Source organism: Sciurus vulgaris (assembly GCF_902686455.1).
Source record: "Sciurus vulgaris genome assembly, chromosome: 5".
NCBI classification, from domain to species: Eukaryota; Metazoa; Chordata; class Mammalia; order Rodentia; family Sciuridae; genus Sciurus; species Sciurus vulgaris.
Window position 1 is genome coordinate 151,233,122 of NC_136465.1, and position 144,179 is coordinate 151,377,300.

At 35.3% G+C, this 144,179-nt stretch overlaps 1 long non-coding RNA gene across 1 annotated transcript; it reads left to right on the forward strand.

Moving 5' to 3' along the window:
- Positions 1-14,470: 14,470 nt before the first annotated feature.
- On the forward strand, positions 14,471-102,220 carry LOC306662087. Its single transcript, XR_013764056.1, has 3 exons — positions 14,471-14,577; positions 15,107-15,243; positions 101,967-102,220. It is a non-coding gene; the product is annotated as an uncharacterized lncRNA (long non-coding RNA).
- Positions 102,221-144,179: the final 41,959 nt, after the last annotated feature.

Consider the following 144,179-nt stretch of genomic DNA (forward strand, 5'->3'; position numbering starts at 1 on the left):
TGACTGGTAGAATATTTATAAAAAATAAATTCTGAGTTTGGTTCAATTAGCTAGAGTCAATTATATTTTAAAATATTAAAACATAGTGTGATAGTCATTAAATGATAAAAATCTCCTTTAAAATTTTTTTTACACTTTTCCCATATGGTGGTCAATTACAGATATCACAAATAAACAAGATTAATGGAACACATTCAAAGGCAAAGTACAAAGCTAAATAATTTAAACCCTGACAATAATAATTAATAAGAAACAAGGCTTGAATAATTTTCATAAAATATTTTTGAATTTCATTGAGACTAATAAGCTCTGAAAATAATTAATTTGTAAAGAGGATCACCATATTTTCCTTCCTCAAATCTCAAGTTCTAATAGAAAATTAATAAAATGGGATTAACTTTAAGATTATAATTATCTGATTTTCTTCTGTTATTACACCAATGTATTTAGAGACTAGTCATTATAATTTCAAAAATTTTTTTTATCAGTCAAGAGATTGCCTTACTATCAATTACTTTATTATATGGAGTTCCATGACCTGCACAGCTGTTCATTCCGAAAAACTGGTGAAGGGTGATCGGGGATTAAGGAAATCACCCACAGAGGTACACATAGAAAGCTGGGAAAAGGTGGAACACTGCACTCTGATGGAGAAATAGTGACACAGAGTTGACCCAGCAAGTTTCTTAAATAGGGTCTCATAATCAGGAAGTTAAAGACTATGGAGGTATTATTCTTTGTGCATTAGAATGTTAGAGGGCTACAAACATTTTCATAGCTATTTCACTGTTGCAATGCTAGGAGCTTCATATAACACCCAGGAAGCCCATTGTCCAAAGTTTCTATTAAACAGGAAGGCTTGAAGATTACAGCACTGGTGAAACATTGTAGTTATTTTGCCATGTTCAGAATCCTCTATCCCTGGAGCTGGCATCTGAGGTAGATCAAGAACTGAATGACTTTGTGGCTAACACAGAACACCCTATTGAACAGGGTGTCACCATAGCAACTGGGCTATCTCAATCAGCGCACTTGCAATCAAGAGTTTTCCCAGAAGGGCATTGCCTCTATCACAGGACAGTTCGAAACCCATGATTCAGTCACTGCTCCCTACTGTAGAGTGGAATTATTCATGTTTTATTAATTTTTACATAGAAACTTGTTTAGTTTGATAATAACTATTTGAGTCAAATTGAATAAATGAAAAGAAATTCATTAATTTATACCAAGCAAATAAGCCTTTAAGACAAATAAATCTGGCTACTGAACACTTAGACATATCAAGGCACCTATTGTGTAGAATCTGCTCAATTGAGAGTGCAGAAATAGTAAAAAAAAAATCAGGCAAATGCATTAAAAAGTACCTCTACAATTATAATGTAGACTTTTAAGATTGAAATTTCAAATTTAATTGGACTGGAAAGTTTATTCCCTTCATTTCTCAATTTGTTTGGGAAAAAGAATCAAACATTTGTCTGTCAGTAGTGGATTGGTTAAATCACTTAACAAAAATCCATTATAGAATGCAATACAGACAGTGATTGTATAGAAATCACCTACATCAGTGCTATTGATGAAAATAGCAAAACAACATTTATAATGCAACTTTTGTTTATAATTATCTATCTTTCCACCAATCCACTACCATATTTATGATCCATCTATATGTAATGTGGGCCAGAGAGAACAATACCCACACGACTAGGAGGGAGATGTACGCACACCTAGGTGTTAATCGTTGTCATCTAGGGTGTAGTTGAGCAGTTTGTGCAGAGAAAGATTCTTAAGGGGACCTCATTTTGTATTTTGCATAATTAAATGCTATTTGAATCCATTTTTAGATTTGTTGAGATATAATTGATATACAGAGATGTGCACATCTTTAATGTATGTCCTCTGATGAGCTTGGAAGTATGTACACACTCATGATGCCATCGCAGTGGTCAAGATGCTAAACCTCTCCATCATCTTTCAGAGTTTCTTTTGTTTTGACTTTGTTTTGTGGTAAAAAGACATAACATAGAGTCACACCTTTTAATACAGGGTGCACAATTCTTTATTGCTAGCTACAGGATACTTTGTTGTGTAGCAGATCACTAGAAATTTTCATCTTTCACCACTGAAACTGTTTTTTTTTTTTTTTTTTTTTAATACTACTAGGAACTGAACCCAGGGGTCCTCTAACCAGTCCTTCATATTTTTGTATTTTTATTTTTAGACAGGGTTGGCTAAACCGCTCAGGCTGGACTTGAATTTGTGATCCTCCTCCCTCTACCACCCAGGTTTCTGGCTCACAGGTGTGTACCACCATGCTGGACACATAATAAAAACTTTATAATCACTGAACAATTACCCATTTCTCAGTCCCTGAAAAATCACCATTGTATTCTCTGCTTTAAAATTTTGATAGTTTAAATGTCTCCTGTAAATGAAATCATACAGTTTTTGTTTTCCTGTGACTACCTTATTCCACTGAAGTTCCTCTGTATTCATTCATGTTGTCACAATAGTTGGATTTCTTTCTTCTGTAACGTTGAATAATATTGCAGAGTTGATATTTGCCACACTTTCTTTATCCATTCATTTGCTATGGTTTTGGGGGTTGTTTTCATATCTCAAATATTTCAAATAATGTTAAAGGACCAGAGAGTTGCAGATATCTCTTTGATAGCCCAACTCAAATTTTTTGAGTATATCCAGAAGTGGGATTGCTAGGTCATGTGGTGATTCCATTGTTTTTTTTTTTAGGAAGATCCTTACTATATTACTTGGTGACTGCACCATTGTGCATTCTCAATAATAATATACAAGGATTCTAATTTCTCCACATCCTTTCCAAAACTTTTTTTTTTAACAAATGGCATCCTAACATTATTCATTGTAACTAACTCGTTGTAGTTTTGATTTGCATTTCCCTGATAATTAATGATGTTGAACGTATTTTCATATTTATATTGGCTATTTATATGTCTTTGGAGAAATGCCTATTTGAATATTTTTAAATTAGCAGTCATTACTTTCATTATCATAAGTTTTCTTTGAAAAAAAATCGAATAGAGGTTATGTGTTATAGCTTCTGAGCCTTATCTTCCTTTCTAGTAGAAGTCTATAACACTTGCTTCTGAATCATCTTTCTTCCTAAATGTTACTAACATCTGGAAACCATCAGGATGCTCTTTTTTATTGCTATAAATAATATTAAACTGTAAGTTACACTGAATGCAGTAAGAGGTAGTCAGAGGAATCAGAGGCACATGGAATTGATATTTACTGCCTGTTTTCAAAGATGTGTCAGGGGAGCCCTGAGACAGTGGAGGCAGGGAACTTTTCAGGAAGAGGGTAATTGCTCACAACAGATTAGAATCAAGTGTGGTTTTCTTTGAGGGAATCATGGAAAAGAGATAAGATTAAATAAGCTTTGGGATTTACTCTGCTCAAAGGCAGTTTGCCTGGCCTTCTTCATTTAATTGGCACACTATCCAGCACAATGATAATTTTTCGTAAATGTGTACTGGGTTTGGATAGAGGAATCCCAATCAGTGTAGTCGGTTGCTACTTTTTTTTAGTTTTAGCAGTTCTGCCTCACACAATTTTACTTATATTCCATAAGACTTTTCTAATCTCTGGGTTTCGTAGAAAATTATAGAAATATAATGTGAAAGATGATTTTGTTCATCTTGTGTCCTGGATACCAGTGTGTTCCAAGAATTAGCTGAAACTACATATTGATATTGCTTTTATGTTTAAGAGCAATGATCTTTCATGCTTCACTTTTGCGTTACTATAGCTAAAACAGGAATTTTCACTATAGATAAAAAAGAATTTCTTCCCCAAAGACTTGACCCTGCATTTCTATCAGCTTTGGCTAGACTCATTTTAAACTTCCATCCACTTTCCTCTTCTCCTGACAATATTGACAGAGTCTCCCTCCAAGCCTCCTGTGTCATTCTTAGACTTAGCAATAACTGCACAATGCTGAGCAACACTGTTTCTTTACATGAACCAGTTTGACATAGTCCTGTTAATCACTCTTGTTTAATATCCATCCTTGGTGCTCATTTGTGCACCTATTTTGTACCTAAAATCACTTCACTTTGTAACTCTTACCATATACCCACACCACTTCTCCAAATATTTATTCTTATGGAGGAGCAAGAGTGAAAGACTAAGAAAGAGACAACTTTAGATATATATTCATATGCTTATCCCCTATCACATATTTAAGCTAAAGGAAGATATATTAAGCTCCAGGCATTTCCGATTCCATGATGGTTATTGAGTTATGAGTCTTGTGAAGGTTATTGAGTTCTTGAAGTCAAACCCACAAAAAATAATCCGTGAATATAAAATGCTCAAAAATCAAGTTTTTATTTACTGTTGCTTCTTAAAGTCACATTATCTTGTAGAGAACCAGAAGCAAACCTTTTGGAGATAACTGGAGGTGAACCTTGAGAAGAATTTCTTGGTTTTTAAGATCTTTGTTTACCTGTTCTGTTTATTCAACTTTCTACACTGAAAGTTAAATACCATACATTTTATTTTTTAATTTCATGCTTATATTCTTCTCTGCCTAGCTCACAGGAGTAATATAGTTTCAAACCATGTTAAAGAAAACCTAAGATTCATTTCTTTGTCTTATTCTATAAATTTATCCCCTTCTTTTTTTCTTTAATTGGATCAGGCTTCCTAGAAGATGCTCATTTCTCTTTAAAGTCAGTTTTTGGCAGATAGATATTCAATGCATAAGTAGTAGCTTTTCATGATGCATGAGTCAGTCACTTCTCAAATGTGAACTTTTATAATCTTTTCAGAGTTCTGGAAATTTCTATTGCCTTTATTTTCTTTGCCTGTAGTGTGGCAGAAATTTCAGTGAAGCCAGTAATGTCTCATTATGGAGCTGAACCTTCATCTAATTTTTTAGAAGACATTTTAATTGGTAGTTAAATTACAATTTTGAATTAATTCCAGAGTGCAAATAATTCTATGGAATTGATAGGTGACACATAACCCAAGTTCATGCACTGGCAATGATCTTAATTAATAATTTACCCCTAAAATTTGTGCTTCCTAAATTTCTTTTGAAATCAATTGTAAAATGTGTCTTAATTTTAAAACTGTTCAACAATTTAAAAAATGTTTAAGCACAAAACACATCCATTGTAGTTCACAGGCTAAGTGGGAATTTTTTACTTTCTCACAGGATACTTGTTATAAGTAGCAGATTTGGAAACAGCTGAGGCACTGTTTTTTCCTTTCCTCGCTCTCTTTCTCTCTCTTTCCTCGCTCCCTCCCTCCCTTTCTTTCTTTTTTTTTTTTTTTTTTCCTTTCTTTCTTTCTTTTGGTTCCATCTTCCACAATTGTGCAAAAGGTATTTAGCTTTTCTTGAGCTTTAATTGATTCATTTTGAAAATGGAAGAGAAGCAATATGTTCCAAGAATTAACTGAAACTATATATTGATATTGCTTTTATGTTTAAAAGCATTCATCCCCTAGCAATTTATGAACTAAAAATAGAACCATTTTTATTACACACTAAAAATAAATTTTCATAAAAGCTTTTAAAATTCAATTGGATGATGTTGGAAACATTTCCTTTTGGAAACTTAGAATTTGAATTGGGGAAAAAAAAAAAATCAAATAATGGACTAATTTTTATTCCCAAAGATAAATTCATAGCTCTCTGAAATCATGATCTGTAGTCCCTTTAACTTCTATGTCCCAAACATACTCTACTGGAATTAGGAAATTGTTTTCAGGCACTGTCAACAATAGATCATTGCCACGTCTAAAAGAATAAATATTTGATTATGCTGAAAAATTTCTGAAGAAAAAAAACAACACTAAAGTTTAACACTATTAAAAAGAAGATGAGGAAAAGTAACTACTGAAATAGTGCTAAAATTTGAATGCTTAAAATATTGCTTCATTTTCTATGCTAGATTTTCTAGGTTTATTTTTAGGTCTCTGTAAAGAATTTATCAAAGAACAAATTAAAAAGGGAGCATTGTGCTTGTTGAGTATGGCTGTGCTACTACCCACCAAATGGATAGATAAGCCTCTGATTGATTGATGTGTGCCAACAAGACTTCAGATACACTTAAGATACAGAGAGGAACTTAGAGTTTGTCTGAAACTCAACAAATATAATTTGAAGCTCTATTATGGGAGGCTGTAATTGAAGATTTCAGTCCACTCTAATTTATATTTGTTTTTAGCATGTCAAAGGAGCTAGGAGAATCAAAGTGACTTGAATTGAATTGCTTGATGGAGACTAAATGACAACAATAACTTCAATATGTGAGATGTTCATCTAATACTATTAAGTATGTGGCTCTTTAATCTGGCAGGTTCATTAGATCTAAAATAGAACCAGGGTACATCTACATTTATTTAGATATCAATACAGTTTTTAAAAATAAGACACCCCACTTTATTGGAAGAACTGTGCTCATCTGCCTCTGTATTTAACATTAGGAATTGACAAGGGAAATAAATTTTTCTGAAACTGAGGTTACTGTAGAAAGGCAGTATGCAAGGTGTTTAAAATAAAGGAGCCTGGAGCTGCATGCCTGATTTTATATTCCAGCTCCATCTCTTCCAAGTTGTATGCTTCTGAGTTTGTTATTCATCATTATGTACCTGAGTTTCTTAACTTGTAAGATGGGGATAATAGTACCAGCTCAATGAGTTGTTGGGAACACTAAATAAATATAAAGTATTTAGATTAGTGCTTGAACATGGTAAACACTCTTTGAATGTAAGCAGCTATTATAGTTTGCCCAGCTGGGTTGCTTCCTCTCTCAAATACACATCCAGCTAAAGAGTGCTGTTCAGTAATTCACTTCTTTGGAACTATCCACTGGTCAGTAACAACCTTGGTGACACTGTTGGCTTCTCTTTCTTTCTCACCTGTATGTACAGAACATCACCTAGTACTGTCAGGAGTAATTTTTAAAAATAGCAAACTCTTAAATATATCCTCTTCTCTTTACCTCCATTAAGGCTATTCTTGACCCATCTCTATAGTATCCCACCTGGATATCTAAGAATAACCTGTCACAAATTCTCTGAGAATCCACACTGTAACTTGTCTTATTTATGCCCTACATCACATCCAGGTTACCTTTACAAAAGTCTCATCATATCATACCTCCTCCACAGGCTACCTTTATTATTTCACACTTGCTTTCTATTATCTTAATAATAAATAACCAAGTCTTTTTAATTTGAGTTGACAATTCAAAATTGTACATATTTGTAGTATACGTAATATCATATATGTATTATAATGGATTGGTTAAATCAAGTTATTTAACTTATGTGTTATCTCATATACTTAATAATTTTCTGTGGTATGAGAACATTAAAAATCTATACTTTTAGCAACTTTTAAGTATACAATAAATTGTATATGCAGTAGAAGTCTTGAACGCATTCCTGCTAACTGAAATTTTATGTTCTTGGACCAACATGTTCCCAAAGGCTTTCAGTCCCAACCTTTAATAATCACTGTTCTATTTCCTGATTCTCTGAGTTCAAATTTTAGATTCCACATGTAAGTGAAAATATGCCATATTTTTCTTTCTGTGCATGGCTTATTTGACTTATTGTGAAGTCCTCCAAGGTTACCCAGGTTTCATAAATAATAGGATTTCCTTCTTTTTTTTTTTTTAAGACTGGATACTGTTTTATTGTGTATATATACACCACATTTTCTTTATCCATTCATCCATTTATAGCACTTAGATAGATTCCAAATCTCGGCAATTGTGAATTATTGATACTTTGAGCATGGGAACAAATGTTTTTTATGAGATAGTGATTTTATTTCCTTTGGAGATTTTAGATATCTAGTGGCAAACTTGCTGAAGTGTATAATGGTAGTTCTAGCTTATTTATATAGTAGCTTAAAGATTTCTGTTTCATAATGGTTATAATAATTTACTTTCTTACCAACCATGTACAGAAGTTCTTTTTTCTTTGCATACTCCCAACTCTTGTTATCATTTACCTTTTTGATGATAACCATTTTAATAATTGTAAGGTGTATTTCATGAGATTTCAATTTGCATTTCCTTAATAATTAGTGCTGTTGAACATTTTTCCCCTAATCACTTGGTCACTTGGACCTTTTTTTTTTTTTTCCCCCAGAAACGTCTAGGTAGATCCTTGTCCCTTTTTAAAATCGGTTTATTTTTCTTATTATTGCTTTCCTATATATTTTGAATATTAACCCCTTAGCAGAAGTACTATTTGCAGAGATAGTCTCCTATTCCATAGGTTGTTTCTTGAAAGAGCAGTATTGCTTTAGTTCGATGTGATCTCATTTCTCTCTTGAATCTTATTGTCTATGTTTTTGGGGTCACATCCAAAAAAGCCTTGTTCCAGACTGTTTTCATGGTACTTCTCTAATAATGGTTTCACAGTTTTAGGTCTTTAATTTAAATCTTTAATCCAGTTTGAGTTGATTTTTTTATATGGTATGAGATGAAGATCTATTTTCATCTGCAGGTAGAGTTCCACTTTCCTATTACTTTGTATGAAAGAGTCTTACCTTTCCTTAGTATGTGTTCTTGGCATCTTTGTCAAAAATTAATTGGTCATGAATGCCTGGATTTATTTCTGTGCTCCCTATTCTGTTCCATTGGACTCTGAATCTGTTTTTATGCCAGAACCATGCTATTCTGATTATTCTGTGTTTGTATATACTTTGAAACCAAGTAGTATGTTGCCTCCTCTTACCTTTTTTCTTTTGCTCCAGATTGCTTTGACTATTCAGCTTTGATTATTGCTTTGACTATTCTTTGTGGCTCATATGAATTTTAGGTTGGTTTTTTCAATATCTTAAAAAAACACATTAGAATTTTAATAAGGAGTGCAGTGAATTTGTAGATTTGAGATATCTATCTACATAGATAGATATTCTAACTATACATATATATGTGTATATATATATATATTCTTACAATATCAATTCTTTCAATTCATGAACATGGTGCATTTTTCCATTTGTGAGTGGGGCCTTTGTCAAATTCTTTAATGTTTTCTAGTTTTCACTATAAATGTCTTTCAATTACTTAATTAAATTTATTTCTATTTATTTTATTACTTTTGTATAATGGAATTGTTTTATTCATTTCTTATTTTGGTAACTCATTGTTAGTGAAGTAGTGGAAACACTGCTGATTTTTGTTTTTTGATTTTCTCTTCTGTAATTTTACTGAATTTGTTTATTAGTTTTAACTATTACTTTGGTAATTTTTAAGATTTTCCATATATAAGATTATGTCATCTGCAAACACAAAGAATTTAATATTGTCCTTTCTATTTGGATGTTTTATATTTATTTTCTTCCCTAATTACTCTGCCTAGGACTTCTAGTTCTACTTTGAATAGAAATGGTAGTAGTGTTCATCCTTGTCTTGTTCCTGATCTTGAAGAAAAGCTTTCAATTCTTCACCATCGAGTAGGACAATAGCCATGGGCTTGTCATATATGAACTTTTTTGAGTAAAGGTATGTTTTTTCTAGACCTAATATTTTGAATTTTCATCATGAAAAATTAAATTTATTGAATGTTATTGCTCCAAATCTCCAAATATGGAGATGACTGTATATATATAAATATTTATATATCAATGACCATATATATATGTGTATATATATATATAGCTATATATATATATATATATATTGCTTTTCATTTAATGGGGTGTATCACATTTATAGCGTCATATATGTAGAATCATCCTAACATTCAAGGTTAAGTTCATGTGATTAAAATGGATGATTTTTACATGTGCTGTTGAATTTAGTTTATCAGGTGATTTTTTAATGGAATTTTTGCATTTATGTTTATCAGGATGTTAGCCTGAATTTTCTCTTCTTGCACTGTCTTTGTACTATTAATGCTAAACTTGAAAAGTTCATTTGGAAATATTCCTTTCTTTTCAATGTTTTTGAAAAAGTTTGAGAAAGATTGGTATTAGTTCTTGGAATGTTTGGTAGAATCCAGCAGTGAAGCCATCAGGTCCCATGTTTAGTGGAAGGTGATTTATTATTGGTTCAATCCCTTACTCACAATTGCTCTGCGCATGTGGTCTATTTCTTTATGAGACTGTAGTCTTGTAGGTTTACTGTTTCTATAATTTATCCACTTCTAGGTTATTCCATTTGTTTTGCCATGTAATTACTTATAGTATTCTTTTATGAGGAGTTTGTATTTCTATGGTATCAGCTACAATGTCTCCTCTTTTATTTCTGATTTTATTTGAGTTTTCCCTCTTTTTTTTTTTCATAGTCCAACTAAAGGTTTGTTAATTTTGTTTACCTTTACAAAAAAAAACTCTCTTATTTGTATTGATGTTTTCCATTGCTTTTTAAGTATCCTTTATTTTTGCTCTGATTGTTTTTACTTTTACTAACTTTGACTTAGTTTGTTTTTCTTTTTATAGTTCCTTGAGGTATGGGTGTAGATCATTTATTGGAGAATCTTCTTTTTTATGCAGGATTTATTGCTATAAATTTCCCTCTTTCAACTCCTTTTGCTATATCCCACACATTTTGGTGTAGTGTGTTTCCATTTTCATTTTTCTTATGACATTTTAAAATTTGTCTTTTAATTTCTTCTTTGACCTAGTGGTTGTTTGGGAGAATGTTATTTAATTTTCACATACTCGTGAAATTTCTAAAATACCTCTAAGCATTTATTTCTAATTACATACAACAGTGCCCAGAAATAGTACTTGAGATGATGCCAATTTTCTTAAATTTTTTAAGATTTGTTTTGTGGCCTATCATTTGATCTATCCTGAAAAAACGTTCCAAATGTTTTTAAGAATGTTTCTGTTATCACTTAGTGGAATGTACTGTATATGTATGTTAGGTCCATTTCTTCTAAAGTGTAGATCAAATGTAATGTTTCCTTATTGGTTTTGTACCTGAAGGATCTGTTGTCCATTGTTGAAAGTGGTATTCTTAAGTTTGTTTTTAGTATTACATTGTAGTCTCCTTGTCTCTTTAGATCTGTGAACATTTTCTTTGTGTACTTAGGTGATCTGATGTTGGCACATATATGATTATAATAGGTTGTGTCTTCTTGATGAATTCAGTTCTTTATCATTATATAATGACTTTTTGGCTAATTTCCTAGTTTTTTTATTTAAAGTCTATTTTTTTCTGATGTAAGTACAACTTCTTATGCCTCTTTTGGTTTCCACTGGCATGGAATATTTTTTTTCTTTTTAGTGGAGATTGAACCCAGGGCACTGTACCACTGAGCTACACCTCCAGTCCTTTTTATTTATTTATAAATATTTTATTTTGAGACAGCATCTTGTTAAGTTTTCCAGGTTGGTCTTCAGCTTATGATCCTCCTTCCTCAGTCACCCCAGTTTCTGGGATCACTGGCATGTGCCACCACACCCAGTTAAGATATCTTTTTCTCTTTTCAATCTATGAATGTCCTTAAATTTGAAGTGAGTGTTCTATAGATGATACATACTTGGGTCCTGGCCTTGTTTGTTTGTTTTTTCAGTATATTCAACCACTTATGTATTTTTATTAGTGAATTTAATCTACTTATAGTAATAGTAATTATTAATAGTAAGGACTCCTTAATCCCATTTCCTTAATTGTTTTGGGGTTGTTTTATGAATTCTTTTATGCTTTCTTCTTTACTTGACATTTTTCTTTTTTATAATTTTATTTTTTGTAATTTTCTTTGGTGGCATGCTTTGATTCTTTAACATTTAACTTTCAAGGATCTCGTTTTCTAGCTTTATGATTATGGCTTTCATAAAAATTCTTATAATAGGCTATTTTAAGCTGATAAATATGATTACATGAAAAACAACTCAGCACTGTTATTCTACTTCACACAGAAGTTTTATATTTTTATGTCACTGTTTACATTTTTATATAGTATATCCTTTAACAAATTACTTTGGCCAGTTTTTTTAAATGATTTTGTCTTTTAAACTTCAGGCTAAATATGTGATTGATTTGCACCTCACCACTAAAGCATTAGAATATTATGACTTTTACAATTTACTGACTTGAACCAATGAGTATTATACTTTCACATACTTTCATTTACTAGCTAACTTTCTTTCAGCTTAAAAGACTTTCTTTAGCATTTCTTGTAAGTTGGGTCTAGTGTTGATGAATAATTCAGATTTTTGTTTGCGTAGGGAAATCTTTCTATCTTCTTCATTTTGGAAGGACAGGATTTGCTGGATGCAGTATTTTTAGTTGGCAGAGTTTCCCTTAGTATTTTGAAAGATTTGGGAGGGTCTTCCATATCATGTCCCTCTCCCTAGCCTATAATTTCTGCTGACAAATTTGCTACTCTCCTTGTTAGAAGTCCTTTATATGTTATTTTCTCTTGTTATTGACAGGATAATCCTTTGTCTTTATTTTTGAAAGTTGTCTTAGCGCAATATTTTTGGATTGTGTCTTATAGGAAAGCTTTAACCTTTATGTAATTAGATATTTACACCTTTCCCCTGATTTCCAAGGTTTTCCCCTATCAGTTATTTCAGTAAGCATCTTCACCTTTGTTTCTCTTTTTCTTAATACAATCTCGTGTTTGAATATTTGATTTTTGGATGCTCTTTCATAAGTTCCATAAATTTTCCTTACTCCTTTGAATTCTTTTTTCTTTTAAAATTTTCTTATTTTTCAAATAACATTTCTTAGAGGTCACAGATTCTTTTGATTGATTAATTCTGCTATTGATGCTCTCCACCGCATTTTTCATTTCATTCATTGTAATTTTTATACCCTGTATTTCTCTTATTACTTTGGACAATTATTTCAATTTCTCTGTTAAATTTATTATGTCATTCATTGTTTTTCTAATTACATTAAAATTTTTCTCTGTAGTTTTATAAAACTTTCTGAGTGTTATGATTTGCATCTGGAATGACCCCAAATGCTTAAATTTGGAAGCATGTTCCAAAACATGCAGAGTTCAGAGATGAGGCATTGAGTCAATGATTAAATGTTGGGGACTCTGCCCATATTGGAGGATTAATCCAGGTGATGGGGCTTGATGTGGAAGGGTTTATCTTCTTATCCCCCGTTCCCTTCCCCTTTCTCTGCTTCCTGCCTGCCGTGAACTTAGTAACTTTCCTTTGCCCTTCCACTGTGATGTTTCCACTTTGGAGTCAGCCAACCATGTACTGAATCCTCTGAAATGAACCAGAATGTATCTTCCTCCCTATAAGATGTATAGGGTTTTGATCAGGGTTTTGATCAGGGTTTGTCAGGTGTTTTGATCTTAGCAATGAAAACCCGACTAACACATTGAGCTTCTTTAAAAGAGTTGTTTTGAATTCTTTGTCAGGTCATTTATATATCTCATTTATATATCTCATTTATATATCCTTTCTTTTCTTCCTTTTCTCTTCTTTTTTTCTTTCTCTTTTTTTTTTTTTTTTGAGTCAACTACTAGAAAATTATTGAGTTTCGCATGTTTTTGGTAAGTGTTATGTCTCCTGGGATTTTAAGTTTCTTGTACACTTATGTTGATTTCTGCACATAATAGGAATACTTATTAAAGGCTTTATGGACTAATTTCATTGTGGAAAGACCTTCCACTACAAGGGTGAGGTTGGGGAGAACAAACAGAATTGCTGTGTGAGGCGTGGTGATTGTGGAACCAAGAACGTCTTAGTTTTGTGGTTTCAGAATAGTTGTGTCTGATGAGGTCAGCGTGAGTGCATATTGTAGAGATTCTCAGTGGTCAATACTATAGTGGCAGTTATAGTTGTCAGGAACCTTCTGTGGAGATGGCTACTAAGTTCCCCCTAATCCCTTTCTCTATCTGGGCAAGTTGGCCTGAAAGGACTCCTCTTGGCAAAGAGTCTTGCTTATGGTGACCGTGGTAGTAGTTATTGATAAATGGTCCCTGTAGAGAGACCATGAAAATGAGACCTGAAGCTTGAGAATGTGTGGACTTTGACTCTGGGATCCAGGGTGATAATCATACTTGTGCCAGGGTTCAGGTGTCCTTGCTGCTGCACGGGTAACAGTATGCGAAGTATAGATGCTTGTGAAGTAAGTAGGGAGCCATGATGTTGTGAATTGGTCAGGGAGCCAAGAGTAGAAACATAGACATTCGTAGAGTTACAATGTCTACAGAATCAAGGCATGTTCCTGGAATCCTGGTGTATGCAGGAGAGCTTAACTCCAGTAGTCAGAAACAGATTAACTCACTATGGCAATGACTTCAGTGTTTGAAATGTGGGAAGTCTACTTCAGCTACAGAGCCTGGGTCTAGAGTATAAATACTCCTGAAGTAGCCGCAACTCCAGGATCAGGGCACTTGGGAGAGGTCATTGCTTCTTTTCTGAAGTAGCCCAGTAGTGACTGCTCTTTAGATGGGGAAGTAGTATGTAACTCCCCATCTTAGGTTACTCAGCAAGTGTAACTTTGGTTACCTGTTATGCTAACCAAAATAAAAATCTGTCTCCTGCAAAACAGGCCACTGGGAACAAGGTGATTCCTGCTATATGGTAGATACTAATTGCCTCTAACTTTCTTCATTGCTGTTACCTGTCTGCTGGCATTTCAGGTATGATGACCTCAACAGTGATCCTTTCTGTATTAACATCGTCTTGGATATTCTCTAGTTTTTTACTTTTTATTTTTATTTTTTGCTCCACTGTGTTGCTGCAGATTCTTTAATTGTTCTTAAAGCCCTCTTTGGGATATTTTGGTTTGTGAACAGCATTCTCTGTCATATCATATCTACTTATCTATCTATCTGTCTACCTATCTATCATCTGTCCATCTATCTGTTTTTGTTGTGGTGATGGTGATACTTATTGTAGGAGTCTTAGGACAGATATCTGGTGGTTAGGTAACCATTTTGGTTATATTAATATTCAAGATCTCAATATCTGATACCACTTCAGAGGTTCTTAATGAGTGACCCTGTTTCTTCAAATCCATCTGAGTCCTCTCTTCCTCTAGTTCACATTTCTTCCACTACCCTGGAATTCCCCACAGATCCAAACATCTATGTTCTCTTCCTTCCCATGTCATTTGCATCTGTCGTTTTTCCTCTAAAATAAATTTATTCTGTTTACTGTCTATCTCAGGTTCATTTAGATGATCTGCTGCAGAGATCTCATGACAAGCCGTCCTCCACAGCCTCTCTACCTCAGGCCAAGTCAAGATCCTTTTAATATATTTCCTTTGGAAATCCTGCTCCTTTCCTTCCTAACACTCAGATCAAGTAAGTTGGCATCTGTTGATAAAATTATTAGTGTCTTCATCTTTGATATAGACTGTATGAAAATAAAGTTCGGGAATTTCAAAGGCATGTCATCTGCAATAACTCAGTTCTGTTAGGGGTAGGAGATGGTGACATATGATGGTGGGAAAGAATATAGGAGCGAATTGCCCACACTTTAAGTCACGAAACAGAGAAAGGACAGCAAGGAAAGGAGTCCCCTTTGAGGGCATGCCCCCAGTGATATTTCAAAAGTCCCATACCCCCAAAGACCTCGCACTAGGCCTTGTCTCCTGAAGTCAATAAAACTTCCTAATACCATGACCCTTGGGGTCAGATATTTTCCACATGAACCTCTGAGAGATACTATATTCAAACCAGAGAATTCAATAAATGTTGAATTACAACCTGTTGTTTTGGATCACACATTATACTTAGAGTCATGAGACCTGTGTTTTCATTTGATATCTTTTGTTATTCAATGCACAATCCATATTCGAGAGACTTGGGCTCCAGGTATTCATTTATTTTGCTTCCTTTCACAAGTTTCTTTATTTTTTAAGGGCAGTTTTTTTTCATTTGCAAGAAAGGACTAGCACTGACAGCGGAGTTTTCACTTATCATGGATAGACAATAAAACAATGCATATGAAAATAGAATATAAAGACATTGTGGTTTTATAGAGTATAAGTTATTAACACAATTAAGGTCTGGCTATGTCCTAGATTTGTCCAACATGAGATATTGAGATAGCTCAATATTCATTAAAATTTGATGACAATCTTTTCCCTAAGAGTTTTTAAAATCTTTGTTACACTTTTCTAAAATAGATTTTTGAAAATAGGTCTAGGCCTCTGGTAGTTGTAACCTAGAGTAATAGCATTTATATACTACAGAATTTGAGAGTTCAGGTGACCTTACAGATAGAGACATAAAATAATATAGTATTTTCACGAATACATGCCAACTAGATGTTGTCCTTAGTATTAGTGCTAAGGTTAAAAGTTCACAGGGTAAATATCTGATTCAGGGAAATGATCAGTATAGAACAATAGCTTGATAAGTCTATAAAAATAAAATTTATTGGCATTGTCAATAATAATATGTGGCAATTGGAAAGTAAATAAGTTCTTTTAACACCACCATTTTTACTTTGAACCTAATTATTTATTTAGTTGATGCCTAAGTTTTTTTCTCATTAGAATTCAATCCTCAGTTCTAATTATTTTAGTAAACATGTTGCAAAGACATCTAAAGAAAATGATTATGCACTAAAAGACAACCACTGGATAATAGGAAAGTATCAATGTGAGCACAGTGTATAATTTCATTAATCATTTTTGGAGTTCACTTAATTAAAATTTTCATTACTCAAGATTTCTTAATTGGGATGGGATTTGAAATTTATGTATTAAAATTTGTAGAAATCATCTTGGTCTAAATAGATGGTTTTCCTGGCATATTTTTCACCTAGTGATTGCCAAATTCTGAATCACACAGAATAAAAGTCAGGCCAGAATTGGAAATCTAAAGGAGGGAAAAAAATTTAAAAACTGAGTAGCACTATCCAAGAGATAAACCACAGATTGATGACATCAAGGATGCTCACCAAAGGCATGAGAGAAAGATTAAGAGGAACTTCAGGCATTTTCCTGTAATATCTTTAGAATGACACAATCATTAGAGTCTCAAAAATGGAATTTATCTGCCACCTGGCAAAAGCCCTCTCTCAGAGAAAGATCAAGAAAGAAAAGACCCATTAAACTAGAAGATAAAATGAAACAATTTCCATTGGGTTTACTAATTTACTGCAGAATAATCATAGTCAGTTATTTGGAGAAAGCAAGAAACAATATCTCCAGCAGTAATCAACCTGAAATAAGGGGTTTTAAAGAAAAACAATCATTATTTTGAACAGATACCCACTGTAGAAGTTATATTAGACCTTGGAGAACATGTTTTTATGATAGACCCACATCTTTTTCTAATTTCTTATGGTGACTGTCACGTTTATCATGTACTAAAGTTGTTATTGTTCTTGATGATAAGCTTTTGGATGATGAGGAAAAGTATGACGCGACCATCCTCTGGTCGATTATTGCAAAGATGATTTAATCTGAGCAAATTTTGAGAAAAAAATAGATTCAAGCGTTAGGTCAGTCACAGAGATGGGATGTATATGTGAACTGTTATGTAAATAAGTGGCATGCGGTAGTCCCTACTCCCCCACCATACACATTGATTTTAATTTATTTATATTATTGCTTATTATTTTTATGATGACTTTCCTGCATATCTTCAATAGCACCATTACATGATCACAATAAATTTAGCGCATACTTCAGTTCTTTTATCTGATTTTAGCATCTACCTCTCCCATCACAAGGCTATTCAAGTTCCTTAGTTAGTGCACAACTTAACTGATCTAAAATAGAGGATCTTCTTCCTATTTCATCAGGAAATAATTTTATCCCTTTCAATCTTGCATCTTCCTTTATATAGAGTAACTTAACATCATTCCTAAGTATTTATTTTGTTGTCTAAGCTCATTGAACCATTTCTGTTTAAAATTCTGTTCACAATCTTATACTATGTCTTGATAATCTAATGCACATATTCTAAAATCTAACTTCATCCTTTATGCTGTTTGTCTTGAATATCTAATGCCTTCTATTCTGCACATTATTTCCCTTCAATTATGTTTGTCTTCTTCCTAAACAATTGGGATTTTTTAAATCCATAAGTCCTGTATCATCCTTTAGCTATCTTTTATATTTTAATTTTTATTTTATTTTATTTTTTATCTTTACAGACTTCATTTTGATTCATTGTACACAAATGGAGTACAAGTTTTCATTTCTGTCGTTGTGCACAATGTAGATTTACACCATGTTTGTAATCATACATGAACATAGGGTATCCATGTCTGTCTCAATCCACTATCTTTCCTTTCCCTTCCCCCAACCCTCCTGCTTCATTTCCTTCTACACAGTTCAAAGTTTGTAGCTATCTTAAAATGTCTTCCTTACTTTTTCTCATGTAAGCTTTATTACTCAGTAAGTAACTAATTTACTATGCATTGTGAAAGTTCCCAATTCGCAAGCTCCCAATTGCTTCTTCTTTTTTTTTTTAATTTCTAACAAAGTTTTAATTGCACATTTGAGAACATTCCTGCAAGTGACTTTGGTTGTATATGGAGACCCACAGTCCAGAGGGGTATTATAAGAGAAATGTTTACCTCAGTGTTTAGGAGGAAAAAGGATGTAGCTGAATACCGAGCAGAAAATTGTCCCAGTGGTTTATTAGGACTGGGGAAGCAGAGTGGCAGTTTCTTTTTTTTTTATTATTATTGTAAACGAATGGGATACATGTTGTTTTTCTGTTTGTACGTGGCGTAAAGGCATACCATTTGTGTAATCATAAATTTACATAGGATAATGTCGTTTGATTCATTCTGTTATTTTTCCCTTCCCCCCCACTCCTCCCACCCCTCTTTTCCCTCTATACAGTCCTTCCTTCCTCCATTCTTGCCCCCTTCCCTAACCCTAATCCTAACCCTAACACTGACACTAACCCCTCCCACCCCCCATGATGTGTCATCATCTGCTTATCAGCGAGATGATTCGTCCTTTGGTTTTTTGAGATTGGCTTATCTCACTTAGCATGATATTCTCCAATTTCATCCATTTGCCTGAAAATGCCATAATTTTATCATTCTTTATGGCTGAGTAATATCCATTGTATATAAATATATATATATACCACAGTTTCTTTATCCATTCATCAATTGAAGGACATCTAGGTTGGTTCCACAATCTGGCTATTGTGAATTGAGCAGCTATGAACATTGATGTGGCTGTATCTCTGTAGTATGCTGATTTTAAGTCCTTTGGGTATAGGCCAAGGAGTGGGATAGCGGGGTCAAATGGTGGATCCATTCCAAGCTTTCTGAGGAATCTCCACACTGCTTTCTAGAGTGGCTGCACTAATTTGCAACCCCATCAGCAATGTATGAGTGTACCTTTTCCCCCACATCCTCGCCAACACCTATTGTTGCTTTTGTTCTTGATAATAGCCATTCTAATTGGGGTGAGATGGAATCTTAGGGTGGTTTTGATTTGCATTTTTATTATTACTACAGATGTTCAACATTTTTTCATATATCTGTTGATTGCTTGTATATCTTCTTCTGTGAAGTGTCTGTTCATTTCGTTAGCCCATTTGTTGATTGGATTATTTGTATTCTTGGTGTAGAGTTTTTTGAGTTCTTTATATATTCTGAAAATTAGTGCTGTATCTGAAGTATGAGTGGCAAAGATTTTCTGTAGGCTCTCTCTTCACATTACTGATAGTTTCCTTTGCTGAGAGAAAGCTTTTTAGTTTGAATCTACCCCAGTTGTTGATTCTTGCTTTTGTTTATGGGAGTCCCAATTGCTTCTTGAACCACTATTTGTGTGTGTGTGTGTGTGTGTGTGTGTGTGTGTTTTGCCATATTACAGAATTTGTACTCAGTGATGGTCTCCTAACTGTTAAATTCAATGAATATATATTGTACTGCTTTTGGCAGCATTGATCACCCACTTTCTGCTTAAAGTCTTCTTCTGTGTTGACCCTCAAGACCTTTTATTCTTCTGATTTTTCTCTGTCATTCCCAGGTGAATTAATTTTCTGTGCCTTTCATAGGTTCTGTCTTCTTTCTTTCTATATATTTAGGTATTTTTTGTTAGGGTTCCAGCTGTAGCAAATCACTTCATTTTTCATGGTTTTTCTTGGTATTGTATCAACTATTGTGGTTTTAATTATAAAATCATATAGGCAACTGAATGCAGATGATTCTCAAATTTCTGTTGTTTGTCTTGATATTTTCCATGAGTTCAGACTTGGTTATCTAGAGTCTAGTGACTAAGAAATTGGGCCCTGGATTAAAGAAAATATTTAAGTTTAAATTCTTGCTTTTCTGCATTAGTCAATTGGCATGTGTTGTGTAAATATCATCCTCTCCTTTTACATCAAGAGAATTTACTTACTTTACTGAGTAATAAAGCTTACAGGAGAAAATACATCTAAAGTGGCTGGGACATAGTAAGCAATCAACATATTGATATTATTGTTGTCATTATTTTTATTTCTCATCACATTCAACTTACAAAAATAATCCATAATCCATTTTTTTCTGGACCTCCTCCTGTATTTTCAGTCTTGTTTGATAGCACACCATCTACTCTATTAGCCACACCAGAGTTAGAATCACCACTGACCTCTTCCTTTTACAGGTCAAATGTAAAAATCTCTCTCATTGCATTTTTTTATCTATCTTTTCATTATTGAGGATTGAATCCAGGATCTTGCACATGCTAGTGCTCTATCCGTGAGTCACATCACCAACCCATTTAATTTTTTGAGACAGTCTCCCTAAGTTGCTGATACAGGCCTTGAATTTGCAATCCTCTTGCCATGTCCTCCCAAGTCACTAGGATCGTGGGTGTGCACTATCAAGCCTGGCTCTCATTTCATCTTGATTATACTTTTAACTTCAGTTTTCCTCTTTGTCTTCTGTTTTAGTTCAGATCTTCATTTTTTTAATTATTTGGACTGTCTTGTTAAATTCTTCTCCTCTCCCTCCTCTTAGACTTGTTCCCCTTGAGTATATAAACATTCATATACATATATGTATATATATTCATATATATTATATATATGTATATATGCCACAATTGGTAGAATAACCTAAATAAATTATACATGCAAACACAATACTTTCATCTTCAAAACTTTTAATAGTTTTTCATTGATAAGATATTTGAATCCAAAATTTCACTCTCAGTTAAAATTTTAAAGCTAAATTTGTTTATCTCACCCATGATTGCTCTGAAAGCTTTGTTCATACTGATTCCTCTCCCTATAATGTTTTCTCTAAATTTGTGAATGATTTCTACGTTCTGTGGACAGGTTGTTCAGGTAAAAACTCTTCTGAAAAGTCTTCCTCGACACTCTTTTTCTGGGCACCGTGAACTCTTTCCACTGAGGATTTTATACTGTCAAGTGCATACTTGTTCTGATTTACTAAAGTTGCTTCATATCTAAGATATCCACAATTAGATTTCAAGACTTCTCAATGCCTCCTCTTCTTAAGGCTTCATTCATTTCGGTTAAAGTTTTCTCCACTTCCTTGTTGTTGTTCTTGCCCCTTAAAGTTTATTCTCACAATGACCAGAGTAATTCTTTTAAAACACAAGTCAGATCATGACGTAATTTTGCTTGAAATATTCCAATGTTTTCACATATTGTTCCAAGTAAATCTTAAAGTCCTTTCAGCAACTTCTAAAGCCTTGTGCACTTGTCATTCTACTCCCCCACGATGTGAGTCAACTGTCCATCAGTAGATCAAATGCCTGAGACAATAAATGCAGAAAAAGGCTTATTTTGGCTCTAGTTTTGGAGGTTTCAGTCCGTGATTGATGTCTTTGGGTCTGTGATGAGGCAGCACATCATGGTAGGAGTGTGTGGCAGAACAAAACCACCCACCTCATCAACCAGGAAGCAAAGAGAGGGGAAGTGTCCTGAGTTCAATAATTCCCTTCAAGTGTACCACAACGCCTCACTCCTGAGACCCTATCACCTTCCAACGACACCATGCTTGTACCAAAACTTTAACCTATTTGTGGAATCGTGGATATTCCACAAATTTGTGGAATAGTTAATATTGAAACTATAGCAACCTCCAACCTATTTACTCTCTCTTGCCCTCTCTGCTCTAGCCATCATGCCTTCCTTGCTGATCCTTCAACATAAACATCTGGAGCTGTTAACTCACTGTTCTCTTGACTTTAAATCCTCTTTCGACAAATATCTGTCCTGGTCCAATTGTATAATACTTCAGATTTCTGTTTAAATTTCACCTTATCCATGAAGTGACCCTAACTGTACTAGATGAAATAGCTATTTTTCCTAAAATAATACTTTTTGTACTTCCTGTTCCTCTTAATTAGCTCTATTGTTCTCTCCATAGCAGTTATCACAATTTCACACAATGCATACTCTCTTACAAGTTTTTTTTTTTTTTTTCTAATCAGTCTGCTCCCCATTGGAAGACTTTTAACAGATAATAAACTTTTGTCATTGTGTGTCCCTAACAACTAGAACTGTATTTTAAAGAATGGCCTAAACTTAAAAAAAAAAAAAAAAAAAAAAAAAAAACACTGTCGAATGAAGCAAATTCAATGCAAATGTGTGCTTTTATATTTATTTCTCTTACCCTGTTCTGAACTTCTTGAAGATAATAATTTCCCATCATATTTTCCCTAGCATTTAGCATGGTGGGTAATAAATATCTATTAAGAGAATTAAACAGAAAATGTTTCTCAAGTTTTTATGTGCTCCCGTGTCTGCCAAAAAGAACCATGATCCAAAAGAAGTAAAACTTTCCAGAAATCTGACATTGATTGCCCTTTATGACATATTCTTACAATGACCAGAGAGATTTTTACTCAATTTGTAGAACAGGGTACATTCTATTCTATATGGGAAACAGAAGCTCTCGAAAACAACAGAACTTTCAAAGTGTAATATGTATGTCCATTGAACAAATATTTATTGCCCATTTCCACTTTTCTGGAAATTTGGAATTCACCAGGAAGCAAAATAGATAACAATTTCTGACCTTTCACAGATCTATTCTATTGGGAAAAGGCATAACATGAAGAATTGATGTAATCAACATAGGTATTTTATGTTTTTATTTTTTTAGTATAGTGTTTCTTCGTTTTTTAAAAATTTCTTGACTCTTTTTAGTTATATGGGAGAGTAGAATCCATTTTGATACAATTGTACAAGCATGGTATATATCTTATTCAAGTTAGTATAAATAATATTGAAAATAAATAAGACAAGTAGGGACTTTGCTGCTATTACTACTTTTATTGCTATTGCCACCGTTACTCCTTATATTACTATTACTGCTTCAACGACTGCCATTTCTACCTCATTATTGCTTTCGCTGCCTTTATTATTACCTTTGTAACCATTACTATTCTGCTACCACTGCTGCGGCAACTTGTCCTAGTTCTCTCATTGCCGTTCCTTCTATTACTGGTGCTCAGTGAGTGCCCGTCAGTGAGTTCTTACTATACTACTGACTGCACAGCGCTACATTTTGCATGAAATGCGTTATTAAACACAGCAATCATATGATGCACCTATTCTGATTCCCATTTTTACATACCAGAAAATTAAAGCTCAGAGAGAGTAACAACACATCATGCACACAGAAGACAATAGGTTAGAGGGTATGGGCTTGAAGTCCACAAGATTCTACTCCAGAGTGGTGGTCAGTATGCCCTGTTTCTATGATGCTCTCCATGGAAGGGAAGTTTCAGAGAACTTCACTTTAATGATCGCTGGCCAATTTGTATAGGCAAGCTTCAATAATAGACGATCCATAAAATATAATTGATGCAAATAGCCATTTCAGAGGAACAATGAAGTTTGCATCACAATAAAGTGTTTTGTTATGATTCACATATTTAAAAAATTTTTGATTAAAGAGTATATACATGAGATCTTCTCTCTTAAATTTTTAAGTGCACTACAGTGTCATTAACAATAAACACAAGGAGGTATAGCAGAACTCTAAAACTCTATCTTGCATGTTATAGCTGCTGAACAGAACTTTTTACCTCCCTGCTTCCAAGAGGTTGACTACTTTAGATGCCTCATATATGCAGTATCATGTATTTTTTATTTTCTTGACTCTTTTTAGTTATATGGGACAGTAGAATCCATTTTGATACAATTGTACAAGTATGGTATGTACCTTATTCAAGTTAGGATAAATAAATAAGACAAGTAGGGACGCAGTCCCTATTTGTCCTTCTGTGACTGGCTTTTGTACCTAGCATAATGTCTTCAAGGTTATCCACGTGTGACATACAATAGGGTTTCCTTTCTGTGGCTTAGTAATATTCCACTATATGTGGGTATACACGTGTGGACATATGCATATGGTATATATTTCTCACGTGGCCTTGAATCATTGGTTGATGAGTTTCTAGGAAATTTTGACATCTTGGAGATTGTAAATATGTGATAGTGAACATGGAAGTTCAAGTATCTCCTCAAGATCCTGATTTTAGTCCTTTGGATAAATAGCCAGAAGTAGCATTGCTGGATCTCTTGGTACTGCATTTTTATTTATTTTTTAGGTCCATTTATTATTCCCATTTTATTTTATCTGGCACTATAGTTTGGTTATGCTATCCCCTTCCCCAGAAAAAGAAAACACTGAAATAAATATTAAATACCAAGAAGTAGACATGCCAGAGCTTGGATATATCACTCAACGTTTTCCATTCTACATACTTAAATCTGTTTGTATGTACCAGGCTACTATAAAATTAAATCAGAGCATGCATTTAAATTTAAAATAAATACCAGAAAAGAACAAAGTCTCTAACGCATAGTTTGCTCTAGAGATTTTCATTTTTAGGGGAACCATCCCTTCAATATCCTCTCAAATCACATTAATGTATACACTATTTATGAACATTCAAATTTAAGGAGACTTTTACATTATTTTTTCCCTATGGACACGTGTGATGATACGAATGGTATGAATCGACATCGCGTACAACCATAGAAGCAAAACGATGTACCCCATTTGTGCACCATGAATCAAAATGCAGTCTGTAAAAAATTTTAAAGTAAATAAATAATTAATTTTTAAAAAATAATGCATTTTTGATTTTTAGTGATTTCCATACCGTTTTCCATTGTGATTGTGCCATTTTACACCCACAGTACTGCCCAGGGGTTCCAGTTTCTCCACCTCTTCATCACCATTTTCCTTTTCTTTCTTTTCTGTTGTTTATTGGATAATGGCCATCTTAACAGGTGTAATGTGATACCTCAATAGAGTTTGATTTACAGTTCCCTGATGATTAGTAATGCTGAGCAGCTTTTCACATTTCTGTTTGCCACGTTGTACGGAAAACCGCGGCTCCCAACCCAGGTTGCTTCAAGTGGCTCGCGCCCTTTCTTGCTCTTTCGGCCAGACGAGCGGGACAAAAGACACGTACTCTTCAGCAGTTCATGAAGCAGCTTCCCATTTATTCAGAGAACACATCCTCAATATGTAAGCAGTCTCGTGCATAAGCAATTGTAACCAGATATGTCCATCCAATCCTGTTAAAGGTCAAGCGATCACTCGCTCAAGCATACACGTAAAGTATATCTGTCCACGCGCTAGGCAGCTGAACTGATTATCATACAGCCAACTGTAAACGCTTCTGCCTTTCTCCAGGCATAATCAGGACGCCGTTTGCTCTCTGCCAGTCGCCATCTTTAGATGCACGTGGCGTAACCCTGGGCCCCGGGTCTCGCCCGCCACAACTTTTCTGTCTTCCTTTGTTAATCATATATTAATTAGTAGATATAGTCCTTGAAAATGTTGTACTAAATGAATAGTCAGTGTGTATTTATGTGTGCCCTTATATCACACTTATGCTATGATATCAGTGAATTTGTGGATAGAATACCATATTTCCTCCATTTTAGAATTTACTAAAATATATTTTTTAGTGCTTGAAAATATTAATGTATATTAAAAGAGTGCTTGACTTTTATACATTATTTGTATATTTGTGTAAGTATGTAAAGTATACTATGCAATCATACAAGTCTTAGAATTTTGGAAAGAGTTGATTGAAATTGATAAGATCTGTATTCGGGCTTTGAGACAACAATCAAATGTTCTCTATGTTAACAAACAATATTTGTTAAAGGTAATTTTTTTTAGATTTAGAAATTGATCTTTGCCTCATCTCACCAATTATATAAAAGTAAGAAAATTTAAGCAGAAAATTGATATTTTAATAAAACATTTGTTTACAAACAGGTCTGAATGGAAAAAATAAATCTAACAAACAGATAAAACAAAGTTCTTGGTAGAAAAATCAGAATTTCTGTTGGGAACTTGGAAAGCATTACAAAAAAGGAATTAAAGATTCTATTGATGTGTCAGCTCAAGACCCTTAGCATGCAGAAAATCAAGGGTGAAAGAATCCAGAATGGCATGAAAATTATTAGTTCAAAATGCCAAGTGATAAGTTAAAACTCAGGCAGACCTACTCCAACCACTTTCTAGGTTGTTTTGGCAGTTAGACAGTGTATGACATTAATACACATGTACAAGTGACTCAGTTATGCCCAAGGCATATACTAGTGGCACTTTCATATTCTTTCTCATCTTTAGCATGTTTTATTCATCTAGACATCTGTTGGCCAGGGATATAAGTACCAAAAAATTAATTTAATACTGTACTGTTGCTTTTGTACATATATTTGTTTCCACATTTCCTATTTGGGCACTTTTGTTTGGGAAGACTCATACCTATACACACTTACGCATAAAAAATATCACCCAGGAAGTTATGTTTAGTGGAATGACAGACCTCAGCTTTAGTATCAGTGATGACATAAGCTTTGATGAGTTAGTTTCCCTCTGAGTCTACCTTCCTTTCAGATTTGTTATCAATAGTAAATGAGATGGCATTAAAAATTCTGCATTTTCCATGTACATTTTAGGGATTAATAGTCCTGATTATAAATATAAAACCATAACATTATTATTAACTAAATTGGTTGAATATATTAAGAAACAGTGTTTATAGTCTAAATATATTTTGTATTTTACTATGTGAGTTATGCTAATGAAGAAGGGCAAATTTTTATCAGTATACATTCTATTTACTTAACATTTAAGATCTTACAAAATGTACATCAGAAAAAATGTGAAATTATACTCCATTTATGTATGATTTATCAAAATTTATAAATGCACTCTACTGTCATGTATAACTAATTAGAACAAATTAAGAAATTTTTAAAAATCAATAAATAAAAAGTTTAAAAATATCTAAAAGCAATGTCATGATACATGATCATGATAAAAATACAAAGATGTATGAAATGAGCATAAATTTCTCTTCCTCCCCCTCCTTTCATAACTGAAGTTAACTTACATTTGCTTTTTGGAATTTTCCAAATATTGACTTCAATTGAAAAATCATAATTGTTTACATTAATGGAATTAAGTGATATGTTGATACATAAATGCAAAATTGAATGATTAAATTATTCTACTGAACATATCCATCACCTTGATTACCTATTATTTTTTAGGCTGAGACATTTGAAATTTATTCTCCAAGCTATTTTAAGTTATCAATACGTTATCAATGAATATAATAACAATAGAGCTCAAAACATATTCCTCTTGTCTGCCTGAAACTCTGTACCCTTTAACCAACAACTCCTCTTTACAAACCTCTTTAGTGTCTGTTAACCATCATTTTATTTTCTGTTTCTATGATTCAAAAGTTTTTAATTCCACATACAAGAGAAAGCATGCAGTGTTTGTCCTCCTGTTCCTGATTCACTTAGTCCAGTTCCCTCCTGATTGATCCATGATGTTGCAAAAGACAGGATTATTCTTTTTAATGACTGAGTAGTATTTCATTGTGTATTCATTATAAATTTTCTCTAGACATTTATGCATCGATGAATACTTTTATGGTGCTTCCAGATCTTGGTTATTGTGAATAATGCTGCAATGAAATTGGGAGGACAGATTTTCCCTTGACATATTGATTTCAGCTTTTTGGTATAGACATCCAAAAGTGGAATCACTAAATTCCATAATAGTTCTAGTTTTATTCTGTGGGGGAGGAACTTCCATGCTGTTTTCTGTAATAGCACTAAGTTACATTCTCCCCAGCAATGTACAAGCCTTCTTTTTTTCCACCTTTTTACTGATACTTAATGTCTTTCATTGTTTTGTTTTTTTAAATATTCTAAGAGGTATAAGGTGATGTCTCATTGTTGTTTTATTTATTCTATAATCTATTTTCATTGTAGGTCAAGATAAAGATTTAAATCTTTCTTTTTATATGCTACATAATATTCCATGCCATGAACATTTCATTATTTAGTTAATCATTTGTTCATTCATGGACATTCCAGTTAAATATTTAATTTAAAGAAACATATCATATTTCAACAAAAGCATGAAAAGGACACATGAGAGTCAAATAAGAATTTAGTTATAGACATGAACCAAAAAAAATCAAAACTTGTTTACTTATTGTACACTCATACCTTGAAGGTCATATTAAATAGAGTGTTCAATACAACTTTATGACATGAGCAAAATTAACAGTTCTAATAGACTGTGTACTATGGCTGCCAATACAAAATATCTGAAAACAGTTTGAAGAAATAAACAGTTGGCAAGATGTTGTTGACATAGTAAAAACTGTAATTTACCAAATGTTATCAATAACAAACTTAGGACAGGCTGATTGACAGTCTTGATTAGACATTTAGACGGAAATCTTGCATTTACCCTCACTAACCGCATCATGAGTTTGAATTGATGTGTCAATTAACGAACCAACCTGGTTAGAGAGTGATCCTGGAGTGCTGTGATTGTGGGTGACATAACTAACTAACTCAGCAGGTTTTTGTGTGGTCAAATACTACTGAAATTACTCCCCCCACATATGTGCCTTTCCTTTGGAAAAGCAAGGAAGCATTTCTCCTTCACATGGGAGGAGGAGAAGGATTTGTACAACAACCCAGCCATGAACTAATTCACCAAGGGAGGTAAAGGGCATTTTGTATTGGAGGTGTATTTCATTGATAGAGCATGCCCTTAGCTTGTGCTAAGCTATGGGCTCTATCCCCAGCACCAAGCAATGGGATAAAAGGAACTTGTTGCAGTGAGTAGGAAAACCAATGAGGTATTTTGGGTATCCCTCTTTCCTTTCTTCTCTTAACATCTTTTTAGTCTTGTCCAGCCTTGTCCACTCTTTTCCCACGTTGCAGCTCCTCCCACCCCTTTGTGTTCTGCCCATGAAATTTGGCCTCAGGAGCTCTCAGGCCTTATCTGTCTCTTCCTACTTCTGCTTTCTGTTCTGCAGTGTCAGAGAATGACTGACTCCACTGGTGAGGGAAGTGAAATGTGCAAGGGAACCTTCTGTGCCTGCAGATGTTTCTGCAGGAGTCCTCCAGGCGTTGGACAGGTGTACCTCTGTGGTGGTGCTCTTTACTCAGTCTGAAAGCAGACAAGTTCAGACTCACATTTCCCTTGTAAAACTGCACATTCCCCCATTCAGGACACTTATCTGCCCATTAAAGCTCTTTTCCTCTTGAGATGCACAAAAGTTCAAAAACTGTTTTGTCATGAGTCTGTTATTGCTGTTAAAGTGCCATTGGATATGATGGAGAAAGCGTTTCAAATCAAATCATGGAATAGCTCACATAAAATAGCTGTTTTTGAGTCACTTCACAATACTATGTAAATAAAACTCTTCTAGCAGCTGGAAAGACAAAACAGACTTTGATAATATTCTAATTATTTATTATGATTGCTTTGATGTAGCATTTATATGAACACAAGTTATATTTTTAAAAGTCAGAAGGAAATTAAAAGTAAACAAAAGAATCACCCTGACCAACTCTTTGCCTTGAGGTTATTATAATTGGGCAGCTGCTAGATATTTTTTTCATATTCTTCTAGTTTTTTTGATTCTAGTTTCTCTATTAGATGTGCATGAAATAATAGGATGTTTGAAATAAAAAGACATAGAGAAAATGTCATTGTTTATCTCTTGATAGAAATAAAATCAAACAGGTAAAACAAAAAAAAATGTTAAAGCATATGAATTATGAAATTACCCTCCAATTATCATAAAGTTTTATGAATTCATAAAGGATTTTTCCCCTAAGCACTGTCCTTCTTCAGTGTCTTTAAGGAAAATATTCTTTTTTGTCTGGGTAAATAAATGGGAAAATGGAAAAAAAATTCTTTCCACTAAAGGAAGAAGGTGCGAAACCATATAGTTTCCATTGGATGAAATTCTTATAAGTAGAAGCTCAAATTATGAAAATGAGGTCTCAAAATTTTTGCCATTCTCATAGGGAAAACACATATAATGGAAGCAATGCTTGATAGAAGAAGAAATGTGTAGTTACTAATGGCTTGGGAGGATGTGTGGGAGGATACTGTTTCATGTTAGTATATATGGCTAAAGATGAAACCTTTTTTAAGATTGGATAATCACTCCCATTAGTTGTAGATGATTTATTGAAATGGGCTTAATAGAAGGTTTTGGCCATCTCAGAGAAAGGTACAGATACTTTCCCTGGTCTAGTGAAACCAGGATTTAATGGTAAGAAACTCTTATCTACACTAAGCAAAGCATCAGGGTGGGAGAATGGAGCTGTTGCTAAGAACTCTGGAACTGAAGCATTTATACAAGCAAAAGAGAGAAACTGTGATTTCCTCAAAGTTGAAGAGAGCTGGAAGTGGGTGAATTCTAGGATCAGAGTCACATGCCTGGATGCCCCAGTAAATTATCACCAGAGGAATGGGTGGAAGAAATACAGACTGAGAGCTTCAAAGACAGGAAGAAGAGACCCAAGGTGATCTCACTGTTCCCTGCGCCCTTCCCCCAGGTTTTCAGACCTTTACTTTGCTTGTCATATCAGCTCCCTTCCCTGTTTTTCTCATATTCTCGCTTGTGTCTAAAATATGTGTCTCCCCTTCTTGAAATGTTATGCTTCCACCTCCTTCTCAGCGCGGATGTCATTTGGCCCTAATGGTTAATTCTTCGCGGTGGTGGTGGGGCTATGCTGTGCACTGCCAAACATTTAGGAGTATCCTTGGCCTCTCACCGCAAGACACCAGAATTAAACCCCCTACCACACATCATGACAATCTAGCAAGTCCCCAAACATTTTGAATGTCCCTTGAGGGCTGGGAGGGGCATCAAGGATATTTGAGAAGATGATCAGATCTCTTTGCATGTACATACCTTTAGCTTCTTAAAGGAAACTTATGAAGACAACACATATTTATCAAGCATTTTCTCTGTATCTAGCTCAGTTGTAAATGACTTTACACATACTAATTCATTTAATTCTTATATGAACCTATGGGGTCAAACCATGAATATCTTATATTTGCTCTTTATTCTTTCAGCAGCTAGTGCAGAGTTGTTTGCTACCCAGTAAATATTTACTGATTGATTGATGGGGAAAGAAAGGATTTATACCTGGAAATTCACTGTTCTTTGTCTTCGCGCACGCATGCATGTGTGTGTGTGTGTGTGTGTGTGTGTGTGTGTGTAGTTTTTTAAAAAAAAAAAATCTCTTTACCCCTTCCCATTTCAATAGGAATGGTAGCATTTAGTACCACCCTTACAAATGTGTGATGAGCTATTTGTAAATGATTTTAACGTTTTTGGAAAGAAAAGCGCTTACCAAGAATACCTCATACTTGTGCTTTTTGTCCAAATTGAGAAAGTTCTTTATTGTCAATAAAAAAAGTTCCTGCAAACTTGAGTAGTTATAATATCCTCTTCAATGACTTTCATCTGTCACATCAAATAAGATTTACTGCTTCTTAAATTATTTGTATTTTCCAAAATAGGCATCTCATAACTTTGAAATGAAGAACGAGGCACACATTACAGATGTGCAGACAATGTAGCCAAGATGTTAGAACTGAAAGAGATGCAGAGACTGAGGGTAAAGTGAAAGCAAAAGGCAAAGACCCAGCTCTGCCTAGTGACCCAGAGACCCACCCAGAGCTGGGGTACCTTGAAGACCCACCCTGTGTGCAGCCTGCTTAGAGGTCTCACAGAGATAACTGACCCCGCAGCTAAGCCAGGAGAGGGGTGACTCCTGAACCATCTCAGAACTTTAAGTCCTCACTCTGTGTTTTGAGACAGGACACGAAGCTGTGCAGTCTTTAAATGGACCTAATTGTAATTGTTTTGATATTTGCCAAGTAGATACCTTCTTGGGATGTGGGAAGATATTTCCTGCCTGAGCAAGACTGACCAAAATGTTCTTTCCAAAATTAAGGTATCATTGTGCTAATTCTACCAAATGTTTTGAATTATGCTAGGTCAGTATTCAGGAGAGAGGGAGCAAATATATTTAATTATTACTTACTCATTGCACGAAAAAATACACTTCTGTGCCCATAAAAATACAAGTATCTGCACATGTCTATCTGGGTTCCAACTCGAACCTACAGATTCAGAATTTCTAAGGGAGAGGGAAGCTTAGTACAATTTTAGCAAAAAAAAAATCTCATTTATTTAGTTAGTTAATATAATAAATATTATAACAATTTTAAAATATATTAATGAAAGTAAAACTATGTAATACACTTAATGAATAACCTTAAAACAATTTTGGTTCAACTCTAAACTACTTAGTACCTCAAATGTAAGCCTTGAATTCCATCCCACTGAAGTTATACATGGATTATACTGTTGCTGGGAGTGGTGGTGCATACTTGTTATCCCAGCAACCTGGGAGGTTGAGGCAGGAGATTTGCAAGTTTGGAGGCCACCTCAGTAACTTACTGAGACCCTTTCTCAAAATAAAAAAAAACATAAAGTGCTAGAGATGCAGCTCATGGATATAGCAACTCTGGGGTGAATCCCTAGTACTGCAAAAATACACATATACATTGTATTCTCATAGGTCATATATAAATGCAATGCATTATTATATACATATACATATTATAAACTTTTATATAATTATATATTAGACAAAGATTAATCAAAGTGGTAACATTCAGCTTTAATATAAAATAAATATTTTGTTGTCAGAAGCAATTTGAAATTGAAAAAGCTTTTGAGTTTAGGCCCTGAAATCAAGAAGTTCTGGTTTCAGATTCTGTCCATTCACTTAGCACTAGCCATTAGGTTATTATTTTGTCTTGGTCTGAAGATACAGAAGCAAAAAACAACAAGTGCTTTGGAAATGACCACACATGTCTAATTTTCTGGTGGCTGGAATATGTGACTAACCCCCACACCCTGCAGCCCTTCCTAACAAATGGAAAAGGAAGGAGGGAGACAAAAGGGAGAGTAAAAAGGGGAAAACTGATGATGAGAGATGGACGGACCTCTGTAGTATGCTTTGAGGTGATACAGAAGAGAAGAATGAAAATCGTAGAAATCCATGGGAAAATTTCCATGGGATATGACTAGGGACTTCAGAGGGCACCGATGGACAGTGAATCTATGAAGAGGTGTTCAGCCTTATTAAGAATGAGCCAAAAGCAATCAAGGCAACCATGACATGACATTTCAAAGTCAACTGCCTAGAAAAATGAAAAGACTGACTTCTCGTGGGATTGCATATGGATCTAACAGATCTGGAGAGCAATTTGGCAGTATCTAATACAGTTAAAGAAGTATGGATCTTTTTCAGCAAATCTGTCCTCTTAGTTATCTTAAGACAGGATGGAGCCCCTCCCCCTGCTGGAGCAGTGAACTCGGACAACTGGGAGTATCGGAGAGGAGGCCGCTCAGCACAGTGCTGGGACTCGGAGCCACCACTGGGGCTCCGGAGGCTGCCTAGGGGAGGAGCGGCGAGGAGAGCTGTGTGGACTCAGGACACAGGGGCCTGCCCTGAGGAGGAGGAGGAGGAGTGTGGCCGCTTGGATTCGGAGTGACTGCACCAGAGCTACAGGCAGTTGCCAGAGGAGAAGCTGCGTGGCGAGCTGTTTGGACTTAGAGCGACCGCTTCTGAACACCGGGGCCTGCCCTGAGGATGAGGAGGAGAAGGAGCGGGGCCGCTTGGATTCGGGGTGACTGCACCAGAGCTACAGGCGGTTGCCAGAGGAGGGGCTGCGTGGCGAGCTGTTTGGACTCAGACCACTTCTGAACACAGGGCCTGCCCGGAGGACTAGGAGGAGGAGGAGGAGGAGCGCGGCTGGTCGTTTGGACTCGCAGTGACTGCATTGGAGCTCCAGGCGGCTGCTCAGAGGAGAAGGCGAGTGGTGAGTTGTTTGGACTTAAAGCGACCGCTCCTGAACACAGGGGGGCTGCCTGGAGGAAAAGCGCGGTGGGTCGCTTGGTCTCCAGTGGCCGCACAAGAGCTCTGGGCGGCTGCCGAGAGGACGCGTGCAGCGGGTCACGTGGATTCAGAGCCACTCAGAGTGACCGCTCCTGAACACCCGGAGGGTTACCTGGAGGAGGAGGAGGAACAGGGAGGGTCATTTTGACTCAGAGTGATCGATTGCCCCGGGCTACGGGTGGTCGGTGGGAGGAGGAGGCACGCAGTGAGTTGCTTGGACTCCTAGTGACTGCACCGGAATACTGGATGGCTGTCTGGAGGAAGAGGCGTGTGGCGGGTCTCTGGGACTCAGAGAGATTGTACAGGGCCCCAGGTGGCTGCTCAGAGGAGGGGCTGCATAGCCAGGCGATTAGGTGCAGAGCAGGGTCCCAGGATCTAGGAAGCTTCTTGGTGGAAGAGCCGCACAGAGACAGGCTTAGGGGTGGAGCGAAGGTTCCAGGCCTGGGGGCAGATTCTCTGAGGAGGGGCAGCCTAAGGAGATTCATCTGCGAAGGGTGAGGCTCCCAGTCTCAGGAGGTAGGGCTGGGTCCCTGGGAATTTTGCAGAGGAAGGCAGCCCAGCCCAGGCGGTAGCTGTAAATTGAGGGGAACCTCTAGGAGGGAACTGACCAGCGAGACCTCCCCACTGGGTGAGTCTTCCCTGCCGGGTGAGGTTTCCCCACAAGGATGGTAAAACCAGATACACAGGCCCAAACAGGCCTTGCCTAAGCCCCCAGCCTAGTTCCCCATTGGATGACCATTGGTCAACAAGTGGAGACACCTCTGCCCACTAGCAGGGAATATACCCCACCTGAAGGCCACCACTCCTAGAGAGGCAGATTCCTTGTGGAGCACCACATTATCAACTTCCTCCAAGACTTCAGCCTACTGAAGGCTAAGAGGGGATATATATAGAAATCTTCAGGGACATTGTAAGTCAATGAAGGAAATCTGCAATATCTCAGCGGTCCACTGATACCTGAACAATATGAGAAAACAAGGAAAGAAAATGCTGCAAACAAATCTAGATGTTACATCAATAAAATCCAATGACACCATGGCAGAAGAAATGACAGAAAAGGAGTTCAGATTGTACATAATTAAAATGATCAGAGAAGCAAACAATGAGATGAAAGAGCAAATGCAGGCAATGAATGATCACACCAATCGACAGTTAAAAGAGCAAATACAGGAAGCAAAAGATCATTTCAATAAAGAGTTAGAGATATTGAAAAAAAAAAACAAACAGAAATCCTTGACATGAAGGAAACAATAAACCAAATTAAGAACTCCATAGAAAGCATATCCAGTAGGATAGAACACCTGGAAGACAGAACCTCAGACATTGAAGACAAAATATTTAACCTTGAAAACAAAGTTGAACAAACAGAGAAGATGGTAAGAAATCATGAACAGAATCTCCAAGAACTATGGGATATCATGAAAAGGCCAAATTTAAGAATTATTGGGATTGAGGAAGGCTTAGAGAAACAAACCAAAGGAATGAACAATCTATTCAATGAAATAATATCACAAAATTTCCCCAATCTGAAGAATGAAATGGAAAATCAAGTTCAAGAGGCTTATAGGACTCCAAATACACAAAATTACAACAGACCCACACCAAGGCACATTATAATGAAAATGCCTAACATACAAAATAAAGACAGAATTTTTAAAGGCTGTGAGAGAAAAGAACCAAATTACATTCAGGGGGAAACCAGTACGGATATCAGCAGACTTTTCAATCCAGACCCTAAAAGCTAGAAGGGCCTGGAACATATTTCAAGCCCTGAAAGAAAATGGATGCCAACCAAGAATCTTATACCCAGCAAAACTTACCTTCAAATTTGACGATGAAATAAAATCCTTCCATGATAAACAAAAGCTAAAAGAATTTACAAAAAGGAAGCCAGCATTACAGAACATTCTCAGCAAAATATTCCATGAGGAAGAGATGAATAACAAAGAAGCAAATCAGCAAAGGGAGGAATTATTCTAAAGGAATTGTCAAATAAAGGAGGAGCCAAGTTGTGTCAAACAAATAAATAAATAAAATTTAAAAAATGAACCAAATGACCGGGAAACCAAATCATATCTCTATAATAACCCTGAATGTTAATGGCCTGAATTCATCAATCAAAAGACATAGACTGGCAGATTGGATTAAAAAGAAAGATCCAACAAAATGTTGCCTACAAGAGACTCACCTCATAGAAAAAGATACCCATAGACTAAAGGTGAAAGGATGGGGAAAAACATACCAAGCACATGGACTCAGCAAAAAAGCTGGAGTATCCATCCTCATTTCAGATAATGTGGACTTCAAGCGAAAGTTAGTCAGAAGGGATAAAGAAGGTCATTTCATACTGCTTAAGGGAAGCATAAATCAGCAAGATATAACAATCATAAACATCTATGCCCCAAACAGTGGCTCATCCATGTATGTCAAACAAATCCTTCTCAATTTCAGAAACCAAATAGACCATAACACAATAATACTAGGTGATTTTAACACGCCTCTCTCACCACTGGACAGATCTTTCAGACAAAAAATTGAACAAAGAAACCATAGATCTCAATAACACAATCAATAATTTAGACTTAACGGACATTTACAGAATATACCATCCAACCAAGAGTGAATACACTTTCTTCTCAGCAGCACATGGATCCTTCTCTAAAATAGACCATATATTAGGCCACAAAGCTAATGTTAGCAAATACAAGAAGATAGAGACACTAGCATGTATTCTATCAGATCATAATGGATTGAAGTTAGAAATAAATGAAAGAGTAAAACACAGAAACTATTCCAACATCTGGAGATTAAACAATATGCTATTATATGATGAATGGATAACAGAAGATATTAGGAAGGAAATTAAAAAACTCTTAGAGGTAAATGAGAACAAAGAAACATCATATCAAAATCTCTGGGATACTATGAAAGGAGTACTTAGAGGGAAATTTATTTCATGGAGCGCATTTAATAAAAGAAGTAAAACTCAACAAATAAACAAGCTAACACTACAGCTCAAAGCCCTAGAAAAAGAAGAACAGAACAGCACCAAAAGTAGTAGAAGACAGGAAATAGTTAAACTCAGAGCTGAAATCAATGAAATTGAAACAAAAGAAACAATACAAAAAATTGACAAAATAAATAGCTGGTTCTTTGAAAAAATAAACAAAATTGATTAGCCTTTAGCCACACTAACAAAGAGAAGACGAGAGAAAACCCAAATCACTAAAATTCGGAATGAACAAGGAAATATCACAACAGACAGGATTGAAATACAAAACATAATTAGAAGGTATTTTGAAAATCTATACTCCAACAAAACAGAAAACCTCAAAGACATCAACAGGTTTCTAGAGATATATGAATTGCCTAAACTGAACGAGGAGGACATACACAATTTAAATAGACCAATTTCAAGTACTGAAATAGAAGAAGTCATCAAAAGCCTACCAACAAAGGAACGTCCGGGACCAGATGGTTTCTCAGCCGAGTTCTACAAAACCTTTAAAGAAGAGTTCATTCCAATACTTCTCAACGTATTCCATAAAATAGAAGAGGAGGAAACCCTCCCAAACTCATTCTATGAAGCCAATATCACACTGATACCCAATCCAGACAGACACTCATCAAGGAAAGAAAATTTCAGACCAATATCCTTAATGAACATCTACGCAAAAATTTTCAACAAAATTTTAGCAAATCGCATACAAAAACATATTAAAAAGATAGTGCACCATGATCAAGTGGGTTTCATCCCAGGGATGCAAGATTGGTTCAACATCAGGAAATCAATAAATGTCATTCACCATATCAATAGACTTAAAGTCAAGAATCACATGATTATTTCAATAGATGCAGAAAAAGCATTTGATAAAATACAGCATCCCTTCAAGCTCAAAACACTAGAAAAAATAGGGATAGTGGGAACATTCCTTAACATTGTAAAGGCCATTTATGCTAAGCCCATGGCTAATATCATTCTAAATGGTGAAAAACTGAAAGCATTCCCCCTAAAAACTGTAACAAGGCAGGGATGCCCTCTTTCACCACTTCTATTCAACATCGTTCTTGAGACTCTAGCCAGAGCAATTAGACAAACCAAAGAAATTAAAGGGATACGAATTGGAAAAGAAGAACTCAAACTTCCTGTTCGCTGATGACATGATTATATATTTAGAGGAACCTGGAAATTCCACCAGAAAACTCTTAGAACTCATAAGTGATTTCAGTAAAGTAGCAGGTTACAAGATCAATGCTCATAAATCCAATGCATGTTTATACATAAGTGATGAATCTTCAGAAAGAGAAATTAGGAAAACTACCCCATTCACAATAGCCTCGAAAAAAATAAAATACTTGGGAATCAATCTCACAAAAGAGGTGAAAGACCTCTACAATGAGAACTATACAACACTAAAGAAAGAATTAAAGAACACCTTAGAAGATGGACAGATCTTCCATGTTCTTGGATAGGAAGAATTAAAATTGTCAAAATGGCCATACTACCTAAAGTGCTATACAAATTCAATGCAATTCCAATTAAAATCCCAATGACGTACCTTACCAAAATAGAGCAAGCAATTATGAAATTCATATGGAAGAATAAGAAACCCAGAATAACAAAACAATCCTTAGCAGGAAGAGTGAAACAGGGGGTATTGCAATACCAGATCTTCAACTCTACTACAAAGCAATAGTAACAAAAACGGCATGGTATTGGTACCAAAATAGAAAGGTAGATCAATGGTACAGAATAGAGGACACGGACACAAACCCAAATAAATACAATTTTCTCATACTAGACAAAGATTCCAAAAATATGCAATGGAGAAAAGATAGCCTCTTCAACAAATGGTGCTGGGAGAATTGGAAATCCATATGCAACAGAATGAAACTAAACCCATATCTCTCACCATGCACGAAACTCAACTCAAAATGGATTAAGGACCTCGGAATCAGACCAGAGACCCTGCAGATTATAGAAGAAAAAGTAGGTCCAAATCTTCACCTTGTTGGTCTAGGACCAGACTTCCTTAACAGGACTCCCATAGCACAAGAAATAAAAGCTAGAATCAACCACTGGGATAGATTCAAACTAAAAAGCTTTCTCTCAGCAAAGGAAACTATCAGCAATGCGAAGAAAGAGCCTACAGAGTGGGAGACTATCTTTGCCAATCATACTTCAGATAGAGCACTTATCTCCAGAATCTATAAAGAACTCAAAAAACTCTACTCCAAGAATTCAAATAATCCAGTCGACAAATGGGCTAAGGAAATGAATAGACACTTCACAGAAGAAGATCTACAAGCAATCAACAAACATATGGAAAAATGCTCAACATCTCTAGTAATAAGAGAAATGCAAATCAAAACCACCCTAAGATTCCATCTCACCCCAATTAGAATGGCGATTATCAAGAATACGAGCAACAAAAGGTGTTGTCGAGGATGTGGCTAGAAAGGTACACTCATACATTGCTGGTGGGGCTGCAAATTAGTGCAGCCACTCTGGAAAGCAGTGTGGAGATACCTTAGAAAACTTGGAATGGACCCTCCATTTGACCCAGCTATCCCACTCCTTGGCCTATACCCAAAGGACTTAAAATCAGCATACTACAGAGATACAGCCACATCAATGTTCATAGCTGCTCAATTCACAATAGCCAGACTGTGGAACCAACCTAGATGCCCTTCAATTGATGAGTGGATAAAGAAGCTGTGGTATATATATACAATGGAATATTACTCAGCCATAAAGAATGATAAAATTATGGCATTTGCAGGCAAATGGATGAAATTGGAGAATATCATGCTAAGTGAGATAAGCCAATCTCAAAAAGCCAAAGGAAGAATGATATCGCTAATAAGTGGATGATGACACATAATGGGGGGAGGGAAGGGTTAGTGTTAGGGTTAGAGTTAGGGTTAGGGAGGGGGCAAGTATGAAGGAAGGAAGCTCTGTATAGAAGGAAAAGAGGGGTGGGAGGGGTGGGGGGAAGGGAAAGAATAACAGAATGAATCAAACAACATTACTCTATGTAAATTTATGATTACACAAATGGTATGCCTTTATGCCATGTCCAAACAGAGAAACAACATGTATCCCATTTATTTACAATAAAATAAAAAAATAAAAAAATAAAAAGAAAAGACAGGATGGATATGTGATTGTATTTTGAGTCATCTGAGGGTCTTGTTCTAATACAGGTTCTGTTTCTGACTTGCTTTGCTGCATATCCTACATGTTCCCAGGGATGCCAATGCTGCTAGTTGCTGTCACTCTTACTATGTGCAGCAGGGAAAAAAAAGTTCACTGCAATACTAATTATAAAAGGGAAATTGGAATTACACGTGAACATATTTGATGAGGGGTTGGGAACTTGTATGGCTATAATATCCCATGACTTTAGGATAGTGGTCATCTCAGGAGAGTGAGAAAAAGGAATCAGATGAAGAATCCATATGCAGTGAGTTAAAGTTGTGTGTGAATATATGTGTTTACATGTGTTTGTGTGCTTGTAATACATGTATAGTTATGTGTGTATTATAAGCTGGGTGGTAAATACGTGGATTTCTTAAATGGCTTTCTTTTTACCATTTTATATGCCTCAACTTTATTTTATATACGTGTATGTACATACACACATGTATCTTTTAAAGAGTCAGCAAACATAACCCATCTAAACAATGCAATGGTATTACACTAATAATTAATTCTTTAAATTTATAGTACATTTCCAAGTCTGCAGAGCTCTTTAACACCTAATTCATATAATCCCCATTTAATAAATGGCATGTAGCAGTCCTTTTATGAATGAAGAGTCTGAAGACATTGTCCAAATTCACAGAGTGAGTAGAGCTTGGATTTTAATTCAAGTTTACATCTCCATATAGCTTATACTTTTTCTTCCCTAGAAATATTTGTCTTCCAAATGAGAATAAACATTTCTAAATCAATTGATTCTTTAATGCATTCATTAGACAGACACCTTTTCAAAGAGAAAAACATAGCACTCTTTAAACCAACTTGTCCTTCCTCCCTACTCTGTATTCCACAATGGGCAGGGTCGCAGGAGTCTGTTTATGTAAAAACAAATGCACAGACCTACTTAGTATGCATGTTGATAAGTGGTTTATCAAAAATAAATAAATGAAGTGCCAGATCTGTGAAGGTTGCAACTCACCTTCATGGTACAATGGCCAGTACTCTTGGTCCTTGAGAATCTGCAAATGTGTTTGTATAGCAGCATTTGGTTCTTTCATCTGTGAGGTGGTGCAATTTTAAAGAGGGCTGCAGAATGTGACATTTGGATCTTTGCTCTGAAGTCCACCTTGCAGGTAGTTGTGTGGACTTCAGTAAACCATCCAGTTTTCCAGAGCATCTGTTTCTTCATTCATAATTTAAAAATTGCAATGTCTACTACCTTTAGTAGCATGTAAATAACATTTGTGAAAGATAAAACATTTTTTACAGAGGTAGAGAAATTGAGAAATATACAAAAGGCTTCTCTTATTCTACCCTAATATGGTTGGTTAGAAGGGAACCAAACACCAGGTGGGGTTGTCAAACCAAACCTAACTCAAGGTATTTGTACAAATTATGTATTAAGTCGAGCCATTTTAAAGAATGCAGTGACTTTCACTCACATTTAAATAGCCACACACAAACCAGGTCAACCTGTGCTAGGCAACGGATTCTAGGGAAAGTCCATTAGAATAAGTGGATTTTCCAGGCCAAGTTGGATTAATCCAGGAGAAGGAAATTAGAGTTTTATCCATTCTCTGTTAATAAATGTAAGTGTTTGCAAAGGTTGGAGGGAGGAAAAGATGTTTGTGTTGGAGACAAACATCTGCTGACTAAGTCCACTCAAAATCTATTTAAGATTCATTCTCTAAGTGAGAACACAAAGGGGTCAAGGGAAATGGAAAGTCTTTCTCTCTCTCTTTATTATTTCAGTCAGTAAAATCAACAATGAACACAAAATCAAATAAAACAGAGTAATAATGGGGATAGAAGCAGAGGAATGATTTAGGTTTTGGGAAACTAAAAATATTTTAGAATTTTTGTTGAATAGTGAGTCTCCCATGAAGAAAATCCCCTTCTTTTTTCCTTTCTTTTGCACAGAACATACTTATGGTAAGTCATCAGAAGCACATTCTGAGAGTGTAACTGTTCCATTCAATGCGGCACATGTGTGCAATCCCTCTCACTATTCTCTGATAATCACGTTTTACTCCTGGCTTATGTTCTTTCTAGAACGTGTTGTCAGGATCATGGGTCTGTTTTCTATTTTTACTTCGCTTTTTTACCTTACTTCACCATGTAGAGCTTCATGCCCGGTGTACTCAATGGGCCAGTTCCTTTGGAACTTGCCACAGGAGCTGGGCAGTTGTTTTGCCAGAGCTCCAATCCATCTTCCCCTTGCCATATTGCCCCTGCCAGAATTACCATATTATCAGATTAGAGTCTATCAGTAAATGCAAATTTGTTATTGAAAACATAAATTTAATTTCAGAATGTGCATGACTTACAGGACAAAAGTATCAAAGTTGGAGCTAATTTAGCTTTTCTTGTCACCTAAAGGTTGAAAATTGTAAGAGGGAGGAGAGGGATTCCACAAAAATCTTCCCTTTCTATTAGCTAGTCTCTTACCATTGGCTCAGCACAGCAAGCACCCGCTTCTTCAAGTATCTCTCTCTGAATATTCCAGCCTACCACCGCAGAGACTTTACTCTATTCCCAAGTAGACAGATATATTGACTCCTGGAACCTTCTTGTAGCTCTCTCAGTAAAATAGTCTGTCTGACTCAAGTACCATCAGGTTTCAGCTAAGTGAAAACGACAGGGAAAGATAAATACTGATTCCCTTTTTAGTTTTCCCATTTGTGAGAACTATAACTTTGTAAGTCTCTTTAACTTAAGCATCCTTAAATGTTACCTTTGATCAGAATGATCAGGAGTGCTCGTTAAAACCACAGGTAGCTAAGGTCAGAGTTTGGAATTCAGTAGGTCTAGGCTTTGGCTCAATAACTTGCATCTTAAACAAACTTCCAGATAATGCTGATGCTAGACCACATTTTGAACCTTGCTACTTTCATCTAAATGCATCAACTTATTAGCTAAGTGACACTGGTCAAGTTAGTTACCTTCCAATATTTCAGTTCCTTATTGATAAATAGAAGAGTCTTTTACAGAGAATCGTTATAAGGATTAAATGAGATAATAAAGGTCAAAGCTCTTATCATACAGTGAGGCTGACACCTTATCAGGAGAATCAATACTGAAGCAGGATTCCATTCTCAAATAGCAGGACACTTGTTCTGCTGTTTGAGATCAGTGTGTTCCCATCTTCATGGATTTTTACCTATCCTACAATGAGGACTTCTCCCTTCATAAATGATAATATTGATCTTATTTGGGGGAAATTTCAAGCTTAAAGAGTATTGCAGAGACTGATATGAAAAAGATTCATGAAAGCATATACTATGCAGCTTTGTCAAATCTTAGCATTTGGCCTCATTTGCCCAAAGGGAACTGTTCTTCAGTATGCATAATTTATTAACATACATGTGCATAGATATAAGCATGATGTGTTGTTTGCCTGTGTTTGTAATTATATTTAAATGGCAGTATATCTAAACATTTGTGTATTTTCAACTTTGTTCTTCACAGTACGCTATGTTTTTGACATTTATGCCATGGAAAAGAATTATATGTTATAAATAACCAGTGAAATATAGATTATACATAATTTTTTAATGTTCACACTTCATAAAGTTATACGGTTCCTTTATTTCATGGAATTTTGTTTTTCTAAATTATTATTAAAAAACTTCAGAATGAACCTTCTTTATGCCTCTTTCTCACTCTGTCCATACATGTGTAATATATGTGTACATGCATATATATGATCATACATATATATGTGAAAGATCTATGCTTATATATCCTGTATATCTCATAATGCACTTGTATATATAATACATACAAGAGAATATGGAAATGTTATGTTAGATTATGTCCAATACTTGTGTATAAGTTTACAAGTAATATATTAGAGTTCTTCTATTTCTTTACATCATTAGCAACATTTAGTATTTACACACTTTACTATTACTACCATTAACAATCAAATGCACATAAAAGGTAATTTCAGTATTATTATTACTGCTATAGTTAATGTAAACTTTCTAGGTGAAGTAGTAGGAGGATTTCATTTTATGTAATTCTCTTGCTCCTGGAAATAGGATCTATATTAATTACATTAAGTCTACTTTCTAACTGAAGTCAAAGGCATTCATCTTGATTAATGCATTGATTTAAAGAATCCTAACAAGAGGGGTGTGAGGAGTGCATGATATTTTTTTCTGATTGCTCATACTACTTATGCTTTATATACATCACAGAGTTGATGGCTCAGAGCATTTCATAAATTAAAGGCAATTGCTATTATATATAGCAAGCAAACTTAGAGGCTGAGGGTCTTGCCAAAAGGTATTTGTTTATATTCATTTTAATGGTTTTCAATTTGCAAAATCTTTTAATGTAATAATCTGGAATATTTTATTTTCTTCCCAAGGCCAAGTTACACTAATAAAAGGTACAAAGGGAAGCTCTACTCACAGATGTGATATCTTTTCATATAGAATTGTTGGTAAAGAGAGTAAGTAGAAGTTAGAATAAAAAATGTCTGACTGTTTTTAAGTAAAATGAGACCCTACATAAGAACCCATTATCCATTACCCAAAACTCTGGAGCACTCACAGAGCATATATACTCAGAAAGGAATTAAATTAAGACTGGATGGAACCTTGCACAATGACTTCCACCTAAGATCTCAGGCAAATCAGTTGACTTCCAGAGGATGCCCAAATTAATTAAACACAAGAGAAAAGGAAAACTTCTAAAACAGAAAAACTTCTAAATAATTCTGGAGTATTGCTAACTGGTGTGACTCACTTAGGTTAACATATTTATTGGTTGTTTTTTTTTTTTTTTTGCTTCCTAAGCAATAGAATACATTTCTCTTGTCTCACCACGTAGTTCAGAATCTTCCAGTTTGACTTAGGAATGATTAATTCTAACATGGTTCCCCATATCTTCCTGTCTTGCCGTTATTTGCCTTAGCAGTCTTGCAGAATCTTAGGTTCTGTTTCATATCCCTTGATGTACTGTAACTCTTGAGTAAAAGTCCACATACAGCAAAGGAAAGTGATTAAAAATGGATGACACTGTTTTCTTTCTTGTCATTGATTTGCCAATTAAAGAAAAAGGCAATCTATCATTTCTGCTGAAGCAGCATCACAGATCCACCTTTCCATCAACTTAATGGACTCAAGTATTCACCTGGGTAATGATCAGCCCCTGTTACTACCACGATATTTTTATGTACTGCTGGAAATTTTTCTCCTTAATTTCACAGTCCAGTACCACTCTTTGGATTTAGTACTTTGAAATTTTCTCTCTAGTTAATTTTCTGAAATATTTTTTACTTTCCACCCACAGTATCTTCATAAAACTGCCAACACCTTTAAAATCTTTTTTTTTCCTTAAATGCATCTCTTTTCCTCTGTCATTGTCTCATGATGTACTTAGTTCTTAAATTGCTTTGCTCTGCTTAATAGTTTCATGCACATGTTTCAGCAAGTGTCTGTGGAGGGCCTAGGCAGTGTGTTATGCATTGGATTAACATTCAATTTTCCATCTGTACTTTGCAGTTCTGGTAAACAAAGTGACAAACATCCTGAAAATTTCAGAAAAATACTTATTGTAAAATGTGATACATTCTCAGAAAATCATTTAAATCCTTTGCTTAGGACAGTAACACTGAGCAAGAGGCCAGGAATTCAGAATTCTTGTCCTTAATCCAGACTCCCCCAGATTACTCTGTTACTTAGTTTTAGGAACAAAGTCTATTAACGTGTGAGTTTCATCAGTCAAATAACCATGCTCAAATTTCTTCTTAAAGTCTCTGTGGGATGTCAGGTAAATCTGATATGTTTTTAAAGTTCATTATAAGAGCCATTATTATGACCAGAAATAGTACGTCAGATTAAAAAAATGTAACACACATTTTCTGCGATGCGATGTGCAAAAAAAATAAAGCCTCTTTGTTTTAGTAATTGATCTAAGCTTCCTCGAGAGCCTCTGGCTTGTTGGAAAGTAATTGGAAAGTGGAGGTGGCTGCAGAGAGGAAGAGAGAAGAGATGAATTCTAAACAAGGCAAGATGGCATTTCTCTCTCTTAAGTTTTAAATGATCTCTTTGGCGTGTCTCATTTCATTTCTGAAAATACCTATCATTTTGCTCTTTGTTTGAAGATGGTATCCAGATATGTAGGTTGATTTATAGAGGGAGAGAGAGAGGAAAACAACAACAAAAAGTGCATTGGTTTTGTGCTGAGCAAAATAATGGGCTCCCAAACACATCCATGTCCTGGGCTCCAGACTGTGAGCACGTTGGGTTAGCGGGTTCACTCTGCAGATTTCTTCAGCTTGCTAATGGGGAGTTATCCACCATCATTGGGGTTGCCCAGTGTAATCACAAGGGTCCTTATACACTAAAAAGGAAAACAAGGGAGTCAGTGCCAGTGGTGTGGGTTATGGGGGTTTTCACCCACCCTTGTTGATTTTGAAGATGGAAGGAGTCCTCAGTGGATGAAATAGGCAAGAAAATGAATGGATTCTCATCTGAAGCCTTCACAGGAATGTAGTACTCCTGATAACTTGTGATTTTTCTCAACAAAACCCACTTTGGACATCTGACCTCCAGAACCATGAGGTAATACATGTATCTTGTTTCAAGCCATCAAATTTTATGGCAATTTTTTAGAGCAGGAAGGTGACGCTAATACAAGGTCCATGTCATTCCTTCTTGACCTTTACTTCTCCTTGTAGTGAAACAATCTGGTGGGACAATGACGAGTGTGTATAAATGGTTTGCTCTGATTTCTCCATACATCATACTAAATCTTGTCACTGGTGCCTGTGGTCTCTGCTGTGTGTCTCTAGCAAAGTCCCTCATGCCTTGATCCACTGGTTCTTTCAAGAACTGCACTTGGCCTTGCTGAAGCACAACATACCAGGCTACATGCAGATCATGAGGTCTGGCAGTTTTGTTTTGGACTTCTCTATCTAATTGTCTCTCTTGGCTGTTGCCAGGTCACCTACCTCCAGGTTTGGGCTGTTCCTCTGTACTTCCTCCTATTTCTTCCTTCTTCAGTGTAAAGCTAAGCCAACTATCTCTTTGCTCTGGGTTTCCCATCAATCTATCTAATGCCAGCACAGGAAGATCAGGGCACAGAATTCTGTCTGCTTCCCATGTCCCTGTTTTATTTATCATTCTCACAATGCTCTGAGCTTCAAGAAATGTGCTTTATTCACCAAGTTTTTTTTTTTTTTTTTTTTTTTTTTCCATCAAATGTTAGATTCCCTTCTCTAATTCATGGCTAGTACAATCTATGATATGGTGGGCAAACTTGAACATTGATACGTTAAAGATGGTTAGTCCATAATATTCCTTCTCAACACAGCCTGATTTTTTAGTTATTGGCTAAAGAATTTTCACTCCAGATGCCAAAGTGAGAGTATGACTCCCTACCATTACTATACCTTTATGTTGCACTGTTCTGATCATTAGGGAAAAAAATGGACACTTCTGTGTTATTCATGGAAATGGCCAAATACAAGAAAATAAAAAAAGAAACTCTACCATTTTTCACCTAACTTAAAAAAATGTACATATTTTTGATGCATAGATAGGGCAATTATTCTAAAAGAAAGTAAAAATCTTGTAATTTGAGAGATAGTAAGGAGAGCTATCATTTCAAATGCTTCTATGTCCACATGTATCAGTAATTATCCTTCTCTTTGCTTTGTTTTATTTCTGTAGACAGAGCCTTGCTGTGTTGCCCAGGCCATCCTCAAACTCCTGGCCTTAAATGATCCTCCTGCCTTAGCCTCCTAAGTAGTTGTGAGTATAGGTGTGTGCCACTGCACCCAGTTTATCTAAAAAATTCAATTAAATGAAACATCAGGCTTCAGTTTTAAGTTAGAAAACTCAAGAAAGTATATTAGAATAAGGTTCTTAACATGTATCTGTTACACCAAAGCAGTAATAGATATTATTTTTAAGTTCCTTGATTAAGGAATGGGGCTCTAGAGCAAACCATAAAGAATCCCCCAATACAGTCCACAAAATAACAGCAGTACCATTTACAGAGCTGCTCATAAGAATTTCCCCTAGTCTTTTAGACACCACTGTCTTAGCCTTAGGGTTATGAGGACACTCCTAAGCAAATGCAAGCTTGCTGTCATCTATCATCTCTCTGTATTGTTCCTGTAACAGCTTTTAGTAATTGAAGGTCATTTTATATCTCCTTCTCCCATTATTTTCTTTCTCTGAAGAAGAAATTTATTTTTTTAATTTTTTTCCTCAAAGATATAAATCAAATATATCTAATGGTTCAGAAAGATGTGGGACGACCATTATAATCATTCAAACTCAATAATATTAAGTGCTACTTTCATTGACAGTCATTCATTACTTAGGTAACCAACAGGTAAGATAAAGAAAAATTATTCCCGATTCTCAGAATAGCTCTAATTTCCTTTTCTACATAGTCTCTATGAGTGACACTACACAAATTTGTAACTTTCATTATTCATTTCCATGTTTTTACTTCTATCTTTTTTTCTCCCTTAATTTTCTGATGCCTATTTAACTGGATTCAAGACACCTCTACTTACCTTGCTTCTATTTTTTTTTTTAATTTAAAAAATTTGTCTTAATTAGTTTTAATGATAATAGAATGCACTTTGATACATTCTATATAATGGAATATAATTTCTCATTATTCTGGTTGTACGCAATGTAGAATTCCACCAGTACATATAGGGCGATAATGTCTGATTCATTCTACTCTCCTTCCTACCCCATGCTCTCTCCTTTCCCTTCACATTTCTCTACTTAATCTAAAGAAACTCTGTTCTTCCCTAGCTGACCACCCTCATTGTGAATTAGCATCTGCATATCAGAGAAAACATTTGGCTTTTGGTTTTGGGGGATTGGCTTATTTCATTTAGCCTGATATTCTCCAGCTCCATTCATTTACCTGCAAATGCCATAATTTCATTTTTCTTTAAGGCTGAGTAATATTCCATCATATATACTGTGAGATATATATATATCACATTTTTTTAATTCACTCATCTATTAAAGGGCATCTAGGTTGGTTCCATAGTTTAGCTATTGTGAAGTGAGCTGCTGTAAACATTCATGTGGTTGCATCACTGCAATATGCTGATTTTAAGTCCTTTGTGCATAGGTCAAGGTGTGGGATCAAATTCAAATGGTGGCTCCATTCCAAGTTTTCTGAGGAGTCTTCTTAGAATTTTACATAATGGCTGCAACAATTTGAAATCTCACCAGCAATGTATGAGTGTACCTTTCCCCACAAATCCTCAGTAGCATCGATTATTTTTTGTATTCTCCATAATTGCCATTCTCACTGGGATGAGATGAAATCTTAGAGTATTTTTGATTTGCATTTCTCTAATTGCAAGAGATGATGAATATTTTTTCATGTTGGTTGATCGATTGTATTTCTTCTGAGAAGTGTCTGTTCAGTTCCTTAGCCCATTTATTGATTTATTTGTTTTTTTGCTGTTAAGTTTTTTGAATTCTTTATATATTCTGGAGATTAATGTGCTTTCTGAAGTGCATATGGTAAAGATTTTCTCCCAATCTGTAGACTCTCTGTTCACGTTATTGATTGTTCCCTTTGCTGACAAGAAGCTTTTTAGTTTGAATCTACCACATTTATTGATTCTTGATTTTACTTTTTGCGCTTTTGGAGTTTTGTTAAGGAATCAGATCCTAAGCTGATGTGTTGAAGATTTGGGTCTACTTTTTCTTCTATTAGGTGCAGGGTCTCTGTTCTAGTGCCTACGTCCTTGATCTACTTTGAGTTTATTTTTGTGCAGGGTGAGAGACAGGGGTTTTATTTCATTTTGCTAAATGTGAATTTCCATTTTTCCCAGCACCATTTATTGAATAGGCGATCATTTCTCCAGCCAATGTTTTTGCCACCTTTGTCTAGTTTGAGATAACTGTATTTATGTGGGTTTGTCTCTGTGTCTTCCATTTTTTTTACCAGTGGTCTATGTGTCTGTTTCAGTGCCAATGCCATGCTGCTTTTGTTACTATGACTCTGTAGTATAGATTAGGGTCTGGTATTGTGATGTCTCCTGCTTCACTTTTCTTGCTAAGGATTGTTTTGGTAATTATGGGTCTCTAATTTTTCCAAATGAATTTCATGACTGCTTTTTCTAGTTCTATTAACAATATTGTTGGGATTTTAATTGGAATTGCATTAAATGTGTATAACTCTCTTGGTAGAATGGCTATTTTGACAATATTAATTCTGTCTATCCTGGAGCATGGGAGGTCTTTCCATTTTCTAAGGTCTTCTTCAATTTCTTTCTTTAGTGTTCTGTCATTTTCATTGTAGAGGTCTTTTACCTCTTTCCTTAGATTGATTTCAAATTATTTTATTTTTATTGAAGCCATTGTGAATGGGGTAGTTTTTCTATTTGCTTTTTCAGTAGATTTGTCACTGATATATAGAAATGTGCTTGATTTATGGGTGTTGATTTTATAAACTGCTACTTTGCTGAATTCATTTATGAGTGTTAGAAGTTTTCTGGTGGAATTTTTTGGCTTTTCTAAATATAGACTCACGTCATTGGTAAATGGTGACACTGAGTTCTTTTCCTATTCATATCGCTTTAATTTCTTTCTCCTATCTAATTGCTCTGGCTAGAGTCTGAAGGACAATGTTGAGCAGAAGTGGTGAAAGAGGGCACTTGTCTCATTCTAGTTTTTAGAGGGAATGCTTTCAGTTTTTATTCACTTAGAATGATGTTGGCCTTGGATTTAGCATATATGGCATTTACAATGTTGAGGTATGTTTCTACTATCCCTAGGTTTTCTAGTGTTTTGAACATGCAGGTATGTTGTATTTTATCAAATGATTTTTCTTCATCTATTGAGATGATCATATGATTCTTGTTTTTAAGTCTATAGATGTGATGAATTGCTTTTATTGATTTCTGTATGCTGAACCAACCTTACATTCCTGGGAATAAACCCCACTTGATCATGGTGCACTATTTTTTTGATATTATTTTGTATTCAATTTCCCAGAATTTTATTGAGAATTTTTGCATCTATGTTCACCCAGGATAATGGTCTGAAATTTTCATTCTTTGATGTGTCTTTGGTTTTGGTATTGGGGTGATATTAACCTCATAGGATGAATTTAGAAGGGTTCCCTCCTTTTCTCTTTCCTGAAATACTTTGAGGAGTATGGGTGTTAAATCTTTTTTGAAGGTCTTATAGAACTTGGCTAAGAATCCATCTGGGCCTAGGTTTTTATTAATTGGAAGGCTTTTGATGGCATTTTCTATTTCATTACCTGAAATTGTTTGGTTTAAATCATGTATGACCTCCTGATTCAGTTTAGGTAGGTAGTATGTCTCTAGAAATTTGTCCATGTCTTCAATGTTTTCTATTTTATTGGAGTATAAATGTTCAAAATAGTTTCTAATATCTTCTGGATTTCAGTTTTGTCTGTTGTGATATTTCTTTTTTCATCGTGTATTTTATTAATTTGGATTTTTTTTCTTTTTCTCTTCATTAGTATGGCTAGGGGTTTATCAATTTTATTGATTTTTTTCAAAGAAATAACTTTTCTTTTTGTAAATTTTTCCAGTTGTTTCTTTTGTTTCAATTTCATTGATTTCAGCTCTGATTTTAATTGTTTCCTATCTTCTACTGGTTTTGTTGTTGATTTGTTCTTTTTTTACAGGGCTTTGAGTTGTAACATTGGGTCATTTATTTGTTGACTTTTTATTCCTTTAATAAATGAGCTCCATGCAATGAACTTTCTTCTTAGCACTGCATTCATGGTGTCCCAGGGATTTTGATATTTTGTATCACTGTTCTCATTTATCTGTAAGTAACTTTTTCATCTCTGATTTCTTCTGCTATCCATTCATCATTTGATAGCATATTATTTAGTCTCCAGTTGTTACTGTAGCTTCTATTTTTTATTGTATTGTTCATTTCTAATTTTGTTCCATTTTGATCTCATAGGATGCATGGTATTTTCTCTATTTTTTTGTATTTCCTAAGAGATGCTACATTGCATAAGATATGATCTATTTTACAGAAGTATTCATGTGCTTCTGAGAAGAAAGTATATTTCTCATTGATGAGTGAATGAGAATGGGTGAATTATTCTATATATGTCTCTTGAGTCTAAATTATTGATTGTATTATTTACTTCTGTAGTTTCTTTGTTTAGTTTTTGTTTGGAGGATCTATCCAGTAGTGAGAGAGTTGTGTTAAAATCACCTAGCATTATTGTGTTGTGGTCTGATTATTGAAATTTAGAAGGGTTTGTTGATGTATGCAGATGGCTCTATTATTTGGGGCATAAATACTTATGATTGTTATGTCTTATTGATGTACAATTCCCTTAAGCTGTATGAAATATCCTTCTTTGTCCCTTCTGATTAACTTTGGCTTTTAGTCCACTTTATCTGACAGGATGGAAACCCCTGCTTGATTACATGATCCTTGTGAGTGATATGTTTTTTCCCATCCTTTCAGTCTGTGAATGTCTTTGCCTCTGAGGTGAGTCTCATGGACAGCATAGTGTTGGGTCTTGTTTTTTAGTCCAATCTGCCAGTCTACATCTTTTGATTCCTGAGTTTAAGCTTTTAGCATTCAAGGTTATTATTGAGATTTGATTTGTGTTCCTGGTCATTTTGGTTTATTTCTGGTTTTTAATTTGACTTAATTTCTCCTTTTATTGACTATTCCTTTAGCATTGTTCCTTTCTTTGCTTGTTTTCACTTTTTTTTTTTTTTCCTCACCTCATCCTCATGGAATATTTGTTTGAAAATGTTCTGTAGTGCAAGCTTTCTAATTGTGAATTCTTTTAACTTTTGTCTTTCATGTAAGGTTTTATTTCATCTTCAAATCTGAAACTTAATTTTGCTGGATATAAAATTCTTTCTTGGCATCCATTATTTTTTTCAAAACATGGAATATATTATTCTAGTTCCTCCTAGCTTTGAGGGTCTGAGTTGAGAAATTAGTTGAGATCCAATTTGGTTTCCCCTACACATAAGTTGATTTTTTTCTTTGATGACCTTTAAGATTTTATCTTTATTCTTTGTGTTAGTAATTCTCATTATAATGTGTCTTGGTATGGGTCTTCTCTAATTTTGTATATTTGGAGTTCTGTAAGTTTCTTACATTTGATTTTTCATTTTATTCTTCGGATTTGGGAAATTTATTGATATTAAATCATTGAAAAGATTGTGCATTCTCTTGGTTTATATCTCTGCTCCTTCATCTATTCTAATAACTCTTAAATTTGGTCTTTTCATGTTATCCCATAATTTTTGGTTGTTCTGTTCATGGTTTCTTACCATCTTCTTTGCATGGTCAACTCTATTTTCAAGATTATATATTTTGTCTTTGTTGCCTGAGGTTTTGTCTTCCAAGTGGTCTAATCTGTCGGTGATGCTTTCTGTTGAATTTATAATTTGGTTCATTGGTTCCTTCATTTCAAAGATTTCTGCTTTTTTTTTCACAATCTCTAATTCTTTATTGAATTGAAATTTCACTTTCTGTGTTTTTTCTTTGATTTCACTCCTTATATCATCCTGTACTTCACAGATCAGTTTATCTATGTACATTCTAAACTCCTTCTCTGACATTTCTTCCACTGTATTGCCAGTAGATTTGGTCATTGGAGCATTTTGGTTTGTTTGGGCCACTATATTCCCTTATTTTTTCATGTATTTTTGTGTGTTTTTCCATTCAGTTACGTGGATCTAAGACAGCACAAATTCTACCTTGCGGACCTATAGTGTCCCTGAAGGTTTCTAGTGCTTCACCTTCAAAGAGTGAGAACAACATCAACAGCATTCAGTGTAAACAACACACAGCCCCAAGTCCACTAGATCCTGTGAAGAGCTCCATGGTTTTCTCTCAACAAACAGAAACAATGAGTTCAATTACTGTCCACAGTATACACAGCAAATTTGCTAAAAGAGTTCACAATTCCAAATGTGGGACATAGAACAGAAGTGGTGTAAGACTTAATGTTCATGAGGGAGCAGGGGAGAAGCCAGAAGCGAAACTCTGTAGTAAAACTGGAAGAGGAATTGACAGAGACTGACTGTTAGTGGGAGAAAAGAGAGAGAATCCAGGAAAACAAACAAGTGAGAGTAAAAATAAATATAACAAAAAATTAAGAAATAAGAATACACAATGAAACTGCAAAATACCATCCATATGCCACAGTCCTCAACAAATTGATGCATGAAAAATACCCAGTCCCAATAATAGTAGAGATGCTAAAAGAGAGGTAAAATATTTAAAAACAAAAAGAAAACAAACCAAAAACCAAAAAACACAAACAACAACAATAACAAAAACCTCAATGGAAAACGGAACAACTGCTTCAGAATTCAAAGTTTTTCAGTCCTGTCTCTGATTCTTCTTGGGATTGCCAGGCCCAGACTAGCCCACGCAGACCCAGGCACTATCCCATGGGTATGGGTTTCAGATCCTCCAGGCCTGGCCCTGTTGCAGTCCCAAGACCTCAATGCTATTTCAGCTTGCAGAGAGAATACCAGGAACGTGCTCACATAGAGGAAGCACCCTGAAAAGAAGCTGCGAGATGGGGTTACTAGCCCTCCCAATAGGAAAACTCCAGGTGCAGCCAACCCTGCAGGCACTCCGACACTAGACCTCCAGGTACCCGGGGTACCCAGAGGCGGCTGTACCTCGACAGGGCTATGGCGGCAAACTGGCTGGCCCCCTGATGCCCCAGGCCGGCATCCCAAGATAGAGTGGGCTGCATGTAATCAAGCCGGCAGGAGCTCTGGAAGCGGACCTGGGGGTGGCAGCAGTAGCGGTTCAGCAGCAGCAGGCAGTGGGTCGTCGGTAGCGACACCCAGAAAACCAGCTGGAAGCAGCAGCTGCAGTGCCCACAGAGAAGACCTCTGGTGGATGGTAGGAGCCTCCTCCATGGCGGTGGTGTAGGCAGCAGCGAAGAACTGGAGAGCAGAACTCCAGGCGACAGTAGCGGTGGCATGGAGGGCAGCAGCCTAGGCGGAACCCTGGGCACCAGAGGCAGCTACGCGGAGAAAAAAATCTAAACCAGGGTCAGCAGCGTCCGGGGCAGCGGTGTAAAGGGCAGCCTCGCCTGGAGAAAAGCCCTCCCAGCGATGGTGGTCGCCTCTGTGGCAGCGGTGTCTGGGAAATTTTTTCCTAAAGGGACATTAGAATAATCAAAAGCAGCATGTACACGCCCAAGACAGGATGACCTGAGTAGAGCCAAAGCTTTCACCGCTCACTGATCTCTAGGCTCAGAAAAAAGCAGCCTAGCATAGTCTGGAAGGTGTACCCCAGCACAAAGCCCCCTTGGTTCTATTTCGATATGCCCCAATCAACAATAATTTTTTCACTCATATTCTTTCAAATTTGCTCCTTCATCTTATTTCTAATATCCAAGCTAATAGTTACTATTAGCCATTCAAAGCAGCAACTTCAGCTTGCTGGGAAATATGGGAATTTACAAGCAAAGCCAGCTGAGACCAGCCATATCCCCAGGATCATGTAGAACTGAGAGTTAAATAGGCACTTGTGTTGGAAACCACTAAGATTTGACTGTCTGCAATGCTACGGGAGATTAGAGATACAAGCATTTAACCTTCCTCTCTTCTCTAATCTCTCTATATAATAGATCACCACATCTGCTGGTTATTCAAACCTGTATTTTTTGCTGTATTCTTATCATTACTACTTTAATTTAGAGTATCACAAACATACATATAATTCCTCCTAAGCTAAGAGAGTAATTACTGATACATTTGCTCATGGTATTTTTGACTCCACTAAATCCTCTACATTAATCATATAGGCAGTATAAGAATGCAGTGATTAAATGTTTAATTGTGGGTTTTATCTGAGCTCTGCTACTTAGTAGATCTACGATTTACGGCAAGCCACATAACCCCCCTTGCCTGGAGTTTTTTCCATGTGTAAATTTGATATCTATCTTAGAGAGCATTTAGAAGTGTTTTCTCAATTAGAGAAATTCTGGCATATAGTAAGCACTCAGTTTGTGCATCAATATTATTAAACATACATTGATCATGTTGTAGACAGAAACTGTGTTTCATGGAATGTGTTTTGAATAAAATGCTCCCCCAAAGGATTCCATAACCAAGTTTATAAAGCACCATTAAAATAGTAATTGTTAAGGTAAATGGGTAATAATGATTAACTATCAACTTCTGACTGGTATTGGAAATGCACCAAATTGGGGCTAATGGAAATAATTGATTCTATTGAGGTAAAGAATCAACTATGACAGGAAGAGAAAAAAGAATGAAGAGAACAAGGAAGGGATGTGCCTCTTCTTTCCTTCCTGCACACCTTAATGGGGAGTCAGCTCTGGGAGGGGGAAGGTAGGCATTTGGCAAATTCCAGATGTTTTCATCACAAAGCAGAATATACAACTGGTTTATAATACTTGAATAATTGTATATAATAAAAGTAACACACCTGATATATGATAGTCTCTAATAATAAGTATGAATTTGACAAGAAGAGATATAAAATATTAGATAAAAATTCTAAAATTGCCAAGAGATAATTACTAAGAGATTGAAAAACAAGTCACAAAGAATTTTGAAACATTGGTATGGTTTTGTATGGTTTCCAATATCCGTTACACACTGATGAGTACTGAATATATTCAGCATTGCTATCTCAAATAGAGCATTCCTGTTGAAGCACTTAAGACTGTTTTCAGTAAATCAGTAATCAGAGTTTCAGAAACTGATTATGCAGCAAAATAAGTTTCAGGAAATTGATTTTTGTCAACTGACCTATTTGGTGTTTAATAAACGTTTGCCACCATTTTATTACTAATTATTATCAGCTATAGAAGATAATAACAGGTGCATTGGTATAAAATTTATACATACAATGTTAATTTCTCCAATCTTCAATAAACTTTTTCTATTAATACCTTTTGTCATGTTTTTGGCTGTACTTCAAGTGACTGCCTAACCTTCTTAGAAAACAGTTAGTCAACATTTCCTCTGACGATGTCCCCCAAGCCCTTTGAAGAGTTAGTCTCTTTCTCTTCTACATTTCCATTCTGTACATATTCTTATGATTGCACTTACAAAATGATACTGGAACTTTGTGGTTTTACTTTTTTTTTTTCCTTTTACAGTGTTAGATACTTAGAAGCCACGATGCCTTCTTTTTCTTTTTCTTTCCAGTAAAATGGATTGTAATTTGAAAAGAGTAGAAACTCAATAAATATCTGTTTAAAATAAAAAGGGTTGTTTAGCCTTAACCAGTCTTCAAAAGTCAAGGACATAGCTGTCATCATGTGAGTTATCAAGACCCCTACATGGGCCAAATCCAGCCCTGTTTTTGTAAGTAAATTTTTATTGAAATAAGGCTTTACCTCATTCACTTATGTATTGTTCATAGCAAATTTCAAACTAAAATGATCAAGTTTTAGAATGGCCACAGAGATTGTATGGCTCACAAAGCCTTGGATATTTAGTATCTACTTAACATTGGAAAAGTTTTCCTCCCTGGGTCTATGATTATAAAGTTCTTCTTAATATCTGATTCCCCCAAGAAAATTTGAACTTACTGGAAAATAGTAATTCTGGTAAATTAGGACTTATCTCTGGCAGTTAATCATCATTAGAAGAATAAGTGATTCCCAGATCTTCAAGACGCTCTCCTCAATTAACTTAAACTACTTCCACTTATGTTTTATGTTTTCCACTTATCTTTCCATACCTAAATAAATGCTTTTGTCTTTATTTTTAATGTAATTTTTATGACCTGGTTCTCTAGCTCATAGATAATTTATATAATCATTAAAATCAGAACTAATTTACACTTATTTGCCTTTCTCTGGTGTGTCAGCACTCCTCTACAAATCACAGACCTCCAGGATAGTTACTCACTTCTTCGAATCTTCAACACTGAGAATCACTCATGTAGCTCAAAATCACTTGGATGCCGAAAGATAGCAAAAGCACTGAATGACGTTATTCATTTCAGAATCACCCACCACCCTAGTATATTCCCAAAATGACGTAAGCAGTAGGTATCCAGTCAGTTCACAGTAAGTCTATGCTTATTACCATCACCACAATTGCCACTGCCACTGAATGTGAAGTCCCTAGAATTAGCTCAAGCATTAGCTCTGCATGTAAGTCACATTTTGCTTCTTCATTTATAATGTCAAATTTCTTTATGATGAGGTCTTGTCATTTGAACTATATATCTAAACACTCTCTTACCAGTTGGATCCAAAGTGTCTGTTTTAGTCTATTTCCTCCAGTGAAACAGAACTAGTATATATAAATGTGTGTAGAGATGGATGTGTAAGAGAAGATTTATCATGGAAATCATCCCCCAAAATTATGGAGACCGATTTGCTCCGTTATGTGCAAGTTGGAGAACCAGAAAAGCTAATAGTATAAGTTATTGAAAGTCTGATGACCTAAGAAACTGGAGAGCCAATGATTTAAGTCATGGAGCTCAAAGGCCTTGGATTCCCTGATATCCAAGGGCAGAAGAAGATGGATGTCCCAGTTCAAGAAGAATTTTCCCTTCCTTTGAGTGTTTGATCTATGTCCTGCATGGATTAGATGATGCCTGCTTACAGCAGCTAAGTGAGTCTTCTTTATTCAATCTACTGATTCGAAAGTCAATTTCTTCTAAAAATACTTTCACAGTCATACTCAGAAATGTTTTACCAACTATCCAGGCACAATTTAGTCTAGTTAAGTTTACATGTAATTATCCATTTCAACATCAGACCTAGCTCCAAGCATCTCACTGAAGAAATGTGGAGAATCTGCACTTTCATCTAATGAACCATATTTCAATGCTGTTTCACGTACTGCTTAGGCAAAGGGTGCTGACCCTGTATATTGAAAGCAAGGGGTGAATGATTCTTCCCCAAATAAACAAAAAAATTTTTGGTGGGTCTACTTGTTCTCTTTTCCTCTTGGCATGGCCTGAGTTACGAACACAAAAAGGCAGTGTTCTGTAACAATGGCCCCCAAAATATATGCTGTCATTTCAAGAATGCTGTGATATACAAAATTCAAGCAAAATTCAGAAAAAAATAAGTTCAAAGTTTATATAAAATACATCATCATATACAGACCAAATAACATGGACTGGCTGCATTTGGGCAAATGCTTTGTAATTGATTTGGAGTAGCAAATTACTCTAATTCAATAGCTCTGTAGGTCTCAGCTCCTTTTAGTTACCCAATTTGGGGACTCCTTTGTAATTTTTTTCTACAGTTTATTAAATTACTTTTATAAGCACTAGATTCTGCTAGGCTATTATGAAATCCATTTTGAATCCAACTTTGTCCAATCTTTATTTGTCCCCCATTCAATTAGTTTCATAACAATAGAGACAGTATCACTGTGTTCTGGTTAAATTGCATTTTCCAAATTAGTGAAATGTAATATTCATTTTATATTTTTATTCATTTCCACATTTTAATATAAATGATGTTTTGATTTAATTGATACTAGTTACAATTTAATTAGGAATAATTTTTAAATTTCTTAGCAGTATATAAGACAATCAAAATGACATTTTTGATTTGTTGAAGTATCATGACCTCTATTTCTTTAGAAATCAGCTCAAATGCAATAAACAACACTGACATCTTAAAATTAACAAGTCATAAAATCTTTAGTTATTTGCTTATTTGTTAACAGAAAAGTCAGGAGAACAGAATCTATGTCACCTCTTCTCCACTGTTTGATATTTACCACCAAGAGCTAAGTTCTAACATGAATGGGATACTTGGCCAAAGGAAAGGAAGGACTACTGTGTCAAATTATTCAAGTTTACCCCTTGTACTAAAAGAACTCTCCTAATTAAAATGTTTAGGTTTTAGGAGAAGCAAAAATGTTAAAGAAGTTTTTCAAGTTTTGCCTATGGGGTTTCAGAATAGTTATGATTATTTAAAATTATAACTTAATGAATTACACTTTTTGTTTGCCTAAAGAGTCTGAACTTAAATTTAATATGAATATTGGTGGTGGTTAATCCTATATGTCAACTGACTCATCTGCACTGCCTAACTACAGGTTCCATTATATTTCTAGGAAAGGTATTGCATGAAAAGAGTTTCAAAGACTCAGTTTTCTCCTAAAGTCAGTAAGTGAATAAAGAATTGGTTAAATACTATTAGCTGTATATTAATAATGAAAGAAAAAAAAATGGAATTGTTGTAATATACTGAGTACTGCACTACAATTTTACACCTCACTAAATTCTCCCCACAATGCTGGGGCCTCATTATCATCTCCGTTTTACAAAGAGACAACTGAAACTTAGAGATTTTATGACTTGTAATGATTCCTTCAACTCTCATCCACTCGATGGTGATTTACCAAGGGCCTCTGAGGAGCCAGCACTGCAATGAGCATTTCATATCCAGTCGTGAAACAATTGAATGTAATTCCTCCTCTCAGGGAGCATACACAGCACGTGTCTTATAGGTAGAGTGTAGCCAAGTATGTCTCACAGCATTATCTTTGCTTGACGTCTGAATACTAAGATAATTCTCATAACATCTTGGTGGTAATTAAGCACTAACACCAGCTTAAGAAGTTGTTTTAATTGTACATAAAGAAAACTATGACTAAGAGCCTTAAAAAAATTAATTCCATTCCTGATGTATCTTCACCAACAGACGGAAAGAGGAGTTCTAGTTTATAAAGACAAATGTTTACTCACTATCACTACCTAACACTTTGGTCAGATATTAGTCTATTTACCTCTTTAGTAAATCTGTTTTCCCTCCACTTTTTAAAATTTTTAAAAAAATTTTTTACAGACTGCATTTTGATTCATTGTACACAAATGGAGTACAGCTTTTTGCCTCTATGGTTGTGCACAATGTAGATGCACATAATTCATGTAATCATACGTGTACATAGGGTAATGATGTCTGTCTCATTCCACCATTTTTAATACCCCCCCCCCTCATTTCCTTCTACATAAAGTTCCCCCATTCTTCTCTCCATCCCCACCCCCAACCACCATTATATATCATTCTCCACTTATCAGGGAAAAAATTCGGCCTTTGGTTTTTTGGGATTGGCTTATCTCACTTAGCATGATATTCTCCAACTTGATCCATTACCAGCAAATACCATAATTTTATTTTTCTTTATGGTTGAGTAGTATTCCATTGTGTATATATACCACAGTTATCCATTTATCCATTGAAGGGCATCTAGGTTGGTTCCACATTCTAGCTATTGTGAATTGAGCAGCTAAAAACATTGATGTGGCTGTTTTACTGTAGTATGTTGATTTTAAGTCCTTTGGGTATAAACTAAGGAGTGGGATAGCTGGGTCAAAAGGCAGGTCCATTCCAAGTTTTCTGAAGAATCTCCATACTGCTTTCCAGAGTGGCTGCACCAATCTGCAACTCCACCAGCAATGTATGAGTGTGCCTTTTTTATCAGAGTTTTTTTCCTACCCACTTTCACTGCATTAATGTATAGTTAACAGTGAGTTATCCTAGGGCAGTGGGATAGGTAGCCGAGAGATCAAAGAAGGGACCTAGAGATGGTATATAGTATGTAAAATTTATTGAAAAATGCTTAGCAGAGTTTCAGTGGCAAAAGCCAGACGGTGTGCACCTCTATTCCCTCATTATGTTACTCCAGAAAATAGCATCTCCATTCCTTACAATGTCCTGTAGCAGCTGGCTACATGAAGTGGCACTTACCTTCTCCAAAATGCCCTCAACTCTTCACTGGTCACCACAGGGAAAGGGGTTTTTATGTTAGGCTACAGTAGCACTGATATCACTAACTTAGCTTGGTTGTCCTATTATATGACCAACATCATAAGGAACTTGGCATTCATGCAAGAAAGCAGCTTTTTAGGCAGGGAGTGCAGTGGAGCACACCTGTAATCCTGGTGGCTGAGGCAGGAGGATGGACAGTTCAAAGTCAGCCTCAGCAACTTAGCGAGACCCTGTCTCTAAATAAAATATAAAAAAGGCACCATGGGATTTGGGGGGGGAGATGAAAGAAAAATAAGAAAAACATTTCTGAGGGCTCCAGACTTCCATCCTCTCAAACTACTTGCTTGTTCTCCTCTGTTATTCAGCGAAATTAACACTGTTCAAGATCTACTAGTTTCGCCTGCAAGCAATTTCCATTGACACCTTTCAGCCCCCAGCTGAACTCAAAGGGAGCACTGCTTCCCCAGTCACCTGCATGGCTTAAGGGTATGTGTTCCTTCACTTCTTTCAGCTCTCATCAGTTCAGACGTTACATCTCACACATGACTATCTATGCCCATCTTTTTCCAGCAACTTCTCCAGATAGGCAATGTGCACCAGTTTGCAGTGGCAGGAAATTAAAAATAACACCTCACTGTCCCTTGCCAATTTCGTGCCTTTGTGGACATAATTCCAGACTGCCAATGAAGAGGACTTTCACACCTGAGCACTTTCCATGTAATACAAAAAGTCTACTGGAAAACCAACATGTGAAGTCTAAACATAGCCGCCCCTGGCTTTGATTTTCCTAGCCAGTTTTACTTCGCATTGGCTTGCTTATGATTTGATGAAAAATGGTAGTGAAGCCCGAATTAAGGATAGGTAGTTAGTGAAGAAATAGGGGATCCGGTGAAATCGAGGAAATGAAGCCATGAAGCCACCTTCTTCTAGAAATTGGAGACTTCCCCTGGATGAATGGAATGTCAAGGATCTCTGGAGCCCATTGGTTACCAAATTTACCTGCCTTTATCAAGGATTGCAAGCATGGAGTGCTAATTAATGCCCCCTGGCCCTTACCTGCCTGAATCACCTTGGCCCTCCCCCTGCCCATGGCTTCTAACTTAATGCAAAAACAGGCCTATTCATGTACGCAGAAAGGAGAGATAAGGGGGAGAGAACTGGAGAACAAAAGAGACTTTCACCTATAAAAGATGTATTGTGCACTCACTTTTTGAGACTTTAGAACATCTGTCATGGCCCCCTTCTTCCTACCAGGAGTAGTCTGTATTATTACCTTTAAATAAAACCTGCTTAATATGCTTGCAAAAAAAAAAAAAAAAAAAAAAAGGGCTGGCTCAGTGGTTAAGCACCCTGGGGTTCAATCCCCAGTAAGTAACACATACACACTCACACACACACACACACATACACAGCAGAAACAGAAGCAGCAGCAGCAGCAGCAGCAACTTTTTGCAAATAACACTAATTTGCTGTAATTGCCAGCATACATAAGAGAAAACCAGTGCTCTTTGAGATAATATTTATCAAGACATTCTGGCCCAGACTCACTCTCATTGTTTCCCTTGACTTGCTCCTATCTTGGGAATGGAAGGAGAATTTCAAGGACATGGTGTTCATCTGTCCTCCTTTTCTTCAAGAAAGACACAGCAGAGGGAGTCTTGATGTTTGACTCTGAGGCCCACATGTCCACATAGTCTGTTCTTTTTTTTGTTGTTAATTCAGTTTGGTTAATAGGCTCATTCAGGGATGATATTACTACTTTCAAGAAATCGGCTGCATACCAGAATGGTACTACCTAAATATCTTGTGATCACTTTCTAATCCGTTTGATTGCCACTGTGAATCCATCTGGACATGTGAAATGAAAAGTCTGTTAGCTATATAAGTGCATTGAGACAGCCTCCAAATCTTCATGACTTGCAAAAACAAATACGGATCTTTGCATCAAATGTAGCTGCACATGACTATGCTTTACTTTAGTTCTAGTGCAAATGTGTATATTCTGGGACCAAGGCTAAAAGAGAAGTCATTATTTGAACTTGCTGTTCTTATCTGGAAGTGGAAGCACAAGAGTGACTCTGGAAAGCAACATGGAGATCCTCAAAGATCTAGGAATAGAATCACCATATGACCTAGATATCCCACTCTTCTGTATATAGCCAAAGGATTTAAAATCAGCATTCTACAGTAACACAGCCACATCAATGTTTATAATAGCATGATTCACAATAGCCAACCTATGGACCCAACCTAGGTGCCCTTCAAGAGATGAATGGATAAAGAAAATGTGGTGTATATATACACAATGGAATACTACTCAGCCATGACATTTGCTAGTAAATGGATGGAACCGAAGACTTAGTGACATAAGCTAAGTGAAATAAGCCTGTCTCCCAAAGTCAAAGGTAGAATATTTTCTCTGATATGTGGAAGTTAATACAAAACAAGAGGGGGGTGGTAATAAAAAAAAATACAATAAGGCTCAGTGGCATGGACAAAGGGGAATGAAGGGAAGGGAGGAGAGATGGGATAGGGGAAGACAGTGGAATGAATCTAATCTACCTTTCCTATGTACATCTATGAATATACCACAGTGAACCTCACTTTCATGCATATCCACAAGTCAATATTTTTTTAAAAAGCTATAAGTAAATAGCAGAAAGATCAGTAGAGTAGAGGGGAGAAAAAAGCAGAAGAGAGGAGAGGAGGGGGAGGTGTACTGGCGACAGAATGAAAACAAATTATATTCCATATTTTTATAATTATGCCAAAATGAATCCCATTGTCATGTAAAACTAAAAAGAACCAATTAAATAAAAAGAGTGACGAACACAATTATGTGATATTTGTTCTTGGCTCTGAGTGAATCAACACATGGCCACTTCTCACATGATTAAGCCCAAACATAATGGGGCGGCATGACTATATCACCTACGGAGAGCCAGAACAAGGCCAGAGAAGAGAGGAAGAATAATAAATAAATAATACAATCTATCACTGGCAATTTAGCCTGCAAAAGTGTTTCATTATTATCTTTTTGATACTGTTCAGATGCCAATAAAATATATCAATTTAATTTGCTCCAAAATTGCACAATTTACCAAGCCAAAAGAAAAAAAATCATCCTTTACATTTAATTTCCCATTTAAAATATTGCTTGTTTTTAAGACCATTGTGCCCAATAATGAAATTCATTTAGTAAAATTCCCTAATTCCCAGATATATAAAATACCTCCTTGGAGCACCTAAAAGGTCAATACCACAAATCCATTTTCTACATTTGTGCTTTATTTTTTTGCTCCCCACTCCACTTAATCATTGTGCTTTTAAATAAAATTTCCTTTGTTCCCAATTAGAATGTAGATTTCTAAGCTTTACATGCAGAGTTTATGGACTGTAAGGTGGTTTGGGTTTTTATAGAGGCTGGAAAGCTAAAATAATCTGTTACCCATGTTCCCTTGTGGCAAAGTTTGGACCAAAGAAATGTGAATAGCACATAATGGAAGAAATTTTCACAAAATATTTTTCAAATAGAGAACTCAGCTGATGTAGCCTCTTTGGCTTATCTTCCTGCCTGTACAATGGTGCCATGCCCAGAGCTCTAGTGAGCAAATTGTATCCACTACAGGAGGATCAAGTAGGAAGGCATAAAGGACTTTTGTCTTAATGATACTGAAAAGCCATTGCACAGGTCACTTGCTGCTATCTCAAGATTTCATTTTGCATCCCACCTGCCAAGCTGTAATTGGCATGCCTAGAAAGAGTCTAGGTCCCTTCAGAAGCTCCAACATCAGGGACCTTTCTACTACATTTTTATGTTGTTAGTTCAGTGCTGCCAAAAACAAGAAAATACCAACTCTGCTACATTTGTTCATAATTCTAGGCAATAATCAATACCTGCAAGAAATACAAAGTTTTACATTCACACTAATGAATTTTAGAATTAAAACTAAACCCTCAACCATACATGAACAATACAACAGACCCCATTCTATACATCTTTGTCTTTTTTTTTTTTTTTTTTGGTTTGCCTTGAAAAAGAAAAATGTTTACTTCTGCATTAATTTGGACTCTAGTTATATCATTGCTGATTCTTTCCCTTCCTGCATACATGATCAGACTATGCTCTCTGATCCTCTTGTGGTTGGTTGGGGTCATATTGCCAATTCTGGATACTTAAGCTCTGTCATAAAAAGGGCTCTTCTTGCCAATCCCTGATTCTCATATGAGAAAAAACAAAACTATTTTTAAAGCCATTGCACTTTGGGGATTTTATTACTATATCCTGACTTAACCTAATTGGAATGATTAAGAAAGAGAGCTTTAGCAGGAGGAGAAACTTATTGGTTCCTTGATTCCAAGGAAGCTTTGAGGGGGTCAAGATATAGGAAGGGCAATAATACCTCTGGGGCCTCGGGAAGATTTGGAACCAGGGACTAAAAGATGCAGAACTCTCTTTTTCTCTTTCCCTCCTGAATTATACATTTCTCTTAATTTTTTATTTGTTCTAATTAGTTATACATGACAGTAGAACACATTTATGCACTGATATATCATACAGAAATGGGGTACTATTTCTCATTTTTCTCATTGTACATGTTGTAGAATCACATTGGTCATGCAGTCATATATGTACATAAGGTAATAATGTCTGTTTCATTCTACTATCCTTCCTATCCCTGTATCCCCTCTCCCCGCCTTTCACTGCCTGCTACCTAATCTAAAGTAACTCTATTCTTCCCTAGCACACTGCCCACCACCTTATTGTGAATTAGCATCTGCATATTAGAGAAAATATTCAGCCTTTGGTTTTTTTGGGGATTGGCTTATTTCACTTACCATGATATTTTCCAACTCCATCCATTGCCTGCAAATGTCATAATTTCATTCTTCTTTGAAGCTGAGTGTTATTCCATAGAATATATATGCCACATTTTCTTTATCCATTCATCTATTGAAAGGCACATATGTTGGTTCCATAGTTTGTTTTTCTGAATTTAGCTGCTCTAAACATTAATGTGGCTGTATCACTGTATTATGCTGATTTTAAGTCCTTTGGGTATAAACAAAGGAGTGGGATAGCTAGGTCAAATGGTGGCTCCATTCCAAGTTTTCTGAGGAATCTCCATACTGCTTTCCAGAGTGGTTGCACCAGTTTGCAATCTCACCAGCAATGTATGAGTGTACCATTTTCCCCACACCCTCACCAAAATTTATTGTTGCCTGTATTCTTGATGATTGCCATTGTGACTGGGGTAAGATGGAATCTCAGTGTAGTTCTGATTTGCATTTCTCTAATTGTTAGAGATGTTGAATACTTTTTCATATACTTGTTGATCAATTGTATTTCTTCTGCAAAGTGTCTGTTAGTGAATGTCCTTAGCTCATTTATTGATAGGGTTATTTGTTTTCTTTGTGTTAAGTTTTTTGAGTTCTTTATATATCCTGCAGATTAATGCTTTATCTGAGGTGCATGTGGTAAAGATTTTTCTCCCAATCTATAGGCTCTTTCTTCACATTATTGTTTCTTTTGCTGAGAAGAAGCTTTTTAGTTTGAATTTATCCTATTTATTGATTCTTGATTTTACTTCTTGCCCTTTAGAGGTCTAGTCAAGGAAGTCAGATCCTAGGCCAACAGAGTAAAGATTTAGGCCTACTTTTTCTTCTAGTAGTCTCAGGGTCTCTGTTCTAGTGCCTGTCTTTGATCCACTTGAAGTTTTGTGCAGAGTGAGAGAGAGAGAGAGGTTTAATTTCATTTTGTTACCTGTGGATTTCTAGTTTTCCCAGAACAATTCGTTGAGTAGGTTATCTTTCTTACAGTGATTATTTTTGGCACCTTCTAGTATGAGAAAACTATTTATGTGGGTTTGTCTCTGTGTCTTCTATTCTGTACCATTGGTCTATGTGTCTATTTTAGTGCCAATACCATACTGTTTTTGTTTCTATATTTCTGTGAATTATACATTTCTTGATCTATTCCGCATTACTTTTTTCATTAACAAATGTGCTCTCTTCACATGGAGAGAAACAGGACAATTGCTCATCTATGAGTTTCACAACTCACAGTGTCAGTGAGTAGGGAAAAAAGACTGATGGTTTCTCTGGCCACAAACTTAAGACTACTAAGAAATATATACGATTGTCCTAGCCTGAGTACCCTTGCGTTATCTATGTTTAGCGAAGAATGGTCACAGGAAAACATGGCAGAGAACTGGGGATGACCAGAGGAGGGAACATTTCCAAGAGAAGAAAGCAATGTCAGATTGCAAGCTCTTAGAGTGCAGAATATATACATTATGCAAATATGTATACATATATACATATATATACACACACACATAAATATATATATACATCAGAAAATGTGATTTCCAAGAATTAGTAATATACTTCCATTAGACTATATACAAATGTTAGAATTTTAATTTGAAATAGGATATATAAGATAATGAATGAACAATGTAAATTAAAGATAAGATAAATGAATTTTATTCAAGGTGTATATTAGTAGGCAAGATTGAAAATTTGTATATAATTTGTAAGATGCATGAAACATTAGTTTTTTAATCTTCATGCTAATATATTTACTACTACATGTTAAACTCAATCTTTATGATAGTTGATTATTTACTAATATATATTACTATCACCACAAAAGTTCATACTATACTAGTATTTGTAATATTAGATTGTACATGAACTCTTCTACCTTCTGTTTTCCTTGAAACTGCAAGGTTGTTAAATGATAACCTTGTATTTTGTCTTTACTGCATAGAATTTCAAGGCAAAAATGAATTTAGAAAAAAAAAATCTTGCTGTAAGAATTTCTTCATCTCTTTTGACAATTAGTAAACATTTCAGTTCAAAGTTGAAACTGCCCTGTTCAAAGGGCATTTTAAGTTTTTTTCTGAATTGAGGGCTTTCAGTGATTCTTAGATGACTGTTCAGGTTGACACTGTCTTTTCCCGATACTTAGCTGATTGAACATGCAAAAATATATGAAAGTTCTTTCAAATGTAGACAGAATTATAGAAGCAGTCAAGTTTTAATTGGTGCTGATAATTGAAAGCAGGAAGCAGCATCAATAATTTTCAAAAAATTATTATTGATTTTGGAATCTTCTCATCAGCCTCACATTTTTAATATTTTTAAGATTAAATGTGCTCAAGAGTGACAGAGAAAAGCAAATAAACATGGTTTAAGAACTATTAAAGTTCGTGTCTCTCTCACAAGAGTCTGGAGGTAGGTGATTGAGACTCAGGGGATATGACCCTCCACAGTGCCAGCCAGGATAGCTCTTCCTCCTTTCAGTCTGCTAAGTATAACCCCCATTTCTAAATTCATTTCCTCTTCCTAAGGTGGCCACTCTTGGTCATAATATTCATCTATATTTCACCTTGTAGGAAAGGAAATAAAAAAAGTGAGAAGGTAAGTATGTTTTCTTTCCTTTAAGACCCCTGCCTGGAATTTGCACATGCAGATTTCATTCATAAGTCACTGGTGATTACTAAGCATAATGGCAGGGAAATGAGTCTGGGAAATGTGGAATCTGTTCCAGATGGTCATTCACTCAGCCAAACATCAAGGACTATCACCACAAAAGAGGGGGAGGAGGAGTATTTTGAGCCAACTGGCAATCTGCACACTCAGTGTACCCCATATGACAGGAATGCCTTCTGCCAGTCTTTAAAATGAGCTCACATCTAGTGGACCCATATTTCACCTTCGCTCTTTCCTGACTCCATAACCAACTCTCATCTAATATACCTTTGGACTCCTACTTGTGTTCATGATGAATTTTGATTCACTGTCAATGATATCATGTCAGATTTCTGCAAAGATGGACTGAAAATCAAATGCACTTTCAGAAACATTCCCATTTCAGTGAAAGACAAGTTTATTTTGCTTTTATAAGCAGAGTTTCTAACATTTTACTGGGTTCAATTCCTAGTATTTTTGTTGAGAATATATTCTTCTTCCTCCAGTGAAATGGAACAATACTACTCTTCATAAAAATTATATATATATAGTTGTTCAACTTAAGCACACACAAGACTGTGGGCAATGAGGAACTAAAATCTCATTGGAAGGAGTGTCCTTTTGAAACTTAAATTTTCAAAAAATCCATCTCATTACAACTTATTTCAATTCTTTACCCAATTGGAATTTTTTTTTTTTTTTTTTTTTTTTTTTTTTTTGGTACAATCAGATTCAATGTGCTAGTAGAACCTTAGTCAGGTGGGATAATACCAATGTGTATTATGACCTACAATGATTTTCCAAAATAAGAATTTAAGGACATTAATTCCTCAGAAATATTATTAGATGGTGAGATGAGAAAACGTATTTCATGGGAAAACTGACCCAGCAATCTTAATCTGTTCCTTTGCAATCTGCAAGAATGTTTAAGGACCTTTATTGTGCTAATCTGTGTTTTGAAATCTGCACTGAAAGAAATTTTATTTGCAGTGGTTGGGCAAGCACACATTTCTCTGCAATGTATTTTACAGGGTACTGTTTTAAAACATTAATTTAGTGCTGTGTTTCTGAAGTTTGACTTAAGAGAAGATAACCTCCACCTTGATGTACTTAATTCAGATCTTTCAGGGTAAGGTCAAGACAACCTGTATTTTTAACAAACAGCTTGGCTCATAAATTTTGGAAAATACTGACTTATAGAAATACTTTTTCATTAGAAGTTTACACCAGAATCACCTGGGAAGGTTTTAAAAGTACATGTTTACTGGGTTCCTCCCACATGTAAGAATCAGAGGGAGGTATGGCTACCCCACCATCATTACTTGCACTTACTCTCAATTAAGAACCATTGTCTTAGACCTAATATTCTTACTCTTCATATGCCATTATTCAGTTATGTGCCAAGGAACTCCCACAGAGATGTTTTCTTTCTTGAGCCAGTTCCTTACCATGTAAGGTTCTCCCTGCTGTTATCCACTTTTTCAGGGCAAGTGGGAAGAGGACTCCTAGCAATATTTCACCTCAGGGAAGAGCTGACAGCAGAAAAAGGAAAGAAGGCCTTAGTTGTGGAATGTAATCCAGCTAGCAGATAAAATATTTGAGAATAATAAAAAGCTGATTATTTAAGCATGAGCCACTTTTATAGCTCATATGCTTTTAAATGCATACAGTTGGCATGAACAGGGTGGCCCATTTTAAAAAAGAGTAACTGAATTAAGTAGATTCCCTGGTGTAAAATGCTGTCTGCTTGATCTGTTTTCCAGATGTTTCCATGGCAAATGTTTTCTTAATGTGAAGTCCAACCATAAAAAGCACCTGGGTAGTAAACAGCTCTTCCAGACACAAATCATCATTTTTTAAAAAACAGAGACTCATAAGAGGAGGAACTGGATTTATTTTAAATACAAACAAAGATGATCCTACTTCATATTCACATGGAAATATAAAGTGACAAAGGTATTTATTCACATCCATCGTAATATAAAGAGCTTCATGTCTGTAAATGACACAATAGTAGATACTTTCTGTCAAGCCTGCAGAACTGTTCACCAGCTAAATTTGAAGCATTTATTCTCAATATTAGTTTTGCTGTATGGTTTCTGGGTAAGAATACAAGGCTAAGGGTAAGGCAGTGTGTCAGTCAACAGCTGAGGTTTGGAACGAGACAATCTGAGTCCAAATCCTTCACTGTTTACAAACTATGTAAACTTTGACCTTTTACTTAACATTCTTTGGTTTATCATCCTTACCTGTAAAATAGGGATAACAGGACTTATCTTAGAAGGTTGTAATGAAGATTAACTATGTTTATATATATACGCACTTAAAACATTTATTTTGGCTCATAGTGAATACAGGATCAATAGGTGAATAGCAGGGTTGGTAAAGTAGATTTCTCCATTGACTGTTTTCCTCAAGATGAAAAGAAAATGCCAATGATTTTGAAGTGGACACTTTACCTTGAAAGAGGATTGTAAGTCTGGTTCACAGAGGTTTTTTTGAATGAAAGCAGCAGCTAGAAAAGGCAGTGGTAGATTGTAAACTCCTCCCCTCCTTATATGCGTGACTTGAACTACTATGTTTTTCCTTGATTTACTGGGATAGGTTAGGTTACAGGGAATATAGCTAATATGTGTCATGATTTAGTTATGAAAGTCATGAGAGAGGTTATGTGCTATAAATATTAGTGGTCAAGAAGGGAGAGAAATTTCAGGAATAAACACTTGGGGGAAAGTGGAAGGTGAAGATAAAAGAGAACAAGGAAGATGAGCTAAAGAAGCAAGAGGAAGGTGGACCTGGTGGCACATGCCTGTAATCCCAGTGGCTCAGGAAGCTGAGGCAGGATGATCCAGAGTTCAAAGCCAGCCTCAGCAATGGCAAGGCACTAAGCAATGCAGTGAGACCCTGTTTCTAAATAAAATACAAAATAGGACTGGGGATGTGGCTCAGTGGTTGAGTACCCTTGAATTCAATCCCTGGCACTCCTCCCCACCCACCCCCTGCAAAAAAAAAAAAGAAGCAAGAGAAAAGTTCATAGGAGTTTTGGCAGAGAAAGAAATATGCTACCAACTGGGTATGCTTTGTGGCAACTGTACAAAGTTTCACAGACTTTTTTACAAAAAAAAAAATGTAATTGGGACTTTCTATTATTAGTCAGTCATTTAACAATGTGTTTGCTTTATGGAGAAGGCACCATATTTCAAATATTGTGCTCTTTTGCAACTCCAGATAGGCAAATCATTCTAAAAGGTGTTTAAATAAACATTAATAGCTGGTGAAAGCTCTAGGGGTATCTCAAAGATTTGGGTCAAAAGTCATCTAATATTAGTTGTAATTGGGTCAAATTAAAAGAGAGGTCAGAAACACACATTGCTACACACTGAATTTCTCCCACCGACTTTCTGTATTTCTTCAGCTCACCCTTTCTTTTCCTGACAGCCATGGATCCTTGATTGCTTTTATTTTCAACATGAAATAGACATTCGTACTTTCTCTTAAATCATTTTCTTCAAAAGAGAAAATGTTCTTTCTGTTCAAAGTGTAAAAGAAAAAAAAATGTCAAAGAATTTTACAAGTGATTATTAATGCTTTGAAGTTAAAATATTCACATCAACCTTTGATGAAGTTTAAATTGCAGGCAGCTTCCTAATAATACTGTGAAAGTGAGAAAGCTAATTTATATTTAATTGCTATCTAAATCAAGGTCCCTGTAAAGTATGATCCTATTTTATTTTAAATTTGTTCAAGAAATATTAAAAATAGCAGATCTCAGAGTAGTATTTTGAAGAGATAAAAATTCTAAATATAGCACAGACGTGTCTACTTTTACATGACACATTCTATGACTTACGAAGTTGCTTGGACATTCTGGACAGAGATTTTTTTCATCAAGGTTACAGTGATTCACACTAGAAAAAGGTAGTATGATTTCCACTACTGTCCACATTATAAAAAGAAGGTGCCTTGCCATGGCAAACTCCTAGAAATGGTGAAACCTCTGAGAGGAAGAAATTAAAATATCCCTCTGCCCGTGATACTATATATTTAGTGTAACTATGTGGTAGTTTCTGCTTTCTCCCTTACTTTTCAATTGATTCAATTTCTCTAAATGATAAAAATTTCCAAGTCATGGAAGAGGTTTTCTATTATAACATTTCTCATTTTCCTCTTTTTATGTTCAGTCTTTTGTAATAGTTAAGGAGTACCTGACATTTTGCCCATCGGTGACATCAACTAATATGTGATGTGGTTCATTATGAAAATTCCCCTGGGACTCCATGGTCATTAAAATAAATTTGATTCCTTAATTTGGTCAGTTTGTGAATCTGTGAATTGAATGGATGTGAAATGAGCTGGAAAGAGATATTTCCAAATCTTGGACTTAACTTTACCCATAGTATCTAAGGTTTTCTTCTGGAACTTTCTGGTGTCTTCCTGGAGAAAAACATAATGTGTACACCTAGGGGGGATATGAGGCTGGAGATGTCAGGTCTGTTCATGATATATATTTTGTATCTGGAGAGTGGAGTCTCTCTCTGCTTTCTGATCATAATGAGCTGCTTCTCTCTACCACACTCTCCCATCTCAAGCCCCAAGGAATGGAACCAGCCTTCTAAGAACTAAGAACTCTGAAACCCTAGGCCCTCGCTTTCAAATAAACTTTTCTTTCCTAAAATTATTCTGGTCAGGTCCTTTAGTCAGAGAAACAACAACTAAAAAAAAGGACTAAAACATTACACATCTCTGCATGTTTTATTTTCTATTTAAAGTAAAAAATAGGAGACAGATGTATTGGTTAAGAACTTTGATTCAGATTTTGACATAACTCAAGACTTCATTATTTACTTTCTGTGTGGTTAGGGACAAGGGTCTCAACCTTTGTAATTTCAAATGTAATCTGTAAACAGTTATAAAAATACTTCCTTCTTTACAGTTAAAGAAAAAATTGACTGCTAATAAACAAGAAATGTTATAGATGTTGAGCTCTATAAAACATCAAATTATTCTTCTAGTCCCTGAGGACAAATAGGCACACACATACATATATATCTACAAAACATTTCTTATTGTCCTATTATTCTTATTATCTTATTCATTGTTGAGACCAAAATTTAAAATAAACAACAGCTCTTATTGTTGTTAATGTTGTCTTCAGATCCCTAGACTATTCTGTTTCATTTTATTGTCTAATTCCTCATTGAGCTCTGTTCTCTATTAGTCTTTCCTACTAATACAGATATAAAGTCTTGGAGGATCAGAATCTGATACCTTTCTTATTTTTGTTGCTGTGTTTTGGATGTCACAAGTTCTCCAAAGGTGCATGTTTTGAAGGTCAAGTTTCAAGGATGGCACTGTTTGAAGGTATTAGAAACTTTAGGAGGTTGCAGGGCCTTCTGGGAGGAATTTAGGTTTTGGGGAGTGTGCCTTTGAATTGGATTGTGAGGTGCAGCCTTACACCCCACCACTCTCTTCCTTCCAGTTTGGGATGTGAATGCTTCTTCACACCTATCATGATGTACTGGTATGGCCACCCTCATCAAGGGCAAATCAGTGGGGCTTCCTGATCTTGGAAAATTTGGGCTTCGAGCCTTCAAAATTGTGGACTACAAAACTTTTTTAAAAAATTGGGAGACTGTGCCCTCCAGTCCTCCACCCCCTGCCTCAGTCGGACCTCGGTGTGCCCGGACCTCCACATGGACTCAGTGCAGACATGCTACAGCTCCACGCCTTCTTTGGAGGCTGACAAAGACATTTTTAATTATTACTGAGGGTGTGGCCACCATCATTGGAGGGGCGGCTCCCTTCCTGAAACACCTACAGGAGACTGGAAGTCTTTTGACCTTTTGATGGGTACCTCAAATGACTCACTTACATTCTATCCCCTTCCCCATCCTCTTTGTTCACCAGTAGAAATACTGTAAATAATAATTGAACTCATCCTGTTTGTTACAATAATGTTAAATTTTTCATAGTAGGGACTATCTGGTTCAGGGCTGGATTTTGCTTTTATTGGTTACTGCTAATATTGATCTCCCCCTCAAAGGAGATGTACTGGAAAACCACAGGGTCACAATAAGCCTGCAGGAGGGAAACTTCAACCTCAGATCTTCACTGCTACAGGGGAATACACAGAAACAATTTGAAAAAAGAGGGGAAGAAAGTGTCCCTAACAAACCAAGATGCTATTTTGATAGAATCCAATGACAGCATGGCAGTAGAAATGACAGAAAAAAAGAGTTTAGAATCTGCATAATTAAAATGATCTCTGAAGCAAAAGACAAGATAAGAAAGCAAATGCAGGCAATGCATGATCACTCCAATAAACAGTAAAAAGAGCAAATGTAGAAAGCAAAAGAACACTTCAATACAGAGATAGAGATTCTGAAAAAAAAAATCAAACAAAATACATGAAATGAAAGAAAAAATAAACCAAATTAAAAACTCAATAGAAAGCATCACTGACAGAATAGATCTCATGGAAGACAGAATCTCAGACAATGAAGACAAAATATTTAATCTTAAAAATAAAGTTGAAAAACTAAGAAGATGTTAAGAAATCATGAACAGAACCTTCAAGAATTATAGATATGATGAAAAGACCAAATTTAAGAATTATTGGGATTGAGGAAGGCACAGATATACAGACCAAAGGAATGAACAACCTGTTCAATGAAATAATATCAGAAACTTTCTCAAGCCTGAAAAATAAAATGAAAAAATCAAATATAAGAGGCTTACAGAACACCAGGTGCACAAAATTACAACAGATCCACACCAAGGCACGTTATAATGAAAATACCTCACATACAAAATAAAGATAGGATTTTAAAAGTTGTGAGAGAAAAGGGTCAGATTACTAATAAGGGGGAAATGATGCAGTATGGACATCAGCAGATTTCTCACCCAAACCCTAAAGGCAAGAAGAACCTGGAATAATATATTTCAAGCTCTGAAAGAACATGGATGCCAACCAAGAATCCTATACCCAGCAAAACTAACCTTCAGATTTGATGATGAAATAAAATCTTTGCAAGATAAACAAAAGTTAAATGAATTTACAAATAGAAAACCTTCACTACAGAACATTCTCAGCAACGTATTTCATGAGGAGGAAGTGAAAAACAATAAGACAGTCAGCAAAGGGAGGAACAACCCTAAAGGAAAAGCCAATCAAAGGAGAAACCAAGTCAAGTTAAAAACTGAAAATAAACTAAAATGACCAGGAATACAGATCATATCACAATGACAACCCTGAATGTTAATGGCCTAAACTCAATAATCAAAAGACACAGACCGGCAGATTGGATTGAAAGTAAAGACCCAACAATATGCTGCCTTCAAGAGACTCATCTCATAGAAAAAGACATCCACAGACTAAAGGTGAAAGGATAGGGAAAAATACACCATGCACATAGACTCAGTATCCTCATATCAAATAAAGTGGACTTCAAACCTAAGTTAGTCAGAAGTGATAGAGAAGGACATTTTGTACTGCGTAAGGGAAGCATAAACCAGCAAGACCTAACAATTTTAAATATTTATGCCCCAACAATGGAGCATCTATGTACATCAAACAAACCCTCCTCAATTTTAAGAATCAAATAGACCAAAACACAATAATAGTGGGGAACTTTAACACTCTCACCACTGGGTAGATAATCCAAACAAAAACTGAACAAATAAACTATAGAACTAAATAATACACTCAAGGATATAGACTTAACAGACATACACAGAGTATTTCATCCATCATTGATTGAATATACTTTCTTCTCAGAAGCTCATGGATCCTTCTCCAAATTAGACCACATATTGTGCCACAAAGAAGTCATTAGTAAATACCAAAAATTGAGATGCTACCTTGTATCCCTTTAGATCATAATGGAATGCAATTAGAAATCAATGATAAAATAACAAAAATTACTCCTACACCTGGGCAAAGTAATATGCTATTGAATGATGGGATGATAACAGAAAACATCAGGGAAGAAATGAAAAAATTTTTACAGGTAAATGAAAAGAACAAACCAACATATCAAAATCTCTGGGGCACTCTGAAAGCAGTACTAAGAGGGAACGTTCATTGCATTGAGCTCATACATTAAAAAAATAAAAAGTCAACAACTAAATGACCTAACATTGCATCTCAAAGCCCTAGAAAAAAAAGGACAGTTCAACACCAAAAATAGTAGAAGACAGAAAATAATTAAAATAAGAACTGAAATAAATGAAATTGAGACAAGAGAAACAATTAAAAAAATTGACAAAACAAAAGTTGTTTCTTTGAAAAAGTATACAAAATTGATAAAATGTTAATCACACTAATGAAGATAATGAGAAAGAAAACACAAATTACTAGCATTCATGACAAAAAAGGAAAGATCACAATAGACCCCATTGAAATACATAACATATTCAGAAACTACTTTGAAAATCTATACTCCAACAAAATAGAAAATATCAAAGACATTGACAAGTTTTTAGAGACATATGATCCTCCCAAACGGAATCAGGAAGACGTACACAATTTAAACAGATCAATTTCAAGCACTGAAATAGAAGTCATCAAATGCCTACCAACCAAGAAAAGACTAGGACCAGATGGATTCTCAGCAAAATTCTACAAGACCTTTAAAGAAGAACTAATACCAATACTCCTCAAATTATTCCAGGAAATAGAAAAGGAGGGAACCCTTCCAAACTCATTCTAAGAAGCTAGTATCACTCTGATACCAAAACCAGACAAAGACTCATCAAGGAAAGAAAACTTTATACCAATATCCCTCATGAACATAGATGCAAAAATCCTTAACAAAATACTGGCAAATTGCATACAAAAACATATTAAAAAGATAGTGTACCAAGATCAAGTGGGGTTTATCCCAGGGATGCAAGTTTGGTTCAACATCTGGAAATCATTAAATGTAACTCATCACATCAATAGACTTAAAGTTAAGAATCAGATGATTATTTCAGTAGATACTGAGAAAGTGTGTGATAAAACACAGCACCCCTTCATGCTTAAAACACTAGAAAAAATAGGGATAGTGGGAACATTTCTCAATATTATAAAGGCTATCTATGCAAAATCCAGAGCCAACATCATTCTAAATGAAGAAAAACTGAAAGAATTCCTCCTAAAATCTGAGAACCCCATCAATAAATGGGCCAAGGAACTGGACAGACACTTTAAAGAAAAAGACACACAGGCGATTAATGTACATATGAAAAAGTGTTCAACATCTCCAGTAATTAGAGAAATGCGAATGAAAATAACTCTAAGATTTCATCTTCCTCTAATTAGAATGGCTATTATCAAGAACACAAACAATAATAGATGTTGGCATGGATGTGGGGTAAAGGCACACTTTTACATTGCTGGTGGAGTTGCAAATTGGTGCAGTCACTCTGGAAAGCAGTGTGGAGAATCCTCAGAAAACTTGGAATTGACCCACCTTTTGACCCAGTTATCACACTCCTTGGTGTATACCCAAAGGACTTAAAATTAGTATACTACAGAAATGCAGTCATATCAATGTTTATAGCAGTTCAATTCACAATAGCTAGATTGTGGAAACAACCTAGATGCCCTTCAACAGACGAATGTATAAAGAAACTGTGGTATATATGTATACATAATGGAATATTATTCAGCCATAAAAAATAATATTATGGCATTTGCAGATAAATGGATGGAACTGGAGGATGTTATGCTAAGTGCAAATAGCCAATCCCATATTACCAAAGGCTGAATGTTTTCCCTGATAAGTGGATGATGATATATAATGGGAGTGGGAGGTGGGGGTGAGAGAAGAATGGTGTAACTTTAGGTTATGTAGAAGGAAATGAGAGAAGCGAGGGTATGTAAAATGAAGGAATGAGACAGACATCATTACCCTATGTACATGTATGATTATATGAGTTATATGAATTTACATCGTGTACAACCATAGAAACTAAATGATGTACCCCATTTGTGAACAATAAATCAAAATGCAGTCTGCAAACAATTTTTAAAAATAATTAAAAATAAGTAAATAAAAAAAATTAAGTTTGTTGCTTCAGGTGTTTTCATATACCAACACCACACTAATATATTTGTTCTTTGTATCCCTCAGAATGTCAACATGCATGCAATTTTTAGTTCAGCGAAATTCCTTCTTTACGTTTTTTCATTTCAAGAACTGTGGGAGCTGGGCATGGTGGTGCACACCTGTAATCTCAGTTACCTTAGAAACTGAGGGAGAAGAATTGAAAAATTGAAGCCAGCCTCAGTAATTTAGTAAGACCCTCAGCAACTAGGGAGACCCTGTCTCAAAATAAAAAAAGAAAAAAGACTGCAGTTGCAGCTCAGTGGTAAGTACGCTAGATTTAATCCCTAGTACCAAAAACCAAGAAGAAACTGTAGTAATTTAAGATTATAAATTCTACCTTTTTAAATTAAACACATTCTTTTTGTGAGCCTCTTATATATTAGCATAGTTATTTTTTGCTTAGATAGCTCAGTCAATAACAACAACAACAACAACAACAACAACAAAAAAATAATATCCCTATGGAGATTACAGTCTAGTGGAAAGACACAGACAATAAAAAAAATTGCTGATGATCTAATAGTTTTTCCTACATTCAGTGGCACATCTTTCATATCTTTTCTGATTTGCACCCTTAATTTGTAGATAAGTATATTAAAAAATTAGTTATTGAAATATATTAAAATATAGTTATTTAAAAGTAAAAACCTACTAAACAGAACAATTACAATGGGGTCCTCAGCGTGAAATGCACGATACTTTTCGGTTTAGGAACAATGTTATCGTAATCAATACCAAGACAAAGTATTACAGAAGCTAGTGATTCTATTTACTTTGAATAACTGAATGTCATTTTCTGAAAGGAATATCATCATTTAAAAATTGGGAGAATTTTTGTTGGGGGCTGTGCCATGTGGGCTGTGCTGGGATGGTGCCTGGCGGCCAGTCTGAGGTTGTTTTGATCACATTGGCAGTGAGGAAGTTGATTAATATAAGCACACCCAGGTGATTTATCATTGGCCATATTCAATTAAGTCCACACACACAACGTGTGCACAGGTGTTCCCGAGTGCTCCTGCTCGGGTCTGCTCATTTTAACCTGTGCCGTGATAGGGCAGCTGGCTCCTCGCCTGATCTCAACTGGCATGGCCCCACCCTCTGCCTCCTGGAGGGAATATAAGCGGGCAGTAGGCAGAAGGCAAAAGGAAGCAGCTAGCAGAGAAAAGAAGCAGCTAAAAGAAGCAGCTAAAAGAAGCAGCTAGCAGAGAGAAGAAGCAGCTCAGATCGCAGTACGTGGACGCACCACTAAGAAGCACCTCAGATAGATAGCACCTAGTTCACAGGATGCAGGACCTACCTCTAAGAAGAAGCAGCAGAACTCTAAGAAGAAATAGATCTCTGATAAGCATAGAAGCCTGTCTTTCTCTAAAACTTCCTCTATAAGCAAAGCCTATCTTCCTCTCAAAGCCTCTCTTCCTCTAAAATCAAGCAAGCTTTTATTCCTCCATAAGCTAGAGAATAAGCAAGCAAGCAAGGAAGCAGCACGGGAATAGAAGTAGTTTATTTCCAGTCCACCTCGGATAAATACCTGCACTATTGTTGCTGCAGGCGGTAACAAATATCCGCGGGATTGTTGCCGGGGGTGTCGACAAATTTTATAATTCTACTTTCATAGCTCTAAAGTCAAAGCAAATTGATCTATCCTCTGGCTTTCATTTCTTTGTGTAGTTTTGTTTCATTGATGGGAAACAAACCTGACTTTGCTTCATATGAATGTCTTCCATGGGAACCAAAGGCTCAGGGCTGACCGTGTCAGAGTCATTTGTGTTAAAATTACTTTCATGAGATTTTTTTTTTTTTTTTGCTGAAACATTTATCATCATTTTCAAGTGGCAGTTTTCAGTAGAAAAATTGTCTCTGAAGTGACATAACTCTATTAACCTAAAGTCAGTTAGATATGTAACAAAAGTTTCTGTGAAATTTAGGAGCTGTTCATCATATACTTTGTATATATCTTGCCCTAAATAGTTGAAAAAATAAAAAATGAGTCAATGAAGGACTGATATACATTGTCCTGAATCAGATCTAATGATAAGGGAGAGTTATGTGGATCCCATTTCAAAAATTCATCTAGCCCGAACCCTTTATTTAAGCCACCAAAACGTCTTACCACAATGGAATAAAACAGGTTTCTAACTGGTCTTCACACATTTGCCATAACACCACTGCAATCTTTCCTCAATTCCGCAGCTGTGTGATCCTTTGGAGCAAGTGGCTCACACCACTCTTGCTCCAAATCCTCTATCGGTTTCTTTCTTTCTCCCCTACAGTGTAAGCCAGCATGACTGGAGTCACCCAGAAGGTCATGTGCCATCTGCCCACATCAGTTGTTTGTTCTCATCTTTTACCATTTTCTCCTTGCCTCAATCGCCTGCCTCCCTCAACAACACAGATTACTCAGTTTCCATACAGTACTTTTCTTCCTGCTGCTTGAATTTGTCAATGGTGGTTTTATTGCTGTTTTTTTTTTTCTTTTCCCTAGAATGCTGTGTTTTAGATATCTGTATATTGACACTATTTAACTGTCATTTATTAAGATTTCCTTCCCAGAAAGTTAATCTTCCTTCCTCATGTTTCCATCAGGGGCTTCCTCAACCAACCTGTATCAAAGAGCATCTCTCCTAAGACCATGGGTCTCCAATCTCCACCCTGCTTTATTTCCCTTCTAACATTAATCAGGATGTGACTTATTGTGTGTGCGTGTGTGTGTGTGTGTGTGTGTGTGTGTATGTGTGTGTGTAACTGTGTGTGTGTGTGTGTGTGTGTGTAATTGTTCGCAGTTTGTCTCCCATACATTAATTTTATAAAGGTTATAAAACATGACTCTCAGACACATGTACAAAGGACACAGGTCAAAATGTACTTCTATTCCTTAATTAAAAAGACCACTACTATAACATTAAAACCTGCTAAAAAATATTTGGGTAAAGCATACAGTTTAATAATGAAATTTTAGTATATGATTATTAGGTTATATACATATTTGATTAAAGTAGTACAAGGATACCAAATGTAACCTCTGGCACTATCTATTCCATTGGGCAGACATTATTTTCATATCTACTTGGACAAAAGTTTATAAGTCAACCTCTGCCCCAACAGAGTTGTAAAATAGCCTGGTAGATAGCAAGTCAAGCCTAGAACTGTCAGAAAGGACACTCATTAATCTTTGTGCCTATTTCCAAGTTGCAAATAGTTTTTCTGATATGTAATGACATGAAATTAAATTTTTCCTCTCTTTTATACTCAAATCTTTCAACAGTCATGGGTAGTTAATTTGCTTTTGTTTTGGTTTAGCTTGTTATGGTTTGAAAATGGAAGTGTCTTGCCAAAATTGTCAATGCAGGAGGTGAAATGATTAGATAATGAGAACTGTAACCTAATCAATGGATCAATCCAGTTGGTAGATGATAATTTGAAAAGACTGCTGTCCTGGGTGTAAAATGTAGGCAGGTGGGGCATAACAGACGGGTCTGTGAAGATGTGCCTTGGGGATTATATCTGGTCTCCCTGGCTCCTTCCTCTCTCTGTTTCCTGACCTCCATGAGCACAGCAGTGCTTCTCTGCCAAATCCTTCCGTCATGATATTCAGCCTGCCCTTAGGCCCAGAGTGATGGAGTCAGCTAACCATGTTCTGATCCTCTGAAATCATATGCCAAAGTAAACTTTTCCTGCTCTAAGTTGTTCTTGACAGGTCTTTTGGTCACAGTAACAAAAATGTAACACCTCTGCTCTGTTAGAAACAGAACTTGCATCTAGGATTTGAATGACTATAGTTTGCAAAGTGATATGAAGAGTTTGGAGTAAATTGAGGAAGTGAGTCAGGAAAGGGAAGGGAATGAGCTGAAATGAATGGGATATTTCCATCTGGAAAATCAGATTCAAATCCCAGAGTGCAATATGAGAGAGGGTAGAATATTCTTCAGAGTTATTCAAATCGAGTGAGGAATATACATTTTCACATTTTCATTCTTTGACTGCCATTTGAGATATGCTTCCCAGAAAGTTATTCTATTTTATGTTTATTTTGCCCAGAATGAATGCACTCTGTAAAACACAAACAAGAAACTATCAGATAGTTCAGGTGTTCTCATCAGGTAGCCATCAATCTTGAGGTGATGGAGTAGTTTACTAAGAATATCTTTTAAGCCGGGTGAGGTGTCGTGCACCTGTAGTCCCAATGGTTTGGGAGGCTAAGACTGGAGAATCAAGAGTTCAAAGTCAGTCTCAGCTAAAGAGAGGCACTAAGCAACTCAGTGAGACCCTGTCTCTAAATAAAATACAAAATAGGATGTTCAATTACAAGGATGAGAAGTTATACTCCATTTATGCATGATGTATCAAAACGATATATATATTCCATGGGAGTCCATTTAAAAAGTGTTGATTGAATGAATAAGTAAATGAAATGTTTCCTAGGATCTTGTAAGTTGGATACTTAGTTTTATAAGCCAATATAGACTAAATGGTACAAGGTCTACAAGCATAGAAAATAATACAACAATCTTAGAGATACAGTAGCTTTTCTGTGTAGGTGATAGAGCACAAAGAAAAGGCACAGGATTTGGTACAAGGGAGACCATGTTCAATTATGTCATTCTCGTTATCTGATCTTTATAAGGTGACTTACCTCCACTAAGTTTTGATTTTCTCAACTCTAAATTTGGAATAATTTCCTCTCAATTCTCCAATTATAAAAATATAATGGAAATTCAAATGTATAGTTACCCAAAAGGTATAGAACTCACAATGAACAAAAGCTAGATTCCATTTAAAGTTTTAACATATCTTAGTCCCTCCTCATCTGCAAGGGGCATATTGAAGATCCTAGTGGATGTCCAAACCCTAAATATACTATGTTTTTTCCTATACAAATATTCATAGGATCAAGTTGAATTTACAAATTAGGCAAAGAGTTTAACAACAATAACTAGTGATGAAATAGAATGATTATAGCAATATACTATAATAAAATTGCCAGCGTCACTACTCTTGCACCGAAGGGGCATTATTCGATAAAATAAGGGTTACTTGAACACAAAAACTGTGATACATTGACAGTCCATCTGATAAACAAGATGGCTATTAAGTGACTAATGGGTGGGTATGATACACAGCATGGATTCTCTGAAGAAAAGAATGATTTACAAGGAGGAACAGTGCAAGATTTCTTCTTGCTATAGGGTTATGCCAGTTAAACCTTATACATTGTTTATTTCTAGAATCTTCCATTTAATACTTCAGACCATGATTGAGTACAGGCAAGTGAAGCCACAGAAAACAGAAGGACGGATAAAGAGAAAACACTTTACGAAAACTGAAAACATAACAAGTTAAGCAGTATATTTAGTGTTTGGGCATCCACTAGGATCTGCAATATACCCCTTGAAGGCAAGGGGGTATTAAATATGTTAAAACTTTGAGGGATAGTGATGTAGTTGACAAAACTGTGTCTCATGTGGGGAAGATTACCTCAAATAATTTTAGATGAAGAATATTTTCTAAAACCACCCAACTTACTGCTTTGGTTTGACAGGAGACAGTAATTTCTTCCAGTGTAAATATGCTTCCAATGAAAAGTTGTGATTACCAACAATGAGTGTTTTGTTCCTAGTTAAATTTGCATGTTTTATATGTTAATAATTTTAAAAATGAAATTTTTATACTATGCTTATTTAAATTTTTAAAAATTTTAAAACCTGTGTTCTAATTACTTATATATCACAATAGAATGATATTGACACATCATGAATAAATGGAGTATAACTTCTCATCCTTGTTGTTGGACATGATGTAGAGTTGCACAGGTCATGTAATCATATATGAACTTAGGGTAATAATATCCAATTCATTCTACTATCATTCTTAGCCCCATACTCCTTCCCCTCCCTTCACTGCCCTCTGTCTAATACAAAGTAACTCTGTTCTCCCCTCCCCCTTATTGTGAATTAGCATCCACATATCAGAGAAAGCATTCAGCCTTTGGTTCTTTGGAATTGGATTATTTTCCTTAGCATAATATTCTCCAGTTCCATCTATTTACTGGCAAATGCTATAATTTCATTCTTCTTTATGGTTGAGTAATATTCCACTGTGGATGTGTGTGTGTGGTGTGTGTGTGTGTGTGTGTGTGTGTGTGTGTGTATGTGTGTGTATGTATATGTATACACCTCACAATTTCTTTCTTCATTTATCTATTGCAGGGTGAATTGAGCTACTACCAACACTGATGTGACTGCATCACTATAGTATGCTGATTTTAAGTTCTTTGGGTATAAACCAAGGAGTGGGATAACTGCATCAAATGGTGGTTCCAATCCAAGTTTTCTCAGGAATCTCCATATTGCTTTTCATAGTGGTTGCACCAATCTGCAGTTCCACCAGCAATGTATAAGTGTACTAATCCCCCACATCCTCACCAACAATTATTGTTACTTTTATTCTTGATAATTGCCATTTGGATTGGAGTGAGATGGAATTTCAGTGTAGTTTTTATTTGCATTTCTCTAATTGCTAGAGATAATGAACATTTTTTTCATATATTTGTTGATCATTTGTATTTCTTCTTCTATGAAATGTCTGTTCAGGACCTTAGCCCATTTATTGATTGGTTATTTGGTTTTTGGTGTTAAGTTCTTTGAGTTCTTTATATATCCTGGAGATTAATTCTCTATCTGATACGCGTGTGATAAAAATTTTCTCCCATTCTGTAGGCTCTCTCTTCACATTATTGATTCCTTTGCTGAGAAGAATCTTTTTAGTTTGAATTCATCCTATTTATTGCATCTTGATTTTAATTATTGCAGTCTTGTTAAGGAAGTCAGTTCCTAAGTCAACATGGTGGAGATTTGGGACTACTTTTTCTTCTTTTAGGTGCAGGGTCTTTGTTCCAGTGCTAAACTCCTTGATCTACTTTGAGTTGAGTTTCGTGCAGGTGAGAGATAGGGGTTTAATTTCATATTGCATTCAGCACCATTTGTTGAAGAGGCTATCTTTTCTATAATGTACGTTTTTGGTGCCTTTATCTAGTATGAGATGATTGTATTTATTGGGTTTGTCTCTTGTTTCTTCTATTCTGTACCATTGGTCCATGTATCTGTTTTGGTGCCAATACCATGGTATACTATGGTTTTGTAGTATAATTTAAGGTCCTGTATTGTGATGCCTCCTGCTTCACTTTTGTTGCTAAGGATTGCTTTGGCTATTCTTGGTCTCTTATTTTTCCAAATAAATTTTATGATTGTTTTTTCTATTTTTATGAAGAATGCCATTGAAATTTTAATAGGAATTAAAATTAAGTTACATTAAGTCTGTGTAACATTTTAGGTAGTATGGCCACTTTGACAAAGTTAATTCTGTCCATCCAAGAGCATGGTAGATCTTTCCATCTTCTAAGTTCTTCTTCAATTTCTTTCTTTAGTGTTCTGTAGTTTTCATTGTAGAGGTCTTTCACCTCTTTTGTTAGATTGGTTCTCAAATATTATTTTTAAGACTGTTCTGAATGGGGTAGTCTTCCTAATTTCTCTGTCAGTGGATTCATCACTGATGTATAGGAACACATTTGACTTATGGGTGTTTATTTCATATACTGCTACTTTACTAAATTCATACATGAGTTTTAGAAGTTTTCTGGAAGAATTTTTTTGGATCCTCTAAATATAGAATCATGTCATTGGCAAATACTGATTTCTTTTCCTATTCATATCCTTTAAATCTCTTTCTTCTTTCTAATTGCTCTGGCTAGAGTGTCAAGGATAGTTCTGGATAAAAGTGGCGAAAGAGGACAGCCTTCTCTTGTTCTAGTTCTTAGAGGCAATACTTTCAATTTTTCTCCTTTTGGAATTATGTTGAACTTGGGTTTAGTACAGGTAGCTTTCACAATGTTAAGGTATGTTTCTATATCTCTAGTCTTTTAAATACTTTGAACATGAAGGGGTGCTGAATTTTGTCAAATGCTTTTTCTGCATCTATTGAGATGATCATATGATTCTCATCTCTAAGTCTATTGATGTGATGAATTACATTTATTGATTTCTTTATGTTGAAACAATTTTGCATCCCTGGGATGAACCCCACTTGATCATGGTGAACTATATTTTAATATGTTTCTTTTGTGATTTGATGGAATTTTATGGAGAATTTTTCCATCTATGTTCAACAGGGATATTGGTTTGAAATTCTCTTTCCTTAAAATATATTTGTATGGTTTTGGTATCAGGGTGATACTAGCCTCATAGAATGAGTTTGGAAGGTTTTGCTCCTTTCTATTTCATGGAATAATTTGAGAAGTGTTGGTGTTAATTTTTCTTTGAAGGTCTTGTAGAACACAGCTGAGAATCCATCTGGTCTGGGGCTTTTCTTAATTCATAGGTTGTTGGTAGCATCTTCTATTTCATTGCTTGAAATTGATTGTTTAAATTGTGCATGTCCTCCTGATTCAGTTTGGATAGGTGATATCTCTCTAGAAATTTGTCAATATCATCATGATTTTCTATTTTATTGGAGTATAAACTTTCAAAATAGTTTCTGATTATTTCTCTATTTCTATAGTGTCCATCATATTTCCTTTTCCATCATAAAGTTTAGTAATTTGAGTTTTCTGTCTCTCTTCCTTAGCGTGGCTAAGAGTTTATCAATTTTATTTATTTTTTCATAAAACAAAGAATCCTATATCCAGCAAATTAAGCTTTACATTTTAAGATGAAATAAGAACCTTCAATGATAAACAAACATTGAAAGCCTACACTACAGAATATTCCCAGCAAATATTCCACGAAGATGAAATGAAAAAAAAAAAAGGGGGGGAAATCAGAGAGGAGAGGAACTACACTAGACAAAAAGTTAATTGAGGGAGAAACTACTTCAAATTAAAAACTAGAAATAAACCAAAATGACTCGGAATACAAATCATATCTCAATGATAACTTTGAACATTAATGGTCTAAAGTCATCAATAAAAAACATAGACTGGCAGATTGGATGAACAAATGAGACCCAACAATATGCTGTCTCCATGAGACTCACCTCATAGGCAAAGACATACACAGACTGAAGGTGAAATGATGGGAAAAACATCACTCACATGGATCATGTAAACAAGTAGGGGTTTCTAGCCTTATATCAGATAAAGTAGACTTTAAGCAAGAGTTAATCAAAAGGGACCAAGAAGAACATTTCATACAGCTTAAGGTAATTACACATCAACAAGGCATAACAGTCATAAATATTTATGCCCTAAATAATAGAGATATCTACGTATATCAACAAACCCTTCTTAATTTCAATAATCAAATAGACCACAACACATTAATACTAGGTGACTTTAACACAACTCTCTCACTACTGGATAGATCCTCCAACAAAAACTAAACAAAGAAAGTATAGAAGTAAATAATACAACCAATAATTTAGACTCAACAGACATATATAGACTATTTCACCCATCAATGAGTAAATACACTTCTCAGTAGTACATGAATCCTTCTATACAATAGACCATATCTTATGCCACAAAGCTACTCTTAGCAAATACAAAAAAATAGAATAATACCCTGCATTCCATCAGATAATAATGGAATAAAATTAGAAATCAATGATAGAATAAAAATTAGAAGCTACTAGAACACCTGAAGACTGAATGGTATGCTTTTGAATGATGAACAAATAGCAGAAGAAATCAGGAATGAAATTTAAAAAAATTCTTAGAGGTAAATGAGAATAGTGAAACAATATATCAAAATCTCTGGGATAGTATGAAGGCAATGCTAAGAGGAAACTTCATTGCATCAAGCTCATTCATTAAAAGAATAGAAAGTCAACAAATAAATGACCTAATGTTACATGTCAAAGCCCTAGAAAAAGAACAAATCAACACCAAAAGCAGTAGAAGACAGGACATCATACTTATATGTTTTTATAGGTCATTGAATCTGTTGAGCAAGCAATGCTGAGGATAAAAGTTGAACTTTGTAAAGTGTTATCCTGTGAGAACTTTAGAAGACAGTCAGTCACTATTGCTTGTTTCTTCATTCAAAACATCAACAATAAATAGATGTAGTACTGAAGAGATGAGTCTTGCTAACAACTGAGAAAGGAATGAATGGAGGACATACATAAGAATTTTTAGAAAAAAGGTGTAGAAACACTATCATTATCTTACCTAAATTAAGGCAAGTTTGACTGAGTGATTTCTACTTCCCACTTTGGGAGGGAAACTGAAGGGGGAGGGAGAAACAATCATAAACACCCGGAAATAATTCTAGCAACAAAGGTAAGTCCTCAGGAGGAAAAGAAAAGCTGCAAAGGCTACTTTGAATCCTGGTCACAGATTCTTTTCTTAAACATGAATGAATCCAGTTGCACATTATTCTTAGACTATAAAAACAATGGGTACATATGCCCCCAAATTAAAAAATCCAAAGTCTAATAAATCTTTGAATTATTTCCAATGAAATGAACAAACAAAATAGAACTAAAATGAAGAATTACCACAGACTGACCATAACTAAGGTCTATAGAGCAATAAAGGTCATTGGCTCGGGCTGAACAAAGCACTAAATCAAATACGATTACAGAAAATAGATCTTACAAATGAGAAAATTTCAAAGATACTAAAATAAACACCTAACTCAGAATATGAAGAACTGAAAGAAGATGGAAGGGTGAATAAAATAATTTTTTTCACGAGTTAATAGATTATAGATGTTACCTAAAATATACACTTCAAGAAATATAGTCTATGTATGCTATTTAAAATTATCAACAACAACAAAAAAGTAGTGAATAGAAAATCTACCCATCACGGTGATAGGGATTCATAGTATCTTTTTTAAAAATAGCAAAAATTGAAGCTTCATACATGTCACGTAAACTTGTAAAAGTAACTACCACAAGATGGACAAAAACTTATATAACAATCAAAATTATTATAAGAAAAATCACCCAGCTTCGTGTAAAAGAGAACCTAGGTTGAGTGAAAACACAAAACAAAGCACTTACTTTTTTTTTTTAATTTAGTTGGTTCTAATTTGTTGTACATGACAGTAGAATATATTTATATATTTTGATAGGTTATACATAAATGGAGTATAATTTCTCATTTTTCTGATTATATGTATTTCTGTATCTATGACCTTCTTTTAAGTTTTCATGGGGGTGGTGAGATACATTTATTTTGAGGCAGACTATGCAAAGCAAAATAAATGTATCTAGCCTCCTCCACCATAAAAACTTAATAGAACATCATGGCTTGAATTGAGGAAGGAAATGAGAATAATGAACAAATTAAAAATACTACACAGTTTGTAGTTGTGGTGCTTGTTTTTAACTTGAGCAACTGGGAAGAGTGTGGTACATGCTTTTATGGGAAGACATTAATAAAGTAAGAGGTAGGGAAGAATATTGAAAATTTTATGTATATTACGTTTGAGATTCTCCAAGATATCCAAGTGGAGATGCTAAGTAAAAATTAGGAAATGTGATTAGAATTGTTGGGGATAAGTCAGGGATAAAAATATAACCTTGGGAATCATTGATACATATATGTTGAATTAGATATGTTGAGCTGCTATAATAAAATGCTGTAAACTTATTAACAAAAGAAATCTATTTTTTACACTCTGGGGTTTGGATGTTTAAGATCAGGAGCCAACATGACCAGGTTCTGGGGAGAGCTTTCTTATGTGTTGTAGACTGCCACCCATTATTTTTTTTTGTGTGTCCTCACATGGTGTAAAGCTGGTTAATAGAGCTCGAAGAACTTAAAAATCAGCATACTATAGTTACATGGCCACATAAATGTTTATAGCCCTTAGTTCACAGTAACTGAGTTATGGGACCTACCTAGGTTCTCTTCAACAGATGAATGGATAGAGAAATCATGGCACCTATACACAATGAAATATTACTCAGTCATAAAGAAGAATGAAATTGTGGCAGTTGCCAGTAAATGATTGAAACTAGAGGCAATCATGCTAAGTGAAATAAGCCAATCCCACAAAAGACCAAAAGGCTGAGTTTTCTCTCTGATATGTGAATACTGACTCACAATAGGTGGGGATGGGGTGGCAATGAGGAGGGAGGAGTATAGGTTAACCAGATTGAACAGGGGAAATAAGTGGAAGGAAGAGGGAATGAGAATAGGAAAGATGGTACAAAGATTAGGACATAACTTTTCTGTGTTAATATATGAATACACGACCAGTGTGACTCCACATCATGTACAATCACCAGAAGACAAAGATATACTCCATGTATGTATGATATGTCAAAATACATTCTACCATCATGTATAACCAAAAAAGAAAAAAAGAAAAGAAAAAAAGTGAAAAAAACAAAAAGACAGTATTACCCTATGTATATGTATGATTACATGAATGGTGTGAAACTACATTGTGTAAAACCATAGAAATGAAAAGTTGTACTCCATTTATGTACAATGAATCAAAATGCAGTCTGTAAAAATAAAAATAATAATGATAATAATAAAAGAAAAAACAAAAAGAACTGGGGTTATAGCTCAGTGGTAAAATCTCTGCCCCCTGATGGAAGGAAGGAAGGAAGGAAGGAAGGAAGGAAGGAAGGAAGGAAGGAAGGAAGGAAGGAAGGAAGGGAGGGAGGGAAAATGCAAAGTTTAATTGACTCTGCTTTTCTTTAGGTAATTATAATAAGATTGAGTACTTTTGCTCAATATTATTGTATAAATGTCAATAATGTTTGGAGTAATCACAGTGTGAGCATTCATTGAAGAAAGCTCAGACACTTTCATGGAAGTGTGGGGTACCAGTGTGTGATTACACCAGTTCACTCGGATATTTGATTTCTTTCCAGTTTGAGGCAATTTAAAAGAATAATGAATATTCTCTTGGGTCTCTCCTTCTGGTTGGAATTTCTGAGTAGTAGGCTTTGTGTTTCTTCAACTTTAATGGATAATGCAAAGTGTTCCAGAATCGTTTACCAGAATTCCTCCCCTCCCACTCTGACGACCTTTGCTCCGCTTCATGTTATCACTTGTTCTTGTCACTCTGCTTAACATTAGCCTGTGTAGAGAATGTATCGTGATATTTCAATGTTTTAAAGTTTATTTTTCTAATAAATAAATAAATAAATAAATGTAAAGGCACCGATTCTATTCATGAATGATGTCCTCCTCATTACCGAAGGCCCACTTCCTACTGCCCTCTTGTGGGTAGGAGTTCAGTATTTGATATCGGAGAGACACAAGCTTTCAGCCCATTGCATGTGGTATTTGACTGGGAGCGGTAAATCAGTTATTGCTTTGAACTTCAGAGCCTCGGAGAGTTTGACTGCAACATCTGGGACTTTTTCTATGCAAAGGTGTAGAAAGACACGCCCATTTGCAGGTGTCTGCTGTGAATGGGGCCAATTCCACGCCTACATGGAATTTATGACTTCAATACCTTTAAATTTACATGCCTGCTAGCCTTGGGTGAGAGATACCAGTGAACCTAAACAGCCTTGAGTCACTAGCTGCCTGAAGGAGGAAGAGTTACTGAGCAAGTGATAAGGAACCCCCAAATCAGGGCAATTTCCCGCAGTTTCTCTGCTTTTGTTTATCTTAAGGAACTCTTCCTAACAGTGAAGTCCTTTGACTTGCTTCGCTGTAAAATATAGGTCGGCGGGCTTTCTCTTTTGTTAGGATCAGACCCATCAAGTATTTTCCACTTGTAGCCCCTGCTTTTTATATATTTTTTGTGTCCTTTGTTTTTACTTCTTACTACTACTTTGTCAGCCTTTGATTTCCAGCCAATCCACACCTCCATAGGGTGACTGATTTCCCTCCCCTGGCAGGACACCATGAGAATATTACATGTCACAGGATTAGTGAAGATCACCAGGAAGACTGTGCAGACAGAGAAGAGGCTCTAGGATGGAGCAGTCACGGATTTCAAATCTGAACACAAGAGAAGGAGTTGTGAAAGAGTCTAAAAAGCAGCGGTAATAGAGATGTATAAAAAAAAAAAAAAAGGAATACATAATAGTTTGAATTACTCAGACCATCATCTCTACCAACATACCATTACTATTCATTTTAATGTCAGCAGTGATAGGTGGCCCAATCTAAAGCATCCTTCTCTTTTATACTTGATATTGCAACATTTAACAGGATGGACTCCACCTACCTTCTTGAAGCATTTCCTTTTTGTGATAGCTGGAGTAAAAGACCCCAAGGAATGATGTTTTCCCTCTGATGTAACATTCAAAGGTATAAGATGCTGCCTGCATCATTAAGAAGATAGTTGCTTATCCTATACCTTAGGTCTCTCCTCAAGCCTGTAGTGAGAGAGTAAACCCATTTTTTTTTTTTTTTTTTTTTTAGGGTGCAAATGGTCACTTGTTCAAATATTTTTTAAAATTTATTTTTTAATTTTTACAGACTGCATTTTGATTCATTGTACACAAATGGGGTATATCTTTTCATTCCTATGGTTGTGCATAATGTAGATACACACCATTTGTGCAATCATACATATACATAGGTAATGATGTCTGTCTCACTCCACCATCATTCATTCCCCGTATTTCTTAAATGTCTGAAGTAGAGCAGAATTGGTGATGTCTGAAATTTTGTTACAAAAGTGTTAAGTAAGAGAGACCAGGGAGGAGTCCTTTGCCAGCAGGAGCAAAAGTCCCAGGATGCCATTTTGCTCCATGGTGTGTGGTTCATAAGAAAGATAACACTCACACAGGCACAAAATGGAGCACCGCTTTACCCACATGGAAAAGAAATAGAGTAAGATAGGACTCAATAGTGAATATTAGTTGGTCAGAGCCAGTGGGTCTTGCAGCCCATGTGACTGGTGATCATCTGTAATAATGATCATCTCCTCATTTTTCAAGTGAGGGACTCCAGGGATATAATGGGGAAGATGGCCAGATAACATATGAACCACATAATTCCACAGAAAGAAGAAGTAATCATTCCTCTGAAACAGGGAAGATATGCCCACAGAAGGCTATCAGCCCAGTCTAGGCTGTGAAAGATGGTTACCTCTTGGTAGGATAGTGTTCCAGGTCTAAACCCTGTGTTCATGTTGCCAGAGGTATTGGAAGACTTCAGGGATGTGACTGTCTTTCCCAGTAAGAGAGATGATGCTCCTCAAACTCCTGAGTCACCTTAGCTTTTTAGGTCACAGAGAAGATTGAGGACTGTTATTTTGGTCCCTTGAGCAAAAGCAGAATTTAGTTTGGTATTAAAAGTCTACATGCATGCCTGGTTGATGTCCAGCAGTACAGGGAAATGGGTCTTCATAGAAAGACTTCAGGGCAAATCTGCAAGACTAGAAATTAGAGAAGGAACCTTTGAGGCCCACAGTTTCAGCAAGGTCAGCAGATAGAATAAGGAATTGAAGAAGCAGGGGCAAAGGATAATTCATACTATAATGTGCAAGAGAAGGCTAGAGCCAGTAAGAGCGCAAACGCAGGTGTTGGCTCTAAATGGTAAAGACATGCATTTCCCAGAAGCACAGAGGAACAAAGTTGGAAGCAACAATTTTCATGTAGAAAAGAGAAACAAAGCTCTGGATTAGACGCTTCCAATTTTCTCTGCATTATGGGAGTTGAGGTTATTTGCCACAGGTAATGAGGACAGGAGTGGACGTGAAGGTGTGGGAGTTTTTTGAGGGGGAAATTGGATGGGCTTGGTGAATATCTCTTCAGTGGAGAAAGCAGTAAGAACAGCAATAATGGTAAAGTACTTCTATGCACAAGTTGGTACCCAGTTGTGACTGAAAAGTATAAACTGGCAGTATATCATCTACTGCCTTCCAGTCATGACTCTGCATTTTTCCTTAGTAAACTAAGGAGTACTCATGTAATGATGTGGACCACAGAGAAACTGCTGAACCTACGAGTTAGGACTTAGTAACTGTAGATGAAGGATTTTAGTATGTTAGTAGGAGTTTTAGAAATTGCACTTCATAGATCAAGGCAGAGTAAAATGACAAGAAAAGCAAAAGGAGGAAAAAAAGACCTGGTAGAACTGATCGATTTGCTATAAACAACAAATACCAGCTTTTATTCTAGCTTAATGAAAAAATCTCAAATGGCAAACTAATTAACTGCCAAATCTTTCAGTAACAAAGCTAGTCTGATCAAAAATGCAAATTTCAAACTTTGTCTCATTTTAACAATGCACAAGAAACTAAGATTAACCGTGTTCAGGAAAAACAAGAGAAGAGCTAAGCAAAATTAGCAAGAATAGTGATCAAGGATTAAAAACATCAAAATGCATAGATTATAATATCTTAGCATAGTTTAGAATTCTGTCTTTTCAGCAAAGAAGAACATCACTTAGGAGACAAATCAGCTGTTAGAATATGAATGAATATTCCGACACAAAAAGCAATTCTCCTGTTTTTTATTCTGCAATGATGGGCTAACTTGGCAGAGTTGATCCAGGATGACGTTATTCATTACTGTACCAAACGTGCATATGCAGAAGAAGATCACAATCTTGTCTTTGAGAGGAATTTGCACCTCCTTCTTCACTTATGTGGATGATAATGATTATGAAATCATAGTGTATATATGACAACTGATAAACAGAAAGTCCACATACTGAAAGCCACTCCCTGAAGCAACTTTTCTTTAGTGAGACCCATGAGAAATTTCCCAAGATAGGACTATTTTATGCCAACTCTGGCTCATTTGCTAACAGTCCTTGTACAATGCTAATTTATAATTTCCATTTTATTTCATGAGCTAAATATATATAATGAAAGTGGAAGAATCATTCTAACGCAGTGTACTTTATTCTTTTGCTTTTATCCCCCCTGTATGTGAAAAGAATGCTAGTAGGAAAGAGTAAATGTTGTCTTAAAGCATGAAGAGGAGAGGAGAGAGGGAGGAGTGAGGAGGGAAGAAGAAGAGAAAAAGCCAAGTTCCACCATCCCCAAAACAGATAAGACCAACAAGAAGTGTTTTGCATCCTGTCATTATTTTTGTGGGCATAAAATTATATAACATAAGATTCAGTTCAATTGTTGATAATCCTCTTTTCCTTATTCTTTTTCCTATCACATACGACAAAATTTAAGACAGCAAATATTTGTTTTCTTAGCATGCAATGATGAAGCACAAAGGCTGGCACTGGAAAATGTGTATGTATTAACATAAGGAAGAAGAAAAAAGAATCTAAATCTTGGCTTTGACATGTGATATTTACAAGAACCAAGAACAGAGAAATGTCTTAACTGCTCTGGTCTTCAGTTTCTTCAACATAAAACACACACAAAAAATTTTTTGTAAGACTGAGTCTAATACAGTGACTGGAACATATTAAATTCTATTATTATTTTATGACAAGTCTTTTTTTATTTATTTTTTGATTCATTGTACACAAACGGGGTACAACTGTTGTTTCTCTGGTTGTACACAAAGTAGAGTCACACAATTTGTGTAATCATACATGTACCTATGGTAATGATGTTTGTCTCATTCTGTTATTTTTCTTTCCCTCCACTACCACCCTGCCCCTCTTTTTCCTCTATTCAATCCATCCTTCCTCCATTCTTGTCTCCCTCTCACCTCCCATTATGTATCATCATCTGCTTATCAGAGAGATCATTTGGTCTTTGGTTTTTTGGGATTGTCTTATCTCACTTAGCATGATATTGTCCAACTGCATCCATTTACCTGCAAATGCCATAATTTTATTTTTCTTTATGACTGAGTAATATTCCATTGTGTATATATACCACAGTATGATGAGTCTTTCTACCCAGACTTTCTTACACCTTCAAAAAGTTCTTCCTAAACTCAAATAGAGATTTGTATTCTTTCTGATGCTAGACCTTAGAACTTTGACATGTTTCACTTTATTTAATTCTCACTGCAAAATTAAAAGATATTTTGCAGGCTATCCCAGTTTCCCATAATTGGAAAATGAATTTCCCAGGAGCTGTACAGCATGCAGATATTTGTTTCTTTCTTGCTCCATTTGCAGATGTCCTATGTCCCCCATAAGTTCTCTATGAATAATGTTGTGAATTATTCTCAGTGACCCACACTCAATTTTCTCCCTCCATTTCCGTTGGGGGTACTTTTCCTTTCAGATCATCTCAGGCTCTGTCATGTCCAAAAAGTAGGATCATAAATATTTATCTACTTATTGATCAAACCACCAATATTTTGATTCTTGGTGAGGCCAGTCTTGAAAATCAGGATCAGGTCCTCTTTCATCTCAACACCCCAGCAACTCTGAGGCAAGAAAACAAGTTTTACTAAAAGATAGAACAGAGAGAAAGAGACTCCTCCAGAAAGGAGGGGGTCCAGGGCTGGCGCCCGAGGGAGAGGGGGTGTCCTGCCCCTTTATAGATTTCAGGTTTCCTTTCTTATCATGCTTACATGACCAAAAGTGACCCAAAGGCATGCAGAGAGCCATCCAGGGGGTGATTGCTTGTGTTGGACGGTGGGATCCTTCCCTCACCCCTGGAGGCTGTTACCAACAGGGTGATGGGAGTGTTACCTACTCATTTCCTTTTCTTTGATAATTAACGACCTGTCCTTTGCCCCAGCCTCATTAGCCTGGTGGAGAGAAATAAACAGCAAACTATGTTGTCATTTATGGGAAAGCCACATCTTTTATATACCATATCTCCTTAGGCCTGAATTCACCTCCTTTGGACAATGAAATAATTATGTAGTCAAAGAACTCATTCTAGGGCTGAGGCTTTATATTGTATTTCTACTTCTCCTGAAAACATTTTAGGTATATTTGACCACAAAATCACAGGAAGTTTTACCTTAATTCTCCTCTGTGTACCCCTTCCTCCTACCCATCCTTCTCTTCACAGAGTAAATGAAACGGGATCTGTTCTACCTGTGCTTTTCACTCATATGGAGTACTCAGCCAAAATTGCAACCATGGAACAGCTGTTCCTTTAACAATGGAAAATCTAAAGGAGACTTAGCCCTGGTCCCACTAACATGCTCTTTAATTTATTTATCCACTTTGGCTTCCTGCAGGCGTTCGACTCCTGATTAGAATGCAAGCTGAATGGGCATTGCCTTCTAAAGACCCTGCCCCTGGGGCCAGGGTGATGCCAAAAGGACTGAAGAATCCACAGTATAATATCCTTGCCCACAAACCTGACCCTTTACATATGCATATTTCTTATTTTTTGTTCTACATGAATAACCTCTCCTGTAAATTGTAATGCTTCCGTAGGTTTGGGAAAGGCAGAATAGCTGTCTTCCTGGTCTAACTAAATTGTGAACAAATTTATTTTTCGTTGCATATTGCTTTTCTCCTGCTCTTGATATGGGCAGGTGACTGAATCCAGTCTGTTGAGACTCCAGAGCCAGGACTCTAACCCGGGACCCTGGTAACAGAGTTAGTATTTAACATTCCCTCGTCATAGGTTAGAGCTTCTACTTCTAATCTATAGAAGTTGAACGGACAGGTGCATCTGTGTTAATTTATGAGACTATATTTTACATAAAACAGCTTTTAATTAAAATTAAAACTAGTTCTTAACACATTCCTAAATCTCATTCAAATTATGTGCAGTTTTTATAAAAGCAAGGGAATATTGCAAAGTATATTTATATTTATTGCTTTATCCCAGCAGGATTAACAAAAAGCCTTCTCTGATGAACCACCTTCACCCTCTGGAATCATCAGCACTTAATTTTCATCAATTAAGTTATCTTTGCAAAAATATCTCTATAAGAAGTATGTTTCCATTGAAGAATAACTGTTGAGGGTGTTTTTTTCCCCTTAAATTTTTTTTTTTTTTTTTTTGGTGCTGGGGATTGAACCCAGGGTCTTGTGCATGCAAGGCAAGCAGTCTACCAACTGAGCTGTATCCCCAGCCCTCCCCTTAATTTTAAAAACATTTCACAAAATCCTTTCATCTGTCTCTACTCCCATGACATTTCTTACTCATGTCTTTTCCATGGAGTCTTATTCCATGCCAAGAATTCAGCATAGCAATGACAGAAATGATTAAAGAATGTACATCTGCTCAGTAACCATTAACTGAATATCTATTAAAAGCCACACATTCTTCTAGGCATGCCAGGAGCATGGCCACTGAGAAGCTCAAGGACTATTAGGAGAAAAAGACAGAAGAGACTTGTTTTTCAGTGAATGAGATAGATGTAGGGGGTGGTAGGCACAGAGAGTGAAACAATAGAGATTGATGCAGCACAGGCAGTTGGGGACCAGAACAGTCTTCTAACTAACATCAAAAATTAGAAAGATCTATACAGAAGGAACTGCAAAAAGAAGCATGAGCATAATAAAAACCCACCACACCTGATTCCTCCTACTGCTGTATTCAGTGGTGAACACAAAATACAGAGAAGAAATACTGCATGCAAGACGGAAGAAAGGTCCCTGGACCTTTCTAAATATTGGATGAACAACGAAGGCCAATATTTTCATACTGTGCTCCACCTGAGATGGCTTTGACTTCTTTTCAACTGTTGGTATACTTTTTACTTGATGTTGGTCCATTTCCCTCCTCCGTACTGACTGTATTCTCATAAAGGTAATCAACAAGATCTCATGTTAAATATTTCCACTACCAATGAAATGAAACACACAAAAAAGTAGCCAAACAAACAAAAACAGAGGGACACAAGAAAATGTTGGGGGGTGTTGGATGTGTCTAGTAGCTTGATTTTGGTGGTAGAATCATGGGTATCAGCATATGTCCAAACTCACAAACTTTTACACATTATATATATGTTAGTTATTAGTCTATTAAGTATATCTCAATAAGGCCTTTAAAAAAAGTCAACTGAACACACACACACACACAGGTGTATTTCGCCTGTAAATAAAAACATAAAAATCTCATTGATTTCTTATTTCCTGAGAGTGGGGTTAACTCTTTAAAAACAAAGCAAAACAAAACCTTATGTTAATAATTTATATCATTAAGGATTTAACTATTTAAGACCTTGTAATACGAAGCTGCTCCCCTGCCCTTTCTGTTGTATCACAACCTAGCTTGTCAGTCTGAAAGCTGCTCTCCCGCCCTTTCCGGTGCAGCCATTTTCCCCGCCTCTCAACTACTGTCAGTCTGTGAATATCCTGGCTAGCTATTGGTTCATCAGTCAGTTTGCAAGTATCCTTCTTCATTATTGGTCCCCTGTTAGCCTGGTGGGATTCTTAAAGATAGCTTCACTGCCATCTTCTCTCTCTCGCTTTTCTCTCTGCCTGACTCACTTTCTTTCTCCTCCTCCCTTTCCACTCTCTCTAGCGCACCCTTCTCTTTCCCTTTCTTTTCCTCTCATTTTCTCTCTCACCCTGCAGGGAGACACTCTGTTTGCTTAATAAACTCCCTTATGTGATTTCCCATGTCCCACCATGGTTTTCGTGGGATCCCGTACAGACCTTATTTAAAATTGCAATGAAGAGAAACTTCGGAATTTTATTAATTTCAAAAATCATTTTCTCTATTCTTAGTCCTTTGCTTTTTGAGATGAATTTTAGAATCAGTTTTTTCAATTTCTATAGAAAACTTACTAGGATTCCAAGTGAAATCGTGTTGAATCATCACAACACCTTGAGATGAATTTATACCTAACACAAGACACATATCTCTGTTTCTCCTTCTTCTGTTTCTCCTTCTCTCTTTAATTTTTAGCAGCTCAGTGTAATAATTTCCTAGAAAAGTTTCTTGGTCCCAAACCTGCCTGTGCTGTTCCAATCTCTCTTCCTTCCTTTCCCCAGGGGCCCAGTGTAATTCAGAGCTTGATCCTCAGTGTGAGACTCTTTCTTGGGAGGTAGGACCTACTAGATCACTGAAGGTATGAGATATTTTCCCTTCGGTATTTTTTCACAAAAGGAGCAAAACTTGACCCTCTCTGTCCATTTATTCTCTCCATTTGAACCTACAGAAGGATTAGCACAATACATCTTTTCTTCAAGCATGGCACATATCAAGAACTTTGCTATAGTGATGTAAAGCAGACAAACACTCTCTCCATTTATTTATTTAGGTTTTCTGTAGTTTCTCTCAGTAATGCTATCCAGTGGTCTTTGTAGATAGTTTGTATACATTTTGTTGTATTTATTCTTTGGTATTCAAATAATATGATATTATTATCAATAGTATTATTTAAATTTCTGATTTTTTTTATTTCTAGCAAATAAAAAAATCTAGTGAGTTTTGCATATTAATCCTGTGTTCTTCAAGTTTGCTGAACTTGTAAGTTCCAGAAACTTACAGATTTTAATTTTTTTTTTGTACTGAGGATTGAATTTAGGGATACTCAACCATTGAGACTTATTTTGTATTTTTTATTTATAGATAGGTCTCGCTGAGTTGCTCAGTGCCTTGCCATTGCTAAGACTGGCTTTGAACTCATGATCCTCCTGCCTCAGCCTCCAGAGCTACTGGAATTACAGGCATACATAACCACTCCTGGCTTAGATTTTATACATAGATTATCATTGTTAATGAATAAAGACCATTTTACTGACTCTTTTCTAACTTAAATGCCATTTCTTTTTTTCCTTGCTTTATTGTAAAGGCTAGAATTCCCCATATCTTGTTGAATATAAATGGTGGAAATGAACAAATTGTCTTTCTTCTGATCTTAGTGGAAAAGTCATCATTCTTTTTTGTTTGTTTTTTTAAAGAAGTAGGCATCATTTTATTTTATTTACTTTTAAATTTTTTTATTTATCTTCTAATTTTTTACAGACTGCATTTTGATTCATTGTACACAAATGGGGTACATCATTTCATTTCTATGGTTGTGCACGATGTAGATTCATACCATTCGTGTAATCATACATGTACATAGAGTAATGATGTCTGTCTCATTCCACCATTTTTCATACCCGCGTCCCTCTCATTTCCTTCCATAATCTAAAGTTCCCTGATAAGTGGAGAATGATATCTAATGGGGATGGGGCAGTGAAGAGTGAGAACCATCATTCTTTATTATCATATGTGATATTAACTGTAGTTATTCTGAGATTCTTATTATCAGATTGAAGTCAAGCACATTTTCTTCTATTCCAATTTGTTAAAAGTTTTCAAATTAGAAATACATGTTGGATTTTGTTGAACATTTTTCTGCACCTATTCATATGATAATATGCTTTTAACTCTTTGGTAATGTGATAAGTTTTCCCAATTCATTTCAAATGTTAAGTCAACTCTGCATTTCTTGGGTAAGTTCCACTTGGTTAAAAAGGAACATCAATCAAGTACTTTGTTGTATTTAATTGACAAGAAGTTTGCTTAGCAGTGTTTTTCTAGGTTCAAGAGGATCATTGGATATTGGCACATAGTATTTTCATTTTTAATCAATCCAAGCACTTTGCAGTGTCCTTTTTTATCTTTGACAATTACTTATTTAAGATTATGTTATTTAGATTAAAAATATTTAGGGATTTTTAGAAATATTTTGCTAATTTCTAATTTAGTTTTGTTTTATTTTATGGACTGGAATTAAGGTTTCCAGGTAAAATAAAGAATGTTAAGATCAACATGAACTTTAGGTAAACATTGAATAATTTTTAATATGTCTCAAGGGTCACATGGGACATAAAACAAAAATGTTTGATATTTATCTGAAATTAAAATATAATTGATATGCTTTCTTGTTGTTGCTAAGTCTGTCAGACTTACTAAAATATGAATCATCTTATGAAATGTTCTGTTGTATTTAAAAAATGTAATAATATTGCTGAGATTTTGATGAGTTCTCAAAGCTCCTTGTGTTGATAGGATTGGTCCCCAGGGTAGTAATTTTGGCAGGTGATAGGAACCTTGGAGAAATGGGGCAGGCAGCCCGTAGGTCCGTAGGTCAGTGGAGGCATGTCCTAGAAGAGGACTGTGAGGCCTTAGTCTTTCATTTGTCCCCTGCTTGCAGGCTCATAAGGTGAGCATTTTGCTCTCCAAGAACTCCCACCAAATGTCTAAGATCTATTCGTTTCTATATAACTCATCTGTTCTCTGTTGTTTATTTTTTCTTATTTTTTCCATCTTTTGATTAAATATGTTTTATAATATATTTTGTCTCCTTTGTTGGCTTATTATTTATAGCAATGGTTTGGTTATCTAGTGGTTGTTTGATGATTTTATATCTCTAACTTATCACAATCTACCTTCCAGTAGCTATTATAGCATATCACATAGAATATAGAGATCTTTAAATTGTATGTTTTCATATTTTTCTTCCTCTATAGGTTTTACTTCTGTATATGTTATAAACCCAATATTACATTGTTATTAGTTTGTTAAAATGAAGCCATAAACCCTTTGAAAAAGTATCTAATAAATATTTTGAGAAGTAAAATAATAAACTGTATTTTTTATTTTATAATTAGTATTATGTTTGTTCTGTTCCTCCTAAAACACTCAAAAGGCTTTGATAGATGCATTTCTGAACATATCAAATGAAGTATAAAGGATGATTTAATATCCTGATTTGTTAATTATTTTATTTACATTAGTTCCAGGTCACTTTTGTTTGATTTTTCTCATCATTATGGGTCCTATCTCCTGCTTCTTTGTATTATGTGCTAAACATTGATTAGATGCCAGGCGTGACCAACTTCATCTTGCTGGCTGTTGGATAGCTATGTATTTCTATTCATATGTGTTCTTGAGCTTTGTCTTGGGACACAGTTGAGTAACATGTTAACAGTTTGCTCCTTTGGGTCTTTTAATTCTCTTTTAGTGGTTTCAGAGCAGCATTTAATGGAGCCACCATTATTCCCCATTCCTGAGGCTAACCACTTCTGAAGATTCTAACCAAAGACCATGAGTCGTGATGTTTTCCATTATGGCTTTTTGGAACTTCCACTGTTCACCCTGTGTGCACATTGAGCACTATTCCCGTTAATTCTTTTCGTGGTGCTCTCTCCTGCTTTAGGTCAGAATCCTCCAATGCATGGAATGATGGGTATTTTGCTGTCTACTTGAGAAGACATTCTGTAGATCTCCAGAATTACGCTCTGTTGTGTTCACAGTTCGCTGTCCTGTGAAGAGTCTCTGTCTTATTAGCTCTGTCTCTGACTTGGAAAGTTTGTCAGGTACAGTCTGAACTCCTTCTTCCTGAGCCATTGCCTGAAAACTCTCAAGGAATAATCTGGGGCAACTCCAGGGCTCACTTCAATGATCGTGGTTTATGATGATGATAATGGTGTCATCCCATATATATTTTTCAGTAATTTGCTTTGTAAAAAAATCAATAATAAAATTTCCAGTTCTTTTTGATGTTGATACATGTGGGATTAACTCATAATGACTAAATAATATTCCATATTTGAATGTAATTAGTAGTTCCATTCTTTCTGATGAAAGTTTTGATTTTTCCCAATATTTTGCTATTATGATCTAAATGTGGTGAATACCCACATACCACCTGCTTTCTTCTGCAGTTAGGTAGGTATTTCTGTAAGGTAGATGATAACGATCGGCATTCAAATTTCATACAGTTATATGAGTCTTCATGGTGGTTGTACTAATTGTACTATCCCCCCAAAATACAAAAGCCCTCACAGCTGCATCTCCCAATAATATCAGAAAAGATGAAAACTTCGGTTAAATGTGCACATAAAATATCATTTGTATTTCCACTTTGCTAAAACATTTGTTCACATATTTTCCCATTTTCAATTGAGTTTCTAAAACTTTATTCTGGTTTCTAAAACTGTATGTGCATATAGTCTTAATTACTACTTAATGACAGAGATATGTTCTGTATTTCATGAGGAAATTCCACTCTTGTATAGACATCATAGACTGTCCCTATACATACTTATATGGTAGAGGTCTGTCTGTTGAAATTGAACATGACCTCTTTTTTTAAAATTTATTTATTTTGATTCATTGTAAACAAATAGGGTACACAACTTGTTTCTCTGATTGTATATGAAATACAGTCATACCATTTGTGTAATCATACATGTACATAGGGTAATGATGTTTGTTTCATTCTGTTATTTTTTCTTCCCCTCACTCCTCCCACTCCTCTTTTTCTTCTATACAATCCATCCTTCCTCCATTCTTGCCTCCCTCCCACCCCCCAGTACGTATCATCATCCGCTTATCAGAGAGATCATGCATCCTTTGATTTTTTGGGATTGGCTTATATCACTTCCATGGTATTCTCTAATTTCATCCATTTGCCTGCAAATGCCATAATTTTATTCTTCTTTATGACTGAATAATATTCCATTATATATATATATATATATAGATATACAGTTTCTTTATCCATTCATCTATTGAAGGGCATCTAGGTTGGTTCCACAATCTAGCTATTGTGAATTGAGTAGCTACAAACATTGATGTGGCTGCATCTCTGTAGTATGCTGATTTTAAGTCCTTTGGGTATAGGCCAAGGAGTGGGATAGCTGGGTCAAATGGTGGTTTCATTCCCCGTTTTCTAAGGAATCTCCATACTGCTTTCCAGAGTGGCTGCACTAATTTGCAACCTCACCAGCAATGTTTGAGTATACCTTTTTCCCCACGTCCTCGACAACACCTATTGTTGCTTGTATTCTTGATAATAGCCAGTCTAATTGGGGTGAGATGGAATCTTACGGTAGTTTTCATTTGCATTTCTCTTATTACAAGAGATGTTGAACATCTTTTCATATATCTGTTGATTGCTTGTAGATCTTCTTCTGTGAAGTGTCTGCTCATTCCCTTAGCCCATTTGTTGATTGGGTTATTTGATGTAAACATAAAATGTATGAGACTACTAAGGGCATAAAATGTGTACTATCACAGTGAACTTTTTATTATAAGTGGGAGAACACTCTAAAATAAATGGTATCATAAAGTAAAACTAAAACCAGTAAGAGAGTGATTTGTTATTATAATAAAGTATATATACTTCTATATGGCAGATAGAGCAGAAGGACTACATAAAACAGTGTCTCCACAAATATGTGGATTGTGCATTGTTCTATGACAATATCGTGGCTATAATATCATCAGGTGATAGATATTTTTCAGCTCCACTATAATCTTATGGGAATGATGTCATATGTATATAGTCTATTGTTAACTGAAATGTTATTGTATAGTGCAAGCTTATGTATATTTATATATATACACATATGCACACACAAAATAATTATAGAATATGTCATATATTTCTATATTTCTACATACATATGTGAAAATTGCTAAATACTACAAATATTTTCATTCGGGGTTTCACTTTTTGTTTCTGAGACAAGAAGATTGATTATATTAAATTTTATAATAGCATATTAATATATTTTCTTCTAGTAAGTTTTGGGTTTAGATTTCTATATTTCAATTTTTAATAGTCTGTACTTTGAAAGGTGGGAGGTAAAATTTCAATTTTTTTGAACTTCAAATGCATAGGCAGTTGGCGCAGTGAAATCAGTTGAAAAGTTCATCCTTTCTTCATTGGTGTGAAATGTCCATGTTATTTTGCAACATCCTCATAGACACAGTGTTGGGAGAAATCCTAGTTCTTGGTTGGTAGCAGTGAATGTCTCAAGTGTGTAAGGAAAACTTGCAGGGAGGAGCGTTCTGCTTCAGCCACCTAGGAAAGTACATGACTGCCCCCAATTGACTCAATGTTACCAAGGGAACCTGGGTAGGAACCTGTGGTCTGATCCCCCGTGGCACATTGTGATTGGGCAAGGAACTTATAAAACGTATAACTGTTCCTGCAATAAACGAGTTTGCAAACTGCTCGGCACAAGCTTGCTTCCTCCCAGCTCCTGGAGTCTGGGTCTTGACTCTGCACTGCTAACCCCATGTCTGAGCTAGTCTGGCACAGGAGAAGCAACACACAGCCACAGTTTTTGGAGGTTTTCAGGTATGTTCTCTGGTTAATCCTAACTACGGTCCTGTGAGGTAGTCCCAGTTGATAGTACTCCTACCGTCCTTTTCCATAAGAGGAAACAGGCTCACAGTTTTTACCTAAGGTTAAGAAGCTCTCAAGAAATTTAGCAGACGTTTGAACCCTAGGCTCTGGCTTTCAAAACCTGTGCTCTTTTCGTTACCACATCATCACACTGAGTTTTGTTTCCCTCCTCTCGGCTCAGTGTGATTTTTGAACAGACTCAAGATACAGATTGGTTCTATTTCCTGACCAAAAATAATTAATCTCAGCTATCTCTTGATCTCAGATCACTGCATCACTTGACCATGTGTCAAAAACTTCACACTACTCTCCAGATTTCACTCTCCAGTTTTTAGAACAAATCAGTTTGCTTAACTCTTACCCATAATATACATATAAATTAAACAGTTATGATTCAGGGGCTTATTTTATGCACATGGTGGACTCCTTTCTCTTTCTGTAAAGGTTTATAGAGCTTGAAAGTTACAGTTGACTGAAGTTGGAAGGAAGAATGAAACCATTTAACTGCATCTGACGAACACAGTCCCAGAAGCTTTTTATCTTTAATGAAAGTGCACCTGTAAATGATTGTGCATCACCATCCATTTTCACCCATATGTGACCGATGAGTAAGTGAAATGTGGGTTCATTAAAAATAAAAGCAAAGCAATTATAAGGACGGAGACACAAAGATCAACACCCATTATCAGTCAAAGGAAATGGTGTGCTAAAGGAAGTATTTGCTTTTCTACTAGTTTCAATCTACTGCAGGCTACGAAATGATAACCCCTGCTTATTTTTTTTTCCCAGTAAATGTCAGCTATGTCATTGCTGTTTACAGACGAGTGGGTTTCAATCTTGAAATGTTTATTCTCTGCCTCTATTATAGAAAGAAAAAAATGTCTTGGCTTGCCTCTGGGAAAGCAATATTGTCAGCATTTGTATTCTGAACTAGACTATGGGAAGAAACACTGAAACAGGGAATTACTCTATGCATCTGATTGAATTGCAGCTTTGGGAGACTGCAAGGGTTTTATACTAATGAAAAAGAAAAGAAGAGAGAGAGATTACAGACTTCACTGAGGGAGAAAGGTAAACTCTAGTATGCAAAAATCTACAGATGAAATGTTTGCAGAATTTCTTTCTTCTTTTTTTTTTAATCTTAACCAGTGTTTGAGTATTTTAAGTTGAATATCCTCTTTTGGATCAGATATGGAAATATTGATTAATGTACATTTTTGAACAACTATTTTTGAAATTTACCTATTAAATACCCAGTACAATATAGCTGAATTTGTAGAGAAAGAAAAGAAAGCATCATTATATTACTGTAGTACATTTCATTATTGCAAAGACAGTTTTCCTTTTCCAAATGGTAGCATAAGTCCCACGCTAATAATTGGAACCATAGAGACAGGCATCTTGATGTTGTTAAAGACAGAATTCTGGCAATAAATGGACTCAACCTGGTTCTTTTTGGTTTGTAAAACCCAACCTATGATTCAATAGTATCACTTTTTATAAGAATCTAGACGATTATTTTCTTATATTTCTTCTTTGGTGGACTTTGAATGGACTGTGTTTTCATAAGGAAAGAATTTCTAGCAGTATATGTATTTCATTAAGTAATCCATATTCCCTTTCAAATATATTTAAACTACTAAAGAGAATAAAATAATGTATGATACTACCTTTTAGAAATAAGTGAATATTGTGCAATTTTCCTTGTTTTATGATATATCAGTTTTCTTGGTATCATATAGTTAGGATAAACTATGTACAGTGAAACATCTTTGACATTTAATTTACGATAAAATATTCACATGTCAATATAAGTTTTTTTTTTAATGTGAAGCTTTCCTTGGGAAACATACAAAATCTTCTAATTGCATTGTAGTTCCTATCAAGAGATTCTCTAATAAATTATAATTTTTTGACATTCGATTTTGAAAGTATGTTTTAAAATTATAAAAAGTGCTACAGTAATCTTCTTTATGAAAGTTTCAAAGACACATTTTGAGAAACACAGTTACTGAGTAGGAAAACTTTTAGTTGTTTAGGACTTTGATAAATAATGGCAATTGATTTGTATTGTATTTGCTGCAAGCACTGGGGTGACCCTGTGTCCTTGATATGTGACAGGAAGAAGTGGATGTTCGTTTTCCAGGTGAATTCCAAGGTTTCCTACCACATGTACCGAGAAGCTTCCATGGCTGAAAAATAGAGTGATGCTTTTGAAATTTCGAAATAACTTAAAAAAATGATAGCAGCTACTCTAATATGGAAAAGAAAAAAAAATTCAGGACTTATGCTTTCTCAGAAAAAAAAAAAAAAAGAACCCAAAATAAAATAAAATTTCCAAGACTAGAACACACATTGTGTACAGCTATGCAGGTTGGACCTGAGATAACTGTCATGTGACTCTGTCTCTTTCTCACACACACACAAATACACACACATACACAAACTCAAACTCATCTACAATGCACTTTTAAAATTATTTCCTTCATATTTAAACACTTTTTAAATTTTAGTATTGATTCACATCAGAGCAGGAGGCTGGCAAGTACGTTTTCCTTGGACCCATTCTGTTTTATTCATCATGCCAATGATAGAAAGTGTGTTATCCAAAACACCTTTTCATGGTAATTGTCTAATAATTGATCCGTACCTACTATTAAGTTTAATTGTACTCTTTGACATGAATAACCAGTGTGAAGACAATTCTCAGAATTTGTACCTCAAAATGCAGAAATAGAAATTCATTTTATGTTAAAACCCTTCCATAAATATTTCCCTCTGAATTGCTAGACACAGAGGGGCAGTATTTCCATTTATGCACTATAATTCCGTTACATTGTGAGTGCTCAGCCAGCAGAAAATCATAATTACCAGGATGAAAGCCTCTTTTTTACAATGATGTGATGGTTTAGAAACTATATTCGTATTCACAGAACTTCTCATGAGACCAAATATAACTCCATTTGTTTTCAAAGTGAAAATACTCATATATCTCCTTATAATTTATTTTCTCTCTAAAGCCACATAAATAAGCTTAAACAAATGATCTTTATTTTATATATTCAAATATACAAAAATTAAGTTTTAGTTATAGCATGTGTTAAGGAATTGGATATATTTTGTTTTTAGGGTACTGATTACTGAGTTTAAGTTTTTCTTTAGAAAAAAGAAATATTAGTTGGAAAAAAAAAAGTTTAAAATGCTAGTATATTGAGCCATGTGTGTTGGTACTTGCCTGTAATCCCAGTGGGTCCAGAGGCTGAGGCAGGAGGACTGCAAATTTAAAGTTAGCCTCAGCAGCTTACCAAGACCCTGTCTCAAAAAATACAAAGGTCTGGGTTTGTGACTCAGTGGTTATGTGCCTATGGGTTCATTTCCTGTGTACAAATAAATAAACTAAGTAAGAAACCTTAGAGTGTGCAATTTAAAATCAAGTCTTCAAGAAAAGAAAGAAGCACAAGATAATTTTATTTAAAAAATTTAAATGGCAGTTATAAAGAAAAGAGAAAACATCTTTTTGATAACTCTCTATGATGGCTGTAACTCATCTTGTTTATGCTTTTGTGTACAGGTTATGAACTGCAAAATGCCACCTTACATCAGGAGGATATCCCGAGAGCAGTAGATTATCTGTAGCTATTGTTCCAAAGAAACATGTCCCAAGAGAAATAAACCATGGGCTTTAACATTTAAAAGTTAAAACAATTAGTCTTTCTTTTTTGAACAAACATTTCCAACAAGCAACATTCCAAATTGATGAGTCAGAAGGGAGTCTTAAGTTTGTTGAAGTTTAATTCTGAGCATAAAAAGAAATACAGTTTTCCACTCAGGCCCTGGTGCCCATTCTATATTTCGTTGTAACTTGCCAAGGTTTTCCACACACATGGGTAACCTTGATTTTAGCCATTTCTTAGTTGTAATCATATTTTAATAGTGAATTCATTGGGATGAAAAAACAGTTGGCTATGTCTTTAGTGTTTTTTTGATAACTTTTTTGATAAAAACAATATTTTCTCTTTCATTACTTTAAACATTAATTCATGAGAAATTCAATCCATATGTTTTAAACTCATATATCACCAAAATATTGTATCATATAAAATGTTTTTGAAAAGAAACTTTACAAACAACTGTTTCTTTTCCTTGTAATACAGAATAACTTGGAGTAGCTTTTTTTTTTTTTTAATTTTGTTTTAAGATTTTTGCCAAACACCAAGAACATGGCAGATAATAAATTGAGATGGGTAAAGTCATACACTGTTATGTTTCTTGAAATCAACATGCAGTGCATTTGGTGATATTGATCCAAACATTTCTTCATTTAAAGAAATTTATTTGTTCAAGATAACAAATTCATATGGAAAAAATTGTGCTCGGTAAACAATATTCTTTACTTTCAGCACAAGAATACATCCAGGATAATATTTGCTTGAAAAAAAAAAAAAAAACTGTACTGAAACTTTCTTAAACAGGGAGTGTATTATCTCATACAACAGAAATCCAGAAATAGTTGGAGCATAGTGTGTGATTAATAAATTCAGTGTTGGTTAAAAACACATAAATTCTTTCCATCTCTCAGATCTGCTATCTTCTTTTCTCAGATGGGTAACAAAATAACTGCAGTGATTCCTTCTGAAATAAGGTTGATAAAAAGAAGAGACATGCAATATTTTTAGCATTCAATAATTTTTTTCCTAAACTTCCCTGAATTCCAGCAAATTTCCATCAAATCTCAGTGGTAGAAGAAACAGAGTTGCCTGTTCTTTTGAGAACTAAGCCGGCAAAGGAAAGAAATTGTCTTTAGATCAAAAGCCTTGTACTTTGGTTGGAGTTAGAGTAGGATTCGTCTAAGGCTTATGACTGATTCATGAAGTGAATAAAAGTCATAAAGGCTTCAAGTAATCCATATTAATTAAGCAAGATTTTTTTAAAAAGCCATAAGTTTTATTAAATTAAGGAAATTATCATCTCCATGTGAGTTTCTTTCTGCTAGCTTGAGCCAGTGTTTCTGGTCAGTAAGAAATCGTTTACCAGTGAGAAATGAGATTAATTAGGTAAAATGAGAAAAAGGTTGGTGGAGACATGAAATTCCATGGTTAGAAGCTTAGGCATTATTGAAGAACCATTATTAACTGTTATTTGGAGTCAATATAGAGTTGTGGGATGTGGATACACATGAGCTAGACATGGGAGTAAGAGCATTCCTGACATTCTTCTTCAACAAAGCAACACTTACTTGATACTTCTTACTTGATACTTCTGATTCTGTCTTCAGCTTTAATTTCTGATTTTCATCCTCTGATAAGAAAAAAGGGGACAACGACCTACCTGATTATGTTTTCCCTCTCTCTTTCAACCTGCTTGGTTGAAAGGAAAACTGAGTATAAAATCAGAATGTGGTTTACAGTTTTGCTAGAAGGTATTTTTTTTTCCTGCCCCATTAGAGTATTAGTATATTTTATTTAAAATGAAAGCATATTTATTTAAAATGAAAGATAAATGTGAATTTCTTGCACACCATTCAGTAGTCCTTTGATGGAGACTATAGTGGATAAAAAATGGAAAAAGCATATAGATCTTTAAAAGTAGAATGACCACTTATCTGTAAAATATAAAGATTTGATTAAATGATTCTGCCCTTTTTCAGGTATAAAATTTGATTCCATTCAAATATACCTGCTTAAAAACAAGAAAGTGTTATGTGTTTTAGTTTCATCCCTTTTATTCTATCTAGAAAAGATTTCAAGCCAATTTTAGAATTTTTTTACTAGATGATTCATGCTTTACATTTAAAAGAAATGGATTTTAGCCAAGTTGGGTTTCAGTGAATTAAAATTTTATCACAAGAAATGGGAAAAAATACCCATTATTTTCAAATTCATAATATTTCCCCAGTTTCCAAAAGACTGAGTATAAATACAGTACTATGTAATAATTGTACTTACAATGACAGAGGAAAAAAGTGTGTTTAACACATAATTATCCTCTTTTGTAATTTTAAATAAAAAAATTAAAGGTGTAGTAAATGAAAAATTATCATCCATATATGTAGTCTCATGTTCCAGCATGGTTTCTTTGTGCTTAGGCATGTGTGTGTGTATACATATGTATTCATGCACATACTTGTGTGTGCTTGAAACAGGACTTTAAATTATAAAGTCTTCAGTTTTATTTGTAGTTCTGTTCTTCCTTTTATTTTTTACTGTTAGCTAATGGTAAATTCAAGAGAAAATGATGAAGACATTGAAGACATTTTGGGAACTGGTCCAAAGTATCTAAACATACAGTGTGGCTGGTTACCCATAGGATTTTCAGTTTAGTGTTGAAACGAATTATGCTAGCATTGAAAGTCTTATCAGATTTTTACCATTTGTCCCTTCCTGAAAGTTTACTCTGAATGCTATGGTTTGGGTCATAAACATCCCCAGAAGACTAATGTGCCTAAGGCTTAGTCCCAGCCTGTGTTGCTATCCAGAGGTGGAGGAACCTTTGAGAAGTGGGGTCTAGCTGGAGGAAATTAGATTGCTGGGGTTGTGCCCTTGAAGGGGATATTAGGACCCCAGTCTCCTCCTCTTTCTCTGCTTCCATCATGAAGTAAGCATTCTTTGCTCCCTCATGTTCTCTCTGCCATAATGTTCTGCATCTCTACTGACCCCAAAACAATGAACTTACCTCACCACAGACTGCATCTTTTGAATCTTGGAGCCCAAATATTTCCTCCTTTTCCATTATCTCAGGTATTTTGTCTGAACAGGGGAAAGGTGATTAACATACTTCAGAAGCCCAAAAGCCCCTTACAAAATGTCTTACAGATGTTTACTCCTTCTTCCTTTCACTTGTTACTTAGTTTATTTCTTGAGTACAATGTTTCTTTCACTAAACTATAAGCACTATGCTACTTTGTCTACTGGGCTTACTATTGAGCACACTTGGCCTGAACCTATAGCTTAATACAAACTGGGTGATACGTGTATCTTTTGGATAAAACAATAAAAGAGTTAATAAAAAGACAATATTATTAGGTTTCTTTTAATTAGCAGCATCTTTGTGCTGTTCTTCACACAAATAATCTGAAGAGGTTGATACATCCTTTGGCCTATAAAGTGTAACAGAAAATTTTCAAACACTGTGAGTTTTAATGTTCTAATAGCATTAACAACAAACACAAATAAATGCAATATAGATATAGTAGAAAATCAACCTATGAACTTAATATTTTATAAATCAACAAAACTAAATATTGACTTTGCCTCTTCCTTTATATATATTATTTTTTTCTTTTTTCTGCCCTTACACATTGGCTCTTGCATTCTGTGGATTCAGCCTCCTGGCATCCCTACTCTGGCCTGCTTCATTTCTAAATGAAACAGGAAATGACTCTCTGGGCTCTATCTCTTCTTTCTTCCTGGTCCATTTATTTCTTCTTAATGCTGCTGGAATTATTTTCCTAGTGCAGATGTCTGTTCAATACATCCTCTGACCTTGCTGAAAATTCTGCATACAGTCCATACAGTTTAAAAGTCAATCATAATTTATATATCTTTTCACCCTCTACTCCCCAGTAGACTTTGTATTTTAGTCATATTCATCCTTTCATTCATTCCCACATGTTCTTTATTGTGCTCTAACTTTTCCCTTCCTCATCTCTTTCTCTTTCCTTAATGCTCAGTTTAAAGTTATTTCCTCATCAGGGAGTTCTTTAGAGCAGCAAATTATAGGAACTACAACGAGAAAGAGTGAGAGAGAGAGAGAGATTCCACAACTCAGATGACATGGGTTTTGCAGATTTCGGGCTCTGCAAATAAGTGATAGAATCTTGGAAAATTATTTCTACTTTTTGGAAACTTAGTTTCCTCAGACATAAAATGGACCTCAAAAGCAAAAACATTTCTACACTCTATAAATCTATTACTTTCATTCTCTGATGTGCTCCAATGGGAACAAATTTTTCTCTTTTGTCTTCAAGGCTTTTTAATCGACATCTCTCTTTAATGTTTTGTTGTTGTTTGTTAATATTTTGTAGTCAATCATTGATTTTTCTGACTTTACTGGATAGATTGTGAAGAAAATTTATACTCCACGCTTGTTTAACTTCAAACTATGAGACACACAGCAGGTACTGAATAAATTTTTATGTAATTAAAAATTAATACTGTTAAATAGTTTATTTAAAGTATCAGTACATACTAATACATACTACAATGAAAACAGACAAAAATTTTTGGTTGGTAAGTCCTAAATTCATTCATGGTTGGATAACTTTATGATGTATGAGATTTATGTTTTTGGGAATGACAAACTATTCTTATAAGTTGCAAAGACTTAGGGTACTAAATGTTAAGTTTATCTATTCTCCAAATATTAAACTCCCAGGCTTTTGGAAGCCATATTCTTAAATTAACCCATAAATTATTTTCAGAAAAAAAATCCCCCAAATGATATTCCACAGTACATTTGTTGGATCTTATAGAATGTTATATGGTTTGACTTTATAACTTATATAAAGTCATCTCTAACAAAATGCAATATACTTTTCAAATGATAAACTACAGTGCCCCTAGGACTTTCTGTGCTCCAACATAAGTTTAATTATGAGCATCAAGGTAACTAGGATTGCTTCTCAAATCAGAAAGAGCAAAAATATCACAAACCCCAGGAAATGGCAGGGAAAATGGCTGTTCCATCTAGACTTCAGGATACAAATCAAATTCACAAAGTAATTTTACAATGGCCATAATCTATTATTGGAAGTGCTGACGATGGGGGAGATGATTGAATTTGTCTGAACACATACAGCCACGGTGGAGATAACAATAACCGTAAGTGCTTCTCTCTGAACTGAAGTGTGCTCATTACTGAACGGTGCTCTAAATTACAATACCAGCAATCTCCTCTGTTTATACTTGTGCAACATAAATTATTTTTTCTGACTTTTGTTTGGTTATCAACATCAATGAGATTTTATGGCCAGTTCAATGTATATTTTTCTAATATAGACATTGCCAGCTAATACTGGGGAATTCCTATACTAACCAGAACCAGAATCCCTAGTTATTTAATATGAGTAGGGAAACCAGGCAGTATAAAGGAAATGTAAAATAAAAGAAGAAACAGAATTTTGACAAATATCAAAGTTTTGGCTTCAGTTTCTTCCTAGTTCTGATTATATGACTCTTTGGATTCTATTAGGTAACCCCTGTCCTCATAAAAACTCCCTTAATTTATTTAACCTAGATCAAGTTGGTTCCAGTGGGTATAGCAAGTCCTTGCTATTACATTCTCTAGGTCTACTTTTAAAGGTAGAGATAATCTATTTAACATTGTTTCAGCAGTAATTTTCACTTAGATATTCCTACAGTTATACATGTCCATATTGCACAATGTGTATCAAATTACTATAAAACTATTATGTGAAAAATAGTAAAACTAGACAAAACTTTTGTCTAGATGACTACCTTGAAATTACCAGAGGTGAATTGACTTGTTTGCTGAAGTCTCAGTGACACCTTAAAATTGGCATTGAAAAATGTGTAGAAAAGCAACTGACAACACCTTTACCTAGTTTTCCTCAATAATTGTTCTCCTCTTTCTTCATTATTTTTCTCAGTTTTATGCTGTTGCTAAGTGATTTCGTAAGGTAGGACGAGCATGGTTTTATAATGTGTATTTCCCTTTGCAGTGAACAAACAAGAAGACATACCTTTAAGAACCCAGGGTTTCAGCACTCAGATGGTGAAGATTATATGAGTGTGGTGATTTTCCAAGATGCTTTTTTCTTCTGAAACTGAAAAGAAGTATAGGTCCCTGAGAAACAGGGTATAGCAGCAAAGGAGGGTATCTCATATTCCAGGGGAGATCCAAAAGATAACAAAATGTATGCAGTTAAGTATTTGCTAGAAGTCTACTAAGGACAGATATTCTAGAAAAAACAGCTTTAAATATTAATATTAAGGACACTAAAGAACTTCAAATTTCATGTGGGAAGACAGATGGTAAAAATGACTAGAACACAGAAACACAATTCTTAAAGTTGTAATAAGCATTTAGAATACAGATAACAATTATTCCATGTGGGGTAGCCAATAGTAAATTGATTTTTAAATGAAAAGTTACACTTCCCTCTTGGCACAGTGGTGCATGCCTGCAATGCCAGCAACTTGGAAGACCAAAGCAGGAGGATTGTAAGGTTAAGGCCAGCCTCAGCAACCTGACAAAGCTCTAAACAATTCAGTGAGAACTTGTCTCAAAAATTAAATTAAGTTAAATTAATTAAAAATAAATAAATAAAAATAAGGGGCTGGGGACTTAGCTCGGTGGTAAAACACCCCTGGGTTCAATCTGCATTACAAAAAAAAAAAAAAAAAAAAAAAAAAAAAAGTCACAAAGTCACATTTCCCTTTCTGAGTACTTCTGAATTGTATGCATATGCTGTGATCTGTAGGATTTCTGCTGGTTGAAATAGAGTGATGCTTAATACCTTTTAAAAATATTTCTCTGATTAAACTCTGTGCCTAAAGAACTGATAAAAATATCAATGACTTTAAAAAAAATAAGTATTGAAGTGAGACACAGGAAATCAAAGCAAAATTGACAAGCAAACACTAAGAAAAATAAGCACCTTCCTCAGTTATCTTCCAAATACTGATGGTGATGTTGGCTCCTCACTTGTACTAAAAAGTTAATTTATTCCGTTCAACATAAGAAAGGCAGTCAAAGAAGACTCTAAAATCCTGGTTGAATTTGCTCATAGTAGTACCTTTACCTAATCAACATGTAACATATATAAGTCATCCAAGTTAGATCATTGAAATGATCAATTGAAGTAATTAGTGAATAATTGAAAATATAATTACACTTTTCATTGTTAAACTTTTAAAAAACTAAAAGCTGAGATATCTGGAAAACAGAACTGTGAAAAGCTGAAGCTGTCTGGTGCATAAACAACAAATTGAAGTAAAGCAATTAGACTGATGCAACCACATTCTGTATTTTTTTTTTTTTCTGAAGTGCTTTTTACTCCACTTAAAACTAGAGGCAATTACTTTTGACTCTAATATCTATTGAGATAAACCTTTTACCAAACTACCCATGATCCATCTATAGGAAAAATTTATACAGAATTATGGATTAATTTTGCTCAAAGAAGGAATACAAAAATTCCAAAGTTATTTTAAAAATTTGTGTCCAAAATTAGTGAGATACAAAAAATATTAATATAGCATGCTAATATAGAATTATTTTGTGAAAATCAGCATACTGTAACTTAATAAAGAAATCTGAGATAACCATCGCTCTTGATTTGTTGCTATTATACAAATGTGTCCCTAATTTCTTCTCATATAAAAGTTCTTTTTGCATATCTTGTCATATAAAAATCACTGGAAAATATAATGAAATAAATTTTTTTTTCTAATAAAACATTGTAAAACAGATTGATTAGAAATAAAACATGTTTTAAAATAAGTAAATTAGCCTCACCCTATTTGTTAAGTTGTAAAAACTCCTTATTATCTGTTTTTTAAAGAATCATTAGTCACTTCCTACTTATATAACTCAATAAAATTCTCTATAAGGCATAATTTAAGAATGAAGAAATGATTTCTGTGAAACCCATGAGTAATCATTATTAAAAATACTATGAAGGTAACGTGACCCTAATGTTCATTTATCTCTTTGTCTCTGTTGCATTAAGAAGGGTAAGAAAGAATGGATCTATTAGTTCAAACTCCTGGTACATAAAACCCAGAGTAGCCCTGTGATTTTCAAGGGTCTGTTTCTGCCATTTGAGTCAAACCTGTAACTTGCTTTGAATCAATAAGATATAGCAAGGGTCATTGGATATCATTCCTATGGTTATGATGAACTATACTGCAAAGGCAACAGAATTTGTTAAATAGAGCTATAGTCCTTAATCAGTTGACACTGAGATAAACAGAGATTATCTTGGATGATCCTTGCTAGTCAGTTAATTTCTACAGAAGAGGACTTTTTTTGAAGTCCTCCAAAAAGGGAAAAATTCTCAGTAGCTGGTTTTGAAAAAGCAAACTGCCATCAATTTCACAGTCTCAAGGAAAGAAGTCTGCCAAAACCCCAGGATCTCAGAAACCAATCTTTTTCTAGTCCAGCTTTCTGATAATAACACAGCTCAGCTGACACCATGAGATTCTGAACAGAGGATCTACTACTCTGTGCACAAATGTGTGACCCACAAAGTGAACTCATAACATGAGTGTTTTTGAAGCTGCTCTTTGTGGTAATTTGTTATGGGGGATATAAAGCTAATGCAAACTAGGCATGGTGGCACATAACTATAATCCCAGAGTCTTGGAAGGTTGAGGGAGGAGGATCACAAGTTCATGACCAGGTATAGCCACTTGGACCCTCAGCAACTTAGTGAGACCTATCTCAGAATAAAAATAACAGGGAATGAAGGTCAGTAGTAAAGTGTCCCTGGGTTCAACGTCTAGAACCAAAGAAAGCAACAACAATAACTAATTCAAAACCTCTTCACGAAATCTTCTAAAAATATGATCAGATGTCCTTTTATTTCCAAAGCAACTCTGAGCTTCTGAAGAACTATTTTAATGCTTCGTCAATCTTCACTATAATTTCCAAACAGTGTATTTTTGCCGCTAGGCAACCACTTCCCTTGAGGAGTTCAGATTGGGAATTTTCATTGTTTTTTTACCTTCTTTCTGCTAAGAGCAGGACCTCCATGGTGTCCTTTGTCTCTGTTTGTCCCAGAGCAGTTCATTCCAGGTCAATCACCTGAGAGTTACCTGCTCTTCCATGGGCCACTCCATGATTTTCACCCTTTTCTGCCATGTTAGTTAGACTCTAACAGAGACAGGGTGGGTCACATTATTTTCCTGCTTGAAGGTGTCATTGAGTTCCATCTTCAACCAGTATGAGGCCATTCCCTGGAAGTCTGCATGCTGGTTGGGTCAGAGTGACATGACCTTGAACTCTATGCTGATTACTAGCCATATGACTTTTGAGAAATTCCTTAAATTTTCTGAATCATCATCTTATTATTGTTGCAATGGGGATAAAAATTCCTGAATCAGATTGGCATTGTGATTAGTTGTGCCTCACAAAAGAACTTGATCAAGAGTAATCATTTCTGAATATTTGCCATATGTCAGTCACCAGGCTTTGCTCTTTCTTTCGCTCTCCATCCTCCTCTCTCTCTCAGAAAGAAGGCACATTTCATTACCTTAGGATATCACAGTATAGAAGCAAGATGAAACTCTTCCATATCCGTATTGTATCAATGGGGAACTGGAATCTCAAGGAAGTTAAGGGCCTTTCCAAGTTTCTGTGAACAGTGAAGGTCACAACCAAGAAATGAATCTATGCCTTTTTAATTCCAGAGCTCTTAAAAGCATACACCTCGGGGTGTCCATGCTGCCTTTGATGCAGTCGTGGATGCCTGGAGTTCCGCTGCTGTTGACGTGCCTCGGAAGTCCAGAGGTCTTTCCTCCACTTGCAACTGCTATCTACGCTACTGCCGCCACCCCTGCCACCAAAGCTGGGATCCCCCCACACCAAAGGTCACCTTGAGGTCTTCTCTCTGGATGCCACGGCTGCTGCCACTGCTGCAGCTGACCCCCCACCTGCTGCCAAGGCCACCAAACACTCCAGTTGCGGCTGACCCACTGCCTGCTGTCTGTCACAGACTCCTGCCACTACCGCATCTACCACTGTCCAGAGTTCTGCTGCATGGAGACTCCAGGTTTGGTTGCGCAAGGCCACATCCATTTTGAGACTCTGGCCAGAGCCTAGGGTTTGGGGTGCCTGTGGGTTTTCTGCCACTGCCATCTTATGGTGCAGCCACCCTTGTCTGGGGACACTGGCCAGGACCTGGAGGTTCAGTGTTGGGGTGCCAGCTGGTGCTTGGGGTCTCCCAGCTGGGAATACTGGTTGCCGCCATCTAGTTGCTGTTTCTTAGGATTGCTTATCCCTGTGGTCTCTCTCCAAATTCCAGTGACATTGAGATCTTGGGACTGCTACATGGGCAAAACCAGGATATGTCTAGGTCAAATTGGTGGGACAGTGACTGGGACTGCCAGGGCTGGTCTGGGTTGGCCGTTCTGGTCTCATGGGAAGTCAGACAGGGCTGAGAAGCTTTCAGATGCCAGCATAGAAAATTGTTCAATTTTCCATGGAGATTTATTTTATTTTTAATGTTTTCTTCTGTGGACTTTCCAACCATATTTGGAGTGGGATGTTTTTTGTACATCAGTTTGTTGAAGATGGTGATATGCATGGTGTTTTTCAGTTCTTCTGTGTATTCTTACATTTTTTATTTTATTTTTTTCTCTTCATATGTGTTCTTCCTCTCCTTGTCTGTCTTCCTGGATTCCCTTTCTACCTTTTCTCCACTAAACAGCCAATCTCTGTTGGTTCCACGTCCGCTCTTTATGTGATTTTTTGCTCTGGCTTCTCTCTTTCTCCCAAATGAAGATCATGTCCTGCACCATTTCTGCTCTACCTTTGTCCACAATTTGAGATTATAAATCCTTTTGGCAAGCTTTCTGTTTATGTTGTGAACAGTGATCGAACTCATCATTGCTGTTTATAGTGAAAGGGCAGTGGACAACTTGGTGAGAGCTATTAGATTTGAGGCTGTACATTGTTTGCACTAGGTGCTCTTGATATTAGTCTCCTTCTTAAAGGTGGGATAGCTTCTTTAACAAATGGTGCTGGGAAAACTGGAAACCCATTTGCAGCAAAATGAAATTAAACCCTTATCTCTCACCCTGTACAACACTCAACTCAAAATGGATCAAGAACCTAGGAATTAGACCAGAGACCCTGCACAAATACAAGAAAAGTAGGCCCAAATCTTCATCATGTTGGTTTAGGATCAGACTTCCTTAACATGACTCCCAAAGCACAAGAAATAAAAGTATGAGTCAATAAATGGGATAGATTCAAACTAAAAAACTTTTTATCAGCAAAGGAAACAATCAATAATGTGAAAAGAGCACCTACAGAGTGGGAGAAAACCTTTACCACATGCACCTCAGTACTAATCTCCAGAATTTATAAAGAACTCAAAAATAAAAAGAACCAATAATAAAAGAAAGAACCAATAATATAAATGACCAAATCAATAAATGAGCTAAGGAAATGAGCAGACACTTCACAGAAAACAATGTACAAGCAATCAATAGATATATGAAAAAATGTTCAAAATCTGTAATAATAAGAGAACTGCAAATCAAAACTACCCTCAGATTTCATCTCACCCCAATTAGAATGGCTATTATCAAAAACACAGGCAACAATAGGCATTGGCAATGATGTGGAGAAAAAGGTACACTCATACGTTGCTGATAGGGTTGCAAATTTGTGTAGCCACTCTGAAAAATATTGTGGAGATTCCTTAGAAAACTTGAAATGGAACCACCATTTGATGCAGCAATTATTCCACTCCTTGGCCTATACCCAAAGGATTTCAAATCAGCATACTACAGTGACACAGCCACATTAATGTTTATAGCAGCTCCATTCACAATAGCTAGATTGTAGAACCAACCTAGATGCTCTTCAACAGATGAATGGGTAAAGAACCTGTGGTATATATACATAATGGAATATTATTCAGTCATAAAGAAGACTAAAATGATGGAATTCACAGGTAAATGGATGGAGTTGGAGAATATCATGCCATGTGAGATAAACCAATCCCAACAAACCAAAGGCAGAAGATTTCTCTGATAAGTGGATGATGATACATAACAGGGAGTGAGGGGAAAAGAAGAATGGAGGAAGCGTGAATTGTTTAGAAAGAAATAAAGGGTAGGGAGGGTGTGGGGGAGGAACAATAATGGAATGAGACAAATCTTTATCCTATGTACAGATATGGTTACACAAACAATGTGACTCTATTTCTTGTATAACCAGAGAAAATGAAAACTTGTGCTCCATTTGTGTACAATGAATCAAAAGTTAAAAAAAAAAAAGTTTTAATTAAAAATTAAAGAAAGAAAGTACACCATGATCAAGTAGGGTTCATCCCAGGAATGCAGGGTTGTTTCAATATATAGAAATCAATAAACATAATTTGTCATATCAATAGACTTAAAGTCAAGAATTATATGATCATCTCAATAGATACAGAGAAAGCATTTGACAAAATATAGTACCCCATCATGTTTAAAATACTAAAAAAATTAGGGATAGGAGGAATATGCTATAACATTGTAAATACATTGTAAATACATATCATATATGCTAAACCCAGGCCAACATAATTCTAAATGGAGAAAAATTGGAAGTATTCCCTTTAAAAACTGGAAAAAGACAAGGATGCACTCTTTCACCACTTTTATCAGCACTGTCCTTGAAACTCTAGCCACAGAAATTAGACAGAAGAAAGAAAATAAAGGCATATAAATAGATAAACAATTCAAACTATCAGTATTTACCAATAACATGATTCTACATTTAGAGGACCCAAAAAGTTCCACCAAAAAACTTCCAGAACTAATAAATGAATTCAGCAAAGCAGCAGGATATAAAATCGATATCCATAAATCAAACACATTCCCACACATCAGTAATGAATCCACTAAAAAAGAAATAAAGAAAACTACCTCATTCACAGTAACCTCAAAAAAAATAAAAAATAAAAAAAAATTAAAAAACTGGGAACCTAACAAAAGAGGTGAAAGACCTCTACAATAAAAACTACAGAACACTAAAGAGAGAAATTGAAGAAGACCTTAGAAGATGGAAAGACCTCCCATGCTCTTAGATTGGCAGAATTAATATTGTCAAAATGGCCATACTACCAAAAGCATTATACAAATTTAATGAAATTCCTATTAAAATACCAATGAAAATCTTCATAGAACTAAAAAAAAAATCATGAAATTCATTTGGAAAAATAAGAAACTCAGAATAGCCAAAGCAATCCTTAGTAAGAAAAGTGAATCAAGAGGCATCACATTACCAGACCTCAAACTATACTACAGAGCTATAGTAATAAAAACAGCATGTAATTGGCACCAAAACAGATATGTAGAGCAATGGTGTAGAATAGAAGATACAGAGACAAACCCACATAAATACAGTTGTCTCATGCTAGACACAGGTAAACATTCACTGGAGAAAAGATAGGCTTTTCAACAAATGGTGCTGGGAAAAATGGAAAGTCACATGTAAAAAAAAAAAAAGAAAGAAAAAAAGAAAGAAACTAAACCTTTATCTCTGACCCTGCATGAAACTCAACTCAAAGTGGATCAAAAACTTAGGAACTACAACAGAGATCCTGAGACTTCTAGAAGAAAAAGTAGGCCCAAATCTTCACCATGTTGGCTTAGGATCTGACTTCTTTAACCAGACCCCTAAAGCAGATGAGGTTAAATCGAGAATCAATAAATGGGATGGACTCAAACTAAAAATTTCAGCAAAAGAAACAATCAGCAATGTGAAGAGAGAGCCTACAGATTGGGAGAAAATCTTTACCACATGCACCTCAGATAAAGCATGATCTCCAGAATATGTGAACAACTCAGAAAACTTAGCATGAAGCAATCAAATAACTCAATAAATACACGGGGTAAGGACATTCACTAACAGACATTTCACAAAAGGAGAAATAGAATTGATCAATAAATATATAAAAAAGTCCAACATCTCTAGTAATAATAGAAATTCAAATCAAAACTACCCTAAGATGTTATCTTATCCCAAATAGAAGGGAAATTATCAAGAATACAAGCAACAATAGGTTTTGGCAAGGATGTGGATTTGAAAAGGTCACACTCAAACATTGCTGGTGGGAATGCAAATTGGTGCAACCATTTTGAAAAGCAGTATAGATTCCTCAGAAAACTTGGAATGGAACCATCATTTGACCCAGTTATCCTACTACTCGGTTCATACCCAAACGGACTTAAAAGCAGCATACTTCTGTGACACAGCCACATCAATATTTATAGCAGTTCAATTCTCAATAGCTAAGGTATGGAACCAACCTAGGTGCCCTTCAACAGATGAACGGATAAGGAAAATGTGATATATATATACATATATATGTATATACATACATATATATATATGATGGAATATTACTTAGCTTTAAAGAAGAATGAAATTATGGCATTTGCAGGTAGATGGATGGAGCTGAAGAATATCATGCTAAGCAAAATAGGCCAAACCCCCCAAAACCAAAAGCTGATTGTTTTCTGATATGCAGATGCTAATTCACAGTAAGGGGGAGAGCCTAGGGAAGAATAGAGTTACTTTATATTAGTTAGAAGGGAGTAAAGGGAGGGGAAGGGGTATGGTGGTAGGAAAGATGGTAGAAACATTATTACCTCATGTACACGAATGACTACAAGACCAATGTTATCCTACAATAAGTACAATCAGAAAAACAAGAAATTACACTCCATTTATGTACATCAAAATGTATAAATACATTCTGCTGTCATGTATAACTAATTAGAAAAAGTAAAACTGTTTAAAAAGCAGCATACAACACAAACTTACAGATGAAATATCTCATCTGTGTCCTTACGTTTTCCTAATGTTATGTCAACAGGAGCCACCTGATTCCATATAATATTCAATTATGAAAAAAGTAAGCACTTTAGAAAAACAACACCACCAATAATTTAATTTAACTATATATTTTATTTTTATCACTGGGGATTGAACCCTGGGGCACTTTACCATTGAGTTACATCCTAGCTCTTTTCATTTTTTTATTTTGAGACAGGATATCACTTAGTTGAATAGGGCCTCGCTAAATTGCTGAGGTTGGCTTTGAACCTGGGATCCTCTTTCCTCAACTTTCAAAGTCACTGGGATTATCGATGCACATCAACGTTCCTGGCTCCACCAGGGAACTTTGCAAGTACAATAAACATATTTGGTGTAGTATTTACATGCATGTATATTTATGTATATACACATGTAACTTTATATTGAAAAGCAGATTAATTATATCAAAAAGACTAATTCAGATCATGGAGTCATCTAAACATTACCATGGTTTTACATATATAATTAAAAGTAACTATTTAGTAAGACAGTCCTAAGAAATATGAAACCAACTAGATTTTAAAATGACTATACTATTAATATAGACTTTATTTTGAAAGAATTTTGGCAAAATTGAGGAGAAAGTACAGAGAATTTGCCTATACTCCTTGATCCCACACACCCACAATCTCCCTACCAACATCCAGGATATAGACCCCCTTGCCAGTTGCTCATAAGTTGTGGTAACCTTTACGAGTCTTAGGATGTCTTAGCATCCCTTAGAGAGAGTTAGGGGCATCAACCTCCCCTATTCATGTCCCACCACACTTCCTACTCATCTCCATCAGTGCGAGGCTATTCCTAGACGGGTGGGAATGAATAATCACCTATGCACTCTCATTTCCGAGGGTTAGATTTGGCATTGCTAAGGACCAAGTGTTTTTCTGACTAGATCGCTAAAGGTAATACAGAGTGGTCCGCTCTTCATTGTGCTCTTAAAGCTAGTACATATTCTCTGAACCCAGTACCTCACTATTTTAAGATTTCCTTTTTTTCAAGATTTGGGTAAGAGTGTGAAGAAAGAAAAAAAAAAGTGGATCCCATATGGCATGTGGACTGAAGAATTCTCCAACAGTCAGACTCTTTCATGTTTCCTCATCCCACTAAGAATTAAATAACCAAAAGTGGAACTCTGCAAAATATTCTCTACAAATTATAAGCAACCTATTGGGATGGTAATTTTGGTAGATATAAAGTGACTATATAGCTTTCCTGAGGTCACACAATAACAAATGGACTGAAATCTGGATATTGTGATTCTAAATTATTTGCACTTTTACTATGCCTGTGCTACTGGCTTTCTAACACCATCATCCATTTAAATATAACATTTAACATTTTTGTAATATACCCTTATCCATACTATTTGGGCACTCTAGGTATATCTTTTATTGTATTTAAGTACGTTTAAATCACATTTTTGATATTTTTCTCATATACTATAAGGTAATCTAGGCAGTGGTTGTGTCTTGTTTCAGTACTTTGCAAAGTGACTTGCATACAGAAGATGTCAAATAAATGTATGGTGGGCTCCATAAGCTAGTAATCATCATTGATAGTTAACAGACATATATGAATGATGGGAATGTGAGATTAAGGGTATAATTCTATGAACGGGGCCCATGTGCTGACCCCAACATGCTTTCTTTTAGAAAGCAATTAACCCAAAGCCCTGTCTGGCATAAGTCAATAGAATATGCTACATTCCTTATCAAACAACCTGTAATCTGCAGGAAAAATAAAAGTAGGTCCAAAATGCTGATAAGAAGAACATAAAATACCCTGGATGGGCTAGAGGGGACTTCCAAAGCATAAGAAATCAAAGCAAGAATAAATAAATGGCATAGACTCAAACTAAAAAGATTTTCCTCAGCAAAGGATACAATCAAGAATGTGAAAAGAGAAAAGCTTTTCCACACGCACTTCAGATAGAGCACTAATCTCCAAATTTATAAAGAACTTACAAAATTTTATACCAAAAATGCAAAGAACCCAATCAATAAATGGGCCAAGGAACTGGACACTTTACAGAAGATATACAGGTGGTTAATAAATATATGAAAGGGTGTTCGACATCTCTAGTAATTAGAGAAACGCAAATGAAAACAACTCTAAGATTTCATCTCACTCCAATTAGAATGACTATTATCAAGAACATAAACAATAATAGATGTTGACGTGGATGTGGGGAAAAAGGCACACTTTTACATTTCCGGTGGAGTTGCAAATTGGTGCAGCCACTCTGGAAAGCAGTGTGGAGAAACCTCAGAAAACTTGGAATGGACCCACCTTTTGACCCAGTTATCCCATTCCTCAGTTTATACCCAAAGGATTTAAAATCAGCATACTTCAGTAACACAACCACATCAATGTTTATAGCTGCTCAATTCACAATAGGTAGATTGTGGAACCAACCTAGATGACCTTCAACAGATGAATGGATAAAAAACTGTGGTATATCTACACAATGGAATATTATTCAGTCATAAAGAATAATAATATTATGACATTTGCAGATGGATGGAGTTGGAGAATATCATGCTAAGTGAAAAGAAGCCAATCCCAAAAAACCAAAGGCAGAATGTTTTCTCCAGAAAGTGGATGATGATATGTAATGGGGGTGGGGACTGAAGGGTGAGAGAAGAATGGAGGAACTTTAGATTACGTAGAGAAAAATGAGAGAGAGGGGAGTATGAAAAATTGTAGAATGAGACAGATATTATTACCCTATGTACATGTATGATTACATGAATGGTATGAATCTACATTGTGCACAACCATAGAAACGAAATGACGTACCCGAACCCCATTTGTGTACAATGAATGAAAATGCAGTCTGTAAAAATAAAAAAATGATTTAAAAAAGGACAAAAAATACTATTTTATAGTGTTGATATTTAAGGAAATACTGAAACTGATAAAATTATATCAAACAAAACAAATATAAATTTATTTGATTAAAAAATACAATATTATTCACAATGGAAATAGCACCTTATGGCCAGAGCTGCTGGGTTCAATGTAAGCTGCACCAGTCAGCCTGTGAAAAGGCAGGCAGTTCTCAGAGGTTTCCTTCTAACAGAGTGTGCATTCCTGTGAAGGAGAAGATGGCCCCAAGCACTAAGGTTTCTTTGTTTTGATAATTAAATGATGCCATCAAAAACCAATCACAGAAAAATCTAAGAAAAATTACCAACCTGACTTCACCTTAAAACAAGTGAGAAAACGCTCTGAGTAATGAACAAATATAAGAAAACACAAGTAAGTAATAAATGTTTCTAGAACCTTCCTTCAAATTTACTTTAAAGGAAGTAAAAAATGAAAATGAAACTCAAATGTATGTAAAAATGATCAAGTGTCAATTAAAATTCTTATCAAAAGATGTAACTAAATGAAAGATATTTTTATCTCAATTGACATTGAAAGAATTTGCTCTATCTCAGATGTAAAGTTATAGCATTTTGCAGTATCTTAAAAGTTACAAAAAATGTTGTAATTTAATTCATATCTTTGTAATAGAAGAAAACAGGGATTTGGCACCTTATTTATCACTGACTGAAGTATTTATCAACATGCTACCCATGAATATAACCTATTATCTAACCCCTTCATAGCCAAATGATTATTAATGATTATTGACTCCAGCAATATTGTGGGTTTCCAATGCAAGCTCTGCCACTTACTAACAAAATTGGGAATATTATTTAACCATTTTGTGGAAAATGGAAAATTTTCTGAGTTCTCATATTGGATCATAAATCATTTTTCATTGTTATTTTGTTTAGTTTTAATTTTGTGTGCATATATGGAGATTAAATAAGATAAAAGAAGGTTAGGTTTTAAAACTAGTGCTTAGTATTTAAAAATGTTAACATTTGAGCTGTGATTATTAACACTGAAATATTTTCAAAAGTCTATGAATTTATTGATGTTTCTGATTTCCATTAGAAAAATAATAAATGGTCACTTGGGTCTAAATATATGCTAATCCATGTGCAGGTAATGCTAATCTACTTAGCCCCTTGCCTAGTTGAACTTACTGTATCATTCTTTGGGAAAGTCTCTTCTACAAAGGGTTGTCTATTGATTTTCTAAGAATGTCAAGGAGATGACAAAATGATCAATTTCATAAAGACAGTGGTTTAAGTATACATCTTTCTATGCCAATTTGTCAGAAAGTATATCAGGAATTTCAGTTTGATATGCTTCACAACACATAGATATAAGCTTGTCATGTTAACAGAGGCATGGCAATAGTTTTCAAATTTAGGGTTACATGTTTTAATTTTTTCTTAATGAAGAAAAAAAAATGTCTTCAGAATATAAGTAACTATATAAATGAAATAATTTATTGCTTATGATAATGATTAATTTAGTGTAGTTTCTTTTATAGCAGCCTATTTTCTATCAACAACTGCAAGGCACTAATGTTCATAAAATAGGAACATTTTTGTTGCATTGAAAAAATGTGCCAATTAAATGAAGTTGGATACTTGAACAACAACGATGCTGTCTTCAACACTATAAGTTTTCTAAAACTCTTTATGTATGATAAAAAATTAAAGCTCTGCTGGTGCAGTAAAACTCATTGAAACACTGTCATCACTAATAATGTCTCTAAAAGAGAAAAATAAGTGACCAATGGATCAGAGACATCATTAGTTTATTATACTACATAAGCGATATTGTGTCAAGCCATTCATTAGCATCATTCTAGACATCTGCTCTTGATAAGCACTCTGACAAACTAGTAAAAATGTTGGACTTAGTAGAGCAGTACACTACAATTGAGTCATTTATTTTTCCTCCTGAGTAAATACGCTGAAAACTGCATCATTATATCTAATGATAAAAAAGAAAGGTAGACTATATTTAGTTTTTATAAGTAGATAAAATACTTTATGTATGTATAGACAAACATAACCCAATTGTTTCCTGAACTCACTAGCCATTGGCATCATTGTCGTGTTTATATGAACTACCCATGTGTGACAATAGAGAGTCCCTTTCCCATGCTGAACATACCTTTGAATGTCTTCAGTTGTTTTTGAGTGTTCTTGAAAGTGTTACCTCACAGATGTATATTCTTCTCTGAACTGTCCCTTAGGTCCATGTCCTATTGCCTCTCATAGCAGTGAGAATGTCATCATGTGGGTATCACAATCTCTTCATGTGAGTGGTATGGACAAAGAGGAGGCAGCTGGTTCCTACTTATCATGACAAATCAAGAGTGGGAATGATTCTTTCTTTTTTAATCCCTTCATTGTCTAACTCACTCCAGCTTCAATGTTTACCAATATTTTACTGAAGATCCAGGGATAATTGTTGGAAGAGAAAGACAGTATTTAGAAAAATTCCCCATTGCTATTTAAGGCTGTGGTCAGAACTACATTTCTTTTCTCTCTGCCGTCTATAGGATAATCCTCTTTGCAGTCTGCCAGTATACTGGGGATGCTCCTTCACACTGAGAATGCTCCAAGATGTTTAGTCTTTTGGCTTCAGACTCAAGGGATGAAAGTGACTCTTTCTTTCAGAGAAATAGAATTGTTCAACACTCCTGTTTTAACTTGCATCCAAGGTACAACAATTTCTAGAATATTTGGCAAAGGTGTTCTCATTACCATCCAGGGAAGTTGCATTGCCCACGGATGGGAGGAAGTTTTGTATTTCTTACATAATACAATGTCAGGGAATAGGAGGATGCTTTTAAAGTATCGATGGCTCAAAAATGTCAAGTGCATCATTTCTGGGATTCTTTAGGATGCTTTCTCACAGTGGCTGATGTCTGCCTCAGACCCAGTATCATACTTACATTTAAGATAAGGAAATGTTGGTATGGGGAACTCCATCCCTTCTATTAGAAGAGTAAACACATTTCCATAAAACTCAACAAGCACATTTCTATATGTTCTACTGCTTAAAACCATAAAATATGACCTCTCCAAGTTGAGAAGAATGAGAAAGATGGATCAAGTGAAGAGGGCCAGGAGTGAGTTTTAAGTCAGACAACAGAGTAAACAACAAGCAGTAACACGAACAGTTCATCAGCAACCCAGGTCAGTCCAGGTTGTGCTCTGCTGGATGGAGAGTATAGGGGTCTGGTCTTATTCACTTTCCTGCCAAGGTCAGGTGAGGACCAGTTCTCACATCCTGTCTATCAACTTTACAGTCCCACTCCATGACCCAAGAAAATACTTAAACAAGATCTCACACACCTACACACAACACTACAGAAATGAAAGCATAATTTTCAAAATAAAATTCAAATGCATAATTTTTAGAACACTTTATTTATTTATTTTTTTACAAGAGGAATATAATCTGCAGAGGCAACCTCTAACTACAAAGAGAATTGTTTCTCTTTTAATGGAGCAAAGAATGGATTCATTCCTCAGGGCCATAATTTCACAATCACTGCCATTTCAAGAGAATGTTTGCAGCTTTATAACTAAAAGTTACACTTTAACAACATAGAAAACATAGTTGAATTTGTCATTACTTCTCTTGGCATCAAAATTTGTCATGCCAGCTTAGCATGTTTGCATTCTGCTTGTTCTGTTTCTGTCTGTAAAGATTTTAAAGACTGATGCTAAATTCCAAGATCAACCAAGTTGTGTTATAAAATAAAATTCAAATTTAGTTGCATTTTAAGGATAAAACAGAACACTTCAAAAAATTGGAGTTCTGTAGTAGACTTTTTTGATTCAAGTTTCCCAAACAACTGTGGGGTAAAACTTTACTTTTCTCAGGTTGAGAACAATTTCAGATTTTAAGAAGCGCAGAGTGACAAGATGAATCTAATAATACAGACTTTGAGTGGAATTTGTACATCTACCTTCTACTGAGGAGCAAATGGAAAGGAAAGGCATATGTTGGGTTATGTCCTCAGATTTAAAAAAAACAAAACAAAAAAAAAACCAGAAGGAGAGAGTGTGAATTTAAAGATAATAAAGGAAATAAAAGAAGGGAGGTAGATATAGAGGTAAGATCTGAGGTTGATTCTAGATTGGACAATTTCCTACCTTTTAGGGAAATGAAAAGTACAGTCTCCTAGGATTGTATGCAAAATTGAGGATTAGTCATCCTCCAAAACAGGGATATGGGAGGATTTATGACAATGCAAGCCCCAATATTGTGAGAACGTGGTAATGTGCAGAATAGCAATGACTGACTGTACAAAGTATGAGACTCCTATTTAGTAGCACCTAGGAGATGTAATAGGAAATTTTGCAATGCAAGGAGCAATTAGTAACTGGAGTATAAACAAAGAAGAGCAGAAGAGAAGTCAAAGCATAGGATACTGCACTCCTGTGAAATATCTGCATGCCTGACAACATTAGAGAGATGAGTTTGGAAAGAGTGGTAGTCTAGCCAGGATGGAACCTTGATGCAAATAAGGGATCATCATGAAGGTGACGCCCTATTCAGTTATTACTTAGCACCTGCTTTGCATGTCTACTCTGGTTGTAGGGAAGCAACTCATATGCATTCACATAATCATTACTTTTATAGAAGCACTTGTTGACTGGAGCCTATTTAAACACTCTGTTATGTATAGAATTCCAATGTGGGAATGATCTTTAAATGTTCAGCAATGAGAGAAGTTTTTAAATAGCAAGAGGAGAACTTTGTCACATGAGAATATTGAGGGGACATAGTATCAGTGTAGAAGATTGTGATCCTGTGTGGCTAAAAGCCACACACCAGCTGAGGTGGACAATCGGAAATAAGGTCAGGAAAGTGTGTGATAATGGTCAGGAATGAACCATGTGATGACCAAATGGGGATCTGGAACAGCAATGGATCCAGACACAAAAACAAATTGTTGAGGTTTATGACAAAGACAAAGGCCAGTATGAACAAGTATCCTCTCCTGAGACTTCTGATAAAACTTTTCATTTCTTCTGTTACCATAGTGTTATTTTAACCCATAGTCACAATACACTAGAACATGTCTTGGGTGTTGAATTAAATAAGAATACACAATGGATATTTTTCTCCTCAAATAATTCATATTGTTTTTAAAAGCATAACTAATTATATTTAGTAAATATGTCTTTTGATGAAAACAAAGTAAATAGGGGCAATAATCAAATATCTTTAAAAAAACCTTCCCAGTACCTTAAGGTAAAATCAGTAAAAGATTCTGAGTCTGAAAATCAAAAGCCTTAATAAGTTTCTAGAACAAATGAATAAAAGAATAAAAGGAAATTCTGCCTGGAAACATGTCTAAAATTTTGAATGTTAAAAGTAAGGACAGAATTCTGAAACCATCCAAGCAAGGATTATAAATTATCCCCTGGAGAAGCAGAATCATGTTAGCAGAAGACTTTAGGAAAACAATAAGTTTCATAAGATCAACAAACAATATTTATAGACCTTTAAGAGTAGAAATATTGTAATCCAATAATTTGATATCTACACAAATCATCTTTTCTCAAATTTAAAAGGTTCAAATGAAGCGAATTGTGAAAGGAAGGACTGGTAGTTAGTGAAGAAATGTATTAACCATGAAATGAGATATTGTAAAATTATGTACCATTAGTGAGAAAACTGATGTTAAGAAGCTCAAACATGAATGTTCACTTATTCTCTCAGTAGAAATGTATTTATGCCAGCTCTTAGAGCTTGTGAATTGTGTTGTAATGATTATGGGAGTACAGGTATCTTTTGGATGCAATGATTTCTTTTCCTTTAGAGGTTTACCTTGTAATAAGATTGCTAGATCATATGAAAGTTCCATATTCATTTTTTATTTTTAAGGAACCCCCATACTGTCCTCCATAATGGCTAAACTAACTTATATTCCCACCAACAGTGTAAGGAAGTTCCCCTTTTTCTACATCTTTGCCAGAGTTTGTTATGTTTTGTCTTTTTCATAATAGACATTTTAACTTTAGTGAGATGATACCCAATAGTGGTTTTGATTTGCATTTTCCTGTTGATCAGCGACATTTAAAATCATGTCTGTGCTCATTGAATATTTGTATGTCTTCTTTCAAAAAATACCTATTCAGATTATTTGCACATTTTTAATCAAGTTTTTCTTTTTGTTATGTAATTCCCAATATGGAAATAATAAACATTTGAGGAAATGAAAATATTAATAGTCCTAATTTGATACTTATGCATTACACTGAACTTCATAAATATGTACAAATTTATGTGTCAATTAAAAATAACATGAGGGCTGGGGAGATAGCTCAGTCAGTAGAGTGCTTGCCTTGCAAGTACAAGGCCCTGGGTTCGATCCCCAGCACTGAAAAAAAAAAAAAAACTAAACAAACAAATAAATAAATAAATAAAAACATGAAAGACTACATGCGAAAAGGATAGTTTTATAGGTCATATAATTATTTCAAGAAAAAAACAAATCCTAAGAATATATTATATGTTGATAAAGTATAGTTTTATTATGACAAATGATTTTGGGTAGCATCCAAATAATGCAAGACATTTTTTGAAAAACAAATTTTACAAGAATTTTCAAAGACAATTTCTACACAAGTGATAAATAGTAATTCACAAAGTACATTTTTAGAATTAATAACATTTTATTTCTATTTCCTGATACCTCTTAGAAATATAGTGTGTAAGGGTAATAGGAATTTGCTTTATTAAGTTTACTAAAGCTAATGAATAATTTTTATAAATATACAGTGAGCACCTATACTACCCTGGATACTTGGGAAAATAATTTAGTTTCATTCTCAGTAATCATTACATCTGGAGCCTAGGAGTAAAAATAGAGGTCTAGAGTACAAGTTTCCAAGTGTTCAAAAGTTGTAAATTCTTTGGACAATGTATTTTTGTAACAAAAGTAAAAAGTGCATAATACATTGTGGTTTTATATATCTAAATATAAGCTAAGTGTAAAAGATGATTGAACTTAATTATTACCACAGATGATTTGGTGCTTTGGGGTTGAGCCAGTGGTGCTTGATTTATGGATCCCTAATTCGTAAATTATTACACACTTTCTACACCACATTCATTTCTTTTCTCCATTATAACAAATTAATAAGTGTGTTATTATCAAGATTTCAACAAAATTAATGTTTTATTGATAATAATGCCAAGTTAAATGACTTTTTGAATATATATAGTTCTTTGATAATTCTTTATTAATTTTAATTTATATGAAGTTGGTACGGCTCAAACAGAGTTAACTAAATTTATGGATAAAATTCTTAAAGAAAACCTGGAAATGAATCATAAATTTTACATGCTGGTTTTTTATTGTTTCCTTTTAGTTATACATGACAGTGGAATTCATTTAAACATTGAAATGGGGTTGAATAAAATAGACCATTTTTATAGTAATATGTTACAAAAATGCCAATCTTATCACATAAACTACTACCACTTATTTATCAATGTTCTATTACCTTACAGCAACATGTAGATCAAAAACCAATGTAGCATATACTGTATCCATTTTTCCTGGATGTTACATCTGAAACTATATATATATTCCATTATAAGAGTACTATGAACTGTTTAATATTATAACATATTCTAAAGACACCACGCACAATTATTGATTGCAGTACATTAATTCTTGAAAACTTCTACAACTGTATATTAGAAGAAAAAAAAGAATAAATAGGAACTCTGCAAAATGACATTTAATTTTGTATAAAATATATTCGTGTTATCTAAGAGGAAGACTTTTATGATTTATCTAATTTGATCTTTATACTGGTTTTCCTTACTCAAATTGACCCCATATTTCAAAGCAGCATTTGCATCTGATGACGGAGCAACACAGCCCACACACCTTCACAGCATTTTAATGCAGCTGCCTTTCCATCAAAGGCATGGGGCAAGATATATGGAGAAACATTTTTCTGGGTCTTGAAATGTATCATTATGAGAGTGCAAACTGAGGATTAGGGATCATGCCATATCATAACAGAATACTGGATCCTGTGTATACAGATTTCTGAAGGACAGGAGATTTTATCCTCCTTGTAATAAGTAAATTAGTCCTTCACAGTTATGTAACTGCTTGAAGAAGGCAGAAGATACCTGGGTCAGAGAAAAAGAATTTTATTAGTTATGGCATAGCAAACAGCGTGAGTTTTTGTTTTAATTCAGGCTCCTGTAACGGAATGCTCCTATAACAGAATAACATAAATATATTTCTTACAGTTCTAGAGGTTGGAAAATTCAAGATGAAGGTGCCTGCCAATTTGCCCTCTTGAGACGGGCTGATTCTTGGTTCATAGACAGAGACTTCTCCCCATGTTTCACACTGGAAGGGTGAAGGGATTTTCTTTGAGCATCTTTGATAGGTTATGGACCCCATACCCTCGTGATGTAATGGCTTCCCAAGGGCCTACACTCATGACTTATCCATATCCCAAAGATCCATCCTTCTAATATTATAAACTTGGAAGTGAAATTTTTATCAAATGAATTTGGAAGACATGTAAATATTCAAAACATAAATGTTATGGTTTAGATATTTACAGTTCCCCACAACTCCTGTTAACTCAGGAACATTTGGAGGTGAAATGGTCATATCATGACAGTTATAACCTAATCAGTCCATCCTCGTTTGAATGGACTAACAGCTTGGTAACTGTAGGCAGGTTGGACTGGAGTGGAGGAAGTGAGTCATTGCAGGCCTGCCCCAGAAAGGCTCACCTTTCCTGTGGCTCCTTCCCCTTCTCTCACTCTGCCTCCTGGCTACCACATCCTGAGTTGATTTTTCCTGTGCCATGCTCTTCTACCATAATACTCTGCCTCACCTCAAGCCCAGAGCAATAGAATTGACCTACCAAGGACTGAAATTTCAGAACCTGTGAGCCCCAAATAAACTCTTCCTCCTCTATTTTATTCGTGTTAGGAAGTTTGGTTACAGTGCAAAAATCTGACACTACAGCAGATTTGATAGTCAGTCATTCCACAAAAATAATGAGAAGATGATTTGTTTAGTCACGGATGAACCCCAAGTTTACAAAACTCCCATTCTTATAGGGGAGATGTTATAAAATCTGTCCAATATTTGCCCTGGAGGGGAAATGATTATTATTATCCTGACTATAAAACAAGTGCCTTGAATAAGATGATATCTCAGTCTTTCACAACAACTTACTATGAAATCAATCTTTGACAGTTCAGGGCAAAAGCTGTCAATGCTTCTTCAAAAACCATACAGCAATGCAAGAGATCATGGAGAATTCTACCCTAGCGGGTGACCATCTGATTTTAGATAAATTATGTTATATATGTCTGACTTTCAGAGCTTCATAATATGCAGAGAACAAAGAAGTCTGTCTCCCTTGACTGGATTAATGCAGAGTATTTACAACAGTGAACAAAATGTTTAATTTCACAGTGTTTAATTCAAGTGGTAGAGAGTATCACGAAAAAGTAATAAAAACACGGCAGAAAATCGGACAGAAAAACGATACAGGGTAAGGAAATAGAGAATGGGCGATATTCTGAGTACAAAGAATGAATAGGTATGATAGAATGGGTGTGTATGAAAATTTATTCTGTAAAGAACAACTCTGAACAGAAGCCAAATTAATTACAGGCAGGACTATTTGATATCTGAAAGAAAACCATTAGTTAAAGAAAAAGTAATGTACACTCAGGCTGAAAACAGGCCTCCTTGTTGTGCTTAACCAATAGCTGTGGACGCAAAATGGATGAGATGAATGGTGTAACAGGAAGAGGAAGAAGAAACAGGTTAAGAGAAATATATTGGGGTCAGTTTATGTAGGGTTTTATGTACCATGGAAAATTCCTTTGCTTTTAGTTTGAGTGAAATAGGAAAATCTTGGAAAGTTTTGAGTGACATGCTCAGAGTCATGATTTTAAATACCTCCTCCTACTGCTTTGTGCTAAGTGGTAGGAGGACAAGAGTGGGAAAAGGTAGGTCAGTTTAGGTAGACTGCAATAGTCAAAGCTAAGGAGTCAAGATAATGCCTAGGTTTGGGGATATAGCAACCAGAAGAAAGAATGGGGGAGTGTTGGGAGAAATAGTTTTTGAAGAAAAAATCAAAGTTTTACTTCCTGGACATGTTGGTTTGAACTAATTTTCATTATCCAAGGACAGGATTTGCTAAGGAACTGGTGAGCAGCAAAAGCTCCTACCCCTTCTGAACAGGTAGGTGAGAATGAATAAAAATTGTAATTTGATAATCACAAACTATTACCCTAGGTAAATGTATGATTACACAAATGGTATGCCTCTACTTCATGTACAAACAGAGAAACAAGATGTATCCCATTTGTTTACAATAAAAATAAATTTTAAAAAATTGTAATTAGAAAGTCAGCAATATGGTTGTCTTTAAAACAAAACTTAGAATGCAATTAAAGTGAAATCCCAGGTTTGAATTTCTTTTTACCAGAGACTTTATAAATAGGTCTTTTTGAAATAAGGAACACTAAGTGTATACTAAATTTCAGAGAGTTGGGATATCCATATGTTAGCAGTGAATTCTTACTATGAGTTCTAGGGCATTCCATGAAACCCACGCCACTGAAGATTAAGTAAGAAAGGCATGAGGATATTAAATTGTCTTTGTTACAGATCTGATTCAACAAGGACAAATGAAAATATTTCAATAGACTAGGAATAATGCAGATCAGAATAACAAAAAGCACACACATGTATTCACATACATTTTTAGACATGCATGTTTATAAAAAGTACATGCATCAATCTGCCACACAAACTTGCTTTAAAAGATGTACTTTATTTCTTCTGTAAAACAAAAGTCCTCTGAACACTGAGTTCTGATGATGGAATTAATGCACAATAAGGTTATACTAAGTATAGGAATAAATTCTATAATAGGTGCTCTATTGCAAGGCAGTTGTAGTGTGACAACTTCTAAGATTACTTGTGTTTAATCTAAATATAGATATTTGTAAACTGATAACATAAAGTTCCATAAGTATTTGTGCCAGTTTTCTGAATCAAAGCTTTATTTGTCTCTAAATCTTTGAAAAGTACCTAGAAACTAATTGTTTGTGGCTATGCAAATTATCCTTCTCCTCCTCCTCCTTCCCTCCCTCTCCTCTTTTTTTCCTTCTCCTCTTTCTCCTTTTTAATGTTCACTGTTCCTAAAACCTCAGCAACAGATTAGGAAATCCTTTATATGTAATTTCATAAAAAAGGAAAAATTATGTTTACATAAAAACAAAAGTTCATCTTTGAGGTTGGCCCTAATATTTGAGATAGACTTTAAGCTTAGGATCTGAGAAATTAACTACAATATCTCAAGAATTAAGTCAAGGTACAATCTTTATAGAGTGCTAGCAGTTCGTGATTTTGACGTTAGTTACTCATTTACCAGGGTTTATTTACTGGTTGGAAGTACAGTCCAGTGGTGGAATACATGCTTAGTTTGTACATGGCCCTGGGATCAATCCATAGTACTCCCACTCCAGAAAAAAACAAAAACAAACAAACAAAAAAAAGTGCTAAATGTAGGGATTCAACTGCAATCAAAACAGATATTTTTCAAATATCTAATGAAGTGACAAAGACACAGAATTGAAATTCACTGGTATTATGCGCTAAATTAAGACTAAACAGAAGTTAGAGAATTCCTAGTTTTGTTTGTCAGTAAAGTGTTTCCAGAGAACTGGTCTCTGCAGTCAGTCTTGAGTTGGGCAGCAGGTGGCCTGGTGAGAAGAGATGCAGCTGAGCATGTGGTCAGGTCTAGACAGTCTTTTCCTCTAGTATCCCCAGGACACACTCCTCCTCATCATTGAAAATTCAGGGACAGTTTTCCTAATCACTGTATCCAAATCCCCCTTCCCTTAAATCAATCTTCTCTTTCTCTTTTCCATCTTGGTACCCAATTTTATTTATGTCAGGGCACACATACTTACCCTGAGCTACCTTTTATTATTCTAAAAATACCTGACATTTACCCAGATGGAATACAAATGAGACCTATCTCTTCATCATCATCTCATCTTGAATGCTCAAAACAATATGTAGTAGGCACTATTTGAATGTTTATTCAATAAATAAACAAATACAATTAAAAAAACAAAAAAGACAAAGGTGAAAAACAGTTTAGACCTCTTAGAAAAATCCAAGCAGTTATGCTGGAATGCCAAAGGGGAAAGATGATCCAAAGTAGATTCCTTTATGAGCAGTTAATTCTTATATAAATACTTCCCAATTTTTTCCTCTGTGTAAGACATATTATTGGTTATCACAATGACTAAGGAAAATGGAGCCGGGTGGATGATCATTATCACACGGGAAAACAAGAGAAGAGCACATTAAATCCAAAGTGAAACTCAGAGTAGGAAAAGTAGAAGTGAGTTTATAATGTAATCACTCTGACTTACTATTCACTATCATCTGAACTTTCCCTGCTATTTTACAGCATTTCTAAAGCTTTTTCTTTTTCTTTTTCTTTAAAAGGGCATTGGACAACAGAATAGTTCCTGAACTTAGTACCTTTTATTCTTATTCATATTTTTTAAACTATTCTGTTATGCTCAATTATAAGAAGTCTAGAAAACAAAAGTCCACTGCAAAATAACTTGAAAAATTCAAACTAACCTACTCTTAATTATGTTAAAAATACTAAGTACTTTGTCATTCTCTTATTAACATCTTAAGGCAAGGAGGACAAGCTCTACTTGCTTTAAGATAAAAGAATTTTCAAAAATCAGAAATTAATTTGGGTCTGTTGACAATAATTGATACTGGTCCTAATTAAAATCTTGCCTCTGTGGTTTTTAAATTTTAGTAGAATCTTAAGTGAAGTAATATTCATTGGCCCATAAATGCTCTCTTTTTTATTAGAAAAGATTGATTAAACAATAGAGCCTTAAATTAATACAACTCAGAATACAAGGTATGAGGGACAACTAAGATATACAGTCCATTTGTTCAGGGTCACATATAAATTACTATTTGCAATTAGTTAATTTTTAGACTTCTTAAGTCTCTATTAGAAATGGAATTTATAGATTAGAATTGATGTATAGGAGAAAATAAGCATGCCAGAGATAATTTCCTCTATGTAAACTTTCATGTAAGTAGAGGCATATAGGGGCATCCTTAAAATCAGGGGATTTCAAGGAAGACTTCATTTTCTTATTTCTCTATCACAACTTCCTGCAGGCAGTTAACTCACGCTGGGAATGGAAATTGAATGCAAACTGTCCCCCAAGCTGTGGTGTTAGGAGGAGGCCAGCAGGACCCAGCAGAACCAAACTGACAAATTGCTATGCATATGCATAACTCTGTGCTCCCCAATTTATTCTTTGCCTCTATAATCCTGAAGCTGTTGTTAGTACAAGAAAGACAATTTTCTAGACCAGCTGTCTTCATAGTCCATCCAAACCAAAATAAATTTCTTCCCTGCTTCATTATCATATCTCTCTGTCTCTCTGTCTCTCTGTCTCTCTCTCTCTCTCGTTCTCTCTCTCTCTCTCAATAGTACTCTCTAAGAACAGGTGGCCAGACACAATCATTGAGACCCCAAGAGTAGGGCCTCTGGCCCAGAACTCCAGTAAGAGAATCGGGGAGCCAGCCAGGAGAGTGCCTTTGGTGACGTCATTTTCCTTCTTCCTGGTTTAACCCTGGAGATTGGATGTGCGGCTCCCGTGACAGCAGTCATCTGTGATTACACAGAACTGACTGAGAATAGAAAAGAAGGTCCAATGCAAGATGTTGAATTTGATTTTGTTTTTTGGACATTGCTTTCTTTCCATTTTAAATCAGAGTTGAATACTCTTGCTACTTTTTGGATGAAACAGAGAAGCAAAGTTTTTGGAATCCACAGACCCAAAAGTTTGCCTCCAAGAAAGTTCTTCTCAATTATAAATGTTGGGCCTTGCACTTTCTTTCTTTACAATTTGGGACTCATCTGATGTCTTTGGTAGCTTCCTTTTTTTTTTTTTATTATACTGGTTAATATTATTATTTGATTCATTGTACACAAATGAAGTACAACTTTTATTTCTCTGGTTGTACACAAAGTATAGTCACACTGTGTAATCATACATGTATATAGGATAATGATGCTTGTCTCATTCTATTATCCTGCCTTCCCCCTTCTTCTCCCCACCCCTCATTTCCCTCTACCCAATCCATCTTTCCTCCATTCTTCCCTTACCCCTTCCCTATTCCCCATTATGTATCATCATCCACTTACCAGAGAAATCATTTTGCCTTTGGTTTTTTGGAATTGGCTTATCTCGCTTAGCATGATATTCTCCAACTCCATCTATTTATCTGCAAATTTTAGCCTTCTTTATGACTGAGTAATATTCTATTGTGTATAAATACCACAGTTTCTTTATCCATTCATCTATTGAAGAGCATCTAGGTTGGTTCCACAATCTAGTTATTGTGAATTGAGCTGCTATGAACATTGCTGTAGCTGCATCACTGTAATATGCTGATTTGAAAGTCTTTGGGTATAGGCCAAGGAATGGCATCTGGGTCAAATGTTGGTCTTCTAAGGAATCTCCATACTGCTTTCCAGAGAGGCTACACCAATTTGCAGCCCCACCAGCAATGTATGAATCCACTTTTTTCTCCACATTGTTGCCAACACCTATTGTTGCTTGTATTCTTGATAATAGCCATTCTAATTGGGGTGAGATGAAATCTGAGAGTAGTTTTGATTTAAGTCCTCTTATTACTAGAATTATTGAACATTTTTTCATATATCTGTTGATTGCTTGTAGATCTTCTTCTGTGAAGTGTCTGCTCATTTCCTTAGCCCATTTATTGATTTGGTTATCTGTATTATTGGTTCTTTTTATTTTTGAGTTTTTTATAAATTCTGGAGATTAGTGCTCTATCTGAGGTGCATGTGGTAAAGGTTTTCTCCCACTCTGTAGGCTCTTTCTTCACATTGTGGATTGTTTCCTTTGCTGAGAAAAAAACTTTTTACTTTGAATCTGTCCCATTTATTGATTCATACTTTTATTTCTTGTACTTTGGAAGTAATGTTAAAAAGTTTTGTCTCAAGTTGACACGATGAAGATTTGAGCCTACCTTTTCTTCTCTTTGGTGCAGGGTCTCTCATCTAATTCTTAGGTCCTTGATCCATTTTGAGTTGAGTTTTGTACAGAGTGAGAGA